The 130,185-nt window shown below is 43.8% G+C and overlaps 9 protein-coding genes across 27 annotated transcripts in view; 6 read left to right on the forward strand and 3 right to left on the reverse strand.

Moving 5' to 3' along the window:
• The window catches only part of LOC110485710 (glutamate receptor ionotropic, NMDA 2B), a 131,748-nt gene extending 110,440 nt beyond the window's left edge, over nt 1-21,308 (forward strand). For both annotated transcript variants that reach the window (XM_090195773.1, XM_090195774.1), the window contains 5 exons: nt 484-713; nt 934-1,094; nt 2,756-2,943; nt 15,123-15,361; nt 18,077-21,308. In XM_090195773.1, the coding sequence (XP_090051899.1) occupies nt 484-713; nt 934-1,094; nt 2,756-2,943; nt 15,123-15,361; nt 18,077-20,668 (3,410 nt within the window). In that variant the 3' untranslated portion in view covers nt 20,669-21,308. The remainder of the gene's footprint in view (nt 1-483; nt 714-933; nt 1,095-2,755; nt 2,944-15,122; nt 15,362-18,076) is intronic.
• A 7,836-nt stretch (nt 21,309-29,144) lies between these two features.
• LOC149978776 (uncharacterized) lies at nt 29,145-34,678 on the reverse strand. Its single transcript, XM_090195779.1, has 4 exons — nt 34,068-34,678; nt 31,584-31,712; nt 31,324-31,453; nt 29,145-29,763 (listed from the first exon to the last, which is right to left on the reverse strand). Exons 2-4 carry the CDS (start codon nt 31,693-31,695, stop codon nt 29,439-29,441), a joined length of 567 nt encoding a protein of 188 aa, XP_090051905.1. The 5' UTR covers nt 31,696-31,712; nt 34,068-34,678; the 3' UTR covers nt 29,145-29,438.
• A 794-nt stretch (nt 34,679-35,472) lies between these two features.
• Nucleotides 35,473-38,220, forward strand: LOC149978777 (uncharacterized). The gene is made up of 6 exons (XM_090195778.1): nt 35,473-35,820; nt 36,083-36,370; nt 36,759-36,877; nt 37,006-37,128; nt 37,358-37,477; nt 37,698-38,220. Exons 1-6 carry the CDS (start codon nt 35,757-35,759, stop codon nt 37,755-37,757), a joined length of 774 nt encoding a protein of 257 aa, XP_090051904.1. The 5' UTR covers nt 35,473-35,756; the 3' UTR covers nt 37,758-38,220.
• Nucleotides 38,097-43,139, forward strand: LOC110485711 (40-kDa huntingtin-associated protein). Of its 4 annotated transcripts, none has more exons than XM_021556849.3 (12): nt 38,097-38,210; nt 38,643-38,689; nt 38,871-38,943; nt 39,172-39,331; nt 40,348-40,416; nt 40,630-40,750; nt 41,130-41,222; nt 41,350-41,414; nt 41,562-41,643; nt 41,781-41,827; nt 42,391-42,446; nt 42,623-43,139. In XM_021556849.3, the coding sequence occupies exons 1-12, from the start codon at nt 38,152-38,154 to the stop codon at nt 42,702-42,704; spliced, it is 954 nt and encodes a 317-aa protein (XP_021412524.1). In that variant the 5' UTR covers nt 38,097-38,151; the 3' UTR covers nt 42,705-43,139. The 4 variants fall into 4 exon arrangements, with proteins under 4 accessions (XP_021412524.1, XP_021412523.1, XP_090051902.1 ...); XM_021556848.3 differs by having other exon boundaries at nt 38,098-38,210; nt 41,547-41,643; XM_090195776.1 differs by having other exon boundaries at nt 38,108-38,210; nt 38,617-38,689.
• Nucleotides 43,140-43,216: 77 nt separating this feature from the next.
• Nucleotides 43,217-47,038, reverse strand: LOC110485713 (epithelial membrane protein 2). Of its 2 annotated transcripts, XM_021556852.3 has the most exons (6): nt 46,915-47,004; nt 46,517-46,608; nt 45,532-45,615; nt 45,148-45,250; nt 44,402-44,542; nt 43,217-44,030 (listed from the first exon to the last, which is right to left on the reverse strand). In XM_021556852.3, the coding sequence occupies exons 3-6, from the start codon at nt 45,604-45,606 to the stop codon at nt 43,873-43,875; spliced, it is 477 nt and encodes a 158-aa protein (XP_021412527.1). In that variant the 5' UTR covers nt 45,607-45,615; nt 46,517-46,608; nt 46,915-47,004; the 3' UTR covers nt 43,217-43,872. The 2 variants fall into 2 exon arrangements, with proteins under 2 accessions (XP_021412527.1, XP_021412526.1); XM_021556851.3 differs by lacking the exon at nt 46,517-46,608 and having other exon boundaries at nt 46,915-47,038.
• An 8,471-nt stretch (nt 47,039-55,509) lies between these two features.
• LOC110485714 (uncharacterized) lies at nt 55,510-66,236 on the forward strand. Its single transcript, XM_021556853.3, has 17 exons — nt 55,510-55,952; nt 56,846-57,010; nt 57,515-57,633; nt 58,861-59,050; nt 59,126-59,238; nt 59,339-60,869; nt 61,134-61,258; nt 61,549-61,792; nt 62,072-62,196; nt 62,300-62,399; nt 62,614-62,730; nt 62,983-63,155; nt 63,676-63,773; nt 64,023-64,150; nt 64,390-64,570; nt 65,697-65,847; nt 66,157-66,236. The coding sequence occupies exons 1-17, from the start codon at nt 55,568-55,570 to the stop codon at nt 66,232-66,234; spliced, it is 4,023 nt and encodes a 1,340-aa protein (XP_021412528.3). The 5' UTR covers nt 55,510-55,567; the 3' UTR covers nt 66,235-66,236.
• Nucleotides 66,237-67,267: 1,031 nt separating this feature from the next.
• On the forward strand, nt 67,268-106,872 carry LOC110485715 (RNA binding protein fox-1 homolog 2). 14 transcript variants are annotated; one of them, XR_016485756.1, is made up of 14 exons: nt 67,443-68,551; nt 77,142-77,192; nt 89,855-90,064; nt 90,245-90,406; nt 90,719-90,772; nt 90,958-91,050; nt 97,784-97,874; nt 98,056-98,139; nt 100,139-100,277; nt 100,683-100,725; nt 101,621-101,657; nt 103,042-103,133; nt 103,323-103,404; nt 103,560-106,872. XR_016485756.1 is itself a non-coding variant. In XM_090195781.1 (13 exons), the coding sequence occupies exons 1-13, from the start codon at nt 68,294-68,296 to the stop codon at nt 103,602-103,604; spliced, it is 1,401 nt and encodes a 466-aa protein (XP_090051907.1). In that variant the 5' UTR covers nt 67,268-68,293; the 3' UTR covers nt 103,605-106,872. The 14 variants fall into 14 exon arrangements, 9 of the variants coding, with proteins under 9 accessions (XP_090051907.1, XP_036796254.2, XP_090051906.1 ...); XM_090195781.1 differs by lacking the exon at nt 101,621-101,657 and having other exon boundaries at nt 67,268-68,551; nt 90,248-90,406; XM_036940359.2 differs by lacking the exon at nt 101,621-101,657 and having other exon boundaries at nt 67,397-68,551.
• Nucleotides 106,873-108,206: 1,334 nt separating this feature from the next.
• Nucleotides 108,207-111,439, reverse strand: LOC149978778 (retinal cone rhodopsin-sensitive cGMP 3',5'-cyclic phosphodiesterase subunit gamma-like). The gene is made up of 3 exons (XM_090195788.1): nt 111,308-111,439; nt 109,682-109,787; nt 108,207-109,432 (listed from the first exon to the last, which is right to left on the reverse strand). The coding sequence occupies exons 2-3, from the start codon at nt 109,783-109,785 to the stop codon at nt 109,315-109,317; spliced, it is 222 nt and encodes a 73-aa protein (XP_090051914.1). The 5' UTR covers nt 109,786-109,787; nt 111,308-111,439; the 3' UTR covers nt 108,207-109,314.
• A 17,434-nt stretch (nt 111,440-128,873) lies between these two features.
• The window catches only part of LOC110485716 (endoplasmic reticulum resident protein 27), a 3,086-nt gene continuing 1,774 nt past the window's right edge, over nt 128,874-130,185 (forward strand). Inside the window, exons 1-2 of the mRNA XM_021556856.3 lie at nt 128,874-129,132; nt 129,494-129,579. Coding sequence (XP_021412531.3) covers nt 129,075-129,132; nt 129,494-129,579 — 144 coding nt within the window. The 5' untranslated portion in view covers nt 128,874-129,074. The remainder of the gene's footprint in view (nt 129,133-129,493; nt 129,580-130,185) is intronic.

Genomic DNA, 130,185 nt, shown 5'->3' on the forward strand with positions numbered 1-130,185 from the left:
TGTCCCTCTCTGTCTCTCTGTCCCTCTCTGTCCCTCTCTGTCTCTCTCTGTCCCTCTCTCTCCCTCTCTGTCCCTATCTGTCTCTCTCTGTCCCTCTCTGCCTCTCTGTCCCTCTCTCCAAGCACCCTATGGATGTGGATGCAGACAGCCAGCCAGGGCGTCAGTTCTGATTCTGCTACAGTGGAGCCTGGTATAGCAGGAGCCAACTGGCTTTACGTCCCAATACTTCCCAACAGGATTTCTCTCCTCTCCTTTTGTTAATGATCATTGGCAGGCAGAAGGACAAGTGTCCACCATGTTGCTTTCACCTATAACATAACCTACCTCAGATCATTGGCCCCTTAACAAAAAGCCAACATCAGGACTATTAAATGAAGTGCTTTTTTAATTGGGAGCATAGCCACCAAACCAATCAACTCCCTTCTCCGTCTTTCCCTCCCTCTCTATCGACTTCTTCTCCACATCCATCTTTTCTTCCCCCAGAGCCCGGTGGCCCCTCCTTCACCATCGGCAAGGCCATCTGGCTGCTGTGGGGCCTGGTTTTCAACAACTCTGTTCCCGTCCAGAACCCTAAAGGCACCACCAGTAAGATCATGGTGTCGGTGTGGGCCTTCTTCGCTGTCATCTTCCTGGCCTCCTACACTGCCAACCTGGCTGCCTTCATGATCCAGGAGGAGTATGTGGATCAGGTGTCGGGCCTCAGCGACAATAAGGTGTGTGTGTGTGCGTGTGTGTGTGTGTGTGTCTTCACCCGCTTGTATGTGCCCAGCGTTGCATATGTTTTCCAAGCAGATTCATTTCCGGTCAGTCCAGAAGCATAATGTCTTAGGAGCATTTGATGGAACCCGATGCCTTGTCCAGCTCACCACACCAACCCCTGCTATTTTCTCTCTTTCTCTCTTCTCTTCCGGAACCCCCCCCCCCCCCCCACAGTTCCAAAAACCCAACGCCTTCTCCCCGCCATTCCGTTTCGGAACGGTGCCCAACGGAAGCACGGAACGGAACATCCGCAACAATTACCCGGAGATGCACCAGTATATGACCAGCTTCCATCAGAAGAACGTGAACGAGGCCCTGGCAAGCCTCAAGGGAGGGTGAGAGAAGGAGAGGGAGGGAAAGAGGGAGGGAGAAGAGGGGAGGATGGGTGGAGGGTTAGGGAGAGGAGAGAGAGAGGGATGGAGGGGAGGGGAGGGAGGGAGGGTCAGGGAGAGGGAGGGATGGAGGGAGAATGGGTGAGAGAGAGGAGAGAGGGATGGATGGAGGGAGGGAGGGCCAGGGAGAGGGGGGGATGGAGGGAGAACGGGTGAGAGAGAGGAGAGAGGGATGGATGGAGGGGAGGGAGGGAGGGAGTGAGGGTGGGTGGAAAGCTAGCAGAGCTGCTGCTGTTGCTTGCTGCTGCCTGCCACTGCTCCTTAGCTCAGAATAGCAGCAAGCAACAGCCTGGCGGTGGTTGGTGGAGGCTGAGAGCTGATCTGATGTGATGGTCTCCTCCCTTCTTCCTTTCCAAGAATTAAGAATGCAGAGTGCAGGTTAGAAAACTAGAGCTTCATATAGCCATCTGTGGGTTTCTCTTCTTTTGGCTTGGTTGGGAGGGAGCTGGTTGAACTGCTAGCTAGCCATTGGTATTGTAAAATGGTTTGTCTGCAGGGGTGTGTATCACTAACATGCTGTAGCCATGGGGAGTTGATGAGTTGTGGGTTTGTCACCTAAACCTGTCATAGGTCACTTACTTAGTATAAACGTAACATGTAAATTGCTGGTCCCATGTTTCATGAGCTGAAATAAAAGATCCCAGAGATGTTCCGTACGCACAAAAAGCTTATTTCTCTCAAATTTTGTGCACAAATTTGTTTACATTCCTGTTAGTGAGCATTTCTCCTTTGCCAAGATAATCCATCCACCTGACAGATGTGGCATATCAAGAAGCTGATTAAACAGCATGATCATTACACAGGTGCATCTTGTGCTGGGCACAATAAAAAGCCACTCTAAAATCTGCAGTTTTGTCACACAACACAATTGCACAGATGTTTCAAGTTTCAAGGGAACGTACAATTGGCATGCCGACTGCAGGAATGTCCAGGAATGCGGTTGCCAGATAATTAAATGTTCATTTCTCTACCATAAGCCACTTCCAACGACATTTTTCGAGAATTTGGCAGTACATCCAACTGGCCTCACAACGGCAGACCCTGTGTATGACGCTATGTGGGCGAGCAGTTTGCTGATGTACACGTTGTGAACAGAGTGCCCCATGGTTGCGGTGGGAACATGGTATGGACATTGAACACAGTTGCATTTTATCAATGGCAATTTGAATGCACAGAAATATCGTGAAGAGATCCTGAGGCCCATTGTGAGGCCCATTTTTTTATATATATATCTGTGACCAACAGATGCATATCTGTAGTCCTAGTCACGTGAAATCCATAGATTAGGGACTAATTTATTTATTTTAATTTACTGATTTCCTCATATGAACTGTAACTTGTTGCATGTTGCGTTTATATTTTTGTTCAGTATATCTCTCATTACTAGGCCCTGCAGTTTTTTCCAGACCATGCGACCTCACCAGGAAAACTCCAGGCCCATGTACAGGCTATAACCAGGGCCTGGAGTTTTACTGGTTCAGTCTTACGATCAGGAAAAAACTCCTAACCCTGAAAATAACCAATATCTACAATTACTAACACTTTGCCTGACCAGTACAGACCACTAACTATCCTCCACTATCTCCCTCCCTACTCCTGCTCAGTAAATTGGATGCCTTCATCTACGATGCTGCTGTGTTGAACTACATGGCCGGGAGGGACGAGGGCTGTAAACTGGTGACCATCGGCAGCGGGAAGGTGTTTGCCACCACCGGTTACGGCATCGCCATCCAGAAGGACTCTGGCTGGAAGAGAGCAGTGGATCTGGCCATCCTCATGCTGTTCGGCGATGGTAAAGCTTCAGCTGACATGCGATCGTAGTCCGGCAGTAGAGTAGAATATTGAATAGTAATTTATTAGTCCATCTGCAGAGACAGAAATTCTTCATCTGCTCCCTCCTCCCCTCCCACTTCCCAAGACAACACACAAACACACAACACACACATTTTGGATAGGAGCACAGCTTCAGCCGACCACAAAGCAGCACCCCTGCAGCTACACGCAAGTGCCTTGCTCAAGTGCACAACGGCAGGAGATGGTACATGGGATCTGAAACCAGCTTCCTTCTGGTTTGTAGTTCATCTCCCACTTGCATTGTCGAATCCCAGGATTGGAACACAGGAGGCTGGATACCACAGTCTTAATTACACTGCTGAGTTCCATTGGCCTAGACATATTATATATAGTACTCCTCAACGTGTTCTATCTAGACACTATGGTCCACAGTATGTATAGTAGAAACACTGAGTGGTCTTGACAAGATACCTGGATGATCACCTCACCGCCTTCAGAGAAACGTTCCACACGCTGAGTGTACAAAACATTAGGAACACCTGCTCTTTCCATGACATAGACTGAGCCGGTGAATCCAGGTGAAAGCTAAGATCTCTTATTGATGTCACTTGTTAAATCCACTTCAGGCAGTGTAGATGAAGGGTCAGGTTAAATAAGGATTTTTAAGCCTTAAGACAATTGAGACATACAGTGGGGCAAAAAAGTATTTAGTCAGCCACCAATTGTGCAAGTTCTCCCACTTAAAAAGATGAGAGAGGCCTGTAATTTTCATCATAGGTACTCTTCAACTATGACAGACAAAATGAGAAAAACAATCCAGAAAATCACATTGTAGGATTTTTAATGAATTTATTTGCAAATTATGGTGGAAAATAAGTATTTGGTCACCTACAAACAAGCAAGATTTCTGGCTCTCACAGACCTGTAACTTCTTATTTAAGAGGCTCCTCTGTCCTCCACTTGTTACCTGTATTAATGGCATCTGTTTGAACTTGTTATCAGTATAAAAGACACCTGTCCACAACCTCAAACAGTCACACTCCAAACTACACTATGGCCAAGACCAAAGAGCTGTAAAAGGACACCAGAAACAAAATTGTAGACCTGCACCAGGCTGGGAAGACTGAATCTGCAATAGGTAAGCAGCTTGGTTTGAAGAAATCAACTGTGGGAGCAATTATTAGGAAATGGAAGACATACAAGACCACTGATAATCTCCCTCGATCTGGGGCTCTCATATGGTCAGATGAAACCAAAATATAACTTTTTGGTAAAAACTCAACTCGTCGTGTTTGGAGGACAAAGAATGCTGAGTTGCATCCAAAGAACACCATACCTACTGTGAAGCATGGGGGTGGAAACATCATGCTTTGGGGCTGTTTTTCTGCAAAGGGACCAGGACGACTGATCCGTGTAAAGGAAAGAATGAATGGGGCCATGTATCGTGAGACTTTGAGTTGAAAACCTCCTTCTATCAGCAAGGGCATTGAAGATGAAACGTGGCTGGGTCTTTCAGCATGACAATGATCCCAAACACACCGCCCGGGCAATGAAGGAGTGGCTTCGTAAGAAGCATTTCAAGGTCCTGGAGTGGCCTAGCCAGTCTCCAGATCTCAACCCCATAGAAAATCTTTGGAGGGAGTTGAAAGTCCATGTTGCCCAGCAACAGCCCCAAAACATTACTGCTCTAGAGGAGATCTGCATGGAGGAATGGGCCAAAATACCAGCAACAGTGTGTGAAAACCTTGTGAAGACTTACAGAAAACGTTTGACCTCTGTCATTGCCAACAAAGGGTATATAACAAAGTATTGAGATAAACTTTTGTTATTGACCAAATACTTACTTTCCACCATAATTTGCAAATAAATTCATTAAAAATCCTACAATGTGATGTTCTGGATTTTTTTTCTCATTTTGTCTGTCATAGTTGAAGTGTACCTATGATGAAAATTACAGGCCTCTCTCATCTTTTTAAGTGGGAGAACTTGCACAATTGGTGGCTGACTAAATACTGTTTTGCCCCACTGTATATTGTGTATGTGTGCCATTCAGAGGGTGAATGGGCAAGACACCGGTTTGAGTGTGTCAAGAACTGCAACGCTGTTGGGTTTTTCATGCTCAACAGTTTACTGTGTGTATCAAGAATGGTCCACCACCCAAATGACATTCAGCCAACTTGACACAAGTGTGGGAAGCATTGGAGTCAACATGGCCCAGCATCCCTGTGGACGAATTGAGGCTGCTCTGAGCGTAAAAGGGACTCAATATTAGTAAGGTGTTCTTAATGTTTAGTACACTCAGTGTTTAAACATGGACATGGTCAGTACACACACACACACACACACACACACACACACACACACACACACACACACACACACACACACACACACACACACACACACACACACACACACACACACAACAATGGCTCGAATGCACTTGGCATTTTCTATCATAGCATGTCCCAGTTTTTATAATGTATGAGAGGTTATTACAGTGCGAGAGGGATATGGTGCGGATTGTTTCAGACAGTTGAAAGACTCTTGACACAAGAGGCTAGGGATTTGGATTCACCACTGAAAGTGAGCTTCACACACAGTAGCATGCATCTCTACAGTATGTACCAGACCTTACGACCAGGAATACGACTTTCCAGAAGCGGATCCTGTGTTTTGCCCACCACCCGGGACAATGGATCAGATCCCAGCCGGCGATCCAATACAACGACGCCGTAAAAGGGGCAGACGAAGCGGTCTTCTGGTCAGGCACCGGAGACGGGCACATCGTGCACCGCTCCTTAGCATACTACTCGCTAATGTCCAGTCTCTTGGCAACAAGGTTGATGAAATCCGAGCAAGGGTTGCATTCCAGAGGGACATCAGAGACTGTAACGTTCTTTGCTTCACGGAAACATGGCTCACTCGAGACATGCTATCGGAGTCGGTACAGCCAGCTGGTTTCTTCACGCATCGCGCAGACAGAAACAAACATCTTTCTGGTAAGAAGAGGGGCGAGGGAGTATGCCTTATGATTAACAAGACGTGGTGTGATCATAACAACATACAGGAACTCAAGTCCTTCTGCTCACCTGTTAGAGGAATTCTAAATTCTTATATGTTTTGTAGCCAAAACCAAATTCCCACTCTCTCTATTTCATAATAAGTTGTAAGTTTATCATTTATGCATGAAATAGATCGAGACCAGTCTTAAAAGTCAGGTAACAGCGTTTAATTCAAGAGAGTACTGACCCAAAATACAAAGAACATTACATTTTAAAGAGAGAACATAAAATGACGTCATCAGTTTCTCATATAATCACAGCCGTATATATTCCCCCCCATGCAGACACTTCGATGGCCCTGAACGAACTTTATTTGACTCTATGTAAACCACATATCCTGAGGCTGCATTCATTGTAGCTGGGGATTTTAACAAGGCTAATCTGAAAACAAGACTCCCTAAATTCTATCAGCATATCGATTGTGCTACCAGGGCTGGTAAAACCCTGGATCATTGTTATTTTAACTTCAGCGACGCATATAAGGCCCTCCCCCGCAACCTTTCGGATAAGCTGACCACGACTCCATTTTGTTGCTTCCAGCCTACAGACAGAAACTAAAACAGGAAGCTCCCGCTCTCAGGTCTGTTCAACGCTGGTCCGACCAATCTGATTCCACGCTTCAAGATTGCTTCGAACACGTGGATTGGGATATGTTCCGCATTGCGTCAAACAACAACATTGACGAATACGCTGATTCTGTGAGCGAGTTCATTAGCAAGTGCATTGGCGATGTCGTACCCACAGCAACTATTAAAACATTCCCAAACCAGAAACCGTGGATTAATGGCAGCATTTGCGCGAAACTGAAAGCGCAAACCACTGCTTTTAACCAGGGCAAGATGACCGGAAACATGACCAAATACAAACAGTGTAGCTATTCCCTCTGCAAGGCAATCAAACAAGCTAAGCGTCAGTATAGGGACAAAGTAGAGTCGCAATTCAACGGCTCAGACACAAGAGGTATGCGGCAGGGTCTACAGTCAATCACGGATTACAAAAAGAGAACCAGCCACGTCGCGGACCAGGATGTCTTGCTCCCAGACAGACTAAACAACTTCTTTGCTCGCTTTGAGGACAATACAGTGCCACTGACACGGCCCGCTACCAAAACCTACGGACTCTCCTTCACTGCAGCCGACGTGAGTAAAATATTTAAACGTGTTAACCCTCGCAAGGCTGCAGTCCCAGACGGCATCCCCAGCCGCATCCTCAGAGCATGCGCAGACCAGCTGGCTGGTGTGTTTACGGACATATTCAATCAATCCTTATCCCAGTCTGTTGTTCCCACATGCTTCAAGAGGGCCACCATTGTTCCTGTTCCCAAGAAAGCTAAGGTAACTGAGCTAAACGACTACCGCCCCATAGCACTCACTTCCGTCATCATGAAGTGCTTTGAGAGTCAAGGACCATATCACCTCCACCCTACCTGACACCCTAGACCCACTCCAATTTGCTTACCACCCCAATAGGTCCACAGATGACGCAATTGCAACCACACTGCACACGGCCCTAACCCATCTGGACAAGAGGAATACCTTTGTGAGAATGCTGATCATCGACTACAGCTCAGCATTTAACACCATAGTACCCTCCAAACTCGTCCAAACCCTAGGTCTCGACCTCGCCCTGTGCAACTGCGTACTGGACTTCCTGACGGGCCGCCCCCAGGTGGTGAGGGTAGGTAACAACATCTCCACCCCGCTGATCCTCAACACTTGGGCCCCACAAGGGTGCGTTCTGAGCCCTCTCCTGTACTCCCTGTTCACCCACGACTGTGTGGCCATGCACGCCTCCAACTCAATCATCATTTAAATAATTTTGTCTGCAATCATTTGCAGACGACTCTACAGTGGTAGGCTTCATTACCAACAACAACGAGACAGCCTGCAGGGAGGAGGTGATGGCCCTCGGAGTGTGGTGTCAGGAAAATAACCTCACGCTCAATGTCAACAAAACAAAGGAGATGATCGTGAACGCATCACCGGGGGCTAACTACCTGCCCTCCATGACACCTACACCACCCGATGTCACAGGAAGGCCATAAAGATCATCAAGGACATCAACCACCCGAGCCACTGCCTGTTCACCCCAGAGCATCAAGGGTGGGCATGCTTACGTCTTGTGGGGGTGGAGGTCTGGTGGGGTGGGGTGGAGGTCTGGTGGGGGTGGAGGTCTGGTTGGGGTGGAGGTCTGGTGGGGGTGGAGGTCTGGTGGGGGTGGAGGTCTGGTGGGGGTGGAGGTCTGGTGGGGTGGAGGTCTGGTGGGGGTATACTGTAGGTCTAGGACATACAGATGTAGGATCTTAATTAGACCAGTACTGTTGTAGCAAAAATAATCCTGCAGAAACAGGATTTGAACGTTTAGTCCATGAAGTTGCTTGATCGGTGGTTAGGTTATTAGCTGGACAAAAGTAGGCTACATACAATACTGTTAATATAACCGTGTGTTAGTGCGGGTTTTCAGTGAATTTATGTAAATCAATAAGCTCATTTGCATTTCCTGCAGCACAGGAAAATTCTCAGCAACATAAGAGTGATCAAATTAAGATCCTACATCTGTACATGGAACACATACTTAGAAGTGAATAGCTTTTATTAAGTAGGGCACTTGTAGGACTTCTCCATGGATTCTATTCTACAGGGCCAACAAAAACAAGAAGAGCTCAAGTCTTGTGCAAATATATTTCAACCAGGTCTTGTGCAGGGGTAGGTGGAGGAGTATTGAGGTCAACCCAAAGACTGCATGTCCTACATCTGAGGAGCGCAAAGTCATCTTGACACAACCTGCTGAGCTTTCTTCACGTCCTTCACTGTGGCCTACTTTATCAGGAAGTCTTAACAACCAGGCAGGCAAAATCTGCTACTGTCCAGGCAGAGAGTGAGTTAGCACACTGTTAGTTACACAAGCACTAGGGGAGTGGGAAATCCCCTTTGGTGTGATACAGACTGGTGGCTCACATCAAACAAATCTCACCGGACATGTCCTCCCCAATCTCCCTCCTCTCCCCCTCAGCACCAATTCCAGGGCACGGAGGGGGGGTGGGGGGACATATTTTAGGGTGGGACCGGCGATCACATGACTGTGTGTGTACTTCCTCCCGAACCCCAAGGACTAGCAGAAGTCTCATGAGGCTGTTGTTTCCCACATCAAGACCAGATAACGAGCGACTTGCATAATCAATGATTAATGAAGATTATCTGTGACGAGGGATGTGTTGGGGGGACATAACACAACATGACATGTGTTGCACACACCAGGACCCTTGTGAGAATGCTGCATGTGAGAATGCTGTTCATAGACTTCTGTAACTGTACAAGCCTTGGTTTCATGCATGTTAACATCAGAAATTTGTTTTACTCACTGCTTTAGCACACTCCAACCCTAATGTCCTTGCCATGTCTGAATCCTGGCTTAGGAAGGCCACCAAAAATTCTGAGATTTCCATACCCAACTACAACATTTTCTGTCAAGATAGAACTGCTAAAGGGGGAGGAGTTGCAATCTACTGCAGAGATAGCCTGCAAAGTTCTGTCATACTTTCCAGGTCTATGCCCAAACAGTTCGAGCTTCTAATTTTAAAAATGAATCTCTTCAGAAATAAGTCTCTCACTGTTGCCGCCTGTTATAGACCCCCTCAGCTACCAGCTGTGCCCTGGACACCATATGTGAATTGATTGCCCCCCATCTATCTTCAGAGTTTGTTCTGTTAGGTGGCCTAAACTGGGATATGCTTAACACCCTGGCAGGCCTACAATCTCACACAAATTATCTAGGAACACACCAGGTACAACCCTAAATCCGTAAACATGGGCACCCTCATAGATATTATCCTGACCAACTTGCCCTCCAAATACACCTCTGCTGTTTTCAATCAGGATCTCAGCGATCACTGCCTCATTGCCTGCATCCGCTATAGGTCCGCGGTCAAACGACCACCCCTCATCACTGTCAAACGCTCCCTAAAACACTTCTGCGAGCATGCCTTTCTAATCGACCTGGCCCGTGTATCCTGGAAGGATATTGACCTCATCCCGTCAATAGAGGATGCCTGGTCATTCTTTGAAAGTAATTGCCTCACCATCTTGAATAAGCATGCCCCTTTAAAAATGTAGAACTAAGAACAGATATAGCCCTTGGTTCACTCCAGACCTGACTGCCCTCGACCAGCACAAAAACATCCTGTGGTGGACTGCACTAGCATCGAATAGTCCCCGCAACTTTTCAGGGAAGTCAGGAACCAATACACACAGTCAGTTAGGAAAGCAAAGGCTAACTTTTTCAAACAGAAATTTGCTCCAAAACTCCAAAAAGTTTTGGGACACTCTAAAGTCCATGGAAAATAAGAGCACCTCCTCTCAGCTGCCCATTACACTGAGGCAAGGAAACACTGTCACCACCAATAAATCCACGATAATCGAGAATTTCAATAAGCATTTCTCTACGGCTGGACACGCTTTCCTCCTGGCTACCCAAACCCTGGCCAACAGCTCCGCAGCCCCCACAGCTACTTGCCCAAGCATCCCCAGCTTCCTCTTCACCCAAATCCAGATAGCAGATGTTCTGAAAGAGCTGAAAAACCTGGACCTGTAAAAATCAGCTGGGCTAGACAATCTGGACCCTCTCTTTCTAAAATGATCCGCCTCCATTGTTGCAACTCCTATCACCAGTCTGTTCAACCTGTCTTTCTTATTGTCCGAGATTCCTAAAGATTGGAAAGCTGCCGCGGTCATCCCCCTCTTCAAAGGGGGTGACACTCTAGACCCAAACTGTTACAGACCTATATTCATACTGCCCTGCCTTTCTAAAAGTCTTCGAAAGCCAAGTTATTAACAAACAGATCACTGACCATTTCAAATCCCACCATACCCTCTCCGCTGTGCAATCCGGTTTCCAAGCTGGTCACGGGTGCACCTCAGCCATGCTCAAGGTACTAAACGATATCATAACCGCCATCGATAAAAGACAGTACTGTGCAGCCGTCTTCATCGACCTGGCCGAGGCTTTCGACTCTGTCAATCGCTGTATTCTTATTATCGGCAGACTCAACAGCCTTGGTTTCTCAAATGACTGCCTCGCCTGGTTCACCAACTACTTCTCAGACAGAGCTCAGTGTGTCAAATCAGAGGGCCTGTTGTCCAGACCTCTGGCAGTCTCTATGGGGGTGCCACAGGATTCAATTCTCGGGCCGACTCTTTTCTCTGTATATATCAACGATGTCGCTTGCTGCGGGTGATTCCTTGATCCACCTCTCCGCAGACGACACCATTCTGTCACCATCTAGCCCATCTTTGGACACTGTGTTAACAAATCTCCAAGCGAGCTTCAATGCCATACAACACTCCTCCTGTGGCCTCCAACTGCTCTTAAAAGCTAATAAAACTAAGTGCTTGCTTTTCAACCAATCGCTACCCGCACCCGCCCGCCCGACTAGCATCACTACTCTGGACGGTTCTGACTTAGAATATGTGGACAACTACAAATACCTAGGTGTCTGGCTAGACTGTAAACTCTCCTTCCAGACTCATATTAAACATCTCCAATCCAAAATTACACCTAGAATCGGCTCCCTATTTTGCAACAAAGCCTCCTTCACTCACGCTGCAAAACATACCCTCGTAAAACTGACTATCCTACCGATACTCGACTTCGGCGATGTCATTTACAAAATAGCCTCCAACACTCTTCTCAGCAAACTGGATGCAGTCTATCACAGTCCATCCGTTTTGTCACCAAAGCCCCATATACCACACACCACTGCGACCTCTATGCTCTCGGCGGCTGGCCCTCGCTACATATTCATCGCCAGATCCACTGGCTCCAGGTCATCTATACGTCTTTGCTAGGTAAAGCTCAGCCTTATCTCAGCTCACTGGTCACCATAACAACACCCACCCTTAGCCCGCGCTCCAGCAGGTATATCTCACTGGTCATCCCCAAAGCCAATTCCTCCTTTTGTCGTCTTTCCTTCCAGTTCTCTGCTGCCAATGACTGGAAAGAATTGCAAAAATCCCTGAATTTGGAGACTTATATCTCTCTCACTAACTTTAAGCACCAGCTATCTGAGCAGCTTACCGATCGCTGCAGCTGTACACAGCCCATCTGTAAATAGCCCATCCAACTACCTACCTCATCCCCATATTGTTTTCATTTACCTTTTTGCTCTTTTGCACACCAGTATTTCTACTTGCACATCATCATCTGCACATCTATCACTCCAGTGTTAATTTGCTTAATTGTAATTTCTTTGCTACTATGGCCTATTTATTGCCTTACCTCCTTACTCCATTTGCACACACTGTATATAGACTCTTTCTGTTGTGTTATTGACTGTATGTTTGTTTATTCCATGTGTAACTCTGTTGTTGTTGTTTGTGTCGCACTGCTTTGCTTCATCTTGGCCAGGTCACAGTTGTAAATGAGAACTTGTTCTTAACTGGCCTACCTGGTTAAATAAAATTAAACATTAAAATAAAAAAATTAAAATAATAATAATAATTGACTACAGCTCAGCGTTCAACACCATAGTGCTGATCCTCAACATTGGGACCCCTCAGGGGTGCATGCTTAGCCCCCACCTGTACTCCCTGTTCACCCACGACTGTGTGGCCAAGCATGACTCCAACACTATCATTAAGTTTGCTGACGACACCACAGTGGTAGTCCTGATCCCTGACAACGATGAGACAGCCTATAGGGAGGAGGTCAGAGACTGCCAGTACAACAACCTCTCCCTCAATGTGAGCAACACAAAGGAGCTGATCGTGGACTATAGGAAAAGGTGGGCCGAACAGGCCCCTTTTAACGTCGAAAGGGCTGAAGTGGAGCGGGTCGAGAGTTTCAAGTTCCTTGGTGTCCACATCACCAACAAACTATCATGGTCCAAACACAACAAGACAGTTGTGAAGAGGAAACAACAACACCATTTCCCCCTGAGGAGACTGAAAAGATTTAGCATGGGTCTCCTGGTATGGCAACTGAGAGGCATCTGACCGTAAGGTGCTACAGAGGGTAGTACGTACAGCCCAGTACATCACTGGGGCCAAGCTTCCTGACATTCAGGACCTATATACTAGCCAGTGTCAGAGGAAGGCCCAAAAAATTGTCAAAGACTCCAGTCACGCAAGTCATAAGACTGCTGAACAACTAATCAAATGGCCACCTGGACTATTTGACCCCCTCCCCCCTCCCCCTTTGTTTTTACACTGCTGCTATTTGCTGTTTATTATCTATGCATAGTCACTTTACAAATGACCTCGACTAACTTGTACCCCCGCACATTGACTCGTTATTGTTATGTAAATGTATTTTGCTACTTGTTGATTGGATTTTTTTGTAACTTTAGTTTATTTAGTAAATATTTTACAACTTTTTAACTGCATTGTTGGTTAAGGGCTTGTAAGTCTACACCTGTTGTATTCTGTGCATGTGACAAATACATTTTTATTTGCACTGACTGTGCTCACACACACAGCTGTAATGGCCACACACACACACACACACACACACACACACACACACACACACACACACACACACACACACACACACACACGTGCGAACACACAGTCACAATAACAATCAAAGACATCAGAAGCAACTTAGTCAGTGTCTCACAATATTAATTACAGTCCACTGCGCTTTATCCTTCTCCACTGTATCCCTCTTCACTGTTTCCCTCTCTACTGTATCCCTATTCAATCCATTCCCCTTTACTGTATCGCTCTTCACTGCATCCCTCTACTGTATCCCTCTCTACTGTATCCCTCTCTACTGTTTCCCTCTCTACAGTATCCCTCTTCATTGTATCCCTCTACTGTATCCCTCTCTACTGTATCCCTCTCTACAGTATCCCTCTTCATTGTATCCCTCTACTGTATCCCTCTTCACTGTATCACTCTCTACTGTATCCCTCTTTACTCTATCCCTCTTCACTGCATCCCTCTACTGTATCCCTCTCTACTGTATCCCTCTTTATTGTATCCCTCTCTACTGTATCCCTCTCTACAGTATCCCTCTTCATTGTATCCCTCTACTGTATCCCTCTCTACTGTATCCCTCTTCATTGTATCCCTCTACTGTATCCCTCTTCATTGTATCCCTCTACTGTATCCCTCTCTAAAGTATCCCTCTTCATTGTATCCCTCTACTGTATCCCTCTCTACTGTATCCCTCTCTACTGTATCCCTCTCTACTGTATCCCTCTCTACAGTATCCCTCCTCACTGTATCCCGCTCTACAGTATCCCTCTCTACTGTATCCCTCTTTACTCTATCCCTCTCTACTGTATCCCTCTCTACAGTATCCCTCTCTACAGTATCCCTCTTTACTCTATCCCTCTCTACTGTATCCCTCTCTACTGTATCCCTCTTTACTCTATCCCTCTCTACTGTATCCCTCTCTACAGTATCCCTCTTCATTGTATCCCTCTACTGTATCCCTCTTCACTGTATCACTCTCTACTGTATCCCTCTCTACTGTATCCCTCTCTACTGTATCCCTCTCTACAGTATCCCTCTCTACTGTATCCCTCTCTACTGTATCCCTCTCTACAGTATCCCTCTCTACTGTATCCCTCTCTACAGTATCCCTCCTCACTGTATCCCTCCTCACTGTATCCCTCTCTACAGTATCCCTCCACACTGTATCCCTCCTCACTGTATCCCTCTCTACAGAATCCCCCTTCATTGTATTATCCCTCCTCACTGTGTCCCTCCTCACTGTATCCCTCAGCACTCATGCCTTATACAATTCAAATACCTCACCTTTCCTTTCAGCACCTAGCTATATTCTTTCCATCTTCTCCTAACCTAACTCAATATAAACTGAACCAGCCTAACCCGTCCTCGCTGTATATCCCATCTAACCCCTAACCTACAACCTTATTATAAACTAACCCCTCCATATACCCCCTCACCCTAACCTTATTATAAACTAACTCCTCCATATACCCCCTCACCCTAACCTTATTATAAACTAACCCCTCCATATACCCCCTCACCCTAACCTTATCATAACCTAACCCCTTCATATACCCCCTCACCCTAACCTTATCATAACCTAACCCCTCCTGCTAACCCCTCCTAACCCCTCTATCTCTTGCTTGTCCCCCCAGGAGAGATGGAGGAGCTGGAGGCTCTGTGGCTGACGGGGATCTGCCACAACGAGAAGAACGAGGTGATGAGCAGCCAGCTGGACGTGGACAACATGGCAGGTGTCTTCTACATGCTGGGGGCGGCCATGGCTCTGTCGCTCATCACCTTCATTGCCGAGCATGCCTTCTACTGGCAACTGCGCTTCTGCTTCATGGGCTACTGCACCGGCAAGCCAGGCTTTACCTTCTCCATCAGCAGGGTGAGTTATTGGCTGGATTGGAGCACGTCTTTAACCAGACCGGTACTTCCTGGTCAGGTTGCTAACACTCTGTGCTTATGCCACGTTCACATCATGTCGGAGACTTGGGACTTCCGAGTTCAAATTAACCTAAGTTATTTGCGTAGGGCTTAATATTTGTTTATTCTGATACTTCCCAAGTGAGAAACTTGAGTATAATCTTTCTACAACGAGTAAGCTGACATGATGTGAACCTGGCATAATAAAACCTATACTAGTAAGCTAATGATACTTTGTTAGCTGTGATAGAGACACAGTAATAAGTAATGACACTGCATGATACCCTTTGAGCAAGGATAACAAAACGTGTATAACTACTGATTTTGTGAACGCTAATAGAATTTGGGCTAATCCGTGCTAACGGTGCTAGCAAAACTAACATAACAATCATCGCCAATGGGCCTTTTGAAAGCCCTTTTAGTACATAACACTAACGCTAAGGTTCTTACAGTTAGTTACATGCCCACTGATTCCAGTTGTATAGAAAGGCAAAAACAAAACTTTATCCCTGTGTTGTTGCGTTTTTAAATGGGGACTGCTCTGAAGGCTGTTTATGCGGGTCATTTACCATGGCAGTTGTCATGGCAGTTATTATTGTAAGTCAGAGAGCTTGTTTACGCATGAAAAACAATTGCTTGAGGAACAATCACATTTGCATAATGCTACCTTTTAAGAGAGGGGGGAATGTTTTTGTTGTTGCACGCTCATTGAACTCAATTATCATTCATTTGAGAAACAGACACAAATGTTTACCTGCCTGAACTTCTTACGAAAGGTTTTTCTTATATCCTCTTGAGCATTTTGGAATGCAGTTTTCTCTACTGTATCCTTCCTCTTTTGGGAGCTCGACGATAGTTACACTGTAATACAGCAATAATGGTTTTATTCAAAGTACATAAAATAGTTTATATGTAGGGAGAGCCTCGATAGAATACAAATGCAGTATTTATTGGTTCAAGCGTACAGGTGTTGATGTTATTTTGCAGTTGCATTACAGAATTCATTTTCACCCTCTACACTATTACAGACTACCCCTCGTCTAATTATTGCCGCCTGCAAGAGATATTAGTCTATTACAGATTTCTATCCCTGGTTTAGTGCTCCAGTTGCGGAGGGAGGGAGGAAGTATAGCGCTCAACCAATCTGCACACATACAGGGAGGGAGGAAGTATAGCGCTCAACCTATCTGCACACATACAGGGAGGGAGGGAGGAAGTATAGCGCTCAACCAATCTGCGCACATACAGGGAGGGAGAGAGGAAGTATAGCGCTCAACCAATCTGCACACATACAGGGAGGGAGAGAGGAAGTATAGCGCTCAACCAATCTGCACACATACAGGGAGGGAGGGAGGAAGTATAGCGCTCAACCTATCTGCACACATACAGGGAGGGAGGGAGGAAGTATAGCGCTCAACCAATCTGCACACATAGAGGGAGGGAGGGAGGGAGGGAGGGAGGGAGGGAGGGAGGGAGGGAGGGAGGGAGGGAGGGAGGGAGGGAGGGACAGAAAGATAGAGAGGGCATATGATGAGAGGGACAGATAACATACGACGCGATGAAAAGGAAATCTGTCCGTGAAAAAGAATGATAAAAAACATAAAAGGGGAACAGAGGAGTGCTAAAGGAAAGATGTGCCAGTAACCTCTGTCCTATCACCTTTACAGAGGGATTGTGTGGACATACGTAGACAGATAAAGAAAGTCCCGTTGGAGGAGAAGCTTCACCATGGCGACCAGGAGGCAACGGAGATCAAATAAGACAAAAAAAGACACAAAGAAAGAGTGAAAGAGAAATAAAAGAGTGGAAAGAGTAGAAAAAAAGAATAATGAATTCAGGGGGCCAGGGGAGAGGAGTGACTAAGAGATGGACAGAAAAATGGTTTTGACATGACGCCCCTGATGAACAGTGACACACGTTTTCACTGGCAGGCAATGATGTTTCGTTTTTTTATCTGGAATGTCATGAGAAACGCTGCGCTGATCCTAACATACATGCCTTGATTTGTTGGTGTCACCTCTTAGAATTACTGTCCTCACAATGCCAAAATCACAACCAGATAATGATGTAACATTTCAACAAAACCACACCTGCCTTTCATTTTGCAGAATGTTTAAAAAATACTTTTATTGCATGATTCATTTTCGTGACGTGTCTTTACGAGAGGGGGGTTGGATTGCCCCGGGAAAAGTGCTGTCAGCTGAATTTAAATTAAATTGATTCAACTTATTGATTGGTTGGTCAAAACTAGACGCTAATGGCACTCCTGTCATTATCCATCAAGTCTCTGATCTGCCCTCCAACACTGGGTCTAAGTGAGAGGAAGAGAGGAGAGGCTCTGAGCCTCTGCAAGGGCCAAAGCTCTGTGTGCTCCCCAGGGAGAACGTATTGATGAACTCACCCCTATTACTGTTTAATAGTGTGTAAACAAGGTGGCCAGATGAAACACTGCAGTGCATTAACCTCTCTCTCTTTGTCTCTCATCTCTCTCCACCTTTCCACCTCCCGTCCGCTTTCTAATGCTCGTCCACCAATCTACCCTATTTCTGTTTTCGTCAATCTGTCTTTGTGTTGGTTTATTTCGCTTGCTCCACCTCTCCCCATGTTTTTCTCTCTCTCCCTCTCCTCCTGTTCTCTACCATTCTCTATCCCCCCTATTTATCTGTTCCTCCAACAGGGCATCTGGAGTTGTATCCACGGGGTCCAGATCGAGGAGAACAAGTCGGCCATGGACTCTCCATCGGCCACCATGAACATGAACATGAACAACACCCACTCCAACATCCTTCGACTGCTCCGCACAGCCAAGGACATGACCGCCATCCCGGGGGTCAACGGCTCGCCGCACACGCACGGCGCCCTGGACTACGGTGGCCACCACCGTGGCGAGTCGCCCAGCATCTACGACGTCTCCGAGCACCGGCGCAGCTTGCAAGAGCGCAAGGCCCTGCCGACGCCCTATCTGCCTGAGGACAACATGTTCAGCGACTACATCAGCGAGGTGGAGAGGACTTTTGGCAACTTGCCCCTGAAGGACAACAACCTGTACCAGGACCATTACCTGCACCACCACTCAGGTCCGGGACCCGGGCTGGCTCTGGGTATGTCCGGCCCCCCGCCTAACAGGCCGAGTAGCTTAGGCAGTACCAGTTCATTGGAGGGAGGGATGTTTGATTGTGACAGTTTAGGGGGAGGGGTAGCGCCCATATTCACCACACAGCCCCGCGTTGCCTCCCTGACTCACAGGAACACCAATAAGTTTGACCTGATCGCCGGCCACGCCTCGGCCTCAGGCTCCGGTCAGCAGGGGGGTCAGTTCAAGTCGAACGACCTCTACGGGAGGTTCTCTTTCAAAGGCGGGGCGTCCAGTTCTGGGTTTATCGACAGGGGCGGTCACGACAGGTACTGCATGGGTGGAGGAGGAGGGGGTGGCGGGGGCTCGTGGGGCGATGATGTGTCGGATATCTCCTCACACACCATCACCTATGGCAATCTGGAGGGCAACGCCAAGAGGCGTAAACAGTACAGGGACAGCTTGAAAAAGAGGCCCGCCTCAGCCAAATCCAGACGGGAGCAGGACGAGATTGATTACCGGAGGCGAGCCCACCACCATCACACCGTCCACCACCACTTCTCCCGCGGGCCCCTGGGACACCGCTCGGCCTCCCCACCCCTGGTCCCCTCTGAGCGGAAGAGAGGAGGAGGTGGAGGAGGTGGAGGAGGAGGGGGTAACTCTTCACCTTACTTATTCCGCGACAAAGAAAATCTGAGGGAGTTATATGCGGAGCAGGTCCATTCCAAGCAGGGCTCTGCCAAGTGGGAGCATGTGGATGTGTCCGACGGGCCTTGTCCGATGGGCGGTAGGGGAGGAGGAGTCGCTGGCGGTAGTAGTGGTAGTGGCATTTGTAAGAGCCTAGTGCCTGTGGAGGATTTCCTGAAAGGTAACAAACCCAAGAAGTCAGAGGGTAAAAGTGGCGTAGTCGGAGGAATGGGCTTGGGGTCGTCAGGGCAACAGGCCCACACGTGTTGGGAGAAGAACATGTCTGAAGTGGGGGGTGGAGGCATAGCAGGGGGTGACTGGGAGTGTCGGAATCACAGTGGTGGTGGTGGCGGGGAAGGAGGAGGGAAGTCCATCTCTCACCATGGGGGAGGGGGCACCTGTACGCATGGGAGCGCTAGTGGCGGAGGGGTAGGAGGGGGTGGGGGCGCTAGTGCCGGAGGGGGAAATAGTCGTCCAAGCTCTGCTTCTTGCAAACGGTGCGAGTCGTGTAAGAAACCAGGCAACCTGTATGACATCAGTGAAGATAACCTCATATTTAGCCAGATGGGGGGTGGAGGGGGGAAGAGTGGTGACACGGGCCAATCACAAAGTCATGCACAGCGCAGGAAGCTAGGGCCAGGTGGGCGGGTGTTACGGAGACAACACTCCTACGACACGTTTGTGGATTTGCAGAAGGGTGGGGGTGGCGGACGCATGGGCGGGGGTGGAGGAGGAGGTGGAGGAGGAGGGGGAGGGGGGCAGCTCCTCCCACCCAGAAGCGTGAGCTTGAAAGACAAAGACCGCTACATGGAGGGAGTTAGCCCGTACGCCCAAATGTTTGCCCAGTACGCGGAGAGGGACAGTCCCTCCTTTTTCAGGCGGGGTGGTAGTGAGCGGGAGAGGGCGAAAGGAGGCTCCTCCTTCAGCTTGTTCCGAGGCGACCGAGGCGAAGGTGGGTTGCACCGTCGGTCGGTGGGGGAGAAAGACATGAGGGACAGGGATAGAAGAATGATGGGAGGTGGAGGTGGTGGGGGCGGTAGTGGGAAAGGGGCTGGGACTTACTCCTTGTCTAAATCTCTCTACCCAGATAAGGTGACCCAGAACCCCTTCATCCCAACCTTCGGCGACGACCAGTGTCTATTACATGGCGGCAAACCGTACTACGTCAAAATGTCTCCACAGCAACAGCAACAACCGCCACAGCATCTCCTCAACAACAGCCGCGGGGACTTCCGAGGCTCCATGGGGGTGCCTTCATATTTTCCGGCGTCAGCCACGACGGGGGTCATGTCCAACGTGACCCCCAGGTTCCCCAATGATCTGTGTCTCGGGGGAGGGTTGGGGGGGCCCATGGGGAACCACCATGGCCCCAGACTGGGAGGCAACAAGCTACTGCCGGTCAGGGACGGGGGGTTAGGGTTGGTGGGGCAGGGAGGCCAGAGACCCTTCAATGGCTCGAGCAACGGCCACGTTTACGAAAAGCTCTCCAGCATCGAGTCTGACGTCTGAAAGAAAGAGATGGAGCTAGAGAACAGGATAATTTCTTCTCCGTCTGAGGAGAACGAATAGACGCTACATTGCGTACATCGTTCTCATATTTCTAACTGAGGAGGTTTAGTTGGACAATGGGCACTGTGGACAGAGTGAAGGAGAGTGAAGGAATTGTCAAGGGTAACAGAAAGCGACACAACTTCTAATGAGGAAATGAACGGATTCTGCTGCTTGACTCTGAGACTGTGAGGGAGGAGGAGAGAAATCTCTCCTCCGTTTCTCCTCTCCTTCTTCACTCCCTCTTTTATCTTTCCCTCTCTTCCGCTCGCCTGCTGTTCCTTACACCAAAACTAACGTTTTGCTTAGCTATCAGAAATACAATCAAATGAATGAAAAATCAAATACTTTTCTTGAAGTAACAGGGTAAACTAACAATAATTGTATTGATAATGTTGTTAATGATATTATTGAATATAATTATATTGTTTAACATTTGGGCTCGTTTTCTTTTTTTTTTGAATAGTTCATGTTGTTATATATTTGTATTGTTGTTAATTATTTGCTAGGCCACCATATTACAGGAGACTAATAGACTATTTGTTAGGAAGAAATGTTACTTAAGTATCAATACTTTTACAGTGCCTTGCGAAAGTATTCGGCCCCCTTGAACTTTGCGACCTTTTGCCACATTTCAGGCTTCAAACATAAAGATATAAAACTGTATTTTTTTGTGAAGAATCAACAACAAGTGGGACACAATCATGAAGTGGAACGACATTTATTGGATATTTCAAACTTTTTTAACAAATCAAAAACTGAAAAATTGGGCGTGCAAAATTATTCAGCCCCCTTAAGTTAATACTTTGTAGCGCCACCTTTTGCTGCGATTACAGCTGTAAGTCGCTTGGGGTATGTCTCTATCAGTTTTGCACATCGAGAGACTGACATTTTTTCCCATTCCTCCTTGCAAAACAGCTCGAGCTCAGTGAGGTTGGATGGAGAGCATTTGTGAACAGCAGTTTTCAGTTCTTTCCACAGATTCTCGATTTCATTCAGGTCTGGACTTTGACTTGGCCATTCTAACACCTGGATATGTCTATTTTTGAACCATTCCATTGTAGATTTTGCTTTATGTTTTGGATCATTGTCTTGTTGGAAGACAAATCTCCGTCCCAGTCTCAGGTCTTTTGCAGACTCCATCAGGTTTTCTTCCAGAATGGTCCAGTATTTGGCTCCATCCATCTTCCCATCAATTTTAACCATCTTCCCTGTCCCTGCTGAAGAAAAGCAGGCCCAAACCATGATGCTGCCACCACCATGTTTGACAGTGGGGATGGTGTGTTCAGGGTGATGAGCTGTGTTGCTTTTACGCCAAATATAACGTTTTGCATTGTTGCCAAAAAGTTCAATTTTGGTTTCATCTGACCAGAGCACCTTCTTCCACATGTTTGGTGTGTCTCCCAGGTGGCTTGTGGGAAACTTTAAACGACACTTTTTATGGATATCTTTAAGAAATGGCTTTCTTCTTGCCACTATTGCATAAAGGCCAGATTTGTGCAATATACGACTGACTGATTGTTGTCCTATGGACAGAGTCTCCCACCTCAGCTGTAGATCTCTGCAGTTCATCCAGAGTGATCATGGGCCTCTTGGCTGCATCTCTGATCAGTCTTCTCCTTGTATGAGCTGAAAGTTTAGAGGGACGGCCAGGTCTTGGTAGATTTGCAGTGGTCTGAAACTCCTTCCATTTCAATATTATCGCTTGCACAGTGCTCCTTGGGATGTTTAAAGCTTGGGAAATCTTTTTGTATCCAAATCCGGCTTTAAACGTCTTCACAACAGTATCTCGGACCTGCCTGGTGTGTTTCTTGTTCTTCATGATGCTCTCTGCGCTTTTAACGGACCTCTGAGACTATCACAGTGCAGGTGCATTTATACGGAGACTTGATTACACACAGGTGGATTGTATTTATCATCATTAGTCATTTAGGTCAACATTGGATCATTCAGAGATCCTCACTGAACTTCTGGAGAGAGTTTGCTGCACTGAAAGTAAAGGGGCTGAATAATTTTGCACGCCCAATTTTTCAGTTTTTGATTTGTTAAAAAAGTTTGAAATATCCAATAAATGTCGTTCCACTTCATGATTGTGTCCCACTTGTTGTTGATTCTTCACAAAAAAATACAGTTTTATATCTTTATGTTTGAAGCCTGAAATGTGGCAAAAGGTCGCAAAGTTCAAGGGGGCCGAATACTTTCGCAAGGCACTGTAGGTTGTGTAATTCAGACTTCTTCTTATTTCTTGATTATCCATATTTTCTGTTCTTGGAGTGCTGTGAAAAAGTATACTGTATGTGAAAGGCATGATTTGCTGAGTACATTTTCCATATACTTGACATCTTATAGTGAAGGAGAAAGTACTTATGTGGCATCATACAGGTTTGCCGTTTAGATTTCTTGTTTTGCCTGGCAGTACGTCGGGAGTAGTGGTGATCTCAGATACCGAGCGGGATGTGCCTTACTGAATCCACTACAATCATAAAGATATGAAGACTCCTCCTCCTATCGGTAGAAAGGGTGTTCATTCTGTAGACAATTCAGTTATTAACTAGTAATTCATAAAGTGGTTATCGTGTTCTCTGAGAATCCGCTTAGCTGAGATTTTGCTTTAAACGAGATCCACCCACCTGAAAGGAGGGATAGTTGCATCATGGAAGATGCAGTATTCTGCTCGTTTCACTCGGATGCTAGTCAAGAGGCTCTTATCTCACCCTTTAGCGTTCCATAAATCATTTGATTTAACATTTTAAATCCCAACATATCACAAGTCCCCCTTATATACTCAAAGGTAAACTATCAATTACACTTATTATAATTTTGTATTGTTAAAAAACAAAAAATTGGCATAGATGCAGTATTTGCTAAACATATGTATTTCCCCTTGTATTCCTATATGTTGCTGGGAAGTGATTGAATGGAGTTGGTTTCAATTGGACTTGACAGTTGTCTACTTTTAAGATCTGGTCTTGATGGAATGTTGGACCATGGTCTGGGAATGGAGAGACGGACAGCAGGACGTGTTAGTTCATTTCATTTTGTATCATGGCAGTAAGCTGTTGCTGCTGTATTATCGAGACACATTTCTTAGAAGGGGGGGGGGGGGGGAGTGGTGTGCTGTGAACACAGGGAGGAAAGAAAGTTTCAGTTGGTTTATTCATGTACTTTCACCCAATCACTGTACTGCTACTGTACTGTATACTGTGTGTCTCTCCTTAATTCACGTCAAGGACTTGATCAAACCACTAAGCATGTTTGACTTACTTAGAATGTGTTATCATTTCTGAGATAATTCAGATATCACTAAAGGTGGTCACTTGATATGGGGATTGGGGCAAAAAGTCACTATTTCACTATTTGTTAGCTTTTTTTCTTTCCTTGTGAATACCAACACAAATCAATTGCTTTATGCAGGACACACAAGACAGCCTGGATGTAACATTCAGTAAATCTCAGTAAACTTTCAACGTTTTTCCGAAGATGATTATGGAATGTTTTGGCAACTTCCATCGATGGCTTGATACATAAGAAGGATAAAAGGACAATAACGTTTGTAAAGCTTGAGTACTTGACCAGGGCATGATTACCATTAGCCTAGTATTAGCAAGAATTCTTCATCTCTGCGTTTAAAATAAAACCTTATTTGAATAATTCTGTCTATTTCACCCAGAACAACCACTTTTCAGCTATCAGGGCAAATATATTATGAATTTACAAATTTGATTGAAGGCACTGGACAGTATTTTCCTTTTGGAAAATAGTCTTCACAACTGTCCTGGAAGGTACTTGGTGGAAGGTAGAGAAAAGCTAACCGATGCCATGATTAAAATGAAAAAGAAATGTTGAATCTCCACATAGTGTGGAAAGTAACGTTTTTCTCCCTATTCTATAAGCATTGAGTCCAGTGGTTTGTTAATCATGCCTTTGCCAATGTTTCTGGGTCGCTTCCATCAATGACAACCTCATGTCCATGGAAGATGACCTCAAAGCCACAACGTATCACAGACAGATATCCAGGTCCACGCTGTATTTGTGTTCCCCTCCATGTAATTGTTGTAATATACAATTTAGGAACCCCCCCCCCCCCCCCCATATCTTCATTTTATTTATTCTATTTAGTAATTACTTTAAGTTATAGCTGTCTGAAATATTACATTTCTATGTGATTTGTTATTTTGCCAAACCAAATTGTACGATCTAAGCACAATCAGTGTTATTGATTAGTTGATCAATACTTGTACATCCCCATTGACACTTGGAAAGATTTTTCCTTCTTTCATGACTGACAAGTCGGTGTGTATGATATTGAGTCAGTGTATAAGGACATGTGTTCGTAAGGACATGCATGCATCAGTGGATTTTTTTTATTCTCCCTTTTTTACTTAGACTCTATTTTATCCCAAAAGTGGGTGTTTGGGAATGATATCTGGACCTTTTAATCGATTGAATTGATTCTGATCTTTGTTGGTGTGTGTTTGTCTCTGTAAAAAGACAAATAGAATGTTGCTCTCAAAATTGTTGTAATTTTAAAATATTTCAAATTCAGTCAACAGAATTGTCAATAGGAATAATTACTACGACATAAATAGATTCAACAGATTTGTTATGGAACCAGGAGAAGTGTAAGAAGAGAAGTTCAGGCTTCTCTGCTCCTCTTGATGTTTGGTTGTAAATGCCTGTGAATGAGGTGAAGGTATTGCTATTATTAAATGCCTGTGAATGAGGTGAAGGTATTGGTATTATTAAATGCCTGTGAATGAGGTGAAGGTATTGGTATTATTAAATGCCTGTGAATCAGGTGAAGGTATTGCTATTATTAAATGCCTGTGAATGAGGTGAAGGTATTGGTATTATTAAATGCCTGTGAATGAGGTGAAGGTATTGATATTATTAAATGCCTGTGAATGAGGTGAAGGTATTGCTATTATTAAATGCCTGTGAATGAGGTGAAGGTATTGGTATAACGTTTTTATGAAGTGATGAACCAGCTTTGATTTTCAATGTATTTGCTTGTTTTTTCCCTACAACCTCTCTTTCTTCAGTAAGTTGCTTTCCTCTCTCTTTCTTTCTTTCTTTCTTTCTTTCTTTCTTTCTTTCTTTCTTTCTTTCTTTCTTTCTTTCTTTCTTTCTCTCTCTCTTTCTTTCTTTCTTTCTCTCTCTCTTTCTTTCTTTCTTTCTCTCTCTCTTTCTTTCTTTCTCTCTCTCTTTCTTTCTTTCTTTCTCTCACTCTCTCTTTCTTTATTTCTTTCTTTCTGTTCTTGTATGTGCCTCAATACATGTGCTTGATTACCTCTCTGTGTGTGTGTGTGTGTGTGTGTGTGTATGTGTATGTGTGTGTGTGTGTGTGTGTGTGTGTGTGTGTGTGTGTGTGTGTGTGTGTGTGTGTGTGTGTGTGTGTGTGTGTGTGTGGAAAAGAAAGCGCTAAAGAGAGAACTGTTGACTGATGTTCTGTATTGTAGTGCTGTATGTAAATAACTTACCTCCCTCTAGCAGACTTTTAATAAAAGTGTACAAGATGGCTGAAAGTACGAACCTTATGGGTGACATCTTTGATTTGAAGGTTCCCTGACAAAAAAATATATTTTTCAATGAAAGGCCACATATGTGCAAGCTTGTAATTTGTTGAAAGAGTGCACACCTAAAGTAGTAGAGACTATTTTTACAGCAAGTTGATGAATTTCCTTTCACTTTAATTTGGTAAAAGACCGGCATACACACTTGTTTTTATTACACAACTAATGGTAATGACATTAGTGGCTATTACATAAGCACAACATCATGACTCTCTACTACATTTTTACATTTTTTCAAGTTATAATTTGTCTTCTTTGGCAACCCTTTAATTTACGTGTTTCCAAGAGAAAATTATAACACAACCATTTCTAGAACTGTACAGATTGTGAAAATGTATATATGACTAAACATTTCAGTCACTCTTTAAGTTTTGTATGGGAAGAAATGACATGTGTTAAAGAATAATAAAAAATGTGATTAAATATTTAATAATATTTAAAAAGAGGATAATTAAACACAGTCGATGTGAAAATAAGTGCTAAGAAATATTATTCTTCTGTCTCTTTGTACAAAACAAAGTGTTGAGTATTAATAAAAAAAAAAAAAATCATGTAATTTGTGAAATTCCTACGTTTTCTTATTTTTCCCCTCTAAACAGATTTCAACATTCATTCATGGTCTCTCATTTGTCTATATATTGTATATATATATTGGAATTATCTGGCTCGAAGGACCAATACCTTAAAGGGTCATTCAGCAGTTAAAACAATAGAAAAGTGTCCTCCCCACCCCTGTTTCGTTTTTTATCTTTTTTTATAATGGGGCTGGAGAATTGTAACCACTTTCAACTTCCTAGACAGAGCTATGGATGGATGCAATGACTTACCAGCCATGATATCAATATTATAGTTGTAACCATGTTTTGACTCTATATAGTGTTTGTTTAAATTGAATTAGTTTACAAACATTGGAGTAAAACAAGCTTATATTTTGGCTTCTGGTGGGGTACAACAGCTCATGAGGCATTTATGACTTATGTTCTTCAAGAATCAATGGGTACATATCAAGTTCAAAAATGGATGTATTAACTGCAGATTGCCCCTTTAAAGGTGCAGGGCCTTTTCAAGTGTTCTCAGATTCATCTGTCATTTAAATGGCCAGTGTCACTCCTCCTCTTTAATCCTGTTGCTGTATTGTCACTTTCATCCAGGACACCTGTCCATCCTCCCGTTCCACTCGTCCCCTTTTACCTTTCATCTTGTCTCTCCGTAGCTCTCTCATTTTTCCACACTTTCGTATCTTTCTGTCTGTTTTTTCTCTTTCACAAGTAGGACACTGAAATGAGATTGAGGTTACTCAAGATGTTGGAGAGGCAGGTTTGTAGGCCAGGACAGACGGACAGGGAGGTGACGAATGACACACTGATAAAAAGTGAACCAGTAGGATATTGAATGCAGAATTTGAAAGACTCCAAATCCTCCTCCTGAGACTCTCTCTCTGCCTCTCTTTCTTCTGAAAGAGCTCTGACCAGCAACAAGGGATATATTTAAAGAAACCAGTCATCCACAAAACCCTCTTTGAGATTTTGGGAAAGCATATATCTGTATCTATATTTGATCCTATGTCATTGAGAGATAAATAATTAGCTAGTGCTATAAACAACACTGACAGAACAAGAACACATTGATAGAACACATTGCAACACATGTAACTACTTGACAATTAACCGTTACCTAGCAACTGGCTCTTTTTTCAAGAGACTGGGGAGAGTGGAGGATTTATACTGTATAGTCTCACTGTCTTAGTGGATTGGATGGGAAAATGAATCAACATACAATACCAAAATGGAAAGTACAGCCTGAGCCGAACATCTACAGAGAGAGGGAAAGTCAGAGAGAGGGAGAGGGAGAGAGAAATGGGGGATGGAATGCAGATTAAGAAGTAGAGCTGAAAGACTGAAGCCCCGCTTATACCTGGTGCTAACATGGGTTGTGTGTCCTAATCTTGTCCACATTCTGATTGTGCCTACATTTTTGTGTCTGCATTGTGACCAAATTCTCTGATCCATCCCTGTATGCAAATATTTCACAGCTATTCCTTCTAATAATACGTTATTTATTTGAAGACATGTTGGTGGCATAAGTCAATGGTGCAGCCTGTCAATCATGTTAGAGGCCGGTATAATATGATTTAAGTGGTTTTACTGCCCAGATTGGTCTACACAATGCGTCTTTTAATCGTGTAAATCTGTCTAAAAATGCGGGATCAATCAGAATGTGGACAAGACCAGGAAAAAGGACGCATGTTAGAACCAGGTATAAACAGGGCCAGAGAGAAACAACGGAGGATGACAAGCAGAGATGGGAAAGTAGAGGCAGGTTGGAAAGATGGAATGAGAAAGACGGAACATTTTATACTGCGACTCTGTGGATGAGAAGCAAGAGTCGGGGAAGAGGAGAGGAGAGAAAGGAGAGAAGGAACGGTTGCTGTAGAAACGCTTGGCAAAGTTTTAATGAGGGCACAAAGTTCGATCCTTATGCCCACAACACATCCACACTCACACACACACAGTATATATACCAGCTGGCTTTAGTATTACCCTTTGTGACTACAGTTAACGGGGAAAAAAACATCTACAAACCTTCATAGATCCCTCTAACAACAAAGTCCCAAACGAATAACAGGATAGGGAGTCACCCTTTAAAGTCAGATATAAAACATCAAAACATAACATTGTGGCATACAAATCCTCTCCAATAGTAGCATTTTGTTCTATTGTGGATTGTTAATGTGGTACTCTAAAATCAATTGTGTGGCGGTTGGTTTTGAATCTAATGATGATCACGCTACCATGCAAATGACTGAATTATTCTCATGGCCATGCAGCCACAGTTGGCTAGTTCTGTATGAGATGATCAGACAGTTGAGACTTGATGAGTTTGTTTAATGAATATATCATTGCTCTCTCATGGGTTGATACACATAACAACTACAGATGCACATCTTTGTTAATAATGAAGCAGAGATAGAGAATACATACATGTTACATCAACTTTCTACAATGTATATCAGATTTTGATACATTATAATTATTTGCAGACTCTATTTCGTTAATTTCTCGCTCTTTCACCTTTGACCTCTCACCTCACACTGAACTTAGAACCCTAACACTAACTTTCCTACTATCACACTCCTCCGTAGTCCACAATCCCTCCCGCTATCTCTCACTCGCACTCTCCAGCATCCTAACTTGTCCGTTGTTGTATACTCTCACCCTCCTCTTCCTCACCACCCTAGTCCCCCTCACAGGGACCGCCTTCTTCAAGGTGTACCTCGTCAGTCTCGCTGCGCCACCTCTCATGCTCCGAGGTGCCAGAGCCCTGCTACCGCCACCCCCTCCCTCCTCCCCCTCGTCCCGGTAGCCGTGGCGACGGAGGAATGGTTCCAAGGTTGCTAGGCGATGGGTGAGTTCCGTGATACGCCTGTGCAGCAGAGTGACTTCCCTGAAGAGATCGTTGAGCGACTCGGACAGAGGGCGCACCCTGCAGGACACAAAGAGTAACTTGGCAACGGGCACTTCAAACTGGCAATCAATCACACTTTAAGAACCTGGACAGTAACTTCAAATTATTCATCTGCACTGGTCAATATTTTGTAGAGTCAAAACAGGAACTTAGCAACATCCATCTACAATGTCATTTACACATTGTTGGACAGATTAAATAACTTCATAGGCCTACAGCTTCATTATAGAGACATACAGTGCCTTCAGAAAGTATTCCTCCCCCCTTCACTTTTTCCACATTTTGTTGTGTTACAGCCTGAATTTAAAAAGGAGGAAATAAGCCTACGCATACCACATAATGTCAAAGTATAATTATGTTTTTAGACATTTTTACAAATGAATTACAAAAGAGAAGCTGAAATGTCTTGAGTCAATAAGTATTCAACCCCTTTGTTGTGATAAGCCTAAATAAGTAAGGAGTAAACATTTTCTTAACAAGTCAAATAATAAGTTGCATGGATCACTCTGTGAGTAATAATCATGTTAGCATGATTTTTTTAAATGACTACCTCCTCTCTGTACCCCAGTGAATTTCAAACACAGATTCAACCACAAAGACCAGGGAGGTTTTCCGATGCCTCGCAAAGAAGGGCACCTATTGGTAGATTGGTAAAATAAAAAAAAACAGACATTGAATATCATTGAGCATGGTGCTTATTAATTACACGTTGGATGGTGTATCAATACACCTAGTCACTACCAAGATAATACTGCAAAAATGTGGCAAAGCAATTCACTTTTTGTCCTGAATACAAAGTGTTGTGTTTGGGGCAAATCCAACACAACACATTACTGAGTACCACTCTCCATATTTTCAAGCATAGTGGTGGCTGTACCATGTTATGGGTATGCTTGTAATCGTTAAGGAGTTTTTCAGGATAAAAAAATAAATGGAATGGAGCACAGGAAAAAACCTAGAGGAAAACCTGGTTCAGTCTGCTTTTGAACAGACACTGGGAGACAGTCACCTTTCAGCAGGACAATTACGGAAAACAAGGTAAAATATACACTGGAGTTGCTTACCAGGAAGACAGTGGATGTTCCTGAGCGGCTTAGTTACAGTTTTGATTTGAAATTGGCTTGAAAATCTATGGCAGGACTTGAAAATGGTTGTCTAGCAATGATCAACAACCGATTTGACAGCTTGAAGAATTTTAAATGGGCAAATATTGTACAATCCAGATGTGGAAAACTCTTAGAGACTTACCCAGAAAGACAGCTGTAATGGCTGCTAAAGGTGTTTCTAACATGTACTGGGGGTGTGAATAATGATGCAAATGGGGTATTTCTGTATTTAACTTTCAGTACATTTGCAAAAATGTCTAAAAACATGTTTTACTTTGTCATTATGGAGTAATGTCTATAGATGGGTAAGAAAAAAAATATATACTTAATCTGTTTTGAATTCAGGCTGTAACACAACACAATTTGGAATAAGTCAAGGGGTATGAATACTTTCTGAAAGTAATGTAAAAATGGATTTGTACACTCTCTGTTGACCTATACCACAGTAAGGATGTCCCTCTGGTACTCCTACCTGGAGTAGTCAGGGAGCAGGGTGCTGGGCTGAGAGTGGAGTAGGGTCTTGATCTCGTTGAAGATGCGTTTTCCCCAGAGGTCCAGGACTCTGGTCACACTGCGGACAGTGGTCACGTTCACACTCTCAGCTGCAACCCCAACCCCAGAGGAAAGGAAGAAGAGACGTTGTTATGAAAGACCTGTCTTTTTCACTTCCGCTTTTGCTTTCCTTGACGTCAACTGAGTAGGCTGGATGGATGTTCTTATTTACTAGCTCACCTCCCTCCCGGTAGTTCCAGTACCCATAATCCAGTTCGTTCTCCTCGCCAACGGACTGGGCCATGGTCGCCATGGCAGCCAGAAGCAGCAGCATCACAGTTTGAGGGGCCATGATGAGAAGACACAGCCCTTTATGAAGAAGAAAATGAAAACACAACAAGAATGATTGAAAAATATCTGCCAATTAGCCAAAATCAGTTCACTGTGACATTACAACAATTTTATTACGTTCAGAAGAAATAGGGAAAGTCAGAGACAGAGAGAAGAATCAGAAAGAGGGAGAGAGAGTGAAGAAAAAGTCTCTCCGTGGCCCAGTTAAGAGTTGAAAACAGATCCACATGCATGTTCACATGTTGGTTTGGTATAGGTCATCTTAGAAACCCTCTATATGACCTATCGCTCTTTGAAAGTCTCTCAAAGTATGTTCAAGTGTGCTTTCAATACTGTGACTGAAAACAGGTAACATAGCCATTCATTTGTGGTAAGGACAGGAGTCGGACAGTCTTATGACCTGTTGGACTGAGCAAACTCAATTAGTTTATGTCAAAGCCTGAAGAAAATCTATTTTGTGTGAGGGACAGTGGGGCCTGTGTCTTCAGGACAGTGGTGTGATAGAAGGAGAATGACCATGTGTTGTATTGGTTCCAGAAACAAGGCTATGTAAAGAGCAGGAAGGGGATTATACCCAGAACGGAGACCATGAGAAGGATTGGTAATCACTTGGAATGTTCTGGATATCTTAGATGATGACTCATGAAAGAAGTCTTGTAAATGCTTTCATAAGAGGGTCTCGTGTCGCAGTTGGAACCTGACCAGAGGGAGAGTGGAATATACAAATGAACACCTATCCTCACAAGAAACAAGCTTTAAAAGCCATATCAGGCACGAAAAATTGCCAAAGACTCCGGTCACCCGAGACATTGACTGTTCTCCATGCTCCCGTTCTGCTACCAGTCACTTTTCAGCCTTACATGTATATCATACTACCAGTCCCATTTTATGTCTGAGCCCACCTCAACCACTCCAGTATCCCTGCATTGAATAAGGTACTGGTACTGACCTGTATATACTACCTCTCCAGTATCCCTGCATATTGAATAAGGTATTGGTACTGACCTGTATATACTACCACTCCAGTATCCCTGAATATTGAATAAGGTATTGGTACTGTCCTGTATATACTACCACTCCAGTATCCATGCATATTGAATAAGGTACTGGTACTGACCTGTATATACTACCACTCCAGTATCCCTGCATATTGAATAAGGTACTGGTACTGACCTGTATATACTACCACTCCAGTATCCATGCATATTGAATAAGGTACTGGTACTGACCTGTATATACTACCACTCCAGTATCCATGCATATTGAATAAGGTACTGGTACTGACCTGTATATACTACCACTCCAGCATCCCTGCACATTGAATAAGGTACTGGTACTGACCTGTATATACTATCACTCCAGTATCCATGCATATTGAATAAGGTACTGGTACTGACCTGTATATACTACCACTCCAGTATCCATGCATATTGAATAAGGTACTGGTACTGACCTGTATATACTACCACTCCAGTATCCCTGCACATTGAATAAGGTACTGGTACTGACCTGTATATACTACCACTCCAGTATCCATGCATATTGAATAAGGTACTGGTACTGACCTGTATATACTACCACTCCAGTATCCATGCATATTGAATAAGGTACTGGTACTGACCTGTATATACTACCACTCCAGTACCCCTGCATTGAATAAGGTACTGGTACTGACCTGTATATACTACCACTCCAGTACCCCTGCACATTGAATAAGGTACTGGTACTGACCTGTATATACTACCACTCCAGTATCCCTGCATATTGAATAAGGTACTGGTACTGACCTGTATATACTACCACTCCAGTATCCATGCATATTGAATAAGGTACTGGTACTGACCTGTATATACTACCACTCCAGTATCCATGCATATTGAATAAGGTACTGGTACTGACCTGTATATACTACCACTCCAGTATCCCTGCACATTCAATAACCTGTATGTACTTGCATTCTCGTTTCTTTAAAAGTCATCATAATTCTTGTGTGGTTTTTATTCTTCATTTTATTTTTTATTATATTTTCCATTATTATCTACAGTATATTATTATCACTGCAATATTGGGAAAGGACTCTCATGGTAAGAATTTCACCGTACTGTTTTAAACCTGTGGTGTCCTGTGCAGGTGGTGAGTAAACATTGAAATGTGAAACTGGAATATGATGGAGCTGTTTCAATAAACATATCAAGAACCAAACAGACAAATTAGACACATGCAGGAAGATAAGGTTCCGTATGTATCCCAGTTAAATTGTCAACGGTAAGACAACAGTGCCACAAACAACTGAAACAAGGCCAACAAACCAAAGCATTTGCTGGATGAGAAGTACATTGCGTGTTTTAAATGAGTGAATGAAACAATACTTACACCTTCAGGGAATTAGGTTTAATTTAACAGGTCCAAGTTGTCACTTAATAAAACTTGGTGCCTTCACTTTATTTGAAGTATTATTTCCCCTTTTCTTTTCTCCGCTCTTCCAATGCCCTGGTCTCCTCTTCCTCTTCCCTCTCTTCTCCTCTCTGTCCCTGCAGTAGTAATGTGATTAGCAGGAGAATGTGGCTGGGCAGTGCGGACCCACTTAAGGACTCTTTATTTGTGAACTGTGAGAGGACTGAGGAGCGTACACATCTCACTCTCTCTTCTCTCTCTCTCCCTCTTTCTCTCTCTCTCTCCCCCTCTCTTTCTGGGTTCCAGCTGTTTCCAGGCGTACGTGTTCTCTTCATATTCACTTTTCTTTTGAGTCTTCCTGTCATTCCCCCTTCCCCGCCCCTCTGTTTCCCCTTCTCTTTGATGCAGATGGAGGTAAAGAATGATTGTTATCCTATATGAGCTATAACATTATTTTCAAGAACCCAAAAGTATGACAGCAAGTTCTCCACATTTCTCAAATGATGACGGTATTTCATCCAGCTCTGGTTATCGTTCAGTCCAACACATCAACTGACCAAATCCACGTGAATACCTTCCATACTGTTGACAGTGGTTAACCCTGCCAGGTAAAATAATGCAAGAAAGTGATTTAGAGTCAGAGGGGAGTTAGAGCTAGATAAGGAGAGGGGGAGTGGTATGAAATAGAGTGAACATAATTTTTATTCACTGGTATCCAGATGTTATTTCTGTTCTCTCTCTCTCTCTCTCTCTCCGAGTCTGTTTTTGTGCAGTGGCTGCTGTGAGGTCAGAGTTGGCTTAAAGCTCTGCCAATGAAAGGGGGATAACGGGGGAAAGAGTTTGTAAAAGAAGGGAATAGAGAGAGAGGGAAGAAGGGAAGAGGGGAAGAGGCATAGGCACGTGCAGAGGTGTTGCAATGCTGTGCAGTTCTTCCTTCCACACTGACTGAGAGCATTAGTTGAGGAGAAGTCAAACGGATGTACATTCACCTGGTTTTCATTAACATAGACAATTTGTCACCTCCCCCGAATTCCTTTCTCTCTTTCTCAGATGTTTTCCTCTCTCTCTCTCTTTCATCTGAAGGGCCAGACTCTGTGGTTTGAACTTTAACTCTGGGTCTTTCCAACACTGTCTCACAGTGGAGGAAACTCAACACTGCATCTGGGATGGATCTGGTGAGTGACGTAACAAACACAATAATAACATAGTAGCTGCCTGTGGTATCACAACAAAACATACACAAGAGTACATACTGTAATAACTTTACTTTTTGGACATTTCCTGTCTGCTGTAAATGGTTCATGCTTTCATTCATAATCTGTTTATAAAAAATAAAAAATACAAATGTATCTGTTATTTTATAGCCTATGCCTCCTAGAGCAGTACAGTATCTTGGTCATTCTATCTCTGATGGTTGGGGATTTTACAAGGCTCACATAAATTAATACTTTGAGGAAGTGGCCAGGGCAAAACAGGAACCCCAGTATTGCGACCTCTCTGAGGCCATTCTGGGCAATCTGAACAGGGGAAAGGCTTGAAGCGACACTCATACACGGTTTGGGAAATTCGACGAAATCCTTCCAATACTGATACAGGTATTCCTATCTCAAGTGACCACAAACAAATAGAAACAGAGGGGAAAAACTAAACCTTTGGTGTCTCTTCAAAATGTGCATCTGGATGGTTGGAGTTCTGTGTGTCCTGATGTGTTTGGGAAATCATCAGGCTCAAGGTAAGGGTATTTAATTAACAAAACATTTAAATACCAATACCATGATACGGTTGAAAGTCATTTTTTTATGTAAGAAGTTAGAAATGTCATGATAGAAATCCCTGTTGTCATTTACAGAATTGTCTTTTCTCATCAACATTGTTTATCAATGTATTTTTAGTGGGCTATATCAAAGTATTGCAAATCAATACATAAGTAAGTTGCCTATTTGGTTCTTCGATGTCAGATTGAGCCTTACTCTACATCCCCCTGTGTAATTTAGAAGCCATCCCAGCCATCTCCATGCCGGACAGAATCAGGGTGGCTCTGGCAGGAGAAACGGTCCATTACAAACTCAAAGTGACCATCCCAATGAATCAGAGCTCCAGCAACTTAGTCTGCTCTGGGCCTCCAGAACAAAAGAAGATAAAAGAATGGAATATTCTCTTTTCTCCTGAAACATTAACAAGAACATTTAATTTGGAAATAACAGCATATAACAGTTCATACTCAGGAGAGTATAACTGCAAGTATAAAAATGTGGAGATCTTCTGGACCCTTCTGGTGAAAGGTGAGTGTGTGGTAGAAGAAGAAGAAAATGAAGGGATGATAGAAAGATAACAGTTAGTCAGTTAGTGAAACTTCTGTTGTCCACATGTTGAGTAACAGGAATTGTTGACATGAGAGTGAAAACACAATCACTTTTTAAAAGGGAGCTTTTTTTGGTACAAACACTGTAGATGTCAGCTGAATGTCAGACGTACGCCACCATCAACAACACGCATGATTGGCATCATGACATTAAAAAGCCCTCTAACTCTTTTTTTTCTCACTTGACATTAAATCTACTTCCAACCAAAGTGTTCAGACATTGACTGACACTGGACAAACTCTAATGGTACTATGTGTATTGTCTCTGTATCTCTGTATCTCTGTATTTGTCTCTGTCTCTCTTTCAGACGAGGGGTACCGGCAGTCTTACTCTGGTTTCAGCCTTTTCTTCGTGTTGGGGGCTCTTACCACAGGCCTCCTCATCTTCAGTGTGATCGGCTCCATATACGTGTTCAAAAGCCAATGGGTAAGAGATTTGAGAAAGGTGTGGTGGAGGTTCTGAAACACTGTATATTTTTGTACCCTTCTGTTGTGGTTGGTATGTTGTCATTGTATCAGTCCGTGTGTGTGTTAACTTGTGATTTCCGGGGTCAGTTTACATTGAAGAATGGAAGTACCGGTAGTGGAGTAAGTGGAAGGAATAGAGGGGAGAATGAAGAGGTGGAGGAGAACGGTAACACATCAGTGAATGCAGCTGCCTCTGCTCCGGTTTACGCTGTAAGCATGTCTCTCTATCTCCATTGACTTGCTGTAACTATTTCACATTGATTTTACGAGTTGAACCACAACAAAAAATGACTTTGACACATGTCAAAGCTGTGTGTGGGTCATCAAAAGAATATCATCAACAAAGATCCCCTGTTTTGATTAACTTCCACATTAACTTTAGGCCCTATGTGATCTACAAGAATGAATGTGTCTCACCTGGAACTCCCTTCTCTCTCAGAGTCTAGAGTCTCGGCCAGCATCTGTCTATGAGGTCTTGACCCCAGGAGCACCAGCAGCAGCAGTAAACCGTGAATCTGTCCAGAGGAAAGGAAACGTAAAGAGAAAGTCAAAGGAATCGGTCAGTGTGAACATACACTAACCATAAAATATAAATGACCAAAGCCTTGGTTTTGTCATTCCAGATATATTATATTTAATTGTATTCTATTTTTCTACTATATTCTATTCCCAAAAAATAGATATGAGTAGACCTATAGCTACCAATAATGTTGATAAAGAGCTGTTCGAGTTAATGAGGATGCTACTGTCCTGACCTCTCTCCCACTCTCCTCCTACAGGTGCAGAATGCAACGCCGCAAGAGGAAGGAATATTTGAATGCGTCTATGAGAATTTCTGACCTACTGGCATCTGCACTGTGTTTGGGAATCTTTATGCTTCGATTTTCCTGTCTTTGCAATCTCTCTTGTTCTTTTACACAGACCTAAAATCACGTATGTATTTTACCCTGCAGCTTCGTGACTTCTGTTGAAAATAAATTGCTGTGTCTCTGGTTGTTATCATCACGGAATATCTCTGGTTGATATTTTGTCTAATTAACAGATATCTGCAATATGTCAGATTAATTTTAACGAGAGATTTTGCAAACTGAACCCTTGTACTCCAAAATCCCACCATAATAAGATTGTATCCAATGAGACTATTAGGCTATTTTGAGTAAGAACCAATCGAAACGCGTCTCCCATCTCTACTTCCGGGTTTGGTTTATTTACGTTTTTCATCTATTGTTGATCATGGCAGCGGAGGGGGACTTTCTGATGAGATATCGTGCTGTATCAAATAAATTGAAAAAGTACGATTTATTACGTTCTTGTCTTTGTTCTGTGTATCCATTCGAGTGTCGATGTGTAATGCATGATCGTCTAATCTTTTGAGTTGCGAGCCAGGATTTCACAGCTAGCTAGCTAACGGTAGCCGGCTAAACTTGCTGTCAGTTCCATGCGTCCAAAGAAAGCATCAAAAGCGTTTTATTTATTTATTTTGCCATTTTTACCATGTTTTGGCTAAACTCATTAACTAGCTGGCACTAGATAGATCATTAGTTAGCTGTTTCAAATTAATCCTCATCCCTGAATGATAATGATTGTTTAGCTAACGTTAGTTTTCTAGCGTTGTAGCTAATCAGGTACTAGAGCAGTGGTTACTAGGCAACTAGCTAACTAATCATGTCTGACATTCTGTTGTCCCTACTGGCTTAGTTGTAATTTCACTTTGCCCATCTTAGACGTTTTCTTCGGAAACCCAATGTAGCAGAAGCAAGTGAGCAGTTTGGTGAGTAGCTAATGTTTCCTGGGAAAAAAAATATGACTAATAACCATGTTTCTGACATATCAACAATTCATTCATATGTTCATGTTTTCAGATGATGACCCCTACTATTAAGTACACCATTTGCACAACTTCTGTTGATTATGTGGCTTGTATCTCACCCAGTATTTCTGATTGGCTGCAGGTCAGTTGGCTAAAGAGCTGAAGCAGCAAGACTGCCTTCAGTATGCAGCTTTCTGTGACCTTGCAATGGCAAGGTAAGTCTCCATCTCTAACTATTGCCGCCTACTCAGAACATATTGTTTGCACTTATTAATATCATACAGACATGGGTAGCATAGAATGATGGATCAATATTGCCCTTTCTCCTCCATTGTAAGTATCCTACAACCAACATTATTTCCTACTACCTATTACAATGTAAATTAGATATCTTACATTACGATATATCATCTATACCTGTTATATCCTACCTGAACCCACAGGTGTGAGCAGACTCTTTTCAATGCTCCTGGGGAGGCCCTGGCCCTGACCGATGCTGCCCGGCTCTTCCTGCTCTCTGAGAAGGAGAACAGAGCACTACAAGCCCCAGGCTTCGACGAGCACCTGCAGGCCGCACTCAACTGCTACAGCTTCGCCATCAAGGTAAAAAAAAAGACTACAAATGTTTGACATAATAGAATAGAGATACACAAACAGGTCATAAGTTAAAGGTCACGAACAGTCAAAATCATGTTTTTCATTCAATTTGATGATAAAACCAGATCAAAGTATGAAACATGACTGTTTGCTTCTACATTGGTAAAGTTTGATCCTAAAGTTACTGGTCTCCTCCCCCATGTCAAACACTTTTATTTCAGGAGGCGGGATTATTAACGCGATAGGGGGACAGCACGTGTGTGACGTCACGTGTTTGCCGGGGGCATGGTTTATATACAGTAGCTAGATAGTTACTTTACTGGTGCAAAATTTGACTGTAGGGTGTCAGCAAATATAATTAAAAGTTTATTCTTCATCTATGGCAAAGATACTTCCATCTGTGCCTGGTGTTAGCTAGTTACTGTCTATCTTGGTCTTCAGCCAGCATGGAACTAAAGGGGGGCATTCAAAACTCTGTCATGTCAACACATCCGTCAGTGCTGCTGTGAACTGCATCACAAGAGACATAGATAAATAAAATTTAAAAAAAACACATCATTGATGTAATTTTAATATTGTATTGAGTTGCTTTACGTTTCACCAAATTTGCTTGAGATGATTTAACTGTAACACTGCTCACTGCATCCACGTTTCTTGACGGAGGCGTTTCAAAGAGCTGCCAGTCAAGGCGAGCTCATGACTATAAGCTTCCCTATTAAACCAGATGGAACTGACGGACATGAAGTGAGACAAGTGAGCGCAGCATTCAGTCTAGTTTAACCAGGCTTGGCGAACAACAGCTGTGAAAGGGAAAATGATCCATCAGAGTATCTTTTATTGGCATTTAAATGATAATCTAATCCTCTTTAGTTTATTGTTGAATCCATCTGAAATAACAGCTACAAAGAGACCAAGCATCTGGAGAATTTCCCATACATACTAACAACCCATTTTCCCTGGCCTTTCCCCTAGATTCCTCTGGAGACAGTAGTATAATGCGGTGTTTTACAAATGTGTTTCAGGTGTACATTGAGATGAACCAGCCTGTCATGGCTGCCAGTCTATCTCTGGAACTTGGCAATGCCCTCAAGGTAATGGACCAAACTGATCACAAAAGATAGATTGGCAACCATTCCTCTTCTATGTCAGTCTGTGTAGTGAATTAAGATCATATGATCATCATTCTCTCTCTCTCTCTCTCTATTTGTCTCTCTTTTTTTCTCTGTTTCTCTGTCTGCTGTTCTCTCCCCCTCCCTCTCGCCCTTTCTCTCCCTCTTCCTCTCTCTTCTCATCTTCATCTATAGGAGATGAACAGACCAGGTGAGGCCATAGTTCACTACCAGAGAGCAGCAGAACTCCAGACACAGCAGCCCATTGAGTCTCTACTGTCTATGGGAGAGATGGCCACCTGCAAAATACTCACCCGTGAGTACAGTGGTGGGATCGGTGGGGGTTGATGGGTCTGGACCATAGGTGAAGATTTGTGTTATTCTTTGTTTTCAACTCCGTATTGATCTCTGAGCCAGGAAACTGGGTTATGGTATGGGGATTACCTGCATGTGGTCCAGATGTCAGTTGAAGCGTATCCATGTGTTGGGGACTAGAGTATACCAGAGTTGGGTTCAAGACCGTGTCAATTTCAATAAATTGCTTTGGACATGGATTTTCTCCTGAGGAGTGCAATTCAATTTACTGGAATTGATATTGACCTGACCCCAACTCTGGTGTGTGTTTTTGTGTGTTTCTAATCCTAACAACAACATCATGATCCTGTAATAGACATTGTCTGTTCTCTGTGTGTCAGGTGACTATGACGGCTCGCTGTCCGTGCTGACAGAGATGCAGCTGATGTGTCAGGAGAGGGGACTGCAACTGCCCGGCACCAGCACCCCCGTTGGTGAAGACATAATGGACTGGCCCAACACTTGTGGCTAACTCATCACTTCTTGTGTTAAAGCAGGAAGTTCATGAACTATTCTGAAACTGATAACAGTATGCTTTTCGTCTGCTCATTGTCTTCTTAGGTGCATTTCTGGACATTGTGGCCAAGTGTGAGATTTCTAGAGTACTTTTGCTGATGCTGCTTGAGGTAAGCACAGCATCGCGAAGATTGTTGTGCTTTCTTATACCATTACATTTCACTTCACTTGTATTCAATTCCTTCCTACAAACACTTACAGATGATGTATCACTGCTAAATTGCGTAAATTCTCTCTGAAAGCAATGCCTTTTGCAGCCTCCTCCCCAGAAGTTGTTGCCAGAGCATGCCCAGACCCTGGAGAGATACGCCTGGGAGTCGTTTGACCCTCATAGTCAGGGTAACTACACTACAGCCATTATTCTAACCCGACTGACCTTAAACACTCATACACACAACACTAGCAAGGTTGGGATGGGAGAACAAAGTTCATAATTCTATATTGTTAAACCTGTATTTCCAACCCTCTCGTTGTAGTGACCTTCCTACCTGAGAATGTCTTCCTGCTCCTGCAGTCAGTTGTGGTATGTGGCATATTTCCTTACTAGACTCTATCACACAAAATAGCGATGTATTGGCCCTTAAGGTACTGGTGAGAAGGTCAAGTGTCTCACATGAGGATTAATATGAGCATAATTGTAGCACTGAGTCAACTTTAAAGCAAGAAACCGTCGTTGCTACATCTTATGGATTAATGGTATTCTTGAAGAACATAACTTTGTAAATGCCTCATGAGCTTAGTTCAACTGTCGTACCCCATCAGAACCCAAAATATAAGCTTGTTTTACTCCAATGTTTGTAAACAATGCAAATGTAAACAAAAACTGTACAGCCTAACAACATGATTAAAACTATAATGTTGATATCATGGATGGTCAAGCCCTTGCATCCATAGCTCTGTATGTGAATTAGAGTGGTTATGTTTCTCCAGGCCCACATCCCTCAGCATTTTACAAAAACAAAGGCAGGGTGATGCTTTGTTATTGTTTTGATTTCAGGATTCTAGCTTTATGCTGATCTGTATTGGTGGTTATGCTGGGCTTTCAAAGTCTTAAGTCTATATCAGTCTATCATTGTGTTGTTGCAGATGGCCTGCCAGGAAAAAGACACAGAGTCCCTCAAGTCTCTTCAACCTGAACTCTGGTAAGCAACAATAAAAAATAAAATCTCAGTCATGTGGTAGCTATTTAGCTGCAATACCCATTTCAATTGAGTTTTTCTCCTTATGATTTTCTCATTGATATCTTGTCTCTAAATTAAGAACATTTCCGTAGACTGTAAGGAAAATGGACAGTAAATTCTTCTTCTTCATGCCTCAGGCCTCTTCTCTCAGCAGAGCAGAACCACCTCCTTCACCTGGTGGTGCAAGAGCGGATCACCCCCTCTGGACAGGGGATTTAGTACAGTCCAGATCAACTCACTACACCCCCTCGGAATGACACATAATGGAACATTCCTGTCTCTGTCTTGGTCTGTTGTAGGGCCTCTTGAATAATGTGGGGTTGTCTTTTCTTTAAAAAAAAATGTGGGAACCGGACCAAGCATGTCATTGGACATACTGTACATCTTACTGTATCCCCTGTTATGCCTATTAGTGGTCGCAGGATTGCTCTCATGGTGAAGTCTTGCATCAAATAGTTATTTATTGGAAATATGTTGAATAGATGAAATATGAATGAAAAATATGCTTTTTTTCTAGCGTTTTTATTTTGTTAATAAATTGTATAGTCTGAACAAACATGGCTTAAATTCCAATGTAATTACAAAACAGAATTGTAACAGAAACAGAACTCTACTGCATTATAATAAATGGTGATATTACATACACCGCATTGACCTCTGTTTCTGGTTGACCTTTTTCACTTGTACAAATTAAAATGTACTTTGATATAGCAGCCAACCAAAACTCAGAATCACACACATGATTAAAATGTACTTTGATATAGCAGCCAACCAAAACTCAGAATCACACATGTGATTAAAATGTACTTTGATATAGCAGCCAACCAAAACTCAGAATCACACACATGATTAAAATGTACTTTGATATAGCAGCCAATAGCAGCCAACCAAAACTCAGAATCACACACTATTAAAATGCACTTAGAATACACGTTACGACAATTACACAACAAACGGTTACAATGTATTTAGATCAAAAAACAATTACAATTGGTTATAAAATACTTCAGATATAAAAAATAAAAATTCTAATTCCTTTTAAAACATGTACTGGAAATTAAGCTTGTTTGCTGATTGTTCAAGTACTGCAACAGGTATGTAGCATACCTTGAAATATACAGTACTATATCAATGACACATTACAAATCTCCCATTTGAACAGGCATGCAGTAGTCTGCATAGAAATTGATTGTGCATACAATTCTTTGGGGTCCGCTCTCCCCCCTTCTGTACCACCTTCCTCCTCACAAGAAAAATCGGAATACTGGGACTGTTAATAAACAAATTAAGACCCCTACCCTCCCTCCATCCCTTTCCAACACAATGCAAAAACGTAATAAAAACTATCCTTCCAATCCTCCTCTCCTCGCCTTCATCCCTTGTTCCTCTACTCGCTCTTCTTGCGCAGGACCACGTAGATGACACCCAGTATGAAGGTGAGAACGAAGGATATCCAGGCCAGGATGAAAGAGTGTCCGAACCAGCCCTGGTCCTGCTTGTGGAAGATGTCCGTGTAGATGGACGCAGCAATCATTACACACAGACCTAGATGGAGAGGAGGGGAGATATAAAAACACCTGTTAGGTTAATAACAGTTATGTGCTGTGACTGGAGACATCACCTCAAAGTCACTCATAGGGCTGTAGACACAACTGCTGATGAGACCATTTCAACCTGAACTTAAATAACAGTTATAGTTATAGCAATAAACAATAGTGTTTTTCAACCATGTTCATGGGGACCCACCCACAGGGTGTGCATTCAAAGACTGGATGATTAGTTATCAGTTTGCATCAGTTATTAGTTCTGTTTGCTAGTGCTGGACTACAACAGAACATATACACTGTGTTTATATCAATGTCATGACATAGAGTATACAGTATAAAGATGCAGATACAGGGACCCAAGCTACTTACAGGAGATGAGCATCAAGGCTCCAGAGAAGGTGAACCTCTGGCCCTTGGACAAGGTGAAGAGTTGAGCCACGAACACAAACAAGCCCAGGATGGAGAAGATGCAAGCCAGCACTGCTCCGGCCTGCACTACCTGGAGGTATTCTATAGGGGGGTACAGAGAGAACAGGGCTCCATGAGATGGGAAGATGCACAATACTGATCCTGACACTATACTCTTGTCATACAGAACAATGACAGTCATTTATTTTAATTCATAATAATTACAAAATATATATATTTTTGTGTCCATGTCATGTATGCCTACCAGCAGGGGTAGAAATGAAACCATTCTGGGAACTCACCATAGTAAAATGAACAAACACTAGTTTCACTTTGGAAGCTTAATTCGACCCCTGCCTACCGAGCGAGTATAAGCATACGCACATGTCCACTCTATCTTGTTTTGGTAGAAGCTAATAGTGTGTAGCCATAACAAGAGGTGAGCACACAGATGCTGTATCTTAATGTGAGCCAGTTTCAACCAGCAGGAAAATAATCCTGCAGCAACAGGAAATGTGAATGACATTTTTGTAGGGGTTGGTACATTTTTCGTTGGGAAATTCAAGTCAGACATTTTAAAGTAGAAATTACAAACTTTCAAAGCCTTTTCAAACCTCGAGTACACTACACGTTGGTATTTCCTGCTGGGCAGGAACATTCCTGCAACAACAGGGTCATCAAATTAAGATACGGCATCTGTACTATACCTTCAGCATAGTCTCCTTTGAGGTTGGTGTAGTGCCAAGCTGAGCCTGCCAGTTCCCACCGGCCCCACACATCTGTGGCCACTGAGTCTGTGAGCCACCAGGCCTGCAGAAAACAACACAGGAGAAGAGTAGCAAAGTCATTGAAACAAAACTTACTAACAGCTATATCATCTCATAACAGTGTTGGAACCGTGTTTTCAGTGTTGGATACTTAGGCCCAACGGTGGACAATTTTGTTCTAGCCCCTGTATTTATTATGGTGTCCATAAAGACGTTCTGAAGTTCATATGGAGCAGGAGAACAGATGGAACAGAAGGGGTCACTGAGGTGACATTGGAAGCATGTGAAAGTAAGAAAAAGGAGAGGAGATATTTATTTACTTACGTTATCAATGGTTGCAACCAGAAGCAGGATGATGGCGGTAATGTGAAGAACAACGATTCCAGCCAGGACCAACATTGTGACTAACTGAGAAAAGATAAGTGTTGTGGAAAGATAGACAGTGAGTAGGCTATGCTGCTTATTAGAAACTGGGTGGTTCGAACCCTGAATGCTGATTGTCTGAAAGCCGTGTTATATTAGCCCCTATACCACGGGTATGACAAAACATGCATTTTTACTGCTCTAATTATGTTGGTAATGAGTTCATAACAGCAATAAGGCACCTCGGGTGTTTGTGGTATATTGCCAATATACCAAGGCTAAGGGCTGTTGCCAGGCCTTCCGCATTGCATTGTGCTTAAGAATAGCCCTTAGCCGTGGTATATTGGCCATATACCACACCACCTTAATTATCTTACTAAATACGAGGCATAACCAGATCTGGGTCAAATACATGTCAAATATTTTAAAATGCTTGTATTGTGCATGAATTGGTTTGTCTACAATGGGAATTATAAAATAGACCCAAAAGTGCAAACTCCCAGATAAATCAAGCACACAAAGTATTTGACGTCTGTTTTTGATCCAGGTCTGGGATAGAAGAGCGCTCTACCTAAATGGTCAATTTGCCTCGTTTCAAATACGACTCAAATCATTGAATTCGATTGCTCATTCACGTTTAGCCTATAAAAGGAGCTTATAGATTCGTATATTTGTTATCAACTACAATTAGACAGCTTAGAGGGTAAAGTAATAATTGTTGTTTCTGTAGGTCTACCATCAAAACAACATTGTTTTAAAAGTTACTCAAGTGTATAAAGTTATTAGGCCTAAAATTTTAGACTATTCATTTAACTGCAGACTAATCATTATTAACCTGAATATATGCATAGATTTTTTTGACTCAATAGCAAGTTTCAGTCGAGAAAAATAATAGGCTATTCAACGTGGCCATGTATTTTAACTGGACTACTAGGCTGCACATTACCGTTTGTTATGGATGCTATCCCCGTTAGTTGCAACGGGCCCCAGACACAGGCTATGAGAAAAGAGCGCGAGAATACGACGACAGAAGTGAGTCTGAAACATATGTGTTATACATAAATGAATACAAAATCTTTATTAAAATATGATCTATAATACTATGCAAGAAGTAAACCTATGTTGACGTTTTTTTGCCGCTCGCAAAAGTGAAATCCATGTAATCCTTCCAAAGCGTCCTTATCAACTGAATGTAGTTCCATTATAAAACGTTTAAATACCTCCCCAAAACTATTGTTTTCGCCCACAGAGCCTTAAAAAACTAAACTAGTACCAAACAGTACCAACCCTCCACCAATCCCATTGAATAGAAATTGTAAACCGCATTAGGCTGATAAACATTACCTGTGAAGGAGCTTTTACGCACGATAGTTATTTGCAATTCTGAAAAGCTGTAACGTTAGACCCACCCAGCATCGAATTCATAGACTACACATCACTCTTTTTTCTCTTCGGCCCCTTCCCTCCCTTTCCCCTTTCCCAAACCCCACCCATATCCTCAAACTTTTTCATATCTTTAAAAGTCAAGAACTTTAAAAGTCTATGACAAATAGGCAACGTGTCCCTCTATCAAAACACTGCGTGAAGCTAAGTGATCTTCAAAGGAGCTCGTTGAATGAATGGAATAACAATTACGGCTGTGTACATAATGTGTGCATAATAGTCCCAGTTTGTAGTATATTCTTCATTCTAAAAGGAACCAAACAAACATGTTGCGCTCCACTCTAGCCCCCCCCCTCCCCCACCCCCGCCCTTAAAGCTATATGTAGGCTACACCTCTCCCTTTTACAATGAGCTCTCAACACATGAGAAATACAGTATTTTACTTCACATTCATATAAGTAAACAACAACACCCAATTCCCCTCTGTACACAGTATTGCAGCAGCAACCAAAAATATGAGTAATAGAATAGCAACAGCCATACCTATTCGTGTTTTGGGTAATGACATACTGCACACGTCATTTCCATAGCAATGTTTAGCCTATAGGCCTACTTTTTACCCTCAATATTTCAAGGTATTAACAAATTCTTTCTACTGTCTCTTTTTCTTCCATGATGAAATCCAACCAGATTTTTGTTTTGTCTGAGTTAATTAACCACACATGTGAGAAGCGCTCTACATTTGCATAATCAGTTTGGAATTACAGCTGTCAGGTCTAATATGCAGATTTGGCTTTATAATCGAATTTCGCATGTAGAGTTTCACATTCTGAGGTCAAATTGGTGGTTCCACTTGATTTTTCACCTCAAAGCAGTAGGTGGGCCTACAGTAGGTGGGCCTACTTTGGACATGTCTTGGGGAACGTTGTCAATTACAGGATGCTCAGTGGGTACCATGGTAATGTCCAACAGCAATATCAGCCTGACCATGACACCTTTTCAAGTAAGTAAATACATAGGTGTATTTCTAGTCTTAGGCGACAATCATATCTAACACATGATAATGTGTCTGTTCTAATGTAACCCTATGTCCTGAAGATATTGCCTCAGTTAAACAGCAGATCTACTCTCCAGTCCCTGGGCTCGAACCCCAGAAGAGACATCATAGGCATGCTATACAGCGGTGGACCCCACTGTCCATTGTAGGAAAGACATCCTGATGTTCACATTCCAGAAACAGGACATTCCAATCTTCTTAATTGACAGATGTATGTAAAGCCATATATTGTAACACTAGCAGGCCTTGTGGAAGTCATGCTGCAGTAGGCCTCTGTTAGGTAAAGCCCCGCCTTATCTCAGCTCACTGGTCACAATAGCAGCACCCACTCGTAGCATGCGCTCCAGCAGGTATATCTCACTGGTCACCCCCAAAGCCAATTCCTCCTTTGGTCGTCTTTCCTTCCAGTTCTCTGCTGCCAATGACTGGAACGAACTGCAAAAATCCCTGAAGCTGGAGACTCATATCTCCCTCACTAGCTATAAGCACCAGCTGTCAGAGCAGCTCACAGATCACTGCACCTGTACATTGCCCATCTATCTACCTACCTCATCCCCATACAGTATTTATTTATTTATTTTGCTCCTTTGCACCCCAGTATCTCTACTTGCACATTAATCTTCTGCACATCTACCATTCCAGTGTTTTAATTGCCATATTGTAATTACTTCGCCACCATGGCCTATTTATTGCCTTAACTCCCTTATCTTACCTCATTTGCACTCACTGTAAATATACTTTTTGTTTTCTTTTGTTCTACTGCATTATTGACTATGTTTTGTTTATTCCATGTGTAACTCTGTGTTGTTGTATGTGTCAAATTGCTATGCTTTATCTTGGCCAGGTCGCAGTTGCAAATGAGAACTTGTTCTCAACTAGCCTACCTGGTTAAATAAAGGTGAAATAAAAATAAATAAATAAAAAGGCCTTGTGGAAGTCATACAGCAGTAGGCCTTGTGGAAGTCATGCTGTAGTATGCCTTGTGGAAGTTATACTGCAGTAGGCCACGTGGAAGTCATGCTGTAGTATGCCTTGTGGAAGTCATGCTGTAGTATGCCTTGTGGAAGTTATACTGCAGTAGGCCTTGTGGAAGTTATACTGCAGTAGGCCTTGTGGAAGTTATACTGCAGTAGGCCTTGTGGAAGTTATACTGCAGTAGGCCTTGTGGAAGTTATACTGCAGTAGGCCTTGTGGAAGTTATACTGCAGTAGGCCTTGTGGAAGTTACACTGCAGTAGGCCTTGTGTAAGTCATGCTGTGGTATGCCTTGTGGAAGTTATACTGCAGTATGCCTTGTGGAAGTTATACTGCAGTAGGCCTTGTGGAAGTTATACTGCAGTAGGCCCTGTGGAAGTTATACTGCAGTAGGCCCTGTGGAAGTCATACAGCAGTAGGCCTTGTGGAAGTCATGTTGCAGTAGACCTTGTGGAAGTCATGCTGTAGTAGGCCTTGTGGAAGTTATACTGCAGTAGGCCTTGTGGAAGTTATAATGCAGTAGACCCTGTGGAAGTCATACAGCAGTAGGCCTTGTGGAAGTCATACAGCAGTAGGCCTTGTGGAAGTCATGCTGTAGTAGGCCTTGTGGACGTTATACTGCAGTAAGCCTTGTGGAAGTTATAATGCAGTAGGCGCTGTGGAAGTCATACAGCAGTAGGCCTTGTGGAAGTCATGTTGCTGTAGACCTTGTGGAAGTCATGCTGTAGTAGGCCTTGTGGAAGTTATACTGCAGTAGGCCTTGTGGAAGTTATAATGCAGTAGGCCCTGTGGAAGTCATGCTGCAGTAGGCCCTGTGGAAGTCATGCTGTAGTTGGCCCTGTGGAAGTCATTCTGCAGTTGGCCTAGTGGAAGTCATGCTGCAGTAGACCTTGTGGAAGCCATGCTGCAGTAGGCCCTGTGGAAGCTATGCTGCAGTAGGCCCTGTGGAAGTCATACTGCAGTAGACCTTGTGGAAATCATGTTGTAGTAGGCCTTGTGGAAGTCATATTGTTACACTCGTAGGCCTTGTGGAAGTCATATGGAGCTTCTAGCTTAACACAGTTAACATTGCTTTTCAATAAAGATCTGTATCCATTCACTCAAGACCTGTTAGTCAGTCCGGTTATTGGGATGGCTGAAAACCTATGATAATACTGTACCGGTCTTAAACTTACTAAATCTGAGTCTGTCCTAAATCGCACCCTATTCCCTATATATTCCCCATAGAGCTCTGGTCAAACGTAGTGCACTATGTAGGGAATAGGGTGCCATTTAGGACTAGGTATAAATTAGCAATCAGGTGGTCTGAGCACTTACATAATGTCCAGACAGTAGTATTTGACTTAATCAATTCTCTCACTACCAGTCAGTGAATGATGCTGCTTCTTATTACCGTCATTACTTCTAATTTCCTAGTGGACATCCCTGCCTCTCCTCTGGTCCTGTCCCCAATCAGCCTCTCCGCTGGCCCTGTCCCACCTCCCTTCGGGCTAGGGTCTCAAGCTGAAGACCTCAGACAGAGGCAGTCCTGATGGTACACTACAATGGTTGCTTTGTTCACCAGGAGGTATTCACTCTCCACTTCCTGTCCTTTCCCATCTGCCCCTCTCACTTGTGAAGACTGCGTGGAGTTCTGTTCTGACTGTTCTGTACTAAATGCTGTGTATGTTTGGTCTTGGATCTGTTTTGAACTACATGCTGTGTATGTTTGGTCTTGGATCTGTTTTGAACTACATGCTGTGTATGTTTGGTCTTGAATCTATTATGGACTACATGCTGTGTATGTTTGGCCTTGAATCTGTTATGGACTACATGCTGTGTATGTTTGGTCTTGAATCTATTATGGACTACATTCTGTGTATGTTTGGTCTTGGGTCTGTTTTGGACTACATGCTGTGTATGTTTGGTCTTGAATCTGTTATGGTCTACATTCTGTGCATGCTTGGTCTTGGATCATTCCTTGGCATGTAATGCATCTGAACAATTCAGAATAGTCTTGGCTAGTCTCTACTGCTTGGAATTCTATTGATGGATACATTGTGAATCAAGGTGAATAATGACTTTGCATTTGCATTGCAGCTTTCTAGAATGAGTTTTCCACATTTCTGCTCATAATAACATCCATTCCTTTTGCAAGGGACAGACTACATTGTCACGGCTGTATCACAACCGGCCGTGATTGGGAGTCCCATAGAGCGGCGCACAATTGCCCAGCGTCGTCTGGGTTTTGCCGGTGTAGGCCGTCATTGTAAATAGGCATTTGTTCTTAACTGACTTGCCTAGTTAAATATTTATTTTTTTGCCAGTGTATTGGTATGGATCTCCAGTGAGGGCCTCGCATCCAGTCAGGGTGCCCTCTCCCCAGGCCACATGTCTGGGATCTGAGATGGATCTGATGATCTATGGAGAGGAGACCGTGGAGTAAGTACTGTAGGTACAGGAATTTTGATCTCATGCCATGGTAAATTGACATGATCTATCTTGACTATGACTGCATCTCAATTTTCCACACACATGCATTGGATTGGTGCAAGAAATGGTTTTAAAGGGAGTTTTCACCATTGTTAAATCCATGACAGGGAGTGTGCATATGCACGATTTGGGAGAAGGATGGTCAGAGAATCAGGATGCAGCCTAAACCAGTTGAACAGGGGTCACTGAGCAATGTCTTTGACCTCTAACCTTCTCGCCCCCCTCAGTGAATGGTGACTGGGTGCCGCTCCTGTATGCTGCGTCCCTGCGCTGGTACCACACTGAAGACACTACTGAGCCTCTGGTGTTTGTAGTTCCCAACGTATCTTGTGGGACTACAGTAATGTTAAAGCTATGTATGGAACTGTACACAACTGCCATGCAGTAACAACTGCCATTGATGTTACTTACCTAATTATAACTGTTTGCTGTGCATTATGATTAGGGGTAAATGGGTGAGCTGTTGGTACCTGCAATTCCAGAGTGGATTTTATTACGCTTATTTGGTCAGTTTATTTTAAAATGTATGCCTTATGTAAGGGTATTGTTTTCTCTCTCCTATAGAATGGCATGTAAACAGTACAGATCTAATCCAGGGAAAAGGACCTGTCTTTCTCCTGCCTGTTCCAAACCCCTTACCTACAACACCCTAAACACCCCAACAATCCCCACTATGACTCTTATGAGGAGCCTGATGCATCTCCAGACTCGATGTATTTTTTTGCCTCACAAACCGCAAACCATTTCACACCCACCCATTCCCCAACCCCTCTCACCATCCAACCCCCTCTCCCAGTAGTACAACATTGGAAGTTACCCGACACCCCAAAAAATACCAGGGGTAAGGCTGTTGTTACCCCTTCCCAACCGCTCACAGCCACCAAGTCCCCAGCTAAGCCCCCGGTTGCTTTCCCTTCATCCACGACAATCCCGAGTTACACATGATACCCACTCCACCCCACATCAAGCCTGTCCCTTTTAAGCCAGTTCCTTTCAAGTTCTCCCCTGAGTTTTCCCATACCACCTCAGCCTGCTGAGACATCACGCAGTCAAAGGGTTTAGCAGTACCAAGAATACTTGCAGGTGGAGCATCAACCTGCGTTTGTGGCTTTGACATATGATCCTACTGTTTCTGTCACTAATCACCCCAGTTCTCCCCAGCAAGAGAAGCCTAACCAACACACCCGACCTCTCACTCAACCACCTACTCTCTCCTCCTCCTCCCTCAGTATCATCAGTCCCTCTATGCATCAACACCTGCAGAGGAAGCATATTGCCCCTGTTCCTCCAACAAGCACACCACAGGATCTAGAGATTCCACAACTCCCCCATATGGAGGCTGTCCAGCACCATAACCAATATTCTAAGTATGTCCCTCCAGCCCCCTTATCCCACCAGAATAGGCCTTCTCCTCCCTCTGGACCTCAACACCATCATCCTAGTTCACCCAGCCACTGTTCCTACATGTAGCACTACACACACTCTCAGCCTGGTAGTCCCAGGAAGCCTACCTCTGGCTCTCATCCTCCTCTCTACCAGCAATACAGTGTCCCTGACCCCAATTTACAGCACTATCAGAAGTATGTAGCACCTCCAGCTCCTTCTAACCCTCCAAACATCCAGCATCACTACCCCCCCATACCAATTCCACCAATAACAGCCAAATCCTAGGTTCCATGCCCCACCTCTTGTAAAGAACCCTTCTTTATCTCTATGGTTTTCGACATCTCCATTCTTACCATACCCGTGTGCCAAGAGAGAGGCCCACTGGCACCGCAGTCCACTGATTGGTGAGCAGCATATGTCAGACAGTGTTTCAATCTATTTTGTCCTCTAAACCGTGAGAATAGTGAATACACTTGTAAAAGCTTTGAACTGTTTCTCCTTCTCAGGAAATGTGAGGTGACAACCCAAGACCATGCCTGGGAAGAAGTCTGTTGACACCAGATGTTATGGAAATATGTCAATGAAGATAAGATTTTTGAATGATTTCAAGTCTGTGTATGTAGGCAGCTATCAGGTATGAAGGTAAGACCCAGATGCAGACCATGTCAAATAAACAATAGTTTAATGTTCCAACAGAGGCAAGAGACAGGTCAAGACAGGCAGGGGTCAGAAAACCAGAGGGGGGCAACAGTACCGGACAGCAGGCAGGCTCTGGGTAATCCAGAGGGAGGCAAAGGTACAGGTCTGCAGGCAGGAAGGCTCAGGCAGTGTGGTCAGGCTAGGGGGCTTGGAGTCAGGACAGGCTAGCGTCAAAACCAGGTGGGCAAGAAAAGAGAGACTGGAAAAAGCAGGCACTGAGACACAATCCACTGGTGGACTTGAACAAACAAACAAAAAGACAAACTGGCAACAGACAAACAGAGAACACAGATCTAAATACACAGGGGATAATGGATGATAGCGGGGTGAACAGGCAGTCGCTCGGTTGGTTGTTGTCCTTGATGATATTTTTGGCTTGTGACATTGGGTGCTGTTGGTGTCCTGGAGGGCAGGTAGTTTGTCCCGGTGATGCGTTGTGCAGACCGCACCCCCCTCTGGAGAGCCCTGCGGTTGTGGGCGGTGCAGTTGCCGTACCATAGACTGTAGTAAAACAGATATTTATATTAATTTATCTGAGGTCCTGATGACCATACTGTGAGATGCGCACAATCAAATGAACCCATAGGCCTAGACAAACTTTGAGATGTGCATATAATTTGAGGCCTAGTAAATCACTAATGTGTATAAAACTCAGAACATGAAGCCCCCTTGAGGCTTAACTAAGGCTGCGTTTAGACAGGCAGCCCAATTGGGATCTTTTTCCAGTAATTTGTCTTTTGACCAATCACATCAGATCGTTTTATACGGCTCTTTTTCAGTGCTGACCTGATTGGTCAAAAGACCAATTTATGTAAAAAAAATAAATAAAATGAATTGGCTGCCTGTCTAAACGCAGTAGGCTGTGTCTAGATTTGAGAGTTCATCCAGCTTTGTTATCATGATCATGGAATTTCAAACTCGTCATGCGTCTACATTTCAATGTTTCTACCGTGTCCACATTGTGGCGGGTTTCCCTTTTCCCGCACTATAGTGCATTCTGCGAAAGGTGGAACAGGTTACATCTGATAACACAACAACTTGATGGCTTTAGCCAACTACTGAGGCTAACTGGTCAGCTAACCTCTGTAACTAGCCAGCAAAGCTAAAGGGTTTGCAAACAGATTACATAACACATTTTTTTCTAAATAAGATAGCTAGCGTTTATGAAGCCAGGAAACACGTTCCTCATACACTAAGAATGTGGTTGTTTCTCTCAAAACACTTGTGGGCGGAGTGTTGCTGACGTCACCCACTGTATGCGCTTTCGGTTGCCTGATTGCGTCCAGACCAATGACGTTCATAAACCCTGGATGACTGAAAGGAGGCGCCATATTGAAGATGTAAACTGTAAAAAAATAAGAAGATTTAGGAAGCTATAGAAAGTAATTTATTAATGTCTACATTCTTTTGACACGTTTATTCTATTACAGACACTTCAATATATACTTTTCAATTATATTGTGTGAGCTAAACATTATTTGTATTTTTCATATATCAAATATTTTCTTAAAGTATTGTTTTTAGAAAATACTAATGTTACTGTCCCCACTACAACAAAAAAATACTTAAATAAATGTAATTTTGTCCTTGAAATATTTAATTGAAATACTGTCGAATTCCATTCATTCCAATGGAGGACTGCTCCTACTAGGGAGTGCCAATGCATCCCTAACCCCTTGAACACAATGCCACTTTTGTGCGTCTAGACATGTCTTTTCAATTGATTCTTCAATCTCCAATGCGATTCTGATAGCGGAAGTCACATGTAAGGATCAAGTGTAGACACAGCCATAGATTTGCATGTTTTTTCAAAAAGGAACGAGAGCTTTTTGGAAATGTTGAGAAACTTGTTGGAAAGTGTTGTGAAAATTCCTTATCAAGGGTTAATTGAGACGGAATCGGCCTTTTTCATAACGAGCTGCCATCTGATTGGTCCTCACTAATTAGGCCTAATTCATTGCCCTGCAGTTGATTTTACCTGCGTGTTGGCCTCTATGCGCACTTGCGCAGAAGCATCAATCTGGCGATGTCTTCCGAACAGAAGACAAACATAGTTGTGTTTTTATGTATAATAACTGTAGCTTTTTCTAACTTGATGTTCTGTGGTGCGTTGAGTGTAGAAAAGTTTGTTCTCAATGGTTTTAATTCGGATCATGAAAATGCGTCAAATGCTGACAGAGAGCCGAGGATCAAAACAAAACAACTGGCCATTCTTCGGCGCAATCTTCGACATACTGTTAATCATTCCAGCATTCAAGAACAGAATCTTGAGAACTCTATGAATAATTCGAGTCAACCCAACATTGATCTAAAGTCAACTGATTTGCGGGCGCCTTTGAATGTGCGTAATGGTTTCAATGTCCAGAAAAGATCTCTGGATTACAATGCTGGACATCAGGCAGTCTTCAAAGGTGAATCTGTTTCTATTATTAGAGTAAAGTGTAATAGTCACATGTACCCTGTAATTACACCTGCAACCCTGTAATGTGAATCTTAAACTGAGTTCCAACAATGCAGGTCAAATTAAAACGAATGTAATAATAAAGAATATAAATAAAATATACACAACACTAACAATGGTAAATGTTCATTGGCAGGGTACATGTCTGTTAAAAGGAGAGTGACAGGGGAGCAGGTAGGTGACTATTCAGCAGCCTGATGGTCTTCCAGTTTTTACCATTATGCTCTTGTACTGCCCTTGTCTGAGTGATGGGAGAACAGGCTGTGGCTGGGGTCCCAGATTTATCACCTTGGCCTTCCTATGACACCTGGTGTTGTAGGTGTCCTGGAGGTTAGTATGCACCCAATGGTGCGTTCGACTGAGCATACCACCCTCTGTGGCACCTTGCTGTGACGCTGCCCGACAGTATGTTCTCAATGGGGTTTCAGCATCCTGAGGTTGAAGAGTCGCTGTCGTGCCTTCTTAACCGAGGTGTCTGTGTTGTTTAACCATTTCACCTTCCCAAGGAACTTGATGTGTTTTTTTTTTTTACCGTTTCCACTGAGGTGCCCAGCCTGGTTCCTCCTGAAGTCCACAACTCGCTCCTTTGTTTTGCTGACGTTGAAGGAGCGGTTGTTTACTTGGCACCATGCAGTCAGTGCCAACATCCTCCCTGTAGGCCGTCTCGATGTTTGTAGTCAGGCTTACTATTGTCGTGTCGTCAGCAAACTTAATGGAGTTGGAACTGCGTGAGGTCAAGCAGTCGTCCTAATATATGTGATATTAACCCACATCTTATCAGTAGTTTATGCGTTTTCAATTGGTGTTTGGGCATGGATAAAGATCACTCCTTTTATCCAATAGGTTTTGAAGGCCACAGTTTTCAAGGGAAGGTCTATGGTCCATCAGCTAACCACAACCCCCACTCCAGTGAATGGCTGTCGATGAGGCCTCTGGTCCAGTGTAATGACAACCTCATGATGCTCACTGCATCTGGACGAGGATACACACATCTACTGGTGGATAGAGGTAAGTGTTGGAGACCCACCCAATATTTCTAAAATACCTTTACCACAATGCGAAAGCATCAGTGACTTGTTATGGAATATAATTAAATGGGCTCATTAGATTAGTTGTCTGGGGCCAGGGGTGTATTTATTTAGCAGATTCTGTTGCAAAACGTTTTGCAACGGGAAACCATTTACTCCAAACTGAATATTTTGCAATGAAAACTAGAGTTTCTATTGGACAAATTGAATGCAGGTCCCTCCCCGTTTTGTTCCGTCTGCACTGTTTCCTTCCATTTGGTTCCTAGAGTAAACAAATTCTGTTGCAAACGTTTTGCAACGGAATCTGTTAAATGAGTACACCCCAGGAGTTTTTCCTGGCAAGGTCATGTGATCTGGAAGCTCCTGGCCCTTAAGTATTCATTATGGAAGCCATTTACTGTTTTTAAGAAGCAAACAAGTGTTTATATTGGACAAATTCGGGTAGGTTCCTGAATATTGAATATGCCCCTGTTCATTGTTCCAGCGGGCACCTCTCCCATCTCCCTGTTCCAGCTGCCTCCGTCCTGTGGCTACCATGTGAAGACTACCTGGAGAGAGATGGTGATGATGGCACCATACGATGGCTGCTACATCATGCAGGAGGTAGAATATTTTCCCCAGGTTGCTTAAAGCCAGGCCCCACACCCCTAAAGAAAGGTTAACTCTCCCACCCCAATCATATCACAATCAACTTTTACCAGTTGACTGTAACCCAACTATAGCTATTTTGTATTCAAATGTGCAAATGACGTGTTGTCATTAAATATGCACATATTTGCATATCGTGCTAATCCATTTCTGGACAACTTGAAGTCAGCCTAAAAACGCACATTCTGTCCAGAGCGGATTGTCCATTTTTCCAATGAAAAATGTACGTAGAATTTGGGAAAGTATTCAGACCCCTTGACTTTATGTACAGCCTTATTCTAAAATTGATGAAGATTTTTTTATTTTTTTATTTAAATCAATCTACACACAGTACCCCATAATGACAAAGGGAAACAGTTTTGGCAAATGTATTAAAAATACCTTCTTTACATTGGTATTCAGACTTGTTGCTATAAGACTCCAAATGGAGCTCGGGTACATCCTGGTTCCCATTGGTCATCCTTGAGATGTTTCTACAAGTTAATTGGTGTCTACCTGTGATTTTTAATTTCCATTGATTGGTCATGATTTGGAAAGTCACACATCTGTCTATATAAGGTCCCACAGTTGACAGTGAATGTCAGAGCAAAAACCAAACCATGAGATGAAAGGAATTGTGGAAGTGAAGTGAAGCTGAGAAAAGTGAGTTGGCATGTGGGTAGTCTGACTTTTCAGAAATGGCAGTTAGACAGTAAACTGAAATTAGACTGCCAAATGCCTATTTAGACCAAATCAAAGTAAGTTACTAAAAGAAAAAGTAAGTTACTAAATATAGTCCAGTTTGTAACACTCTATGAAATGGATTTTTAAATTGTGTAATATAAAGTAGTGAGATTTGAAATGATTGACCTATGTCCATTTTAAGTGCTTAAAGTGAATCAAAAGGTTGACTAGTTTGATAAACTAAAGAGAATTTTTTTATATTTTTTACTTTTTGAAAATACTAATTAATATTAATGAACCAAAATATCAACATCTCAAAGTGAATACTGTAGGTAGCTGCAAAAATGTTATTTCAGCCTTGATGCTCTGTTCCTCTTAGAAACCTCCAGTCAGACTGCCTCCTGTCCATTCACGCTACAATCCACCCTGCTTTTGTACATACTAGAACATGCGATTAATCACTGTCTGTGTTCTCTCTCTCCCCTCTCTTCGTCACTCACTCTCCCTCCCCCCTATCAGCATGGTAGTTATGTCCTGCCCATGCTGTGGTGGGGCAGCCCTGTGAAGATCATTTGCCCAGTCCCCCACCCTGACCCCCGACCCCACCCTGTCCACCCAAACTCTGTCCCCTCAGTACTCTGCTCCCACTTTGGCATGGCCATCCAGATACATGGACGGGAGGAGGTCATACACACACTACAGGTCATAGGTGAGTTGGCTTGTTCTGCTCATGTTCCCATTTGGATTATGACTGATTCATTCATTCTCTCTCTGTCCCTAACAGAGAACGGCGAGTGGGTGCCGTTTGTGTCTGAAGAGTGTGCCTACCAAGTGGAGTCCCACTCAGAAGACATCATATTTTATGTTCCCTTTACAGCCCCATGTGTGACCATCGGAGTAAGTTGTAGGAAGTTGATACTCAATCATTCAGTTTAAGTTCGAGTCCACTCTAGCATTGAATTGAGCTTCTATATGAATAAAATGTTTCCTCTTCCAGAATGGAGTTCATCGACTGGTCCTATTGGACGGCCAGGACTTCATCCTCTCCTGCCCCTCACACCACCCTCCTCCATTTCCCGTTTTTCCCTCTCCTCCATTTTCTCAACCCTTCTCTCCTGGTGACCCGCAGCAGCAGATACCTGACCCTGTGACTTTTGCTCCCTCCACCAGCCCTCCCCTTACCTCTCCACCCATCACCCCTTATACTCAACCCCCAGCCCAGGAACAGATGCCCCAACTTCCTGCGTTCCCCCACCACCTCCCTCATGGCATGTATCCCCAAATTCCCCATTTCCCTTATGGTGGAGCTGGTTATCACCCTCTCCTCCACCCTGGTCACAATCCATACCATGGCTCCCATCATCTTCTCCCAGGGAGATACCCAGGCCAGCAGCCCTTCTTCCCCATGGGGCCTGGGAATCACCCCTACGGCTCTGGAGACCACAGTGACTCCTTTTACCTCTCCCCGCCCCCTACCCACGATCCCATGCTCGACTATTATAATGAAATCGCCCCTGGTGTCCACAGTTCTTCTGTTGTCTATCCTACTCCTCTTATAGCTATCCGACCACCGCCTCCTGCCGCTTATACCAAACCTCCTCCCGCCGCTTATACCAAACCTCCTCCCGCCGCTTATACCAAACCTCCTCCCGCCGCTTATACCAAACATTCTCTTCCATATTATACCGAACAACCTCCTCCACCTCTCGATACTGAACCTGTTCTTCCTATAACACCTACTGCCTTTGAACGTCGTTCTTACCCCATTGTTACCGGATCTCCTCCTCCCCCTTCTGGATCCAAACCTTCATCACCTGTTTTCCAACCTCCAAAAACAGCTGCTGATCCAAATGACCCATATGGGGTCCACATGACCAATCAGGCCCTGATTACTGAAGAGCCCATGTCTGCTACTGGGAGCCCCAATCCTGATCCCTATACCCAACCTCCTAAATGGCCTGTGGGTCCATACTATTACCCATATGGTCCTTACTACCCCCCTTCTGGTCCTCACCATTATCCCTTCATACCCATCTACTACCCTTCACCTACCCCAGGGCCTAGCCCTGTCACAGCTAGTCCTCCCCAGACTCTCCCTTCAGGTCCTCAGGACCCTACAATGCCCACAGTCTACCCACCCCACCACTACCCTCAGCCAGTCACCTGCTCTCCCTCTGCCCATACCATCTGTAGTTATTACCCATATCCCGTGGATGTGCCACATTACCAGCCACACCACCCATATCCTTTCTACCTGACCCCCAGCCCCCCTCTGACCACCCCAGCCCTTCCCTCCACAGGCGCAGCTCTGCCTGGTGCTACTCAACCACCCCAGACCTCACCAACCACCCCCTCACCCTCCTCCAGTACCATATCTTCCACTACTACTCTCACTCCTTGGATGTCCATCCTCACCCCTACTCTCCCCCCTCAGCCCTCGCTCTCCCCTCGGCCCTCCCTCCACTGTCTAGCAGGACAGATGACGGTGTCGCTGCCCTCTGCTCTCCTGGACTCCATCCAGGTCAAAGGTCAGAATGTCCCTCTGCTCACCACATGGTCGGTGTTTGATGTCCAGAATTCCCTTATTTGATGCACAAACTGCTGCATTGATTGCTTTATTGTGTATCTATAAAGGAATTGATTTTAGACCCCTGTCTTCCCTCCCAATTGTGACGTGGGCTGCTGTTTAAATTGACCATACGACCCAATCAGGAAGAACACACGGGCCCATGATTCACTTTTATTACGTTAATGCTCACTGACTTGCATGTGAATTGCATTGCTCTTTTCAGATCAGATGAATGGCTGGGTGTCTATCTCCAGTGCCCCGGCGGCTTGTAGATACATCCCGCAGTTGAGTAAGGGTGGTGGAGTGATCCTCCATTCCCCTCTCCCTGCCTGCCACAGCCAGGCTATGGTGAGTCCCCCAGAACTTAAATCTGGGTCGTGTTCATTACTGCACAGAGTAGAAAATGAAACGAAGCGTTTCGCAACGGAAAATGAGTTCCTTATTGGACAGGTTCAGATAGTCCCTCCCTGTTTGTCAGTTTTCTTCCATTTGTTGCTTGGTAACTATAACCCTGTTTTCATTTTGAAGTATTTACTGTGAAAATGGACCTCCGTTTGCTATATTGATGTGGCCCATTGAAGTGGGAGTTGTTGGTTTTGGATGTTAAACCCAACATTTCCTCCTTTTTTTTCATCCAGGCCCTCAACCCACACCAGCTCTCCCTCCCCCTGAAGTTTTGGGACACAGTCCTGGGGCAATACAGAATTCTGGAGCTCCATTGCTCGTCAACTGTGACCCCATCACCCCACACCACTACCACCACCCTCCCAACGATGACTCACACCAGGCCTCCCACTCCCCCCAAACCACACGTCTTCTGCTCTGCTCGCCACATGAGGGTGAAGCTTCCCCCAGGTCCCATATCTGGAGTCGTTGTCAAGGGTAAGTGTGTGTGTCTGTTGGGGGATGGTGTATGTTTCAGGTGCATATGGTTGTCATCATCCCTGCATGAGTTGAACTCTAACATGGTTGAGAGGACCTAAGCTTTTTTCAGTTTATTGGGGTGGGGGTGACAATGTGTTGGTTTGTGCAGTACCATATGTTTCACCAGAACTGCAGTTTGGGCTTAAATGTAAATAATGGCTTTGTTAGACAAAATATGGGCATTTATTTTCAAAATGTCTTAGTGATTGTGCAATAATGGCTACAAATCATTCTCAGACATCGAAGGGAATGAGATGAGCCTGAAGTATGCCCCAAAGCATTGTGGGTATGTGGCAAGCAAGGGAAAGGATGGCATGATCACCCTGAACCTCCCCTTCAACTCCTGTCACATGACTGTCCAGGTGTGTTTTATGTGCTGATCAAGGATCAGGTCCTCCCAGTCCGTGTAATCTCATTCATTATGGTCTAAAAGGCTAAACTGACTCCTATCTTTGTTCCTAACAGGGTAAAGAGCACCGCATAGATGTGATTTACTCCATGTTGAATGGACAAAAAGGAAAGGCCCAGTTGTCCTGTCCAGTTTCCATACCCGTTTCTCATCAAGGTAGAAACATAACTGGTTATCCTCGTTCTGATGAATGCTTTAATGGCTGAAACTTCTATCTTTTTAAAATGGCTTAATTTGTTTTTAATGGTGAGTGAGTATTGAGCCGTACCTGTCCTGTGTTGTCTGAATGGAAATAAGGGGATATGTAGGATGTTATATTCAGATTACTGGTCACTCCTGTCCATTGACATTTCCTGTGTATCCCCTGTAGAGTGTAACCTTCCCAGTGACCAGCGCCTCCCCTGCGGCCGCCGCGCTCTATCTCAGGCAGAGTGTCTCTCTCTGGGCTGCTGCTACAGCACCTCTGCCTGCTACTACTCCATGGATGGTAAATAAAACCCCAAATGAATCACAATTTGTATTTTCTTGATTATTTTGTCCGTTCCTGACCTTCTCCAATGCAGGAAGAGGACACGAGGAATCAAGAAAATACAAATAAGATTCACCCCTGCAATGAATCTTAATTGTCTGAGATATATAGGGTCCCAATATCAGTCAAAACCTTGGGGAATGCCACTCTAGATCATGACCTTTTATATAACCTTTAGCTAACCCAGAGTGTATACATGTCCTTTCCCAGAATGCACATTGGACCGTCACTTTGTCTTTTCGGTTCCCGCCTCCCTCACGGACCCCCCTCTGTCCCCCGCCTTGCTCACTGCCGCTGGCAACCCCACCTGCGCCCCTCAGAGGGTGACCCCAGACTACGCCCTGTTCAAGATCCCACTGGGCGGCTGCGGGGCCCACAGATACGTGAGTGGCCCTTAATTATCTTCTTGTACAGTTTGAGTTCATTTTTTTTAAAGTCGGAGTTGATTAGCAATGGTTGGGACTCCATTTAGCCTCATGGGTTACTGAATGTGTGCAGTTCATTAACATTGCTCTCCAAAATGTCAGAATCTGAATCAATTTGTGTTCTCTGGAGGGCACTGGGCTTAAAGGAACATTCAGTCAAACTATCTTTTGGTATTTGTTTAATTAGTCTACAGTTGATACAGTCCCAAAATGTTTTCTGATGAGTTTCTGATTAAGAATGCAGAAGCACATGACAACATGTGAAGTGACACATGGCTCAGACATAACATTAAAAAAAAAAATGGGTGAATTGTTTTCTTTTAACAGTTCTACTTGGTAAAGTCAGGCAGTGATTGACAACATCTGGATAGGGTTCATGTAGCATAATGTTTTGCAGTGGACAACATCAATCTGTGTTTGACAAGTTCAGTTTGAAAACGTTTTCTCCCTACTGAACTGGACCCTATTGTTCCAACAGGAGGTTGGCCAAACGGTAATCTACATGGTGGAGATCATCAACACGGTCCAGTCAATCACCCTCAACTATGGGACCATCACCAGAGACTCTCCTATCAGGTCAGTTATAAACCCCCACTGGGGTTCACAGGCTGTTAATTGCACGTGTCACTGTTACTTGGCAAAGAAATGCATTCCGATCAAACAAGAGAACAATAATAATAATAATTCAATGCATTATCTTATTGAGTGACGTATTCCATAGGAATGGAGTTTATATTTTTTCAGTGCAGGAATGTATGAAGTTTCTGACTAATTCTGTAATATAAGTTGTGGCCTCCCTGCCGGCTGTTTTCCTGTTGCTCCTAGGCTGCTGGTTGAGTGCCAGTACACTCCTGGCTCTGTGGTGAGTGTTGGCTTCCTGGTCAAGACCCCCTCGTTTGGCCCCTCCATTCAGGCCCAGGGTGTGTTGGGGGTCCAGCTCAGGATTGCCACAGGTACGCAGCTTTAGTTGCTCACACATCTCACCCATTTTGCTGCTGTCGGTTTCTCCAACTCCACACTCCAAGTGGTAGTGGTCAGTCTTGCATGTCAACTTATAAAGATCACATTTAGAGCATTTTAACAGTATGTCAATTTGCTTTGGATGCCAAGAAACATTGTCAAGCACCTGGAAAGGATGAACATTATTATTTAACACATTAAAGTAACACCCTTTCCCCCATTTCCACTCCAGACGAGCAGTACAGTAGCTTCTACCCCCAGTACCACCGGCCCCTGCAGATGCTCTTGGGTAAACCCTTATACCTTGAGGTGCGTCTGCTCAACCCCCCAGATGACAAAGTGGTCCTGCTGGTACACTACTGCGTGGCCTACCCCAGATCAGGACAGACTGTCTGGGTACTCCTCTATAATGGGTACGCTGCAGGGTTACCTTTGACCTTCTAGGCTCCTACATGTCTGTGTTCAACAACGATAGTGAGCTCAAAGTATTGGGACAGTGAAACTTTAAAAAATATATATTAAATTTTTTTTCGGTTCTGTAATCCAGCACTTTGGATTTGGAATGATACTATGAGGTTAACATGCAGACTGTCAGATTTAATTTGAGGGTATTTTCATCCATATCGGGTGAACCGTTTAGAAATTACAGCACTTGTTGCACGTAATCTCGCCACCAAAAGCATTGTGACATTGACTTATGCGTATTAAAGTAGTCAACAGTTTAAGTATTTTCTCCCATATTCCTAGCACCCAATGATTACATTTAACTTGTTGGATGCATTTGCTGTTTGTTTTGGTGGTTCAGATTATATTGTGCCCAGTAGAAAGGAATGATAAATAATGTACATGTCACTTTAATTGTAAATAAGAATAGAATATTTCTAAACACTTCTACGTTAATGTGGATGCTACCATGATTATGGATATTCCTGAATGAAACGTAAGTGATAAAGTTAGACGCACAAATATCATACCCCCCAAGACATGCTAACTTATCATTAATCAAAATGACACAATAGATAATTTACCATTAATTTCTATTGGGCACAAAATAATCTGAAACGCAAGCAAAACAAACAGCAAATGCAACCAAGTTTGAAGTAACACGCTTGATGTAATCATTGGGTGCTAGGAATATGGGATGTAACACTAAACTGTTGACTACTTTAATACACAAGTAAATGTGTTGTTGTCCCCCCCCCCACCCCCATTTTAGGAGACAATGTACAAAAAGTGCAGTAATTTCTAAACGTTTCTTCCGATATAGATGAAAATACCCTAAAGATGAAAGCTGACAGTCTTCACTTAAACCTCAGTCATTGAATCGTTTCATTTCAAAACATGTCACTGTTCCAATACTTTTGTAGCTCACTCATTTTTGAGGTACAATTTAAAGTAATTAATTTCCCATGAAATTATTTGACATTTACAAACTGTACACGTCCGTGGGCAGACCATCACAGGGCTGGAGGAAAAGGGAAGTATCTTCAGAAAGAGTTTCTTGTTGCGCTGAATAACCACATTCTCGCCTCTGCGTAGATGTCCTAACCATCTGGACCCGGCCTCTCAGAAGCCTCACCCATCTCCTCCACCCCCACCCTTCCACCACGGCCAGACACGAAGGTTCACCATCTCCACCTTCCAGTTCCTCACCTCTGGACAGACCCAGACATTGGAGGACCATGAAGAGGTGAGGGCTGCCCCACTGCACTAGACATTTTTAACTTGGAGCCAATGGCTGTCTTAAGATTTAAAGTAGCCATCTTCCCCTGTTTTTCTTTGCTCCATTCTCAGTGATCTGGCAGTGCATGACAGTTTCCTTCCATTCATTTCACCTGTTTAGCCCTTTAATCGATCAATGGTCATGAACAACAGGAGCCTTGAGACCTAGCCAAAGGCAAGAAGAGGCCAGTAACAGCAGCTCTGTCTGTAGGTGTGGCTGACTTGCTTCTCATCTGACCCTCCCTTTTCCTCTGTTCTCGCTCTCTCCTTCCCTCAGATCTACTTCATGTGTTCTACTGAAGTGTGTTCGCCGCTGGACGGCAGCCTGTGTGTAGAGGGATGCTTTGGCCAGTGACTGTAAGGAACCGCACGGTCACAATGTTCAGCCACTATGGATACGGCAGAGCCCTGGTCAAAAGTAGTGCACTATATAGGGAGTTTGGGATGCATCCATAACTCGCATGTGATTTAAAAAAAAAAAAATTAAATTATAATTATTTAATTCCCAGAAATGGAGCAAAAGGCTGACGTGTGGTGCCACACAGCAAAAATATGGTTTTGTAATTAAGGCTACTTTAATTATTTAAGAGGACTAATGCATTTCCTGCCTCTGTTCCACAGAGAAAAGATGGACAGAAAGCAATAGTCATGGAAGATTAACTGGTAGGATTTTCTTTGTCAGTGGAACAGATTCAACTTTACTAATACATTTCCATTGTAATTTCTCTTTCCTCTCCCTGTTTTCATCTCCAGGCCAAAGGCTGCTCGTTCACCACTAATAAAACCCCTTAAAAGGAGACTGTGTGTTTCTTGCTCCCAGGCAGTCTAGTTTGGATGGCATGAAGCTGACTCCTCCAGTGCTGTACTCAATTGTTTACGTTCACACTGACTCCGCCTATGGCGGTTCTAGACAACGGCCTGAATCAACATTCTGAATAGCCAATGTTATTCCATACATTATAGCATTCAATGTGATTACTGTCTAAAATGGCTTTTGAATATATATTATAGGTTAGTATTTAGAAGTTAGCAGACCACTTACATACATACATACATACACACATACATTATATCAGCCTATAGTCATTAATTCCCATGAAGATCATACATTTTGACCACTGGGTGTCAGCCAAGCTCTAAACCAGGATTGAGAATGCCTCCTGAGGCTCTTGATTTGTAGTTGAGGGGTCCGAAGACCTTGAACTGGCTGTTGTGTAATAATAGGAGCACAATCATGTTATAACCTCAATGGCACATTTATCTGAGTAATGTTGTCACCTTCGAAATTTTTATTTTATTCTACAGCAAAGGTTAGTAGGCCTCTAGTCTATTTTAAAGGAGGAGCACGCGAATCATGCGTCATTCATATTCCGCTGGTTAAAGAAGTCTAGGTTCAAAATGCTGTGAAAATGAACATGGCCCTCTCATACCCCCGCATTTTAATTGTTTGTAAGCACTGCGGCACACTGCGTTTTTGTGGCTTCCATGCTAGTGTGTGCGTTTTTTTTGGGGGGGGGGGGGGAGAACGGAAGATAGGAGGGCGCACGTCCAAGGGGAGCGAGCGAGCGAGGGAGGGACCTACACGAGAGCACAGAGGGGGAGGGAAGATCATTTCCTTTCTGTAGTGTACACGCCGCAAGAATACACCGGGATAAGGACGAAACAAATATATATATATATATATAGGGAAGACGGTAAAGGAAATACCGCAGCCCCGTTGTCTTTTGTTTTGGGAATTCATCTAACACAGAACGGAAGACTAACATGGGGAGATGGTTCTTCAGGATTGACTTTCAATAACCCTCTCCATGCGAAAAAGTCTGACGAGTAGACTGAAAAAGGCAATAGCAGTCAGGGAAGACATGTTTAGTGATTTTAGTCCTGCGCTTGAGGTAGGATGTTGATGTATTTTCGTAAAATATTTCTGTCTCTGGCACAAATAAGGGGTCAACGGTGAATGGGCATATTATTCCAGGCACAGTATCATTATTAAGTAGTGTAGTTAATTAATTAGGTTAATAAAACGATGAAATAGTCTAGGCCTTCTGCAGACTCAATATTGCTGTAACGTTTCATGACTAACGTTGGTAGGCTAGGCCTAAACAAGGCTATGAACCGGTGAAAATTAACGTTGACTAATTTTGTACAGAATTTATTTGTAATCTGCATCGTATCAATGGCTGTAAGGGCAACAATTTTTAAAGAAACAAGTAGTTATATCGAATATATTGATCAGATTATACACATCTGATCATCTTTAATATCAAGGGTTGCATAACAGTGGATACAAGTGACAGACTATATAAAACCCCAATCGGTTTCTTACAAACCACAGAAAATAGTTCGACAGAGGCCACGGTAGAAAGGATAGGTGAAAATTCTAGCACTAGACAGGGAACATCAGGCGTTTTTAAATGTTAATGTCGACCGACGTAACATCAATCATGCTGCCTGTATCTCGGGCTATCATGGACCGGGATCGAGAGCTCCAGGACACAATGGCCGGGGTGCATCCCAACTCGACCGGGGCTTCTGGCGCAGCTCTCCGGGGAATGAAGCGAGGAGACCCAGCATCTGACGCGCAGACGTCGGCAGCTCTTGTGGAATCGGTCGGGGCAGAGTGCAAGCGTCCCCGGATTGACGCATCTGGAGTAGTCGCAGAGGTCGGCCAGGTGAGAAGGAACCGAGAGGAGTGGGCATTTGAATTGCTCTGTTTTTCGAATTAATACGCCCACTGGCATGCTTTACATCCAAAACACAAAGCAAAGCGCTGTTATAAGCTCTGATCTCAAACTGGTGTTTTCATGTCAGATAGGCTGCTAATAGCCTAATTATTCGCTACTGTAGAAATTAAAACCACACATGGCACAGGAAACCCCATGCTAACCGATGCTATTTAATCAAGCACTCGAATGAGGTCGCTAGGCTAATTATCTTCCGACCATTTTAATCTATTTATTGGTGTGATTTAATTAGTGTGTCGCCAGAGAGAGAGAGAGCGGTGTACGAGTTTACCCGCACAATAGGATAGCCTAGTAGTAGTTTATGGTATCTGCGTTTTAGCTCTCCGCAGACTCGGCAAGTAATATATATATATATATATCCTATTAATATCGATGACTACGGAGTGTACTCAAAACGGACATTTTCCTGAAACGATACAATGCTTCAGATGCCCTTTGTTATTGTAGGCCTATTCAACGACATGTTTACTTATGCAGGCTATGCTCTTTCTCCAGCGGTTACATTATTATACTCCGTCGAAAGCTGCGGCATTTGGCCTCTATCACTGAGAAAAGCATGTTTTCAAATAGCCGGAATGTAAACAAAAGTAACCTTTGTTACGCTAAACAGTCGTACTTCGTCTGGCGTCTTGGTGTTGATAGTATTTGGTTTATAATGGGAGTGAAATGTTTGCGTGTGTGATTTTGGGGGGTTGGGCGGGGGGGCCTTGATTTGACGTCCCATTCTATGACTGGGATACAATAACTGCCTGTTGTGTATTTAGTCCTTTAGTCCTACTGTAACAAGTCAAACCCACATGCTTTAGTCTATTGCACTTGGCGGTGACATTTACCACTTAATGATGCAATTGATGGAACTGCCAGTATCATCACAACAGATTTTATTTAAACCAAATCAAATTGACTGGGCTAGCCAGTAATTTTCAGTGTTGTCAAATACCCATATTTTCCACATCTCTAGAGAAATACATAGGCAGGATGTCACGTGACGCACTAAATGTATCATGTTGCATTAAGTTGCAGCGGGAAGTTAACTGATCCATCCAAAGGTAAAATGCCCTTCTCTCTGCCATTGTAAGTAGCGGTAATGGAAGATAATTGTCCAGTTTGCTGCCCTCGTGTAATAGGGAGGGAGACTGTCTTTCAGCACCCCTGTAGGAGAGTATAGTGGTGAACTGCCTCTAAAGACAATTTTTTTAACATCTAATTCACTTAAAACAGACAGCGTGGATGGAAGGTATTGTGTGTGTGTGTGCCTGCGTTTGTGTGGGAGGGAGAGGTATGGATGGATGGATCAATGGTCCCTTGGCTCCTAAAAAGGTATTGAATGTCTGCTGATTGGTCAAAGACCCCCCCCCCTCTCCCTGGTAGACACCCCCCCCCCCCCCCCCCTTTCCCTGGTAGAATCTCCTCCACCCCTCCCTGGTCTTGTCGATCCTCCTCCTCCACCCCTCCCTGGTCTGGTAGATCCTCCTCCACCCCTCCCTAGGGTCTGGTAGATCCTCCTCCACCCCTCCCTGGTCTGGTAGATCCTCCTCCACCCCTCCCTAGGGTCTGGTAGATCCTCCGCCACCCCTCCCTAGGGTCTGGTAGATCCTCCTCCACCCCTCCCTAGGGTCTGGTAGATCCTCCTCCACCCCTCCCTAGGGTCTGGTAGATCCTCCTCCACCCCTCCCTGGCCTGGTAGATCCTCTTCCACCTTTCCCTGGTAGTAGGGATCAGATTTACCCTATCACCAGCAGTAAAGAGGCTTTTTTTTGCTAGGCTAATGGGATCACCGCTCATTCAGGAGGGGGCATTAGAACCACACTGATCCCTATCTACAGGGGGAGGATTAATCACACACACACACACTGCATAATGCAGGCGGTAGAGCTTAGTATCATATTTTGGCTACAAAAGCTGGTGATGTACATTTATTGACATTGCTTTAAATTCCTATTGTCTATTTTAATCAAATAGGCTTACACACTGCCAGTCTGCACATACAGACTGTTCATTGTTACGACATTAGGTTGAGTACTGTTAATAATTTTCCACTTAGTGAATATGTGGTACCGGTGCTGTGTTCTTATTCCCCTGACCTGATGCCTCCATTAATATTTCAGCTGAAAGTAGGTTAAGAGATATTGAACACTCCTTCCTTAAACGAGAGTGGTGCTAAGCTTTCCAAGAAATGACTTTATTAATGCATGCTTGCATTTCTCCAAATCTAACTTCTTTCCCCTTCCCGGCCTCACCCCCTCCCGGCCTCTCCCCCATGGGTATCTTTCCCCTTCCCGGCCTCACCCCCTCCCGGCCTCTCCCCCATGGGTATCTTTCCCGGCCTCACCCCCATGGGTATTTTTCCCCTTCCCGGCCTCTCCCCCATGGGTATTTTTCCCCTTCCCGGCCTCACCCCCATGGGTATTTTTCCCCTTCCCGGCCTCACCCCCTCCCGGCCTCTCCCCCATGGGTATCTTTCCCCTTCCCGGCCTCACCCCTTCCCAGCCTCACCCCCTCCCGGCCTCTCCCCCATGGGTAGGATGAATCATGGAAAGTGTTGTGTTATATGTGAGGTTATTCCTTTTTAAGTAGTCAAGTAACTGGACATGTCCCACTCTTCTCCTTCTCTCAACATTTCCACTGTCTTTCTTTCTCTCCCTCTCTCATTGTCTTTCCCTCTACTGAGTGTTATCACAGAATGTTTGGCACACTGCTCGTCACACCACGTCATGACCTCTGACCTCTGGTTAATGCCAGTAAAATGGGATGTGGTGGTAATGGTGATAAGCCATCCTTTTCCACCATCACACAACAGAGGACCGTCAGCCATTGCCCACTTTGTCATAGACACTCCAGGTCGCCGATTAATTGGAATGGCCGATTAATTAGGACCGATTTCAAGTTTTCCTAACAATGGGAAAGTTTTTATTTTTTTATTTTTTTATTTTTATACACCTTTATTTAACTAGGCAAGTCAGTTAAGAACACATTCTTATTTTCAATGACGGCCTAGGAACGGTGGGTTAACTGCCGTGTTCAGGGGCAGAATGACAGATTTTTGCCCTGTCAGCTCGGGGATTCAATCTTGCAACCTTACGGTTAACTAGTCCAACGCTCTAACCACCTGATTACATTGCACTCCACAAGGAGCCTGCCTGTTACGCAAATGCAGTAAGCCAGGGTAAGTTGCTAGCTAGCATTTAAACTTATCTTATAAAAAACAATCAATCATAATCACTAGTTAACTACACATGGTTGATGATATTACTAGTTTATCTAGCGTGTCCTGCGTTGCATATAATCGATGCGGTGCGTATTCGTGAAAAAGGACTGTCGTTGGTCCAATGTGTACCTAACCATAAACATCAATGCCTTTCTTAAAATCAATACACAGAAGTATATATTTTTAAACCTGCATATTTAGCTAAAAGAAATCCAGGTAAGCAGGCAATATTAACCAGGTGAAATTGTGTCACTTCTCTTGCATTCATTGCACGCATAGTCAGTGTATATGCAACAGTTTGGGCCGCCTCATTTGCCAGAAGTTTACGTAATCATGACATAACATTGAAGGTCGTGCATATTTAGACTTATCGATGCCACCCGTTAGATAAAATACAGAACGGTTCCGTATTTCACTGAAAGAATAAACGTCTTGTTTTCGATATGATAGTTTCCGGATTCGACCATATTAAGGCTCATATTTCTGTGTGTTATATTGTAATTAAGTCTATGATTTGATAGAGCAGTAGCAAACGCTAATAGCGTTTCAAACTGAGCGGTGGTAGGCACCAGCAGGCTTGTAAGCATTCATTCAAACAGCACTTTTGTGCGTTTTGCCAGCAGCTCTTCGTTGTGCGTCAAGCATTGCGCTGTTTATGACTTCTAGCCTATCAACTCCCGAGATTGGGCTGGTGTAACCGATGTGAAATGGCTAGCTAGTTAGCTGGGTGTGCGCTAATAGCGTTTCAAACGTCACCCGCTCTGAGACTTGGAGTGGTTGTTCCCCTTGCTCTGCATGGGTAACGCTGCTTCGAGGTTGGCTGTTGTCGATGTGTTCCTGGATCGAGCCCAGGGAGGAGCGAGGAGAGGGACGGAAGCTATACTGTTACACTGGCAATAATAAAGTGCCTATAAGAACATCCAATAGTCAAAGGTTAATGAAATACAAATGGTATAGAGAGAAATAGTCCTATAATTCCTATAATAACTACAACCTAAAACTTCTTACCTGGGAATATTGAAGACTCATGTTAAAATGAACCACCAGCTTTCATATGTGCTCATGTTCTGGGTAAGGAACTTCAACGTTAGCTTTCTTACATGGCACATATTGCACTTTTACTTTCTTCTCCAATAATTTGTTTTTGCGTTATTTCAACCAAATTGAACATGTTTCATTATTTATTTGAGGCTAAATTGATTTTATTGATGTATTATATTAAGTTAAAATAAGTGTTAATTCAGTATTGTTGTAATTGTCATTATTACAAATAAATGTAAAAAAAATCGGCTGATTAATCGGTATCTGCTTTTTTGGGTCCTCCAATAATCGGTATCGGTATCGCCGTTGAAAAATCATAATCGGTCGACCTCTAATAGACACTATTGAAGTTAGTGTGTGTCTCTCAAATGGGACCTTATTTCCTTACATAGTGCTCTACTTTTGACTATTGGTACTTAGTCCCTACAAAGTGCCTATGGCCCTGGTCAGAGCAGTGCACTATATAGGGTGCCATTTGGGATGCAGACAAGAACAAAGACAGTAAGTCATACATAAGCAGAGTCATGCGCTTAATTTCCTTAAGGAGGAGGGAAGAGGAGAGGGGGGAGGAGAGAGAAGAGGAGGAGGGAAAAGGAGAGCTGTCTGAACGGAACATGTCCACTCAGACAAACACTAATACACAAACATATATGCACACTCTCGCTCACATTCAGACACGCACATACACACATGCTCTCTGGATAACAGCTTTGCTATAATCTAAACACACACAACGACCCAAAATACTCTCATAAATACACACACACACACCAGTTGTGCTACCCCCACACATTACAGCTAATCTACTAGAGTGACTCCATCTAGCATCTGTAGCCTTTTAAGAAACCATCCAAGTATGCAAATGCTACTTCTACTTATGCCTTCTGTCTTTGTCAAATGGACAAATTAATGGGCTATTTCTGTTTAGAGGAGAAGCTGAATAAAAGCAGAGGACAAACTGAAGGAGGGGAAAAAGAGAGTGAGAGGGAGAGAGCAATCAGGAGAAAGTAACAAGATGTCTTCAAGTCAACAGATGGTGAAAGGAGGGAGGGGAGAGGGGGACTCCGGGGGGGGGGATAGGGCTTGATGGAGGTGAAAAGGGACCCAAAACAGAGGTATGGGTTGAGAAGGGCAAGGTGTGTGTGTATGTGTGTCAACGTGAACAGGAGTTAAGTTACTTCCAATGTTCCAAGTTTCTCACTCACATCACCAGTTCACAGGATTGTGGTAATCCCTTGTACACATGGACCACAGGGTGTGTGTGTAGTGGGGATTCTTTCATTTCACAGGCCACCTGATTATTCACTCATCATTTGATACAGGATCACTTTCTTACGGAGTCGACTCCAAGTTGAAACCACATCAAAATTGATTCCATTTTTCCCAAAGAACTTGAGGGCCAAGAAGGCATGAGGCACTCAAGAGGATGTGACTCCATTTCAACCACAGAGGCCTTACATTCTGAGCCTCACAGCCAGCCATTGGATCCAATTGTGTTCTAGCGCTCTATACCTCCCATTCTTGTCCCTTGACACAGAATACCTACACTTATAGTCCTATGCTTTTAGAGGGGCTTTAACTGGTTTTAGTGGATGTTGCCTGTACGTGCAGCTCTTGGATCAGTTTGAACTGTTCCTGCTGATGGTTGATGCTAGAACTGGGGCAGGAAAATCTGATTCTAGATCAGTTTATCAAGACCATGTCGACCTGTAATACACAGATAACAAATGAACCCCTGCTACACAGAACCCAAAATAAACAACTTGGGGTTGAGTCAGTGAACCTGGTGGAGGAGACCGTCACCATCCTCTCGGAGAGAAATGGGACCAAAACTAAATAGATATTCTCAAACTCACAGCAGGAGAGGAGAACATTTTTCTTGCTGACGGTTCATTCTATTTCGGTCGGGCGGACTGAAATAAAAGTACATCTGAGTGCTGCTGCTCACTACTCTGCTGACCTGGGTTCAAACACTATTCAAAATCATTTCAATTTCCAAACCATTTCATCCCTGCTTGATTGAGCTTGCCTGACTTTAATGGACCAATTGAATAGCCCCAAATGTGTCAACCTGGCCCATCTGGCTCTCCGGGCTTGACTAGAGCAAAGGCGCAAAGCATTTGAAAGATGTCAAATATCTTTAAACCCGGGTCTGCTGCTCTGTGCTCCTCCACCTACATTAATGTTGTAGTCCAGTCATTCATCCTGGCCGCTGTCACCCCAGGCGTGTCCCCATTAGGTTAGGGACCCGGGTCGTACGCTGCGTGACAGACGCAGGGAGCTCTGCATACGAATCAAATTGGATCCGACAACCTCGACATCTCCAAAATCTCAATTTGCGTTTCTTATTCTAATTCTAACCCATGCATTTTGGATCGCTGCCAAAGTGAAATATGAAGGAGGTTTTCAAAGAGCTATGCAGCTGCAGGGTAAGAATATGAAATAGCAGCTTCATAAGTGTACAATTCAGATAAACCCATTCAGGTTAGAGCTTTTATTGTTATGACTGAACTAGATGAGATTAATGATAAGAACTAGATGAGATTAATGATAAGAACTAGATGAGATTAACGATAAGGACTTTGGGACTTTAATGTGTAAAACAGCACAAGCACACTATTCCCTATTAGGGAATAGGGTGCTATTTGGGACGGAGTCCTCGTATCCTTTGAGGTGTTTTTTTAAAATTTTTTAACCATATTCCTACTTCTCTCTATTCGTCTAGCTCGGGTTCCTCCCTCACTTTCTACTCCTCCCTCCTTTTCATCCCTTCATTCTCCTCGATCGCCCTCCTTTTTTCGAGCTATTCCAGAAATATTTATTCCAGATGTGTTTTTACCGGCTCACCCCGGCCCTTCCCCCTTAGATCTTTCAACATAATTGTCAGATTTCGCGGTGCCCCTTAAAAATGTCTGGATTTGCCTAGTATTATTGCACGTCTGCCTTCATGACTACAACACAGTTCAGGGAATTTACCCTCCGTTTCAAATAGATGTTTATACTTTATTCATGTTAGTCAGGCTTCTAAAAGGCAATTAATAATTTACTGTTGCCTCAAAAGTCTGTTCTCTAAGTACATTTTTGGCTCTCCGGGACACTTACTCAAACGGCAGTGAACGAGCACAGCAACTCTTCTTTCTACTTTTGAATTCCATAAAAAGTATTACGATGGAGTGTTTTGTGTAACAGCGCCCGTGGCTTGAGGTAGATGGCTACAGCGCTCATTGTGAGGGCTCAAGCTGTGATGCGCGCGGAGCAAAGTGTTCCCTCCGGGGACAACACAGGCGAGGGACATTGGTTCCAGATGAAAGGGAGATGAGGGGGAGGGAGGAGGAAAACAGAAATGAGAGATGGTTTTGATGTAGCGATACACAGACACAGCCAAGCCTATATATTTTATTCCCCTCAAACCGAGCGTATAGTAATTGCTGTAAAACCAGCACATGGCGTATTTTGATAGAGCACTGTATAAATGCCAGTACATGGTGTTATGCGTGTGAATAAAGTGTGTTACAAGTGTATGTTTTATAACAGACAGTCGCAGCTTAGTTAACATCGGGTAACCTAACATTAACTGATAGCACAATGGGGGAAGAGGAGAGCTTAATGAGGACACTAGGTAATTACTCACAAAATATTTGGTAGGTAGCCTACATCTCTCTTTCCATTTTCTCTCTTTCTCTTGCAACACCGCCCCCACCAGTTATAACGGAGCAAATAAATGAGAGGAATCTGACAGTGGGTTGCATCAGGGCAGATGATGTGAGGGAGGCAGTATACTCCATGACACTTGTGACCTATTTCCGATTTAAGCTCTACGATGAGTCTCTCTCTCTCTACGATGAGTCTCTCCCCCTCCTTCTCCCTCGTTCTTTCTCTCTCTCCCCCTGTCCTCTTATCCCTCCTAACTAACACACAATAGCTCCACTGGCGTGAGAGGAAGAGGACACACCAGGACATTGAGTGGAGGAGCTAGCTAGAGGAGTGTGTGTGAGGCACAGGCAGAATTAATTTGATTAGTGTGGCCATTAATGCATCAATTAACTGGAACATGGAATATACTGGTGAGGAGAGAGGGATGATTGGCTGGAAAGAGAATAAAGGAGGGAAGATTATACAACTTAAAACAGACACACAAAAAACGGGTCAAACGTTGATGTAAAAAATGATGATAATTGGTGACCTTTGTGTAGTTGGTGACCATTTTTCGGCAAGACAAACTAAATACATTTTTTCTTGTTTTTAAATGTCTGCTCTCTTCTCTTTCAGAACAATGACCCCCTGACCCTTGGTTACCATGGATACCCAACCCACAGTCAGGTAAGACTACAGTCTTAACATAATTGCATACGTGTGAGACATTTGCAAATTGTATGATATATTTTCATTATCTTATGTCCTCCATTGTGCTCTTCCATATATGGGCAACGACATATTTAAGTTATTTTCTAAGCTCTTCAAGCCACAAGGTGGTGATGTGGATTCCGATCCTTTTTTGATTTGGGAGCCTGACAACTTCATGTAAGGGAAAGGGGGACACCTCATCAGTTGTACAACTGAATGCATTCGACTGAAATGTTTCTTCCACACATAACCTCTTCTGAATAACCTTCTCTATATAAGTTTACTCTTTGTTAATATGGCTTTACATTAGGTTTATGGTTGCTCTATAGGTTTATTTTTATTTCCTGTTTGCCCTTGGATAGCCAATAAATATGGTAGGAATTTAAATTCAATATCAAGATAAGCACATAGATATGGCATGGAGGATGTCGTAGAGCTGTCCTGCCAGTAGCTTCAATTTCTCCCTCACTATTCTAAAACATAATGTTTTGAGTATTTACTACAGCGTTTTGCCTGTGTATATATACACACACACATATATATGTACAGTTGAAGTCGGAAGTTTACATACACCTTAGCCAAATACATTTAAACTCAGTTTTTCACAATTCCTGACATTTAATCCTAGTAAAAATTCTGTTTTAGGCCTGTTAGGATCGCCACTTTATTTTAAGAATGTGAAATGTCAGGATAATACTAGAGAGAGTGATTTATTTCAGCTTTTATTTCTTTCATCACATTGCCAGTGGATCAGAAGTTTACATACACGCAATTCGTATTTGGTAGCATTGCCTTTAAATTGTTTAACTTGGGTCAAATGTTTCAGGTAGCCTTCCACAAGCTTCACACAATAAGTTGGGTGATTTGGGCCCATAACTCCTGACAGAGCTGGTGTAACTGAGTCAGGTTTGTAGGCCTCCTTGCTCGCGCATGCTTTTTCAGTTCTGCCCACAAATTCTCTATAGGATTGAGGTCAGGGCTTTGTGATGGCCACTCCAATACCTTACCTTTGTTGTCCTTAAGCTATTTTGCCACAACTTTGGAAGTATGCTTGGGGTCATTGTCCATTTGGAAGACCCATTTGCGACCAAGCTTTAATTTCCTGACTGTCTTGAGATGTTGCTTCAATATATCCACATTATTTTTCTCCCTCATGATGCCATCTATTTTGTGAAGTGCACCAGTCCCTCCTGCAGCAAAGCACCCCTACAACATGATGCTGCCACCCCGTGCTTCACGGTTGGGATAGTGTTCTTCGGCTTGCAAGCCTCCCTTTTTCCTCCAAACATACGATGGTCACTATGGCCAAACAGTTCTATTTTCGTTTCATCAGACCAGAGGACTTTTCTCCAAAAAGTACGATCTTTGTCTCCATGTGCAGTTGCAAACTGTAGTCTGGTTTTTTTTATGGTGGGTTTTGGAGCAGTGGCTTCTTCCTTGCTGAGCAGCATTTCAGGTTATATCGATATAGGACTTGTTTTACTGTGGATATAGATACTTTTTTACCTGTTTCCTCCAGCATCTTCACTAGGTCCTTTGCTGTTCTGGGATTGATTTGCACTTTTCGCACCAAAGCACGTTCATCTCTAGGAGACAGAACGCGTCTCCTTCCTGAGCGGTATGATGGCTGCGTGGTCCCATGGTGTTTATACTTGCGTACTATTGTTTGTACAGATGAATGTGGTACCTTCAGGCATTTGGAAATTGCTCCCAAGGATGAACCAGACTTGTGGAGGTCTACCATTTTTTTTCTGAGGTCTTGGCTGATTTCTTTAGATTTTCCCATGATGTCAAGCGAAGAGGCACTAAGTTTGAAGGTAGGCCTTGAAATACATCCACAGGTACACCTCCAATTGACTCAAATGATGTCAATTAGCCTATCAGAATCTTCTAATGCCATGACATCATTTTCTGGGATTTTCCAAGCTGTTTAAAGGCACAGTCAACTTAGTGTATGTAAACTTCTGACCCACTGGAATTGTGATGCAGTGAATTATAAGTGAAATAATCTGTCTGTAAACAGTTGTTGGAAAAATTACTAGAGTAGATGTAGATGTCTACTAGAGTAGATGTCCTAACTGACTTGCCAAAACTATAGTTTGTTAAAACAAGACATTTATGGAGTGGTTGAGAAACGAGTTTTAATGACTCCAGTGTATGTAAACTTCCAAATTATTTTATTTTGAAATCATTTGTGGTCTTTTTCAACGTAAACTTGAACCAGATATAAAGTACTTGCCACCGCTGCTGAAATAAATCCTAGTGGAAACACTAGTAACTGAGATACAAACTGTTTGTGTGTGTGTGTGTGCCCTGCAGTCAACACAGCCCATATGACAATAAAAAACATACATAGGGGCCTACCTTATGTGTTTGTGTGTGTACCGTATGTCCAGTGTGTTTACCTGGGTGTGTTTTTAAGAGGCTGATTGTGTTATTAGGTGGTTTAGTTGGTGTTGTTAATCCTCAGATCATCCTCCATGCTCTTTCCATAATCCCCTCATCCCTCCCTCTTTATCCCCCACTCCCTCGCACTACGGATGCCGTGTGACATCATTCATCATGAACGCTTTACATGGCTGACAATGTATGCATGGAATTAGAATTACTAGAATGGATATTCCCATTCCACTATCTATATATCTCTATATCCTTGGTTGTTGTTCTGTTCTGCGGCTAAATAAAATAATACGGACGGTCCTCATGTCCACTTACTGTATACCTCTGTGTAGTGTGGAATGGCAGCTAAAGGAAAACAATGGCATGGCCTCTTTTAACTGAAAATACCTAGAATTTGTCTGTTCTTAAATGACTCTTGCTCAAGGAAGCGGTATAGAGGAAAAAGCCATTTGGACCACGGCGGTATCGTGAGGGGATGTTGGCCCGAAGAGGTTAAAAACACGAGACGATGAGAAGTCGCTCACAAAGCCCCCTGGGGAAGAGCTGCTAAACTGTCACTGACAGCACGAGACGAGGTGATCAAAGACTTTCCGACGGAAGAGCCCAGAGAGTGTCACGCAGGAGACGAAGAGAGAGTGTGAGAAAAACAGAAAGGGGAGGAAGGAGGGAAACAAAGCTTCTGTTCTTTCTTTAGTCTCCCAGTGGTGCGAGCAGCCCCAGTTTAACTCACCTACATGGAGAGAACAGGGGGGAGGGAGATACTGCGACACGGTGGGAGAGAGAGAAGTAGGGGAGGGGGAAAGTTTGCAGGTGTGACAGCAAGGGAAAGGAGGCGGCGTAGGGAGGGGAGGAGGATGTGTGGCTGGGGAGCATCAGGCTATCTGGGTGATAGAGGGAGAGAGAGAGGGATGAGCAGTGAACAGGCAACGGCACGACAGAGAAAACGGAAGGCTGGGGGTTGAGGGAAAGGAAAGCACAATAGAGAGAAAAAAGTGAGCGAGGGAGAGTGACAGGGACAGAGAGAGCGGAGGAGGTGGGGAGGGGGGATTGGCATGGTATATGGAGCGAGGGAAGAGGAGGGAGATTTTGAATCTGTGAAGAGCGACAGATAGACGGGAGAGTGAGCTGGAGAGGGGACACATACTCGGATAGAGAGGAGGAAAGGAGAGCGAGGATAAACGGTTATTTCAAGTTTTTGCACGAATACGATGATGGGACTGTACTATCCTTCCGTGTTGTCGGTGAGTTCCTATCTTGAAATCCCTTCTGCAAGGCTTATTCTACTGTGTTTCGGTTGCTGTTTATAAAGGAACAACAATTAAATTACATAAACTAGGTTTGTCTGTTCTTTAGCTGCAGCGATTCTTAATTCAGCGCAAATGCCAAGCGTTGTGTTTGACCCTTTTTACTTGAGCGCTGTGCTAGTGAGGCCATTTCATGCATGGCTTTCCACCCAATCGTCTGTCAGAAGCGTCTGTAAATAGGAAATCAACACTGGAATACTGCGCTGCACTAGGAGAGGGACAGAGATGGGAGCCTTTGATGATAGAATCTGTATTATGATATGCTGTGTGAGCTTTGCTGTATTGTCATGGCATCTGTTCTCTTGCCCTGGGCCTCTAGTGCTCACAGATACGTTCACTGGCCACATTTGTTCTCTGGCTTCTCAATTCATGCGTCGTAGCATTTATGTTTATACGCAGCACATATGGACGGGAATATTTGTTCCTGCAAATCTGGAGAACAGGGAAAGGGATGTGTGTGTGTGTGAGAATAAGGATATAGGATTTGTTTAGGATGACCGTGTAAGTACAGGCCTCTAGCTTGCACTGTCCTCGGGATCTGAGTAAGCCTCAAGACATGTTTGCGTATAGGAGGGAGGAGGAGAGAGGGAATAGGACGGAGGAGAGGGAATAGGGGGGAGGAGAGCAAATGGGGTAAAGAAATTCTGCAGCTGTCTGTATACGTATCCCTCTATGCTCTGAGCGAAAGGGACAGGTGCCCCAAGAACAGTTGTCTCTCTCTCGCTCTGTCTCACTCTCTGCCGGTCTCTCTTTCTGTCTGTCTCTCTCTGTTTTGCTTTCTCTTTCTTCTCAACCAATACCCCCCCCCCCCCCCCCCCCCCCCCCCCACTCTCTTATCTCTCTGAGAGACGCTCTCTCACTCACACACGCTTTGTTGAAGGTCGAGACTCCCGTGTGTGTGTGTCAGACTATCGTCATATCATTATATTTGAGGGATGACTCAGTGGTCCCACCATGTGTTCCACCAGTGTCTGACTGACTACCCTGGTTAGTGCTCTGCCTGCATACATGCGTTGGCCTGTACACTTCTTTCAGCAGTACCTTTGAATCCTGCTCCCTTTACTATTTGACCTCTTTTTCCCTGTGCCTCTCCCTGGGGCCCTAGCAGCTGTTATCTCAATGTTTTCCTTTAAGAGCCCCAGAAAGAGGGGGATGGGACGGAGAGAGGGGAAACAGGAGAATGTACATTGACATGAAAGGTGAAAGACAGCCCACCTTTTGTCTTTGCAGGAAGGCCCATAAAAGTCATAGTTGTTCCTAAAGGATAGATTATACACAGATGGACTGATAGAGAAATGGATAAGGGCGGTAGATGGGTGTAGATATATAATCTAGACAGTGAGATGGATAGCTCACTGGACAAAGCTAGTTTGTTGCGTGACGTAATAGAATGCTGAATCGCTGACAATGCAGTTCTGTGGATCCAAAGTTGCAATTCACTTGAAAGGGGGGATTTGTTGTTTGTTTGTTTGTGGAGAAGCACTGGCACAGTAAATTATAGCTTCTGTTTTAAGGTGTACTTTTACTACAGAGCTCTTTGTGCTAATAGGGATAGCCTAGCACTGAGAGAAAGAGAGAGGGTTGGAGAAATAGAGAAGTATTTGCAGAGCCCCACCCAAGCGTGTGCCCTAAGGCATGGGAGAGACGCCTACCTGGCACCCCCCACCCCACACACACACACACAAACTATGGAGGTCAAAAGCTCTTGACATTCTTCAAAGGCCTACACTACCGGTGATTTATGATTCTGCCCCCTTTCTTCAAAATGGGCTATTAGTGTTGTTGCTATGACGACCATTCATTGATCGAGGTAGGCGTGAAGTGTCACTAGGAAGTGTAACAACTTTGCACAGGCCCACACGGGCATGAAGCATACACAATGTCCTGAGCCGTGCTTCAAATGTAATAATAATGGGTCCAGTTAACACTGCAAAACCGCTCTACTATTGGGATTGTGGAAGTCGTATTTGCCGTGGTACATTTTGAATGTTCATTTGTGTCTACTCTATGACAGCGCTAAACTCATATGCTTTTGAAAACTAATGATGCACTTTCCAAAGGAGGGCAGGGTGTGGAATCCCAACAAGCCTTGCTCCAACCGCTCAGCGCACGGTGTGATTGACAGTACAGCGGTCATCTAGGCACTAGCTTATGTACACACATGAACACGTTGGCCATGGGAAAGCCAGAGTCAGATTGGTATTGAGCTCTCCGTGTCCTCTGAACAAGACAAACTAGTTCCATGGTCACTGACAATGTGTTAGAAGAGGAGGAACGACATATGTAGTGTCAATAGACTCCTGTTTGTGTGTTCACCTGTGTGTGTGTTGTTTGTCTGGGGGCTGCGTGCGTCGTTGCATGGTCGACAAGCGGTACGGTAAAGCAATATTGACCGACAGATATTGTCAACCATGTCTGTCTTGAATGTGTACCTTTCATAAAGAGTTGCACCGGAGCCTAACAGACCATTAATACCAGACACAATACAGGAGCGATGACAGAGAACGTGGTGTGCACGTGATAATCTGGAGCATGCATAAGACCCTACAAGGAAATGGATGTTGGGGCGGAGTGAGAGGGGCTTCATGACAAGCAGACATGTTACCCTAATAAGGAGATGTGGAGTGGGAGGAGTTTACGGGGCGAGCTAATGTTCTGTTGCTATGAGGCTGCCTGGCAGCGAGGTTGACTTGGGGGGGGGGGGGGGGGGGGGGGGTGGATGCAAGGGTCCCGTCTGGATTTAATGAAGCGTAAAAAAAAAAAAGAAGGGTGGAGTTGAGGGGGAGGACAGGGAGAACAGCAGCAGCAGGAGGAGAGCGAGTGGGAGGGAGGAGAGTGATGGGGAGAGGGGGCGGCCTAGGAGGATGGAATTATTTAACAAGGAAGGAAGGGAAGGGTTTCTTCTACACTTCTCTATGGTAGGAATGTATAGATAGCTGGTAAACGTGCCAAGAATTTAATAAATTGTGTTTTGAATGTTAAGTTCCGTGTCTAATGTACTGACAACAGAACTGCACCTTTCAATTCATGCATCATCTACAGTTCAGTAGTGTCCATTGAATGCCACCTACCCCCATTCTTCATACACTCCAGTGCTTTAGAATTAGGCTGTAGACTTATGCCATACACCCATTAGACAAAGAGGTCCCTGAAAAGTCATTATTCATGTCGAAAGGCCTAGATCTGGCCTGGTTAGCCGCGGTTATCTACACGCGCACACAGTGACACTGCTGCAGTCAGACAGGGCAGAGGAGTGCATTTTCTAACATGCCAGGCTCCTCAAACACACTAGCTAGCCTGCGCTAACTGACCCGAAAGTAAATCAGCTGCAGCTACTGCCTCTGAATCACAGGCTCCGCTGAGCTGACGGCATAGGCTTACACAACCAGGGACACACACGCGCGCGTTTATAAATGTTGTACTGACAAGATGCGTGACACATATCTGTCTACAGGACACCCCACATCAGAGTGACAATATCTCTCCTTCTCCCCGTCCCGCTCTTTCTCCATCCATCCCTCTCTCAGCCATCCCTCTCTTTGTTACGCAATAGATGTATGTATTCAGCAGATGCTCTTACCCAGAGAGAATGACAAAGCAACTTAGTCTAAATCACATAACAAGGCGATCCTGACAGACCAGGAGACCATTCCAGTTGATGCCCACAGGAATCTGGTCAAAATAAGTGCACTATACAGGGAACAGGGCTCCATTTGGGAGATACCCATGGTGTGCAGTATGCACTATACAGGGAACAGGGCTCCATTTGGGAGATACCCATGGTGTGCAGTATGCACTATACAGGGAACAGGGCTCCATTTGGGAGATACCCATGGTGTGCACTATACAGGGAACAGGGCTCCATTTGGGAGATACCCATGGTGTGCAGTGTGCACTATACAGGGAACAGGGCTCCATTTGGGAGATACCCATGGTGTGCAGTATGCACTATACAGGGAACAGGGCTCCATTTGGGAGATACCCATGGTGTGCAGTGTGCACTATACAGGGAACAGGGCTCCATTTGGGAGATACCCATGGTGTGCAGTATGCACTATACAGGGAACAGGGCTCCATTTGGGAGATACCCATGGTGTGCAGTGTGCACTATACAGGGAACAGGGCTCCATTTGGGAGATACCCATGGTGTGCAGTGTGCACTATACAGGGAACAGGGCTCCATTTGGGAGATACCCATGGTGTGCAGTGTGCACTATACAGGGAACAGGGCTCCATTTGGGAGATACCCATGGTGTGCAGTGTGCACTATACAGGGAACAGGGCTCCATTTGGGAGATACCCATGGTGTGCAGTGTGCACTATACAGGGAACAGGGCTCCATTTGGGAGATACCCATGGTGTGCAGTGTGCACTATACAGGGAACAGGGCTCCATTTGGGAGATACCCTTGGTGTGCAGTATGCACTATACAGGGAACAGGGCTCCATTTGGGAGATACCCTTGGTGTGCAGTATGCACTATACAGGGAACAGGGCTCCATTTGGAAGATACCCATGGTGTGCAGTGTGCACTATACAGGGAACAGGGCTCCATTTGGGAGATACCCATGGTGTGCAGTATGCACTATACAGGGAACAGGGCTCCATTTGGGAGATACCCATGGTGTGCAGTGTGCACTATACAGGGAACAGGGCTCCATTTGTGAGATACCCATGGTGTGCAGTATGCACTATACAGGGAACAGGGCTCCATTTGGGAGATACCCATGGTGTGCAGTGTGCACTATACAGGGAACAGGGCTCCATTTGGGAGATACCCATGGTGTGCAGTATGCACTATACAGGGAACAGGGCTCCATTTGGGAGATACCCATGGTGTGCAGTATGCACTATACAGGGAACAGGGCTCCATTTGGGAGATACCCATGGTGTGCAGTATGCACTATACAGGGAACAGGGTTCCATTTGGGAGATACCCATGGTGTGCAGTATGCACTATACAGGGAACAGGGCTCCATTTGGGAGATACCCATGGTGTGCAGTGTGCACTATACAGGGAACAGGGCTCCATTTGGGAGATACCCATGGTGTGCAGTATGCACTATACAGGGAACAGGGCTCCATTTGGGAGATACCCATGGTGTGCAGTATGCACTATACAGGGAACAGGGCTCCATTTGGGAGATACCCATGGTGTGCAGTGTGCACTATACAGGGAACAGGGCTCCATTTGGGAGATACCCATGGTGTGCAGTATGCACTATACAGGGAACAGGGCTCCATTTGGGAGATACCCATGGTGTGCAGTATGCACTATACAGGGAACAGGGCTCCATTTGGGAGATACCCATGGTGTGCACTATACAGGGAACAGGGCTCCATTTGGGAGATACCCATGGTGTGCACTATACAGGGAACAGGGCTCCATTTGGGAGATACCCATGGTGTGCACTATACAGGGAACAGGGCTCCATTTGGGAGATACCCATGGTGTGCAGTATGCACTATACAGGGAACAGGGCTCCATTTGGGAGATACCCATGGTGTGCAGTATGCACTATACAGGGAACAGGGCTCCATTTGGGAGATACCCATGGTGTGCAGTGTGCACTATACAGGGAACAGGGCTCCATTTGGGAGATACCCATGGTGTGCAGTGTGCACTATACAGGGAACAGGGCTCCATTTGGGAGATACCCATGGTGTGCAGTATGCACTATACAGGGAACAGGGCTCCATTTGGGAGATACCCATGGTGTGCAGTGTGCACTATACAGGGAACAGGGCTCCATTTGGGAGATACCCATGGTGTGCAGTGTGCACTATACAGGGAACAGGGCTCCATTTGGGAGATACCCATGGTGTGCAGTATGCACTATACAGGGAACAGGGCTCCATTTGGGAGATACCCATGGTGTGCAGTATCAGGCCTGTGTGGAAAATGGAACATGAATATTCTATTTGAAAGGTCTCGCAGTCGTTCAGCTAAAATGGAAGGCTCAAGGTTGCTCCATTTTTCTGTGTTTCGGTTTGGAAGAATTGAAAAACAAAGCAAGGGAATAGAATGGGATGTTATTTGCCAATATTTTAGCTTCAAGGCTTTTTCCAAGTCTACATAGAACAACCCACGGTTAGAAACAAGTACAGTGGGAAAGGGGCTTGGGGCTTGCCCTGTTTTCTTTCTTTCTTTTTCTGTTCTGTAAGAATCAAAATGACCCAGGCTTGCCCAGCGTCCCCAGCTTGTCACAGGTGCAAGGCAGCGAAAGGTCAGGAGCTTAAACAGATGGCACACACACACACACACACACACACTCTGTCCTAACACTCCCTCAGGGACTCTGGATGTATTGTACCACACAGCAGGGAAATGCTTCACCCCATCACACACACAGACAGATGTTGTGTTTTAGATAACACAGCATTATTGCTATATCAACTGATGCTTGTCATTATCTATAGACAACGTCACATAAATTGTCAGCTAGCTAGCAACAATGACAAGACGCTGACATTCTGATAGTTTTCTTGTTATTGATTTGACATTGAAGTCATTCAGCAGACGCTCTTATCGAGAGCGACTTACAGTAGTGGGCGCATACATTTTCGTACTGGACCCCGTGGGAATCGAACCCACAACCCTGCGCCACATGGGACCACGGCTGTGATATCATGTCTCGTTTTGACTCATTTCATGTGAATGCTAATATGGAAAAACATTTGCTAGCTAGCTAACCTACAACTAACAATGCATTTGAGAGACAACAAGAGCTCATTGTGCAGATGTATTTATTTTCAATAAACATTTGGGGACTATACAGTGGGGAGAACAAGTATTTGATACACTGCCGATTTTGCAGGTTTTCCTACTTACAAAGCATGTAGAGGTCTGTAATTTTTATCATAGGTACTTCAACTGTGAGAGACGGAATCTAAAACAAAAATCCAGAAAATCACATTGTATGATTTTTAAGTAATTAATTTGCATTTTATTGCATGACATAAGTATTTGATACATCAGAAAAGCAGAACTTAATATTTGGTACAGAAACCTTTGTTTGCAATTACAGAGATCATACGTTTCCTGTAGTTCTTGGCCAGGTTTGCACACACTGCAGCAGGGATTTTGGCCCACTCCTCCATACAGACCTTCTCCAGATCCTTCAGGTTTTGTCGGACTTTCAGCTCCCTCCAAAGATTTTCTATTGGGTTCAGGTCTGGAGACTGAGTAGGCCACTCCAGGACCTTGAGATGCTTCTTACGGAGCCACTCCTTAGTTGCCCTGGCTGTGTTTTTCGGGTCGTTGTCATGCTGGAAGACCCAGCCACGACCCATCTTCAATGCTCCTACTGAGGGAAGGAGGTTGTTGGCCAAGATCTTTGCAGAAAAGCATCCCCAAAGAATGATGTTTCCACCTCCATGCTTCACGGTTGGGATGATGTTCTTGGGGTTGTACTCATCGTTCTTCTTCCTCCAAACACAGCGAGTGGAGTTTAGACCAAAAGGCTCTATTTTTGTCTCATCAGACCACATGACCTTCTCCCGTTCCTCCTCTGGATCATCCAGATGGTCATTGGCAAACTTCAGACGGGCCTGGACATGCGCTGGCTTGAGCAGGAGGACCTTGCGTGCGCTGCATGATTTTAATCCATGACGGCGTAGTGTGTTACTAATGGCTTTCTTTGAGACTGTGGTCCCAGCTCTCTTCAGGTCATTGACCAGGTCCTGCCATGTAGTTCTGGGCTGATCCCTCACATTCCTCATGATCATTGATGCCCCACAAGGTGAGATCTTGCATGGAGCCCCAGACCGAGGGTGATTGACCATCATCTTGAACTTCTTCCATTAACTAATAATTGCGCCAACTACTCGCCAAGCTGCTTGCCTATTGTCCTGTAGCCCATCCCAGCCTTGTGCAGGTCTACAATTTTTCCCCTGATGTCCTTACACAGCTCTCTGGTCTTGGCCATTGTGGAGAGGTTGTATAGTCTGTTTGATTGAGTGTGTGGACAGGTGTATTTTATACAGGTAACGAGTTCAAACGGGTGCAGTTAATACAGGTAATGTGATTTTCTGCATTTTTGTTTTAGATTTCGTCTCTCACAGTTGAAGTGTACCTATGATAAACATTACAGACCTCTACAAGCTTTGTAAGTAGGAAAACCTGCAAAATCGTCAGTGTATCAAATACTTGTTCTCTCCACTGTATATATATGTTGTCAACAATCTAAGCCAAACCCGTTTCTAGCAGTCTGATATAGTAAATGAAGGAAACACGTTGAATCTAGTATTGCATGGATCAGTAGCAGGACCTTTCTGTCAGTCTTCACCTCTCCTGTCCTTTCCCTCTCTATCCCATCCCCCTTTCCTCTCTCCTCTTGCTTCTCCGTCATCTCTTTCAGCACTCTCACCATTTCCATTTAGGGTAGCGATGCCCCTCTGCCAGTAAGCAAGGAATGCACTGTAGTGTGTGTGTGTGTGTGTGTGTGTTTATGAGAGTATTTCGGGTAGTTGTGGGCATTAGATTATAGCACAGCCGTTATCCAACAGTCAGCCTTTGAATGTTTAGGCTTGTAGGCGTTTGCGTGTCATAGTTAGTGTGTTGAGGTGTGTATGTGTCTATCTGTTTGTGTCTGTGTGTGGGCGTCGGCATCTATTGTGCTGCTTCTCTGTGTGGAAGCTGCTGACCCCCTCAATAATAGATGGGCCTGTAGTGAATATTTAATGGACAACAGCACACACACACACCGGGGGGATGGAAATATAATATCCGTGCCTGTAAGCCTTTTAAACTGAACCTCTTGGGAAAGTGGTCTTACCCCTAGTGATGTTCTCTCAGGCTCTCTGTCGGTAAAGGAATACGGGGGAGTATAGCCAGCCAGTTACTTAAGACCACTCACCTCTCTCTTCCTCCTCTCTCTCTCTTTCTCTCTCTCTCTCTCTTCCTCCTCTCTCTCTCTCTCTCTCCCACCCTCAGGGCTCTCAGGATGCAGCAGGTGGTCAAGAGGGTCTCGTCCCCCCATCCTTCTCCGCCTTCCCCCCTCCTCCCCCTCCACCCCCCCAGAACGGCTTGGCCCTGGAGTACGGGGCCAGTCTGTACGCCGCAGGGGCCATCCAGGGGTCGGTGGAGGCCGGACAGGCAGGCCTTAACACCCCGACAAGTGTCCCAAACAGCTTAACCACCCACGTGAGTTTGTGGTTTTTATTTTGCACAAACTTTACCAGCGAGTTTGTTTCACGCTGTGAATGAGGGAGTAAGTGTCTATTAAATCCCTACTTTCTCGCTGTGTCTATGCCTCTTTCTTTCTCTGTCTGTCTGCCTCTCTCACTCTTTCTTCCTATTTCTTTCACTCTTTCTTTCTCACAGCAGTCAGATGTGTCGTCACAGATTGATACCCAGTTGGTGAGTACAGGAGGTGTTGGCGGAGGGTCCGTAGGGGACGACTCAGAGAAGGGGACCCCCAAACGCCTCCACGTCTCCAACATTCCCTTCCGCTTCAGAGACCCTGACCTCCGGCAGATGTTTGGGGTACGAGACCAGGAATATTGTCCTTATTCCCCATCCACAACCCTGACATTCTAGATTAGTTAGTCCATTTTAGGACTTTTAAATGAGCGTTTTAGTAAAGCTTCCTTAACACGGAGCAGGAAAAAGAGCAGAGAATTAAGAGAGGCACTAAGAGGAATAGAACTGATCATTAAAAAGTTCAGCATGATCTCTGCTAGTTTATATGTCCGGTACAATACTGCCACCTTGTGTTCAATTTTTGTATTTCATTTTCAATGCAGTAGTTTGCAGTGCCATGCTTATTGATGTTGCCCCCCCCCCCCCCCTCTACAGCAATTTGGAAAGATCCTCGACGTAGAGATCATATTCAACGAGAGAGGATCGAAGGTATGACATGTACACATCAAACTACCAAACCTGTTCATTTTAAGTTACATTACATAACACTCTGCACAGAATGGACATAGTTTACGCACATTTCTTCACATCCCTTATCCTTCTCTAATATTCCAACCCTCTTGTTTTCTCTTCATCCCCTTCTGTTTCCATCCTCAACCCCATTTCCTCTCTAGGGGTTTGGCTTTGTGACGTTTGAGACGAGCGCAGATGCTGAGAAGGCCAGAGCTGCTCTCCACGGAACTCTGGTGGAAGGACGCAAGGTTGAGGTAATTTACCCTCCAGGAACGGTGGCCATTTTGTTTTTCGTCTTTGTCCCATGTTCAGCAGTGAAATGATGTCCGGTTGGCTTAGTATGCTCCTCCATCTCCAGTTGAACTGTCTCAAATGGTTTCGGAGAGTCTGTTTGTGTTTAGTGTTATAATAACCCCCTTCCAGCATGGTGCGGTGGTGCCTCACAGAAAGATTGATGCGCACGATGTCTTGGTTTTACATCACTTCCTGTTTCGCGCACTGTCCATTTGCACGTCTTGATCTTCAGCTTTATGGGTCTGCCTGGATTGCAAAGCATGCTGGGTGGTTTGGCAACAAAATGGTCTGGGAACAGTGTTTTCACGTGACACCTTTACACACTGTGCCTCTGGATGCTGCTTATGACACGGCATGCGAGAGGGCGTCTTGTTTTCTCTGCTGCACCCCTTCTTTAGATCCATCATCACCATCACTTCCACGATCAGAATCCGGGCTTTATTGGTGTTCACTATTTTAGAGGGGACGTTCTCCCTCTCCTCTCTTCCTTTATTTTCTTCTTCTGACAAACAACCATGCTTGCTTGTGTTTGTGAGAGATTCTCTTGCATGGGCTACCAATCGTGTTTCAGAAGACCGGTCAGGTGATGTGACGTCATAAAAGATTGCCGCCTTTTCTTTCCCCTACATTCCGATATCTGTGTGCTTGATTGTGAGTCAGTGCACAGTATTGAAGTAGTTTGATTGCATTGCTGTATGTTGACATTGCTGCATGCATTAGGTTGTTGGCAGGTATTGGTATGAGACTGCCCTGAGGAAGTGTGGTGAAGTGTTTGATCTGCTGCTTATAGATTCACTGGTGATTTTGGGGGTCTATATGTCACTCATTAAATAAAGGCAACCTGCACCTCAACCTCACTTGCATCCCCCTTTTCCAAGAGTAATACCTGGTGTAATGGGGACGAGTTCTGCTGCGAAGCCTCTGTTTTTCTTTGTCAGTATGACTTGGAAGATCTCGGAAGGACAACACCTCATGCTCTGCCATCGCTTTGGCTCTTGGTTTTAGATCCATGCTTTATTTTGAGCTCTTCTGCATGCTCTCAACCGTTATGCACTCCTCTGCTGTGTGGATGTGGGCCTAAACGTGCGGGTGAGAGAGAGAAATACGGGGGAAGAGGGGGAGAGAGAGCAATGGAGAGAGTGACAAGTGACAATGATACGGCTGTCTTCCTCTCCTTTCCCCCCTGTTCTGTTCTGCTCCATCTCTTTCTCCACTCTTTTTCTATCTTCATGCCGGTCGGTCTGTCTATCCTTGTTTGTCTCTCTCCCTGTATATCAACCTGTGTTTGTTTGTGACCCTCAACACCTGTCCATATTAGGCTTGGGTGGTATCCAGATTTTCATACCGTCCTACCTGCCATCCCAGGATTTACGGTATTACCGGCATAGCCCACAAGGGGCACTAAAAACCACAAGAAAAAGCCTGTTGGGAGTCTATTACTAGAATGCTAACAACAAACTATTTGCAAAGACCGGCAAATCCAGCTCATAAAGTTATACAATCATAGCTAGTAGCTACCGAATGTCATTTTCGTTGCGTCTGGACTTGTACAAGCGAAGGTGAACGAGAGAAATTGTGCAAATGAACAAAGTTGTGATGCATGCTTTTCTGAAAGAAGATCCAGCATGTGTACATCCAGCAGAGGTGAGAAGAACGGAGGAGGAAAAAACCTGCTAGTAAGGAAGCATAGGGGAAACATGGCAGATAACTAAGAGCGCTTTGACTTCTCACACACGGCAGTAAGCCGTGATAAGATATCTGATGGCAAACATTTCGTAGTGAATTGTATGAGTGTAACTTCATCGCCTCGTGCGGCGCACGACAGTGACTGGCCGATAGATTTACAACGCTATGGTCTCACCAGCTCCCGCTGTCTCCTGTTGTGCCAATTGCCAGAGGTGGGACCAATTCATTGTTTTACAAGTCACAAGTAAGTCTCAAGTCTTAGCGCCCAACTCCCAAGTCAAGACCGTCAAGTCCGAGTCAAGTCTCAAGTCAAGACAATCAAGTCTTTAACTTTGTGTTTCGAGTCCTAAACAAGTCATAATGTGCTCTTCATCAAATGTAATACCATTTCATATTTCTAACAAGATTAATAGTTAGTATATTACATTTACGCAAATCATGAATGCTTTTAAAAATAACTATAATATATATTTACTATCCACGGAAATACATGGGTAGCCCCCCCCCCCCCCCCCCCCCCCCCCCTTGTGATCACATTCCTGAAGTGACTGACTGTGTGGAGGCTCATTGATTTAACATTACGTTGCCTACATGCTACACTAGTAAAGTAATAAAATATATAGCTGTCGGCTATATTAGCCACGACTTACCGTTCTTTGTGCAGCTTCAAATGTTGAACAAAGTTGGAAGTTGTTGTGCCTCCGTCTGTCATTTTCTTCCCGCATGTTTTGCAAGTTGCAATCCGTTTTTTGTTGATACAACGTCATCTTTATAACTGAAAATAATAATTTTGGGTATCATCTTTCCAAGGGCTCCATCTGATTTCACCCGGCGACATTCCTCTGCACTGCCATGCACAACTTTTTCTCAGCCGGCACAATTTGATTGGCTGCTGTCCGATTCAAACTGTAATCCGTTAAATGAAGAGTTGACACTTTAAATATCATTATTTTTTATATTTGGGCATCAAGTCAGGTCGAGTCATAAGGCTCAAGTCCAAGTCAAGACACGAGTCATTTGTGTTGAAGTCAAAGTCGAGTTGCAAGTCATCATATTTGTGACTCCAAGTCATGTGACTCAAGTCCACACCTCTGCCATTTACAAACAAACACTTGACTGGCTCAACTGTTCTGGGGAACTGCGGTAAACTTCAGAACGTAAAATAATGTGACCGACGAAATGAAGAACTCAATCTGCTTTATCGTCGAACGTATTGCACAAGTTGACTGCAGGTATTAACTTAAAAAGTTACTACAAATAATACATTTATTGAGAAACTTCAAATAAATAATTGAGAGTATTGAAGAAAAAACATCATGTGGCTTTTTCCAAATACCCTAGTATACGGTATAAATGCTATACTGCCCAAGCCTAGTCGATATACCCCTCGCCGTCTGTCCATTCTCCTTTTTAAGTGTACTCCAATAGAGTATTTTGTTATGTGTTGGGTTTTTTACCAAAAAAAGTTATATTATCTATTACTTCTTTCAACATTAATGAATTACTTTACTTATTACTCCCTGGGAAAAGTAATTAGTTACACTACTCTTTATTACTTTTGTGTTACACCCCAAAACGTTGCGCTTTCTCACTCAATGTAAACAATGTCAACGTTACCCTACGTAGGCCTATGCACCAACACAATTAGCCTAATAATGACAGACATAATGTCTACTGAGGATAAGGGCAGCATTTCCTCTACTACATACCCAGCTACATGCTGGTTCAGCTCTCCCTGGGTCACAGCCTGTCCTCTTGAACCATTAAGATGAGGTAGGCCCACAGTCATCTTCAGCAGCAGGGTCAGGTGTTTCTCACCTGGGCAGAGTTGACATTTTACTGTGTTATTCTTGTCATCTTGTCCTACCAAATTAAAGTAATGGGAGTACTTCCACGCTGGGAAAGTAAGTGTTTTAGACGCTTCTGCCATTTTCCCATCGTACTCACTTAAGCAGTTAGTAGTAGTGTGCGCATGCATAAACAGGAACTTGGTGAGAGGACATGTTTTTTTAAATATATATATATATATAGCGCCAACAGAGGGAATAATAATCTCACACATTAATTTGGATCAATAAGTGTAATAGGAAGGGAATGATAACTGTAATATTATTACTACAATTTGAACAGTAACTCTGATATATTACTCGTTACCACAAAAAGTATTATTATTACTGTAGCACGTTACTTTATAAGGCGTTACCCCCAACACTGGCTATGTGTTGAAAAGTTCAGTGACTTCTCCCGTCCCCATAGGCTTCTAGATTGATCCCTCAACTGTCCCCTTCTGTCTCCCATATGTGTATGGCTGTATCTGCTCATATGTATTGGGTATTTGTAGTACTTACATCAATAGAGCTTTATGTCAAAAGGTGACCGATCACCTGTGACATCACTTCATGACATCACTTCCTCTGTGTACCTCAGGGTGGGGGTGGTTGCTTTTCATCACCTCATTGGTTGTTTTTGTTTTGGTTAATTTCTTATTATATTTTCTCTATTTCCCCCTGATGATTTCTGTGTTGTTGTCAGTCTCCACGGTAACCGCTAGCGTGTCCTCACACCGTTTCCCCAGCAATGGTAAGTTGTGTACACATGGCATCATTTTTGAATGACCCCCCCCACCCCCCATCTGCCAAATAAAGATAAAGTGCACCCTATACACACACAAAAATACAATTTAAGTGTCCTTGACCCGGCAGGGTTTGATCGAAAGGATCTGATTGGCTAATCCTGTGATTGATTGTGGAGCTGGCGAATAAAATGCTGATTAGAAAAACCAATGGCATTTGACCGCATGGCCTTCCAGACTCTTTCTGTAACATTAAGATAAGCTGATATAAAACGCATCTACAAGTGCAACTGACTACCACTTTATGCATTAATTCCATTCACCACTCTAACTGCATTCAAACATTAATTCTAGAGCTATTGACTTCCTGCATGGTTGACTATCTCTTGTCGTCTGTATCATATAGTGCCACTGTCATCTCTATGTTACGTATAAGCTACCTTTCTTTAGTGAATACCAAACGGTAGATTGCTTTGATTCAACAGCATTTTGTTTGGTACACTAGTAGTGGGTTGGCATGATAAAGCATGAACGCGTTGTTGTAGAAGTCAGTCTTGGTAACGAGACAGTAGGTTTTGTGCGCTGGCTGTAGTTGTCTATTCTTCACATTAAAACGAAGGTTAAATGACACTTTGTACAAGCTAAGGATATGCAACTGATATCGAGTATATAAAATACTTCAAACTAGTTACCGATGGATACCACCACGAGAGAGAAGATCATTTTGAAACCACCACCAGTATCACATCTGACTCTCAGTAGGATAGTATATTTAATTTGATTATGTGCCCAGACTTTTATTATGTTCATGATGAGTTTCTTTTAAAAAAAAATGTTGAGCAATGGTTTGGTTTTGGATGGTGTGTTATATTGGTGTCTGCTTCTAGTTATTTGTCGTGCGACACCGAATTGCAATGCCTGACAGTGTTTCACGGTCATGGTTTGATTTGGTTTTTTGAGGAATGACATTTGCATCCCCCCCATCCTCTATCTCTTTATTCTGTCCTCTCTCCCTCTCTGTCTCATCCCTCTGTCCCAGCTCATGTATTGGATCTTATATGTAGGCAAACGGTTAGACGTTTTTTCTTTTGTTTTGATTCGTTTGTTCCGCATCTTGGTATTTGTTTTGTTTTTTGTTCATGAGAAAAAATGTTTTTTTTGCGTTTCTTTCTCTCTCACTCTCTCTTTACCTCCCATCATTTATGTGTTCCCGTGTCTTTTAATGTGGACTGGCTATTCTTCCTGCATCCCGCTCTCTCTTCTCCCCCTCTCTCTCTCTCTGTATGATGTGTGTGACTTGATTGGGAGGGCTGCCAGAATGTTTTGATTGGTCTACATATACTGCATCTGATGCTTGCTGATTGGCTGGTTTGGCTCACCTTCTGGTCATGTGATGCGCTCTTGATTGACTGGCTGCGTGTAATCTGTGTGTGACCTGTTCAAGTGATGAAACGTTTTGCATCGTGTTCAACAGAAGCTTACTTCACCCTCTCTTTTCTCTCTTTTTAAAGGTAGCAATGCCTGGAAAGGTCTTCGATTTCTTTTGAATGCCTTAATCTGAAATGTTTTTTTATTTTTGTTCAGTCTGTGTGTGTGTCAATGGTTAAATTATTGTGAATACTCACAAATTCCTAGTTTTTTATCCTTCAAAAGAATGCATAGATCAATCAATTACCATTATCACTTTACATCAGCAAAATGAACCTCTTATCCAAGCGTAGACACTACTGTCACTTTTTCAATTCATACGACTCACAGTAGCAGATAAATGTTGGCAAGTACAAACACAGTTTTTTTTACTAATCTCAATTTATTTGCGTTAGTTACATATGTATTAATAATCTGAGTTAGTAAAGTCATAGCCATTTGTAAGTGTATTGACGCACTCATATTTCAAATATCTAGGGCCTATTTGTTCTGGTAGTACTGAAGGTTATGTTGGTGCCTGTACTGTGTGGTTTGGACATAGAAATAGAAAGAATAGAACGGGTGTCCCCATTCAAGTCAGTGATGGCATAATGGGTGGTCTGTCGGCCATTGCACGTATACCCATAAGACCAACGCAGTAAGTAAAAGCAGGAAGTGTACCCATCAATCTGTGCTGTGATTTTAAAAAAACGGACATTACAAAAAATACAGTACATTCCGTTGCATGAGCCACATCACAATTTATTTGAATGAACAGTCTACACTATCATGGAAATTATTACTTCACACTACCAGGCAGATATTGTGAGTGTACCCGTGAGTTTAACGGTCAGTTTTCCAGGGTTAGAAGTTCCACGCATGTTCTATTCATTCTATTTCTATAGGTTTGGGTATACAGGAGGAGCCCGTGTTGTTTGTGCATGGAGCAGGCAAGGGTGTTTGTCCCTCAGGTCTGGTGTGACCCCTCGTCGTGTTGTCTTGACCTCTGACCTCTCTCTTACATCCAGGTCAACAACGCCACAGCCAGGGTGATGACCAATAAGAAAATGGTCACCCCATATTCTAATGGAGGAGAGGGGCTCGCCACTCTACCTTATGGTAAAGATAATATTGCTGGTTATAACTGCTGAATATGACCAACAAATTAATAGCAATGTAGTTGCTGTGTAGTTGCATGTGATTACATAAGTGTAATTGCATAGTATGTTTAACTTGTTGAGATATAGATGTTGAATGTTACTCATATTTCTTATCCTCTTTTTCCTCAAATGTACATTAGGGCTATTAAATGCCAACTCCCCTACAGCCGGGTGGAAGTTGAGTCCAATGGTTGGAGCCATGTACAGTCCAGAGCTCTATACAGGTGAGATGCTAACATTGTTAGACTAATTTCATCAACACAGCTGTTGTTAGGAGATGCTAACATTGTTAGCTCAAGTCTTAATTTCATCAGTATAGGTGTGATGCTAACATTGTTAGCTTAAGTCTTCATTTCATCAGTATAGGTGAGATGCTAACATTGTTAGCTTACAGTGTCTAAGGAAAGTATTCAGACCTCTTGACTTTTTCCACATTTTGTTACGCTGTAGCGTAATGTATTAAAAATAAAACAAGTATTCAGACCCTTTGCTATGAGACTCAAAATTGAGCTGCGGTGCATGCTGTTTCCATTGATCATCTTAGAGATGTTTCTACAACTTGATTGGAGTCCACCAGTGGCAATTTCAATTGATTGGACATGATTTGGAAAGGCACATACCTGTCTGTATAAGGTCCCACAGTTGACCGTGCATGTCCGAGCAAAAACCAAACCATGAGGTCGACGCAATTGTCCGTAGAGCTCCGAGACAGGATTGTGTCGAGGCACAGATCTGGGGAAGGGTACGAAAAAAATGTCTGCAGCATTGAATGTCTCCAAGAACACAGTGGCATCCATCATTCTTATCCGGAAGATGTTTGAACCACCGGGCTGGTCGCCCAGCCAAACTGAGAAATCGGGGGAGAAAGGCCTTGGTCAGGGACGTTACCAAGAACCGGATGGTCACTCTGACATAGATCCAGAGTTCCCCTGTGGAGATGGGAGAACCTTCCAGAAGGACAACCATCTCTGCAGCACTTTACCAATCAGGCCTTTATGGTAGAGTGGCCAGACAGAAGCCACTCCTCAGTAAAAGGCACATGGCAGCTCGCTTGGAGTTTGCCAAAAGGTACCAAAAGACTCTCAGACCCTGAGAAACAAGATTCTCTGGTCTGATGAAACCAAGTTCGAACTCTTTGGCCTGAATGCCAAACATCATGTCTAGAGGAAACCTGGCACCATCCTTACGGTGAAGCATGGTGGTGGCATCATGCTGTGGGGATGTTTTTCAGCAGCAGGGACTGGCAGACTAGATTGGATCGAGGGAAAGATGAACGGAGCAAAGTACAGAGAGATCCTTGATGAAAACTTGCTCCAGAGAGCTCAGGACCTCAGACTGGCAGCGGAGGTTCACCTTCCAACAGGACAACAACCCTAAGCACACAGCCAAGACACCACAGGATTGGCTTTGGGACAAGTCTCTGAATGTCCTTGAGTGGCCCAGCCAGAGACCGGACTTGGGCCCGATCGAACATCTCTGGAGAGACCTGAAAATAGCTGTGCAGCAACGCTCCCCATCCAACCTGACAGAGCTTGAGAGCATCTGCAGAGAAGAATAGGAAAAACTCCCCAAATACATGTGTGCCAAGCTTGTGGCGTCGTACCCAAGAAGACTTGATGCTGTAATCACTGCCAAAGGTGCTTCAGCAAAGTACTGAATAAAGGGTCTGAATACTTATGTAAATGTCATATTTCAGCAAATAACCCTGTTTTTGCTTTGTGATTATTGGGTATTGTGTGTAGATTGATGCGGGAGAAAAAACTATTTAATCAATTTTAGAATAAGGCTGTAACGTAACAAAATGTGGAAAAAGTCACGGGTCTGAATACTTTCCGAAGGCACTGTATATCCTCATTTCATCAATATAGGTGAGATGCTAACATTGTTAGCTTAAGTCCTCATTTCATCAATATAGGTGAGATGCTAACATTGTTAGCTTAAGTCCTCATTTCATCAATATAGGTGAGATGCTAACATTGTTAGCTTAAGTCCTCATTTCATCAGAATAGGAGATTGGTGAGATGTTGATATGACTAGCTTTAGCCCGTATGTATTCCTTTATATTAGGACACTTCACCCCACAATGGATCTCCATCATAATTAAAATAGCTTGTTTCCCCTTTCTGTAGACTGTTTGTTATTTTCTGTAGACTGTTCTTTTGTGTAGACTAACTCTTTGTTATTTTTTGCCTCTCTCTGATTTCTCTGGCCTGTCTCTCTCAGTCCCTGGCTTCCCGTACCCTGCGGCGGCTGCCACAGCGGCGGCGACCTTCAGGGGCGCCCACCTCCGGGGTCGTGGCCGGCCGGTCTACAGTGCTGTCAGGGCAGCCCTACCCCAGCAAGCTATACCTACATACCCAGGGTAAGTGTTACTCAATAAAACACACACACACACACACACTTTTACTGCATGGTGTGATATAACAAATACACTTAATTGCGTTAGTTTGGTGCTGCACTGAAATACCATTTCTTTGTCTGAACATGAGATAATATTGCGGTCTACTGCGCAGTGGTCACAATCACTCCAATATGACTTGTAAAGGGCTACGTTTGGCCAAACAAGAGAAGTGGTATTTTATCTCGCATGTTGCACGTGTGTGTGTATATTAATCACCCGCCCCTTTTCTCTCCTCTCTTTTACACCCTCTTCTTTATGCTGCTCCTCCTCACAACTTGTATTTCCTTCCACTCCTCAATCACCATCCATCACTTCTCTTCTATCCATTGCTCTCTTTCTGGTCTTTCCTCTCCTCCCCTCTCTCAGTGTGATGTATCAGGAAGGGTTTTACGGTGCAGCAGACCTCTATGTAAGTATACCTCTCTCCTTTGCGCTTTCTCTCTCATTCTCTCCTTTCCCCTCCCTCTGTCGGAGTGTGTGAGCGTGTGTGCATGGACCAAATCCACAGAACTGTGTATATGTGGGTTATGTAGTAAACTTTACAATTTAAACACACGTTTTCTTTTTTTTTGTTTTGAATTTTACCCCCCTTTCTCCCCAATTTCGTAGTATCCTATTGTTAGTAGTTACTATCTTGTCTCATCGCTACAACTGCCGTACGGGCTCGGGAGAGACGAAGTTCGAAAGCCACGCGTCCTCCGAAACACAACACAACTGCTTCTTAACACAGCGCGCATTCAACCCGGAAGCCAGCCCCACCAATGTGTCGGAGGAAACACCGTGCACCTGGCAACCTGGTTAGCGTGCACTGCGCCCAGTCCGCCACATGAGTCGCTAGTGCGCGATGAGACAAGGAATTCCCTACTGGCCAAACCCTCCCTAACCCGGACGACGCTAGGCCAATTGTGCGTCGCCCCACGGACCTCCCGGTCGCGGCCGGCTGCGACAGAGCCTGGGTGCGAACCCAGAGTCTCTGGTGGCACAGCTAGACCACTGCGCCACCCGGGAGGCCCCCCTTAACACACATTTTTTAATTGTTTTATTCATTTAATTATTTGAATTAGGCAGATCAATAATAGCTGTTACACACACTTTGTTCTTGGTGAATCATATTGGTATATGAAGCGGTGCATGCCATGTGCAATGTCCAATCTTCCAGGATCTATACTACACGCCCTCATAGTTCTATACATTCATGAATAGACTGCTCTATGCATCGTTTGCCTGCGTGTGGACTGTGATTGTGTGTGTGTGTGTGTGTGTGGTACCAGGTTGACCATAGCTGTTCTCTGTTCTCTCTGTAGAATAGTGTTTCAGGACATTAGTGGCAGATTGCCCCAGGTAGGGTCCCATCATCACGTCACTGTGTGATCAGCCAGTGTGCATCCATCCTATTACTATGCGTTCCACTGACTGACTGACTGCTACTGGTGTTTTATTGACCATCCCAGATTGAAATGCCTCTTTATTTCTGTTTCTATTACTAACTCACTGGATTCTGACATGGGTGGAGTTGCAGAACGGGGGAGAAAGGGAATCGTTATAACACGAATGACAATATTACCTTCTAAAGGAATTAGACACAACACGATGGACATTCTAAAGTTTTGTTCAGTTTAAAATAAAAATAGTACAATAGATCATATACACAGATGAAAACAAACTAGGATTTTGCCACGATTCTTATGCAGTCTTTATAACGCCCACCCTTAGATGTGAAGTATAGCCAAAATGAGAGGTACACTTTGCCAGTAATGGCTGACATGGTTTCTGAAAGTTGAGGCTGAGTAGCTTAAAGACAGAGGATCTGAGGATCAACACAGGTCCACAGACTCTCAGGGACATGGATATTCATCTTAATGAGTCGTTCTGAACCCTTCCTGGTATCTCCCTATATCTGTTCCACCTGTGGCATGCTAACTGAATCAATGTTGGCATGCAGACACACTTATACCCCTCTCCCCTCCTCTTCCCCATTCTCCTCTTCTCCATGTATCCTCCTCTTCCTATCCCCCCCCCCCCACCCCAGCAGATGTGTGTGTTACTGAATACAGGGACTTGGTCCTGTAATGATCTGTAGGTTAGAATGCAGTGGTGTGTTGCCAAGGAAGACAGTCTCCTCTGTTTTGAGTTTGGGGTGCATGCTGTCCGGCGTCAGTGATTTGGTTGTGACCATGCGAGTGTGTGTGTCCCTTCCCCCTTAATTGTATTGGCTGGCCGTCTTCTGTGTGTCCGTCATTCGTTTTTCCCTATTAAAGGAATAATGATCCTGATCACCTGTTTATTCACCCCCCCCCCCCCTTTCTTTAACGGTGTGTTTTTGATGGGAAGGTGGAGATTTCACACCTGAGGTTATGCACACTTTCTCCCGTCTTTGTCTCTCCCTCCACCTCCAACAAAACATCAATTATCAGATGAATTGAATGAAGAAAAGTTGCGGCACACTTGATGCAGGGCCTATATCATTGCCACAAACCGAGGCCCTAGTGTTTTTTTTGTTGGTCATGGAGGGAGACCGACACGGGGAAAAGCCCTCTGCTACCTTCTCTGAATGCCATGTTGCACCAGATGACCTGTTGTTGCTGCTTGTGTTAGTCTCGCTCCTTTTTCTGCTGTTATAAAGGAACATAGCTTCACTCTCATTCCTTCCTGGGGTATTGTGTGAGGGAGTTGATAACAATGGACTAACAACCGTGTTCTCGCTGTCTGTCCCTTCCTCCTTTAGGGTGGCTATGCTGCGTATCGCTACGCTCAGCCGACTGCGGTAGCTGGTCCTGCTGGAGCAGCGGCTGCCGCAGCTGCTGCCTACAGTGATGGGTGAGTGATAGACACAATATATTACACAAAATAAAGCAGTAGCACACCGTACTATGACTATATATAGGTAACATATATTATATATCAACATATTCAAATGAAAAGTAGTGGGCCTACTTCACTTTCTATTCTGGAACATGTTTGGTTGCACAGCGGGGGGTTTGTAATGTACTAATCTCTGGTGTCCAGCTACGGACGGGTGTACACGACAGACCCTTACCACGCTGCACTAAACCCTGCCGCAGCTGCAGCCTACGGTGTAGGAGCTATGGTAAGAACGCTTGTCTATTTACATTACTATCCACAACAAAGAAAAGAGCATAGAATTAGATTGTCCATTCTAGTAATTCTACTTCTATGGTAAAGCTCTAGCCATTCACTAACCCACTAACTGACATCTTACCTCCTCTCTTCTGTCTCTACCAGGCCACACTGTACAGGGGAGGCTACAGTAGATTTGCGCCCTACTAAAGATAACCACATTTCCCAGGAGCTCTCTCATCCTGTTTTGAACAATCTATAAAAGAGCTCCCTCTGCTGTCCAGGATGGAGATTGCAACACGTTGACGCAAGTTTGTAGCCTACCATGGAAACATTTATATTTCAAAATCTCCTGCTGTCCACTCTTTTTTCGCTTCAAACAAAAATAGGAATGCCGTTTTAAAGACTGGTAGAAAGCCTTGACAAAGAAAAGCAAATAGAAAAAAAAACGTGTATTTGAACCAAATGGCCGCTTGTTTCCATTGCACGGCTGTATTATAGTCCCCCTGTTTCTCCCTCTCGACACTCTCAGCAGCACAAGACACAGAATGGTCGCCCCCAGCTAGCGTACCTCCAGAGCCTATCATGTAACTGGTGTCCGGACCGTTAACTGAACACTGAGACAAACCCCCTACCACACGTATAACAGCCAAGGTGTAATGTGGCATGTACTATACACAACTCATACATCAAGAATGGAGGCGGAGCCTAGTTATGGAAGACAGAACTGTGACTGCCAGTGTCTGCAGGTCTATGGAGCCTGAATGAGCGAGAAACCACAGCAACCGAGCACCAAAAGCATTTTGGAACAGAAAGACAATTTGCAAACAAAATGGAGGATGTGACTCCATGTTTCCTCTTGTGTGGGGTGAAGGAGTATGAGAGAGGAAATGACATCATTGCAGAGAGAGAGAGAGAGAGAGAGAGAGAGTGGATGGACTGATGTTTTTTTTAACACTATTAGAAATGACTCTCCTCAAGCTGAGCAGTAAAAGGATTATCATAGCTGTTCCTTACCTCAAAGTTTTCTTAGTCCGTGAAAATGGGGAACCTTTAAAAATTTTAATTGTTACAATTATGCAAATAAATTAGTTAGAGAGAGGAAAAAAAGTTACCAAATTCTTCTTATTATTATTGCTGATTTATAGCGTTGTCTTTATTGCGTTATTATTGTTAGTTTCAGTGGTTCTCTGAGCACACCTCCACACACATTTTCCACTTCCCTAGAAACGAGGTCCAGGGGCTAGGACTACAGTGTAGATAATGTCTGTATGTCATTCACTACAGTGGGCAACACTACACATCCCCTCTACATAACACAATATTATACCAAACTAAACTTCCAGTGCACAACATCATATTCTCACAATACTTCACGCTATACACAAATCACTCAGAACTATATAATATTTCATCACTACTATAGAGGTACCGGCTGGCTTTTTATTGCATTGTGAATGTTAGGCTGAGACATATATCATTGAAACAACCAGAACCTAGTGTCCTCGAATAAACTTATTCAGTTATATTTCTTTGAAAAGTTATGATAGAGATGTATTATTTGGCTATATGATTGCTTTCCCTAACTTGTTCTGTCTTTTTAGAAGAGCAGGTAAACATCAAGTACAGTCTTCCTGAGAATAGCTACGTTGGTAATAGATAGTGAGATTCTGTCAACAGGCGTTGAAAGAGGGACACCATCAATATGAAAAATGTTTAATGCAAAATACCATACTATTGTGCATATTTCTATATCCTTATACTCTATTTCCAAATGTGGTTGTTTTTGCCTCTTTTTTTTGTTCCAAAGATTTGTAGAAAAGCACACTTTTAGTCATGTGTATGATAAATATATTATCGTTCTTGTGGTTATTATTATAAGTGCGGTCTTTTTATTTGTTGCATTAGCTCTTGTTATATTTTTTTCTATTGGTAAATGTTGTTCCTCCTAAAGTAAGGTGACATTTTCATTTCCTCCATCAAGATTAGTTGAAATCTGATATTTTTTTCCCCTCCTGTGTTGTTTTCTTGGGCAGAGGGGAATGGACTCTTTAGTAGTTTCAAAGAGGGAGGGAACCATAGAGGTATGCCACTATGATGTCAGCCTATCTAGTGTTCTATATCTATGGCGTGAACAAAACGGGAAAGCATGTAAAACTAAACTACCAAACTCATTTTCTCAATGGAAGAAACAGGACTTTTTGGTCCAGACTGAAATAGGGTGATGGGGGGTTGGCAAGCATTGGATTGAGTATTTTTCCTTCCAAAAAATAGGGAAGGCTGAAATGTTCGGGCCTCACAATTTATTCCAAGTCCAAAGTTTACAGTAGACAAGAATACGCTGGAATGAATGGTGGCCTGACAAGCACTTCTTCTGACCTGGTGAAGTAACCTAGACTCCTAACATTTCAGTGCTGAAATGAGTCGGTTGAGGTTTAAAACGGATGTGAAGAGCGTAGCGCTCGTGTGCTGTCTAGGTTAAAGGGCATGCGGTTTTGAATGATCCAAGTATACAAAAGGTTGTAAGTGTTATCGTTTGGTTTGTACAATGGTAAATGTTTCATAGCAGTTTTACAAAGAAAAGGTTATGTGGGGCATGAACTAATTACTATGAAACAATATTTAAAAATGCTGCAGTCACTGTTTATTTTGAAATGTTTGCTCTATTTTTCATTTTATCTTCGGTTTTCTGGCTGTGTGTACCACTCTTAGTGTGAACTTAATCTAAGACATCAACAGGGGTCAAACTCTTCTCTGGTCATTTGACTTTATTATCATGTATTGCAAAAGTGGACTGAAATATATGAATGACTGAAAAGACAGCGCCAAAGATAGTTATTTATGCCCTATTTCTTTGGTTACCAAATTGAGAAATGCAGAGCAAAGTGGATAAATGATTGACAACCTATTGAACCAATCAACATGGGCAACTAGCATGATGTCGTTCTCCAGGAAGTAGAGTTTGAGACCCCTGACCTAAATGTTTTGCATGATTTTTCTGTCTTTTGAGATCAGACTCCAACAGCATTCGGTTGCAGTAGTCATCTTTTACCACTAAACTCCATTGAGAATGCTAGGCAGCTAGCCCTTTTTTATGCTTAGGATGCTAGTGTAGCAAAGAAGAGCACAGTGCTGGGCAAAACAAAATGGCCACCACAACGAGGCAAGAACACAATGGCAACGTTCTAATTTCCATACTAGCATATTACTTTGAATTCATACCTTGCGACAGTGCTTCATACTAAGTAGTATACTTGTGTGGATATTGGAACAGAGCCATGGAGTAGGCTCATTCCTTGTCATGTGTTTTGGCTCCTTGTATTATATTATACAGTGAGGTGGTTCTTTTTAATCGCTATAGGTTTCAAATGGAAGTGACTGTCCTTTTTTGAATCTCTTCCCCTCTGTCATGTTTATCCCTTGGCTGCCATTATGCTATTTTGTTAGTGAATGTCCATATAAAATCTTTTATATCAAATATTTTGTTGTGGTTTGTGACTTTCATGTTGTTATTTTGGTGTCCAATTTCAAATTAAATGAAATGTTATGTCACATGCACCAAATACTTACAAGCCCTTAACCAACAATGCAGTTTTAAGAACAATAAGTGTTAAGTAAAAAATAAAAGCAACAAAAAATTAAAGAGGAGCAGTAAAAAAACAGAGGCTATATACAGGGGGTAGGGGTACAGAGTCAATGTGCGGGGGCACCAGTTAATTGAGGTAATATATACATGTAGGTGGAGTTAAAGTGACTATGCATAGATAATAAACAGTAGCAGCAGCGTAAAAGGGGGGGGGGGGGGGGGTGCAAATCGTCTGGGTAGCCATTTGATTAGCTGTTCAGGAGTCTTATGGCTTGGAGGTAGAAGCTCTTAAGAAGCCTCTTGGACCTAAACATGGCGCTACGGTACCGCTTGCCGTGCGGTAGCAGAGAAAACAGTCTATGACTAGGGTGGCTGGAGTCTAACAATTTTTAGGGCCTTCCTCTGACACCGCCTGGTATAGAGGTCTTGGATGGCAGGAAGCTTGGCCCCAATGATGTACTGGGCCGTACGCACTACACTCTGTAGTGCCTTGCGGTCGGAGGCCGAGCTGTTGCCATACCAGGCAATGATGCAACCATTCAGGATTCTGTCGACGTTGCAGCTGTAGAACCTTTAGAGGATCTGAGGACCTATGCCAAATCTTTTCAGTCTCCTGATGTGAAGAGGGCACGACAAAGAGGACTCCCCGACTGTCTTGGTGTGTTTGGACCATGATAGTTTGTTGGTGATGTGGACACCAAGGAACTTGAAGATCGCAACCTATTCCACTACAGCCCCGTCGATGAGAATTGGGGAATGCTGGTACTCCTTTTCCTGTAGTCCACAATCATCTCCTTTGCCTTGATCACGTTGAGGGAGAGGTTGTTATCCTGGCACCACACGGCCAGGTCTCTGACCTCCCTATAGGCTGTCTCGTCGGTGTTGTGTCATCAGCAAACTTAATGATGATGTTGGAGTTGTGCCTGGCCGTGCAGTCATGAGTGAACAGGGAGTACAGGAGGGGACAGAGCAATTTCTTATGTTGTCCTGTGTTTTAATAATGTCTGTTTGAGTCGCTGGTGGTTGTATTTTGTGTTATTGAGGATCTAAGATAAATGTACATTTGAATTGATTGCTTCTGATGAAGTATTGCCAAAGTACCAGGAGAAGTAGCTGTTTTTCAATTGGTTATTCTTCATATAATTCAAGAGGGTTCATATGTGATTGACACATTGCAAGAGTGATCGGCTCTCAAATGAACAGTCAATTTACACAGACATTTGAAATTCACTGTAAAAAAAGATGGATTGATTTTATTTTGTACATAAATATATATTTCTGTATATAAAAAGTGCTTTCAAAGAGAGCGGGTGCAGGTTGAGAAAAAAGTCAGGCGGGAGGAGACCAACTATGGTTGAGATATAAACAACGGTTAATCAAACCCTCTTTTAATAACATTGAAAATTTAGTCCAGCTTCTCTCAGGAAGTGCACCAGTCAAACTGTAGTAGTAGTGTCGAAGTGAAGTAAGCTTCACTGACATGACTGTTTATTTACCTACCAGACCACAGAAAGCGAATGCACATCACTATTATACATTACATGTCTTATTCATATAACTTGAGTGCCATTTGACTTCAGTTGTTAGGACATTGCTTAGCTGGTTGTTTACGTGAGATTTCTACAGGAGGACAGTGGCAGGATGAGGTTTGGTCATATGTGTCTTCAGTTTAAAGCTGGTGTGTGCATATTTCCCAAGTATCACTGTGTGTTTGTGTGACTTCACCATTTCTCTCAGGGTCGGTAGTGCACCCGAGTACGCCCGGCTCTCAGGGTCGGTAGTGCACCCGAGTACGCCCGGCTCTCAGGGTCGGTGGTGCACCGAGTACGCCCGGCTCTCAGGGTCGGTGGTGCACCCGAGTACGCCCGGCTCTCAGGGTCGGTAGTGCACCCGAGTACGCCCGGCTCTCAGGGTCGGTAGTGCACCCGAGTACGCCCGGATCTCAGGGTCGGTGGTGCACCCGAGTACGCCCGGCTCTCAGGGTCGGTAGTGCACCCGAGTACGCCCGGCTCGCAGGGTCGGTAGTGCACCCGAGTACGCCCGGCTCTCAGGGTCGGTAGTGCACCCGAGTACGCCCGGCTCTCAGGGTCGGTAGTGCACCCGAGTACGCCCGGCTCTCAGGGTCGGTAGTGCACCCGAGTACGCCCGGCTCTTAAACAACGAGCTGATGTCAAAGTGGAAGCGCCTTGTACAAGATGGCATAACTAAACAACAAGAATCAGTTCAGAGTACTGGACTCCCTGACCTCAGGGTCCAGAAAGGAGGAGGAGAGGGGGAGTGAAGGAAAGAGAAGTGGAGGGGGTGGTCGAGGGGAGGGAAGGAGGGGTAGGGCGTCTAAACAATTCCATATTTCGCCAGGTCACTGAGTTCCATGTCACCGAAAGCTTCCCATGGGCAGACCACTGTGATGTCTGTGCCGAGACCCTCCATACCGGGGATGTCGTCACCGAATCTGGTGAGAGAGGAGAGAGAGGGAGAAGTTCCATGAGCTAAAGGGATAGAGACACAGCAGACGAGGGTTGTGGTGGTAAAGTTGAGTTGGAGAGGAAGATGTATTGAAGTGTGTTGGTACTGTATAAAAGGAGTTGCATTTGATATGTAAGGATGGATGCTTGTTATGTTAGAAGGCGTATGCGCAATTAGTTTTCATTGTTGTAGTAGTAGTTATATTTGTGTGTTCTAAGGGGAGTTTCCAACTCACCCCTTCTGGCCAGGCTTGGGGGCCTTGCTCTTGAAGGTACGGGTAGTCCTCTGCTTGAATTTAGGGGGGGCCTTCTTTTCAGCGGCAGTTGCAACGTCTGACATTTCTGTTGGTTACCGAGAGAGAGGAAAGAGGGTCAATAAGGTAGCTGGGAAATACGTAACTGAATAACAGTAGTAAATCCCATCAAGATATCAGTCAGGAGTAGATTATCGGTTTCTTTAACTCCATCGGTCTTATCCTCAATCTGTCTTAATCCAAACCCCTTTCCCTAATACCTAATTATTACCAACCCCTCCCTCTCTCTATCCCGTCGCACCCCAAGAGTGATAATCCCTCTAAAATAACCCTGAGCGGTCTATGTTGATCCAATCATACCAGATTAGATTTGGCACCAACCTATACTGTACTAACCAAGGCGAAAATAGTACCAAAGCTACTCGTTAGCGTTACAACCTGTAGTTCAGATGAGGTCACTTCTACCAGAACATTGTGTAACTAGAAGGTTCTTTGAGACCTTTGAAACCAGTAGTAGCATATCCCAGTCTTCCATTTCAACTGCACTCTATACAATGTTTATTTCTACAGTAGAATACATTGCACACAGATGCTTTTGAGAGTTCGTTGTCCATGCAAGCAATACTCTGCACCCAAACATGTTTTATTCCACCACTCTAGACATGCATCCTGTACAGGTGAATGACATTCTGTTGTCAAGTCAACAGCCAATCAACAGCTCTCCTACATCACATTCCACAGCTGCTCTACTGATCTGCATGTGTTCATTCTATAGTGTCCTGGTATTGCCAATTTGTCTGCTGGTCTCCTCCTAGTGTCCTGGTATTGCCTATTTGTCTGCTGACCTCCTAGTGTCCTGGTATTGCCTATAGGTCCACTGGTCTCCTCCTAGTGTCCTGGTATTGCCTATTTGTCTGCTGACCTCCTAGTGTCCTGGTATTGCCTATAGGTCCACTGGTCTCCTCCTAGTGTCCTGGTATTGTCGATTGGTCTACTGGTCTTCTAGTGTCCTCCAGTACAATTCAATTCCCTGTCTATCAGAGTGTTGAATGAAAAGCTCCAGCCTCTCTATTAGACTACAACCACTCAAAAAGTCCATTGTCTGTTATCCTGCTCTGCTCTCATCCTCAAGAGTCAGTTGTGTGAGCTGTCTCAAGTCTACAGCACACAAGTCTAGCACAGGAGGCTGCTGAGGGGAGGATGACTCATAATAATGGCTGGAATGGAGTGACGGGAATGGTATCAAACACATGAGAACCATGTGTTTGATGAGTTTGATATTTCATTTATTCCGTTCCAACTATGAGCCCGTCCTCCCCAATTAAGGTGACACCAACCTCCTGTGAAATCTACAAAGGTCCTTTTCCAAAGCCAGCACTAAAGCAAGTGCATTGAACACTAACCAGTCAATGACCATCAGCAATAGAGCACAATCTCAACAAGACAACTACATGGAAACAGTACAATATTTCCAGTGAATTCTCTACACTCTAAAATGTTTTCTACGAATGTCTAAGGCATTGACGCCAAATGACCCTTACAGGGCATGCAATAAAGGTAACTAATGCTCAAAGCTGAGCGTAACAGGACGCTGCAGTTTCATCCTACCTGTCTTTGCAGTCTGTAGTGAACAGTTCTCCGGAGTTGGGTTGATCCTACTGAGATCCTGCTGTATCTCTCTTCCTCCTCTCCGACTGTCCTCCCCTTTTATACACCTCTGACTTAATCCCCTCTGACCTTTGCACTGTCACTCGCTGTGTGACCGTGTGTACTGTGTATCCTACTGGGTGTTTACTGGCCACCAGCCCGTCCCATGCTGCTAGCTGGCCTGACATAACATCCAGAGTATATAGAGAGTCCCAAATGGCACCCTATTCCCTACCTTGTGCACTACTTTATCCCTATGGGTAATGAAAAGGGTGCCATTTTGGATGTAGTGTATATATGTATATCCACTGTGGGCTACGTGCCTGCAGAGTTAAGGCCCTGTAATAGGCTTACACATGGCACCGGCCACTTTGAGTATGTACAGCAGTGTATAATGTCTTGGCATGTGTAGGCTGTTGTGTAATTGAATGGATGAACACACATTGGTAACCCTGATGTAAAGTAAGCTTCAGGGTGGTATTTATAGGGAGAGAGGGACTGTTTTAGTCGGGGTGAGAGGGTAGTGTATCAGTGGTCTGTAGTTGTTGCAGGGGCTAATTGTGTTAACTGCAGAGATACTCAGAGAAGAGCTTGTGTGGTCTTATTAAGGCCCAGTTTAACTAAGTGTTTGCAACCAAAAAACAAAGCTAAAACAAAGTTTATGTAGGATTTACACTTGGGCTCTATTCAATCTGTCTCACTGAAGTGTTACCGATTGTGTGATCGAAATGTAAAAGTAATTTCCGATTGAGCTGACATATTCCGATTTTACTGTGAATGCAGTCCCCGCTAATTTCATTCACGCTGTAATGCTGCACTGCCATGATACGGATTGAATAGAGCCATTCGTGTTTTATTATTTATTCCAAATTAACCTTTTTTGACCTTTTTGTTTATTCCTCAATGTTGAATTCCCCTTTTGGAGAAACTGGTTCAAACGCTAAGGAAATCTGGGTCTAAATATTTAAAATGATGGGCAACTCATACTAAGGATCTGTGTTTGCGCGAGCTTTACTATGAATTGACCCATGAATTGAACCTAGCCCAGCTGTCCAGTGAACATAGTCCTTGTTGTATTATGTGTTTTGGATGGAGTTTAGGAGTGACATTCTACTTCTGTCATACTTGTAATAAACTTCTAAGAACAATTAGAGAGCTATTCCACTTATGCTGAGCCCCTCCCCATAATGTCCTTCATTAGCAAAAGACAAACGTGGGCCTAGACGAGGACTGGGAGGAGAATGTTTGTGTGGGACATTTCACCAAGCTTATACAACTCTCTGCTTTTTGGTGATTCGTTTTCAAATTCAAATCATTTTTCATGGGAAACCTAAGTTGAAATTCAGATATTTTTGTTCAATGTTCCCACCATCTTCAGCTGAACTAATGGGTTCAGAGGGTGTCTTCTGAAGTTAAACAAAGAAATCATCCAATGTTATTTATTCCATTCTCTCTCTTAACACGGTGCATTCAGAAAGTATTCAGACCCCTTCACATTTTCCACATTTTGTTACTTTACAGCCTTATTCTAAAATTGATTAAATTATTTTTCCTCATCAATCTACACACAGTACCCCATAATGACGAAAACAGGTTTTACCATATTTACATAATTATTCAGACCCTTTGCTATGAGACTAGAAATTGAGCTCAGTTTCCATTGATCATCCTTGAGATGTTTATACAACTTGATTGGAGTCAACCTGTGATAAATTCAATTGATTGGACATGATTTGGAAAGGCACACACCTGTCTATATAAGGTCCCACAGTTGACATGCATGTCACAGCAAAAACCAAGCCATTAGGTCGAAGGAATTATCTGCTGAGCTCCGAGGCAGGATTGATCTGGGGAAGGGTACCAAAACATGTCTGCCTCATTGAAGGTCCCCAAGAACAAAGTGGCTTCCATCATTCTTAAATGGAAGAAGTTTGGAACCACCAAGACTCTTTCTAGCGCTGGCCACCCGGCCAAACTGAGAAATCGGGCCCTTATGGTAGTGGCCAGATGGAAGCCACTCCTCATTAAAATGTACATGGCAGTCCGCTTGGATTTTGCCAAAAGGTCCCTAAAGGACTCTCAGGCCATGAGAAACAAGATTATCTGGTCTGATGAAACCAAGACTGAACCCTTTGGCCTGAATACCAAGCATCACGCCTGGAGGAAAGCTGGCACCATCCCTACCATGAAGCATGGTGGTGGAAGCATCATGCTGTGGGGATGTTTTTCAGCAGCAGGGACTGGGAGACTAGTCAGGATCAAGGGAAAGATGAATGGAGCAAAGTACAGAGAGATTCTTGATGAAAACCTGATCCAGAGCGCTCGGGACCTCCGACTGGGCCGAAGGTTCACCTTCCAACAGGACAACGACCCTAAGAACACAGCCAAGACAACACAGGAGTAGCTTCAGGACAAGTCTATGAATGTCCTTGATCCTTGAATGTCCTTGATTACTTATGAAATGTGATATTTCAGTAAACAATATACATATAAATTAGCAAAAATGTCTAAAAACCTGTTTTTGTTTGTTGTTATGGGGTATTGTGTGTAGATTGATGAAAAAAATGATTTAATCAATTTTAGAATAAGGCTGTAACGTAACAAAATATGGAAAAAGTCAAGGGGTCTGAATACTTTCCAAATGCACTGTCTATGTGTTAGACAACCAACTTTGTGTTGGGTCAGTTTGTTTATGGTCTTTACTTGTTCTTGCCGTCGTTGTTGTAATGCAATGTAACAAAACAGATACATTCTCAGCAACCTGCCCATAGCAACTCAATGGAATTTATTCATTGAAGGGTGTCTTCAAATGTCTTACATAATATTGTCTGCACAATCTCCATGTAGACTGATGCCTTTGTTGTGGAAATCAATGACTCCCTGGTTCTCGGGACTAGCTTTACAGATGAAGGATCGTAATTAGAACTTTCCTGCAATGTAGGGATTAAATACAAAACAATCCACTTTGACATTTCGGACTTGATTTTCCCTTTTGAAAATTCCATCAACCCATACAAAAATGTCCATAAATTATAATCCACATAATAATTCACATTTCCTGTTGCTGCAGGATTGTTTTCCTGCTGTAGCGAACTGGCTCATATTAAGGTCCTACATCTGAACACGAGGGGAGACAGAGAGCTGTTTTCAAGCGCAGGGCGCAGCAGGTGTTTATTGCAAAGGACCACAGGAGGAGGCAGGTAGCTGGGTCCAGGGGCAGGCAGAAGGTCATATACAGGGGGTCCAAAAGGGCAACAGTACAGGCAGGGAAAGGCTAGTAACGTAGTCCGGGAGATCAGGAAGGGAATAGGCAAAAGGTGTTGTTAGTAAGGCAGGCAAAAGCTATCATACACTGGAGGAGTAAATCACAGGAAACAGCGCTCCAAAAGACATGTCACAAAACCAACAATACCTCACAATGATGGGGTGCAAAGAACTGAACTACATAGTGTGTGATAATGACATACAGGTGTGTGAGCAGGTGATTAGAATTCAGGTGATTGGGATCTAGAGAGTGAGCTGCATTCAGGGAATCTAGGTGTTTGAGAGTGTGAGCCGGAAAGTGGTCTGGAAAGTAAGCTGTGTTCAGGGAATCTACGTGTTTGAGGGTGTGAGTTGGAAGCAGACTTTACAACTTCAAGTTTTAATGTTACATGCACAAGTACATTGAAATGTCTTTCTTGCAAACTCGAAGCCCAACAATGCAATAATCAATAACAATGTATTACAAATAAATAATAGTAATAAGAATAAGAAATACGAAAAACACTAAGTAAGCATTCCATCACTCTTCTTCTTAGTCAAATAGCCCTTACACAGCCTGGAGGTGTGTTGGGCCATTGTCCTGTTGAAAAACAAATGATAGTTCCACTAAGCCCAAACCAGATGGGATGGCGTATTGCTGCAGAATGCTGTGGTAGCAATGCTAGTTAAGTGTGCCTTGAATTCTAAATAAATCACAGACAGTGTCACCAGCGAAGCACCCCCCACACCATCCCACCTCCTCCTCCATGCTTCATGGTGGGAACCACACATGCGGAAATCATCCGTTCACGTACACTGCGTCTCACAAAGACGCAGCGGTTGGAACCAAAAATCACAAATTTGGACTCATCAGACCAAAGGACATATTTCCACCGGGCTAATGTCCATTGCTCGTGTTTCTTGGCCCAAGCAAGTCTCTTCTTATTATTGATGTCCTTTAGTAGTGGTTTCTTTGCAGCAATTCGACCACGAAGGCCTGATTCACACAGTCTCCTCTGAACAGTTGATGTTGAGATGTGTCTGTTACTTGAACTCTGTGAAGCATTTATTTGGGCTGCAATTTCTGAGTCTGGTAACTCTAATGAATTTATTCTCTGCAGCAGAGGTAACTCTGGGTCTTCCTTCCCCGTTGCGGTCCTCATGAGAGCCAGTTTCATCATTGCTCTTGATTGTTTTTGCGACTGTACTTGAAGAAACTTTCAGTTCTTGAAATGTTCCACATTGACTGACCTTCATATCTTAAAGTAATGATGGACTGTCTTTCTCTTTGCTTATTTGAGCTGTTCATAATATGGACTTCTGTTTACCCCCCCCCCCCCCCCCCCCCCCCTACCTTATCACAACACAACTGATTGGCTCAAACGCATTAAGAAGGAAATAAATTCCACATATTAACATTTAACAAGGCACACCTGTTAATTGAAATGTATTCCATGTGACCTCATGAAGCTGGTTGAGAGAATGCCAAGAGTGTGCAAAGCTGCCATCAAGGCAAAGGGTGGCTACTTTGAAGAAACTCAAATATCAAATAAATATAACACTTGTTTGGTTACTACATGATTCCATATTTGCTATTTCATAGTTTTGATGTCTTCACTATTATTCTACAATGTAGAAAATAGTACAAATAAAGAAAAACCCTTGAATGAGTTGGTGTGTCCAACCTTTTAACTGGTACTGTATATACAGCAAATATTTAGAACTCAATTCCAATACCATATTTACATATGCAGGGATACTGGAGTGATGGAGGTAGATATGTATGTATGTAAGGTGACTAGGCAACAGGATATGAGATCAACAGAGTAGCAGCAGCAGCTTGTAGGTGAGTGGGTGTGTAGAGTCAGTATAAATGTATGTGCATATTATGTGTGAGTGAGCAAATGATGGAGTGAGCGTTTGTGTGTGTGTGTGTGTTGGAGTGACAGTGTGTGCGAGTGTGTAGGGCCCTGAGAGTGTGCATAGTGACAGTGCAAATACTGAAATAAAAGGTCAATAAAGACACAAGGTCAACTCTGTCAAGGTAAACATCTGTACCACATGGGCGTGGAGTGAGTCTGCCAACACCAATGGTGTTCAGTACAGAAGTCCTCCAGCACCAGTGGGTTAAATGTTATATAACTTCTGTTTAGGCAGAACGTTTAGACAGATTTAACTCTTGCCCTAACGTGGCCTTATTCCCTGCTCCTCCCTCTTTCGTAATCCTGAGCCAAGATTGGCTGCCTCCATTTGATATCCCCCTTTCCCTTGTCTTTCTTCTGGTAGGCTCTGCTTGAGTCCCAAACGGCACCCTATTCCCTACGTAGTGCCTTCCTTTTGAATAGGTGGTCTGAAAGTAAGTAATGCACTCTGTAGGGAATAAGGTAGCACTTGGGACTTAAATTTGTCTTCGCCTGTTAATAACTCAGAAGACGGTGAGGCTTTGTAATCTACAGATTAGCTTTAACCTCAAACAAACTGTGATGACTTCAGAGACAACACCAGGGAACCGCAGTAATGACAGTAAATTGAGTTTAAAAAGCTATTTATACAAGTTACTGAGTGTAGAATTAACCTTCATCACGAATGAATTTACATCATCAATGGATAAGGTCCAATGAACGTTTTTGTTGTTGTATTGTATACTCATTGTAACTTCTAATAATAATAATAATAATAATAATAATAATAATAATTATTGATTGCATTTATGTAACGCCTTTGATCCACCTACAGTAGGTGCTCACTGCTCAAAGCGCTGTACATAGCAAGGGGGAAAACTCACCTCTTTCACCACCAATGTGTAGCACCCACTTGGGTGATGTACGGCAACTATTTTGTGCCAGAACGCTTAACACACATCACCTATCATGGTGGAGAGGTGAGGAGTGATATATGCCAATTGGGAATAAGGGGGATGATTAGGTGGTCATGATTGAAAGGTGCCAGGTTGGGAATTTGGCCAGGGTACCGCACCAGGGTTAACACCCCTACTCTTACGATAAGTGCCATGGTATTTTTTTATGACAACAGACAGTCAGGACACCCATTTAATGTCCCATCCGAAAGACGGCACTCTACTCAGGACAATGTCCCCTTCACAGCCCTGGGGCATTGGAATCTCCTAAGACCCGAGGGAAGAGGTCCCCTACTGGAACTCCAACACCACTTCCATCGGCATCTGGTCTCCCATCTAGGGACTGACTGTCACGTCCTGACTTTAGTTTATTTTTTCTGGCTCTATTTTAGTTTGGTCAGGGCGTGAGTTGGGGTGGACATTCTATGTTTTGTTCTGTGTGTTATATTTCTAGGTGTTTGGCCTGGTATGATTCCCAATCAGAGGCAGCTGTCAATTGTTGTCTCTGATTGAGAATCATACTTAGGCAGCCTGTTTTCCCACTATTGGTTGTGGGTAGTTGTTTTCTGTTTTGTACCTTGCAGAACTGTTCGTTTGTCGTGTTGTTGGCTTTTTGTTCACGTATTCGTATTGATTAAAAGGTATTATGAACGCTCTCTCTACGTGGTGTTTTGGGACATGTATGTTACATCTTCAGCCATTGCAGGAAAGAGGTAGGTAAGCTTAAGTTCCAACGCTATCGGGAAATAGGGCCCTGAACTGACCCTGCTTAGCTACAGAGGCAAGCCAGCAGTGGGACACATGGTATTGTACTTATTGTACATGCTTGTACTTCACACATAGGGCTAATAAATTATTGTTTGTTAAATTTGTATCCCCATGTCATAGTGTTAAAGGCAGATGTGTCACAGCTAACTTCCTGCAATTCTACACATTTTGCCATGAGGGAGAGATGAAAATGTTGCATTCTTAAAGTAAATGAAAGCTAAAATATAGGTGTGTCGACTGTGATAAAGGCACTGGATTATGAACTGTCTTGTTTGCAGTGGCATGGTGCTTACTGCCATAGAAGCACAGTGATATATGCCTTAATGCGGTCATATTCGTGGCTTATTAGGGGTGTGGCTTTAAGTTAATTATTTTTGGCCACCCATCCCATGAGAGTGAATGCCATTCCAGTTAATCTGAATGTCATTCCAGTGCACTGCTTGCTTTGAATTCTATCTTCCATGTTAAGGTAAAAATACAAATAACGTCCCGTTTGGAACTGACAAGTAGAGAGCTTAAAAAATATAAATACGCGGATGTGCCATCACCATCCTCTCATGTTATACCTGGCTGTTGTCAGGTGTGTTTACCCATCACCATCCTCTCATGTTATACCTGGCTGTTGTCAGGTGTGTTTACCCATCACCATCCTCTCATGTTATACCTGGCTGTTGTCAGGTGTGTTTACCCATCACCATCATCTCATGTTATACCTGGCTGTTGTCAGGTGTGTTTACCCATCATCTTCTGGATTCATCTCTGCCTGTTGAGATGCTTAACCTACCTTGGGACTGAACACCCGAGCCTGTGTGTATTATTAACTCTCTGAGAATCAGGGATAAGGCCATATTAATGCTCTCACGTGTGCCTCTTTTGTCACCCACCCATCTATCTGTCCAGTCATCTCTTTCTCAGATTACAGGTGTTTATAAATTCAAACTCAGTCACCATGAATCCTCTTTCACTTTTCTCATCCTTCTCTCTTTCTCTCCCAGACAAGAAAATCAGAAGATGCACGAATTTGAACATTCATTTGTCTCTGTCTTCCCTCCACTCCAACTCTCTTGTTTTCCTCCTCTCATTCCAAATGTTTTTGGTAGTATTGCAGTGTTAAGATTTTACAACATGTTTTAAAACACCCGGGCCAGTTTACAGCAAAGGCCTTACATGTAATCAGTCTCTTTAACAAAGCATTTGTTTCCAAAAGCTAGAGATTACTCTGGGACTGTAGTGGAAGGAAACCTTTTGATTCACTAGACTGTGAAATAACATCAGAGGCAAAATATATATATATATATATATATATATATACTCCAAGATCGCATAGCAGTTCAGACGTCTTTTGTCCTCGTCTTGTCGTGTCCTATCTATATATATATATATATATATGTGTGTACAACTTTTTTCACATACATTTTATTTTTATTTTCCATCAACTCATCTTCAAAACACTCTCCTGCAACCCGCCTCACCAATTTATATTTCTAAAAAAGTATTATTTACCTCAGATCTGTAATCCTCCAAGAAGCTAGCCAGAAACTAGCCAGAAACTAGCCAGGAGCTAGCCCAGAAGCTAATCCAGAAGCTAATCAGAAGCTAGTTAGCTTCTTTACTGGCAAATCGTTAGTATTCAGCTAACCACGGTTTGTGGTCATCAGCTATCCTTTAGCTCGAAAATCTATCGCCAGTTTTGTACGGCGCAGTGCGGCTCGGAACGGAACATACCGGACCAATTTTTCTCTCCATGTCCCTGGATTTCAACTGCTCTCTGGACATTCATACCCGGATCTCACAGCTAGCTAGCTGCTATCCGTGTGACAATCGGCTTTCGTCGATTCCGGAGCAAACATCAATTATTCCGGTGCTAGCCAGCTCCGTCAATCACTCCTGAGTTCCATCATTCACTCCTGGGCTGCAGTCACCTATCCGGACCCGTTTTACTGCCTCCGCGGAGCCCCACCGGGCCTTCACAACTGGACTGCCGACGTTATCTACCTGAAGGAGATCCGGCTGGCTCCTCCGTCGCGACGTTACCTGAACGCCCATCTGCGGCCCGCTAACTGTTAGCTGTCTTACCGGCTGCTATCTGAATAGACAATCGGACAATTTATTTATTTTTATTATTATTATGTTTTCTTCTCGGGCCTCTATAACTATATCTATTGTTCTTATTTTTGTTGTTGTGTGATTTGGATTAATCCCCTCTACCACACGGAACCCCACTAATCTACTGACCGAACGCAAGAGGTGGCTAACAACATACCTCCATCCTATGCTAGTTTGCTACCGATGGCCTGGCTAGCTGTCTAAATCGCCGTGACCCTCAACCAACCTCTCCACTCACTGGACCCTTTTGATCACTTGACTAAGCATGCCTCTCCTTAATGTCAATATGTCTTGTCCATTGCTGTTCTGGTTAGTGTTTATTGGCTTATTTCACTGTAGAGCCTCTAGTCCTGCTCACTATACCTTATCCAACCTATTAGTTCCACCACCCACACATGCAATGACATCTCCTGGTTTCAATGATGTTTCTAGAGACAATCTCTCTCTTCATCACTCAATACCTAGGTTTACCTCCACTGTATTCACATCCTACCTTACCTTTGTCTGTACATTATACCATGATGCTATTTTATCGCCCCCAGAAACCTCCTTTTACTCTCTGTTCCAGACTTTCTAGACGACCAATTCTTATTGCTTTTAGCCACACCCTTATTCTACTCCTCCTATGTTCCTCTGGCGATGTAGAGGTGAATCCAGGCCCTGCAGTGCCTAGCTCCACTCCTATTCCCCAGGCGCTCTCTTTTGACGACTTCTGTAACCGTAATAGCCTTGGTTTCATGCATGTTAACATTAGAAGCCTCCTCCCTAAGTTTGTTCTATTCACTGCTTTAGCACACTCTGCCAACCCGGATGTTCTAGCTGTGTCTGAATCCTGGCTTAGGAAGACCACCAAAAATTCAGACATTTTAATTCCAAACTACAACATTTTCAGACAAGATAGAACTGCCAAAGGGGGCGGTGTTGCAATCTACTGCAAAGATAGCCTGCAGAGTTCTGTCCTACTATCCAGGTCTGTACCCAAACAATTTGAACTTCTACTTTTAAAAATCCACCTCTCTAAAAACAAGTCTCTCACCGTTGCCGCTTGCTATAGACCACCCTCTGCCCCCAGCTGTGCTCTGGACACCATATGTGAACTGATTGCCCCCCATCTATCTTCAGAGCTCGTGCTGCTAGGCGACCTAAACTGGAACATGCTTAACACCCCAGCCATCCTACAATCTAAACTTGATGCCCTCAATCTCACACAAATTATCAATGAACCTACCAGGTACCTCCCCAAAGCCTTAAACACGGGCACCCTCATAGATATCATCCTAACCAACTTCCCCTCTAAATACACCTCTGTTGTCTTCAACCAAGATCTCAGCGATCACTGCCTCATTGCCTGCATCTGTAATGGGTCAGCGGTCAAACGACCTCCTCTCATCACTGTAAAACGCTCCCTGAAACACTTCAGCGAGCAGGCCTTTCTAATCGACCTGGCCGGGATATCCTGGAAGGATATTGACCTCATCCCGTCAGTAGAGGATGCCTGGATATTTTTTAAAAATGCCTTCCTAACCATCTTAAATAAACATGCCCCATTCAAGAAATTTAGAACCAGGAACAGATATAGCCCTTGGTTCTCCCCAGACCTGACTGCCCTTAACTAACACAAAAACATCCTATGGCGTTCTGCATTAGCATCGAACAGCCCCCGTGATATGCAGCTGTTCAGGGAAGCTAGAAACCATTATACACAGGCAGTTAGAAAAGCCAAGGCTAGCTTTTTCAAGCAGAAATTTCCTTCTTGCAACACTAACTCAAAAAAGTTCTGGGACACCGTAAAGTCCATGGAGAATAAGAACACCTCCTCCCAGCTGCCCACTGCACTGAAGATAGGAAACACTGTCACCACTGATAAATCCACCATAATTTAAAATTTCAATAAGCATTTTTCTACTGCTGGCCATGCTTTCCACCTGGCTACTCCTACCCCTGTCAACAGCACTGCACCCCCAACAGCAACTCGCCCAAGCCTTCCCCATTTCTCCTTCTCCCAAATCCATTCAGCTGATGTTCTGAAAGAGCTGCAAAATCTGGACCCCTACAAATCAGCCGGGCTAGACAATCTGGACCCTTTCTTTCTAAAATTATCTGCCGAAATTGTTGCCACCCCTATTACTAGCCTGTTCAACCTCTCTTTCGTGTCGTCTGAGATTCCCAAAGATTGGAAAGCAGCTGCGGTCATCCCCCTCTTCAAAGGGGGGGACACTCTTGACCCAAACTGCTACAGACCTATATCTATCCTACCATGCCTTTCTAAGGTCTTCGAAAGCCAAGTCAACAAACAGATTACCGACCATTTCGAATCTCACCATACCTTCTCTGCTATGCAATCTGGTTTCAGAGCTGGTCATGGGTGCACCTCAGCCACGCTCAAGGTCCTAAACGATATCTTAACCGCCATCGATAAGAAACATTACTGTGCAGCCGTATTTATTGATCTGGCCAAGGCTTTCGACTCTGTCAATCACCACATCCTCATCGGCAGACTCAACAGCCTTGGTTTCTCAAATGATTGCCTCGCCTGGTTCACCAACTACTTCTCTGATAGAGTTCAGTGTGTCAAATCGGAGGGTCTGTTGTCCGGACCATTGGCAGTCTCTATGGGGGTGCCACAGGTTTCAATTCTTGGACCGACTCTCTTCTCTGTATACATCAATGAGGTCGCTCTTGCTGCTGGTGAGTCTCTGATCCACCTCTACGCAGACGACACCATTCTGTATACTTCCGGCCCTTCTTTGGACACTGTGTTAACAACCCTCCAGGCAAGCTTCAATGCCATACAACTCTCCTTCCGTGGCCTCCAATTGCTCTTAAATACAAGTAAAACTAAATGCATGCTCTTCAACCGATCGCTACCTGCACCTACCCGCCTGTCCAACATTACTACTCTGGACGGCTCTGACTTAGAATACGTGGACAACTACAAATACTTAGGTGTCTGGTTAGACTGTAAACTCTCCTTCCAGACCCATATCAAACATCTCCAATCCAAAGTTAAATCTAGAATTGGCTTCTTATTTCGCAACAAAGCATCCTTCACTCATGCTGCCAAACATACCCTTGTAAAACTGACCATCCTACCTATCCTCGACTTTGGCGATGTCATTTACAAAATAGCCTCCAATACCCTACTCAACAAATTGGATGCAGTCTATCACAGTGCAATCCATTTTGTCACCAAAGCCCCATATACTACCCACCATTGCGACCTGTACGCTCTCGTCGGCTGGCCCTCGCTTCATACTCGTCGCCAAACTCACTGGCTTCATGTCATCTACAAGACCCTGCTAGGTAAAGTCCCCCCTTATCTCAGCTCGCTGGTCACCATAGCATCTCCCACCTGTAGCACACGCTCCAGCAGGTATATCTCTCTAGTCACCCCCAAAACCAATTCTTTCTTTGGCCGCCTCTCTTTCCAGTTCTCTGCTGCCAATGACTGGAACGAGCTACAAAAATCTCTGAAACTGGAAACACTTATCTCCCTCACTAGCTTTAAGCACCAACTGTCAGAGCAGCTCACAGATTACTGCACCTGTACATAGCCCACCTATAATTTAGCCCAAACAACTACCTCTTTCCCAACTGTATTTAATTAATTTATTTATTTTGCTCCTTTGCACCCCATTATTTTTATTTCTACTTTGCACATTCTTCCATTGCAAAACTACAATTCCAGTGTTTTACTTGCTATATTGTATTTACTTTGCCACCATGGCCTTTTTTGCCTTTACCTCCCTTCTCACCTCATTTGCTCACATTGTATATAGACTTGTTTATACTGTATTATTGACTGTATGTTTGTTTTACTCCATGTGTAACTCTGTCGTTGTATTTGTCGAACTACTTTGCTTTATCTTGGCCAGGTCGCAATTGTAAATGAGAACTTGTTCTCAACTTGCCTGCCTGGTTAAATAAAGGTGTTCTCAACTTGCCTGCCTGGTTAAATAAAGGTGTTCTCAACTTGCCTGCCTGGTTAAATAAAGGTGTTCTCAACTTGCCTGCCTGGTTAAATAAAGGTGTTCTCAACTTGCCTGCCTGGTTAAATAAAGGTGTTCTCAACTTGCCTGCCTGGTTAAATAAAGGTGTTCTCAACTTGCCTGCCTGGTTAAATAAAGGTGTTCTCAACTTGCCTGCCTGGTTAAATAAAGGTGTTCTCAACTTGCCTGCCTGGTTAAATAAAGGTGTTCTCAACTTGCCTGCCTGGTTAAATAAAGGTGTTCTCAACTTGCCTGCCTGGTTAAATAAAGGTGTTCTCAACTTGCCTGCCTGGTTAAATAAAGGTGTTCTCAACTTGCCCGCCTGGTTAAATAAAGGTGTTCTCAACTTGCCCGCCTGGTTAAATAAAGGTGTTCTCAACTTGCCCGCCTGGTTAAATAAAGGTGTTCTCAACTTGCCCGCCTGGTTAAATAAAGGTGTTCTCAACTTGCCCGCCTGGTTAAATAAAGGTGTTCTCAACTTGCCCGCCTGGTTAAATAAAGGTGTTCTCAACTTGCCCGCCTGGTTAAATAAAGGTGTTCTCAACTTGCCCGCCTGGTTAAATAAAGGTGTTCTCAACTTGCCCGCCTGGTTAAATAAAGGTGTTCTCAACTTGCCCGCCTGGTTAAATAAAGGTGTTCTCAACTTGCCCGCCTGGTTAAATAAAGGTGTTCTCAACTTGCCTGCCTGGTTAAATAAAGGTGTTCTCAACTTGCCTGCCTGGTTAAATAAAGGTGTTCTCAACTTGCCCGCCTGGTTAAATAAAGGTGTTCTCAACTTGCCCGCCTGGTTAAATAAAGGTGTTCTCAACTTGCCCGCCTGGTTAAATAAAGGTGTTCTCAACTTGCCCGCCTGGTTAAATAAAGGTGTTCTCAACTTGCCCGCCTGGTTAAATAAAGGTGTTCTCAACTTGCCCGCCTGGTTAAATAAAGGTGTTCTCAACTTGCCCGCCTGGTTAAATAAAGGTGTTCTCAACTTGCCCGCCTGGTTAAATAAAGGTGTTCTCAACTTGCCCGCCTGGTTAAATAAAGGTGTTCTCAACTTGCCCGCCTGGTTAAATAAAGGTGTTCTCAACTTGCCCGCCTGGTTAAATAAAGGTGTTCTCAACTTGCCCGCCTGGTTAAATAAAGGTGTTCTCAACTTGCCTGCCTGGTTAAATAAAGGTGTTCTCAACTTGCCTGCCTGGTTAAATAAAGGTGTTCTCAACTTGCCTGCCTGGTTAAATAAAGGTGTTCTCAACTTGCCCGCCTGGTTAAATAAAGGTGTTCTCAACTTGCCCGCCTGGTTAAATAAAGGTGTTCTCAACTTGCCCGCCTGGTTAAATAAAGGTGTTCTCAACTTGCCCGCCTGGTTAAATAAAGGTGTTCTCAACTTGCCCGCCTGGTTAAATAAAGGTGTTCTCAACTTGCCCGCCTGGTTAAATAAAGGTGTTCTCAACTTGCCTGCCTGGTTAAATAAAGGTGTTCTCAACTTGCCTGCCTGGTTAAATAAAGGTGTTCTCAACTTGCCTGCCTGGTTAAATAAAGGTAAATAAATAAATAAAAAGGAGGAGTGAAAAAGTGGGAATAAGAGAGGAGGAGATCAGCCAAGTGGAGTAGAGTTTCTCAGAAACATGGAACAATGAGTGTGTTAACTCTGAACAAAACGCTGATGAATTGAAGTTCGAGGTCAACACAGTTGGGGGAAGGATATCATGCAGCTATGGATACATAGATTTTTTTTACATTTTTAATTGATCTGTTATTTTACCAGGTAAGTTGACTGAACACGTTCTCATTTACAGCAACGACCTGGGGAATAGTTACAGGGGAGAGGAGGGGGATGAATGAGCCAATTGATAAAGTGCATACATATGAGATCATGCAGCTATGGATACATATATAGATATAGATACTGTACATACATTTGAGATCATACAGGGATATATGCCAGAGAGTGGAGACCGTCTGAGGACATGAGTGATGCTGTGACACAACCTACTTTTTGAGGCTCTCATGAGTTTAGCTCTTTTAATAAGAAGCCTTCTTGGCTTAATATGGCGCTGTCACCAATACTCTGTTAATAATATACACGTACAGGCCAACATACAGTATTTACTTTTTAATTTAACTAGGCAAGTCAGGCAAGAACAAATTCTTATTTACAATGACGGCCTACCCTGGCCAAACCCTAACGACGGCGGGCCAACTGTACACCGCCCTATGGGACTCCCAATCACAGCCGGTTGTGATACAGCCTGGAATCGAACCAGGGTCTGTAGTGATGCCTCTAGCACTGAGATGCAGTGCCTTAGACCGCTGCGCCACTCGGGAGCCCCATGCATACATTGCAGACATTGAGGTGGTTAGAAAGAGACAAAAGGTAAATGGAGACTTAGAACACTGCAATCTATGCTCTCATGAGGTTTTTATTGGCGACGTTTCAGCCCTTATTCACCAGGTTACTTATTATCTGATATTAAATACTTGTTCAGAAACATGGGATATGTGTATGTAACTTTCTCCTGTATTGATTGGAGAGAGGATGGGAAAAAAAAGGGCCTGCTTGAGACCTGATATGAAATGTAACTAGAACATGTTGAGGGATCTTTTGCTATACATTTCCAAGTTCACATTGTCAAAGAGAGCTAAACCAACATTGACACATATCACGATACTTGACGTCATCGACCTTCATCAATCAGTTGACATTGCAAGGTATTGCACAACCAACAGATTATACCTACATGTTTACCATACTGGAGTGTAGATACAGGAAGTTACAGTATGTAAGAGGGACATGAAGCACTTGGAATGTGGCAAGCAACACGCTACAGTTGTGGATAATATGAAATTAACTCCCATTTTTATTTTCAGGAACAACAATGATACCTTACCATAGACTTGATGTTGAGTTTGTTTTCTTTTTGCTAAACACTTTTATGGTTACTACATGATTCCATAAGTGTTATTTCATAGTTTGATGCTATTATTCTACAATGTACAAAATAGTTTTTTTTAAAAAGCCCTTGAGTAGGTGTATCTAAACTGTTGACTGGTACTCTATATATTTATATATTTGTTTTTCCAATTTCTTTTTAGAGTACATGTTAATTATACAGCTAAATTGTTTTACAATATTATAAACAAGTAAAAATATGATAAAATCATATCTAGTTGTGAGAACTCTACAGGATCACTTAGGTTATTGCTGAATGGGATGTCCCACAACTCATCACTAAAGGAGGATTGGTCCTTGCTATCCGGGATCTTCGGCATATCCCTACCCCACTGAAGTTGACATAAAATATGGTTAAGGTTAGGGTTGCGGTTGAGGTTAGGGTTTAGGTTAGGGATGTCCCAGGGACCCTGGGTTACGCTAACCAAGGAGGATTCCCTTTAGATTGAGGACACCTGGCAAATTGCCCTCGCTATGACAAGTCTTAAGCTGGTTACAAGCTGTTTATGAAACATCTAGCAGGACTGTGACACAGGTGACTCTGGTATTAGAGGGCAATCTTTTCAAATGTGGGAACTGCTTTCATTTTAATGGAATAATCTCCTCAAAAACGAAATGTTGGTCTTTTTTTCCATTAGTCCCAAAAGGCTTTGAATGTCAGCGATCAAGTATTCAAGACATAGGACTTTCAAAAAGATAATTGTAACTCGCCACATCATCAGGATGTGTTTTGCAAGTTAGTTCAACAGTGGACTAATGTAAAAAATACCAAAGATAATTTATGAACAGAGTATTCCTTTAAGCCGCTCATTGGTTCATTTTAAATGGCACGTAGTGTACTGTACTTTGGGTAGTTTGTGTACTCAGACTCTATAATATAGAAAATCTATACACCTTAAATAAATACTCTAATTTTTTCTCTTGGAATCTTCAAATTGCTTTTAATTGAAACTTTAAATATATATATATTTTTTTTATCACACTACATATTCAACAATCTAAAATACTCCTCCTGCTTCATTAATACGTCTTCCAAAGATGTCTCTGATTAACATGTTACATAAAGGTTTGGTTTGTTGCGTGTCCATTGGATACTAAAATAGCTAATTGGCTAATTCTCTAGGGTCAGTCAGACCAAACAGCTGCCTGTTACGTGCCACCAATATGGCCAGACCAGTGCCACCGGCAGGAAAACACACCCTGCTGATTCAGAGTGCAATGTGGCCAAGTCACCACAGGAGGGAGGGCCACATCCAACCCTGCATTAGATTGCACGCATGCATACACATCGAATTCCTATAAAGTGGCATTGCTCTGTCAGAAAAATAATGCTGTCTTTTAGGTGAACAGCAGGACATCACAGAATGAGTACGGAAATACATCCTTGTTGAGTGAGGTGTCTGTATAGGCTGAAAATATGTGACAGATTTGACTGCTTGGGATTTTTTTCATATTGAGATTCTGAAGTAAAAAAACTAACATTTTGCATGTGTATCCTCAGGTTAGGAGGTACATTCTTAGTCATACGCGTGTGTAAGCCCGCCCACCCACCCAGTCACACTCATGAACTGACACAGTGACACGTAGTCCAACACTCGCTGATCTTAACCTATCAATAACACCTGTCAGCTTCTCATACAGGCACCAATCAGCAGCACAAGGAAACGGCCATGTGGCAGACCCTGAGGTACAGAGGGACAGAAGGAGGGAAACGACACACATGGACAGACGGACACAGACTCCAGCCTAAAACTCAACCGCCCTGCATAGAATCAAAAACGGACAAACTTCTCTGAGGCCCTTCATTGTCTACAGCCTGCCGATAAAGTTATGGCACCGCTGCTCTCTCTGATTATCTCCCTCCTGGCTGCCTCAGTCATAGCTGAAGGTGAGAATCTCTTTGCCTTTGGTCACGTACATGTTTTTAGATTTCCTAGACGTCTTTTTAGTCTTTATTTCCTGTTTCCTTCCTGAATGGTGTGATGTTCTCTTCCATCTTTTTGACCTCTATGTTATAATATGCACACTAGTATACCCCTTAGAATATATATGCCCAGTACATTGCTTCATTCTAAATGTATGCTGAAATTGACATTGGGATTGAGACTTTCTGAGAGCCATTCCACAGATTGATGCATTTTTCCTCTTCGTGTTTCTAAAGAGATGGAACTAGTGTAGGTAGTTGGGTTAGGGCTTGTCCAATGAATTCCATCAACCCCCCCCCCCCCCCTCTCTCTCTCTCCCTACAGACAGCGCCCTCCCATCCCTGAATGATGTCACTGCAGCCGAGGCCTTTATCGAAGCCTCCGAGGTGGTCGTCATCGGGTTCTTTGAGGTCAGACAGGAAACAAGTGTGGGAAGGGCAGGATGGGAGGAGAGGGAGGGAAATGTAACATGTACAGTAACCTACTGTAGGCCTGAGTAAGGTTGACACATCACGATGGTACAAAACCACAGCAGATTTTTATCAACGTTGGCTAGATGCTACACCACTAACGTGCGGATGGACGCGGCCAGCCAGATATAGCAGAGGTCAAATTAAACCATAACTCAGATTTGAGACGAGAAAAAAAGAAAACATACATTCCTGTTGACTGTTCGTAGCTACAGTCCCAGCTGCTGTCAGCCTGTGGCTGGCCACACACTTGGCACAGGAAGTGACTAGCTTGCGTTGCCTTGAGGATAGTAGGCGGCCGTCCCAGAGTGTCAAGTGGCGGCCCAAGCCCTTTGGCTAAACTCAGTGTGCGGGGGACGATGGCAGGCCGCAGGACAAGGAAATGAGGACGCATCTGAGGAATTGGCACAGAGGAGGTCGCTGTAAACAAGTGTAAACAGAGCGTGGGTGAAGGGTGGCGAGAGAGAGAGAGAGAGAGAAAAAATATGGTGGACTGCCATGTACCTACTGGGGACCAAAATATTATTTCAATGGGCTAATTGGCAA

This window comes from Oncorhynchus mykiss, chromosome 13 (genome assembly GCF_057628025.1).
Source record: "Oncorhynchus mykiss isolate SJ-2025 chromosome 13, ASM5762802v1, whole genome shotgun sequence".
NCBI lineage: Eukaryota > Metazoa > Chordata > Actinopteri > Salmoniformes > Salmonidae > Oncorhynchus > Oncorhynchus mykiss.

Excerpts from the sequence above, each read along its gene's own strand:
- LOC149978776 (XM_090195779.1), bottom strand. The coding sequence starts at position 31,695 with ATGGCCCCTCAAACTGTGATGCTGCTGCTTCTGGCTGCCATGGCGACC. Across the intron at positions 31,454-31,583 it reads CTGGAACTACCGGGAGGGAG|CTGAGAGTGTGAACGTGACC; the intron begins GTGAGCTAGTAA and ends TTGGGGTTGCAG. Across the intron at positions 29,764-31,323 it reads CTGCTCCCTGACTACTCCAG|GGTGCGCCCTCTGTCCGAGT; the intron begins GTAGGAGTACCA and ends TGTGTCCTGCAG.
- LOC149978777 (XM_090195778.1), top strand. The coding sequence starts at position 35,757 with ATGTGCATCTGGATGGTTGGAGTTCTGTGTGTCCTGATGTGTTTGGGA. Across the intron at positions 36,878-37,005 it reads ACGTGTTCAAAAGCCAATGG|TTTACATTGAAGAATGGAAG; the intron begins GTAAGAGATTTG and ends TTCCGGGGTCAG. Across the intron at positions 37,478-37,697 it reads AGAGAAAGTCAAAGGAATCG|GTGCAGAATGCAACGCCGCA; the intron begins GTCAGTGTGAAC and ends CTCCTCCTACAG.
- LOC110485711 (XM_021556848.3), top strand. The coding sequence starts at position 38,152 with ATGGCAGCGGAGGGGGACTTTCTGATGAGATATCGTGCTGTATCAAAT. Across the intron at positions 40,417-40,629 it reads AACTTGGCAATGCCCTCAAG|GAGATGAACAGACCAGGTGA; the intron begins GTAATGGACCAA and ends CTTCATCTATAG. Across the intron at positions 41,828-42,390 it reads TGCTCCTGCAGTCAGTTGTG|ATGGCCTGCCAGGAAAAAGA; the intron begins GTATGTGGCATA and ends GTGTTGTTGCAG.
- LOC110485713 (XM_021556851.3), bottom strand. The coding sequence starts at position 45,606 with ATGTTGGTCCTGGCTGGAATCGTTGTTCTTCACATTACCGCCATCATC. Across the intron at positions 44,543-45,147 it reads CAAAGGAGACTATGCTGAAG|AATACCTCCAGGTAGTGCAG; the intron begins GTATAGTACAGA and ends ACCCCCCTATAG. Across the intron at positions 44,031-44,401 it reads AGCCTTGATGCTCATCTCCT|GTCTGTGTGTAATGATTGCT; the intron begins GTAAGTAGCTTG and ends CTCTCCATCTAG.
- LOC110485714 (XM_021556853.3), top strand. The coding sequence starts at position 55,568 with ATGTCTTCCGAACAGAAGACAAACATAGTTGTGTTTTTATGTATAATA. Across the intron at positions 57,634-58,860 it reads GCTGCTACATCATGCAGGAG|CATGGTAGTTATGTCCTGCC; the intron begins GTAGAATATTTT and ends CCCCCCTATCAG. Across the intron at positions 64,151-64,389 it reads CCAGCTCAGGATTGCCACAG|ACGAGCAGTACAGTAGCTTC; the intron begins GTACGCAGCTTT and ends TTTCCACTCCAG.
- LOC110485715 (XM_036940359.2), top strand. The coding sequence starts at position 68,294 with ATGTTAATGTCGACCGACGTAACATCAATCATGCTGCCTGTATCTCGG. Across the intron at positions 90,065-90,244 it reads CAAACAGCTTAACCACCCAC|CAGTCAGATGTGTCGTCACA; the intron begins GTGAGTTTGTGG and ends TCTTTCTCACAG. Across the intron at positions 100,726-103,041 it reads ACGGTGCAGCAGACCTCTAT|GGTGGCTATGCTGCGTATCG; the intron begins GTAAGTATACCT and ends TTCCTCCTTTAG.
- LOC149978778 (XM_090195788.1), bottom strand. The coding sequence starts at position 109,785 with ATGTCAGACGTTGCAACTGCCGCTGAAAAGAAGGCCCCCCCTAAATTC. Across the intron at positions 109,433-109,681 it reads CCCAAGCCTGGCCAGAAGGG|ATTCGGTGACGACATCCCCG; the intron begins GTGAGTTGGAAA and ends CTCTCTCACCAG.